The 144,179-nt window shown below is 36.8% G+C and overlaps 5 protein-coding genes across 5 annotated transcripts; 2 read left to right on the top strand and 3 right to left on the bottom strand.

Moving 5' to 3' along the window:
* Window positions 1-13,092: 13,092 nt before the first annotated feature.
* LOC308431690 (olfactory receptor 10J1-like) lies at window positions 13,093-14,034 on the bottom strand (the record flags this gene model as incomplete). The annotated part of the gene is made up of 1 exon (XM_080931236.1): window positions 13,093-14,034. The coding sequence occupies exon 1, from the start codon at window positions 14,023-14,025 to the stop codon at window positions 13,093-13,095; it is 933 nt and encodes a 310-aa protein (XP_080787362.1). The 5' UTR covers window positions 14,026-14,034.
* Window positions 14,035-48,723: 34,689 nt separating this feature from the next.
* Window positions 48,724-49,653, bottom strand: LOC308431700 (olfactory receptor 10J1-like; the record flags this gene model as incomplete). Its single annotated transcript, XM_080931246.1, has 1 exon — window positions 48,724-49,653. Exon 1 carries the CDS (start codon window positions 49,642-49,644, stop codon window positions 48,724-48,726), a length of 921 nt encoding a protein of 306 aa, XP_080787372.1. The 5' UTR covers window positions 49,645-49,653.
* A 20,014-nt stretch (window positions 49,654-69,667) lies between these two features.
* On the top strand, window positions 69,668-70,609 carry LOC308431679 (olfactory receptor 10J3-like; the record flags this gene model as incomplete). The annotated part of the gene is made up of 1 exon (XM_080931227.1): window positions 69,668-70,609. The coding sequence occupies one exon, from the start codon at window positions 69,668-69,670 to the stop codon at window positions 70,607-70,609; it is 942 nt and encodes a 313-aa protein (XP_080787353.1).
* Window positions 70,610-82,712: 12,103 nt separating this feature from the next.
* Window positions 82,713-127,640, top strand: LOC308428719 (olfactory receptor 5V1-like; the record flags this gene model as incomplete). The annotated part of the gene is made up of 2 exons (XM_080927297.1): window positions 82,713-83,643; window positions 126,682-127,640. 2 exons carry the CDS (start codon window positions 82,713-82,715, stop codon window positions 127,638-127,640), a joined length of 1,890 nt encoding a protein of 629 aa, XP_080783423.1.
* Window positions 127,641-131,453: 3,813 nt separating this feature from the next.
* Window positions 131,454-134,568, bottom strand: LOC308428635 (mucosal pentraxin-like; the record flags this gene model as incomplete). The annotated part of the gene is made up of 2 exons (XM_080927183.1): window positions 131,454-132,046; window positions 134,505-134,568. The coding sequence occupies 2 exons, from the start codon at window positions 134,566-134,568 to the stop codon at window positions 131,454-131,456; spliced, it is 657 nt and encodes a 218-aa protein (XP_080783309.1).
* Between the last annotated feature and the right edge of the window lie 9,611 nt (window positions 134,569-144,179).

Below are 144,179 nucleotides of genomic sequence, written 5' to 3'. Positions count from 1 at the left end.
TATTTTCTTAAAGTACTGTGTATGTGATGCATGTGTGTGTTTGTATTTGTGTGTGTGTGTGTGTGTGTGTGTGTGTGTCTCACACACTCACACACACACACACACACACACAGAGAGAGAGAGAGAGAGAGAGAGAGGTGGAGGGAGAGGGTAGGGAATGATGTGTTTGTGCTATGTCATATGTCTGTGCATAATATGTGGTGGGTGATGTGTATATATGTAATGAAAACATGTATGCATGTGCATGTGTGATGTGTGATAGGTGTAATGTGAAGTATGTGTGGTATGTGTGTATGATGTATGATATATGTCTATATGTGGTACGTGATATATAATATGTGAAGTGTATGTGTATTTGTGTGTGTGTGTGTGTGTGTGTGTGTGTGTGTGTGTGTGTGTGAGAGAGAGAGAGAGAGAGAGAGAGAGAGAGAGAGAGAGAGATGTATGAACACAGGACATTGTGCTTTGCCATCCACCTTACTATTTTTTGAGATTTCCCGATGGACTGGTATTCAGAAAACTTCACTGATCCACTTGTCTCTGGTTCTCTGTAGTGGGTTTGCCCTAATGTTGCTTATATTATTAATTTGGATCCCCAAAATTGTTTGTGATAGAGGGACCCTGCCCCCAGTTGGTTCTTATTGGTAAATAAAGTTGCTGGCAGCAGCCAATGGCTGGGTAGGGCAGACAGAGGCTGGACTTTTAGTATTCCCAGGCTAAGAACAGTGAGGAAAGAAAGGAAAAAGGTGATCCACTATGCCAGAAGTGGAGGAGAGGAGACTCCATAACTGAGAAGGTAAAGACAGAGAGCATAGCTGCCATGTAGGAGCTGGTGAAAGAAACCCAAAGAACACTACTTCACTAGGTTCAGGAGAGCAAAGATGGAATATAGATTTTAGTAAGTAATAACTTGGGGATATTGGAGAGAGGTGGATTAGCCATGTGGAGGTTAGGAAAGGTACCAACCACTGAGCTGTTTTAGGAGTATCAAAATTTATAGGCTGTGTGTGTGTCTTCCATTTTGGCAGCCAGAACATTGGGGAGGGTGGTGGAGGATGTGCAATTGCTCCTGGGATCAATTTAAGTAATTAATTGCATACTGTTAGAGTTTTCCCCAACAAACACTATGAGAGCCTGTACCCATACCTGGTATTTTGAATGCTTATCCACATGTTTAATCAGAAGTGCTCATATTCACTGAGCAATCTAGAGCAAACATCTCATTTCTCTACATAAACCCAAACAGCATTAACTTTGTAAAAACATTTTTTCCAAGTAATAAACTTACCTTTATATTATCAAGTTCAGTGGTCAATTCTTGCCATTTGATTCCGTTGATCAAGTTTTCCTTCTCAAAAGACTTGTTCATGCTTGAGCAGATGCCTTCCTTTTTCTCTGCTCCTCCTACTCTGAGTACCTTTCACCTCTGCCTCTGAGAGAGTGCCCGGACTGGTACCACCCCTTCTCCATTTTCATATATCAAGTCTTTGCAGGCTTAGGCACATCCTCTCCCACTGAGGCAAGGCAAGGTAAGGTTAAGGCAGCCCTCTGCTAGATATGTGCCAGGGGCTTCTGACCGGCCCATGTATGCTATGCTCTTTGGTTATTGAATTAGTCTCTGGGAGCTTCCAGGTGTCCAGGTTAGTTGCCACTGTTGGTCCTTCTGTGGAGTTGCCATTTCCTTCAAGAAATTAAATCCTTCCCTTAACTCTTCCATAGGGTTATCTGACCTTTTTTCCAGAGAACATACCATGTATGTCTTTTGGTTCCGAGTTACCTAACTCAGAATGATATTTTTCTACCCCATTCATTTGTCTGCAAAACTCATGATGCCCTTGTTTTTAATAGCTAAATAATATTCCATTATGTAAATGAGCCACATTTTCTATATACATTCTTCAGTTTAGTAACATCTGGTTGCTTCCAGTTACTGGTTATTATGAGTGAAGCTGATAAATGATACAATGGGAAAATGAAAGCATGTTCAACAAATGGCGCTGATCTAACTGGCTGTCTTCATGTAGAAGAATGCAAATAGATCCATATTTATTACACTGCATAAAACTTTGGTCCAAGTGGCTAGAAGACCTTAAAGTAAGGCCTGATACACTGAATCTAATAGAAGAGAAAGTAGGAAATAGCCTTGAATGCATTGGCACAGGAGAAAATTTCCTGAACAGAACACCAGTGACTCAGGCTCCAAGATCAACAACTGATAATTGGAACTTCATGAAACTGAAGAGATTCAAAAATGCAAAAGGTACTGCCAATAGGATAAAATGGCAGCTTACAGATTGGGAAAAGATTTTCACTAACACTACATCTGACAGAGGGCTGATATCCAATATATATAAAACACTCAAGAAGTCAAATTCCAAAACAAAACAAATAACCCAATTAAAAATCTGGTACAGAGGTAAAAAGAGAATATTCAACAGAGGAATCTCAAATAGACAAGAAGCACATCAAAAAAATGTTCAACATCCTTAGGCATCAGAAAAATAGAAATCCTAATCTTATTGTTAATCTTAACTATAACCCTTGATAGCTCCTGGCACCTGTCGATCTCCCTGCCCCATTCCCCTTTCCATCTCCTTTTCCACTTAGTTCCCTTGCTCAATTAACATCTAATTACAATTTTATTTCCCCTTCTGAGTGAGATTCAAGCATTCTTTTTTGAGTCCTCCTTGCTATCTAGCTTTTAGGGTCTGGGGATTGTGACATTGTTATCCTGTACCTTATGGCTAATGTCCACTTATACGTGATTGCATACCATGCAGACATTTTTGGTTCTGCCATGCTTGGTTGATATCCTTGGAATGCCTGTTCTTTTCTGAATGGAAGTAGGTGGGTGTTGATGGTATTGATGGTGGTGGTAGCTGACCTGAGGAAGAAAGGAGGCATGTGAGGTGAAGAGACTTGGAGCAGGGAAGGAAGGGGAATCCACAGACAGGATATATATAGAGAGAATTAAAAATAAGGAAAAATAATAAAAAGATAACAGTTATCAAAATTGTTTATTGAAAAGATGTAAGATTATCAACCAAGCAAATCCCCCAGAACTCCCATGGACAAAAACATTAACCATTGAGCACACATGGAGAGACCCATGGCTCCAGTTGTGTTTGTAGCAGAGGATAGCAGTGTCTGGCATCAATGGGTGAATAGGTCTTTGGTCCAGTGAAGATCCATTTTCCCAGTGTAGGGGGATATCAAGGCACTGAGGTGGAAAGTGTTATTGGGAGAGGGAGCACCTTCATAGAAACAAGTGAAGGTGGAGGAGGGATGGGAGTTGGGGGAGTGTATGGGGATAACATTTGAAATGTAAATACAGAGAATATCCCATAAAATAATTTTTAAAATGGTATAAGATTAACAAGGAGTGTACATCATGAGTTCTAATACCACCAGCAGGGACAAGAAGCAGAACATAAAAAATCAACTAGAACCACCACTCAAAAAAAACAGGACAAGAAAAGCCAGGTGAATATCTGCTACAAAAGCATTTATATAGTAGTCAGTATTTCTAACAGAATAGACAAAATATCCAGGATACAAACTACTGTCAATAACTGAAAGTAGACAGAAAAAAAAAACCTCTTTACCACATGGGAGTCAAGCAACACACTTCATTAACAGGTCTCACGGCAAACAATTAAATGCAAAAAAAGGAAATAAAAAACAATGCTATATGAAGAAATTTATAATACTGAAATAAGAATTATAGCAAGAAACAAATCAATAAAATAGTTGCTACACTAAGAAGGAAGCCAGGTTCAAATAGCAAAAAGAAAAAAAGGTAAAGCATGAACAGAAGATAAAACAAAACAAGAACAAACAAAAAGTAGAAAATGAAAAAACAAAATAATAGTTATGAAAGTAATCAATTAAATTGATTCTGAAAAAAACAGAAAAAGTCCAATGAGAAAAAACAAAAATCAAAAATAGCATAAATAAAAAAAAATTCTCCACAAATTACTCAGCTATGAAAAGACAACACAAAAATTGTTTGAGTAACTATACTCAAAATTGCAGCATCTGGAAAGACACAAACTAATTCATAAAAAATTCTTTCTCATGACTTAAAAAAAAATGACCTCGACAGAATACTAGCAAAATATGGAAAAATTATTACAAACCCAGTAGTGCATAAAAGGAATTATAGATTATCCTGGATTTATTCCAAAAATGCAAAGCTAGATCAATTTTCAAACATCAAGCACTGGTATTCATCACATTAGCATTTTAAATAAGAAACTTTATGATTCCATAAGCATATGTAGAGAAAGCATTTAACAAAACCCACTACTCATTTATAAGAAAAACTATATGCAAGCTAAGAATATATGATAATTACAACACCTTGATAAAAATCATATTGTAAAAAATCTGTAGCTGGCCTCATGCTCATTGGACATCATTGTAGAAATTCTATCCATTGAAATATGTTGATGAAAAGAGACAAAAGCAATATAGGTGAGAAAGTGAGAAAAGCACCATCTCTATTTTCAGAAATGTTTATTTGCATATTAACAATCTCAGCATATTTATATAAATATGATATAATAAATTCTTGGTTTAACTAAATAAAGGAAAATAATAGCATACATTACACAAGCACAAAAATTACTTCAGTTTCTGAAGATGAGTGATAGGTATTGTGAAGCAAAAAAATTTAAATACAGTATCAGTCAAGATGTGAAAGTATAGGCCTGCAATTTCTCCATTTGAAACACAAAGGCAGAAAGATCATGACTACAAGGCTAGCCTGGGAAACACAGTGAATCCAAGGCTACACTACATGCCAGATGGAGATGTTGCTCACAGACAGAATTACCCTCCAGTGAGGGGAATTCAAACTCTTATTATGATGCAGACTTGGCAGTACTGGAAAACTATATTTTTAAAATGGGATTTTCCATTCTGGAGCAGAGAGTTTATGACAAGAGCTTATATCTTGAATGTTTCATAAGACAAATAAATAATAGTTAAATTTCCAAAAAATGTGCTCTGGTTAGAATTCTTGGGGTTAGTAATCTAATGCTTCTCTTTTTTTATCCAAATTGTGTTTGTTATTCCACATTGTTCTAGGGGGCTTATTTGCTCTGCTTAAAGATCAGAAGAATCCAGAGAGGAAGTCAATTGTACTTCAAAGAGACTTTTAAGATCTAATAACTGAAACATTTATAGTAAACAGTGAAAGTTATTTTTTTTAAGTTCAGCAAATTTTATAGACAGGAAAGCTCCTTGTAATTTGGACAGAATGATTTTGGACATTAAAATCCTGAACACTAAAATATTCTATGTGTTAAGCATGTTGTATAAACTAGGAAGCTGAGAAAAACTCTGGATTTTCTGTCTAAATAAATTAAAGACAAGCAGACTATGTAGAAGACTTCACTGAAGTCAGTGGGATATTAGAGAAGGCAGACTTCTGCCCTGGCCAAATCCTGTTGACAACAAGGAGAGAAAGGGCTGTGGAAAACGGGGAGGGTATGAATGTTCCTCACTTTCCAGAGAAGCCTCTCAGAAAGAACTGCTTCCTGGTAGTACAGGAGTAGGAAAGGGAACTTTCAGGTAGATGGTGGGAAAAGCTGATTAGGCTTCATTACATCCCTGGACCACAATACAGCTGGACAGTCTCAGACTAAGGGAGGAATGTTGGACCTAGAATGGAATCTATCTAGCTGGTCACAAACAAGATGGAAGATGTAGTAAACACATGAATAAAAGAACACAGAAACATCACAGTTCTTTCGGGGCATGACACTAGGTTGACTGTGGGTCATGTGTCTTTCTGAAATCTAACAAATGTAGGTAGAAATGAATGTGGTATATATTCCTTTTCCTCCAGATAAGAAACTTTGATGGTAACTGGATTTATTATAGGACATTTCAGCAAAAGGAAGAAGAAAGAGAAGGAATGAAACCTCAAATTTTACTGTTTTTCTCATAACATTGATTATTCAAGATTAATTGACTGGGTTTACATGAAAATAGCTAGGTAGTTTTTTTCTTCTCCAAGAATATAAGGACCTGTGAATGACAACGTAAATTAAATGATGGAAGGAACAACAGAGATCTGGGGACACAGGCCTGGTGAGACTGCGTGCTGAGCACTCGGAAAATGTGCCCCCCAATTGGTTCAGGGGAGCAGAAACCCTGCCATAGGGGTCTCAGTTTCCAACCAGGGAACCCGTTTTTGCAGAACAGGTGCTCAGGCCATCTGCCAACAGGAACAGTGGAAATTCTGGAACACAGGCCTGGTGAGACTGGGCTGCAAGTAGCTGGGACGCAGAGAGGTCTGGGTCCAGTGCCCAGAAAGTGCCCCTGATTGGTTCAAGGGAGCAGGAACTCTGGTCTTAGGGACTAGGTTTCCAACCAGAGGGCCCATGCTTGTAGAACAGGCTCTCAGGCCATCTGCCACCAGGAACAGGGGAGATCCAGGGACACAGACCAGGTATACGGGAGAGATGGGAAACAATCACTGACAACAAGACCACATTTAATCACAGACTACAAGAGTGCAAGAAGAAAGCCAAAAAACTTACCCCAGGGAAATCAAGACAAACTGGCATCACAAGAACCCAACTCTCCCTCCCATCACAGCAAATAGCAGAATGCCAAACACCTCAGAAGAAGATGACTCAGACCAGAAATCATATCTTAAGATGATGATAGAGATCCTTAAAAAAGAACAGGAGGAAAAGCATAAAAAAAAAAAAACCAGAAACTTTTAAAGAGAAAACAAGAAAAACACTCAAAGAAATCAAAGAACTAGAGGAAAAAAGAACCAAAGAGATGAAGGAATTGAAGAAGGAATTTAAAATGGAAATGGAAACAATAAAGAAAACACTAAAAGAGACAACCCTAGAGGTACAAAACCTAAATAAGAAATCAGGAGTCACAGATGCAAGCATTTCCAACAGACTACAGAGATGGAAGAGAGAATCTCGGGGGTAGAAGACAACATTGAAAGCATAGACAAAACAGTCAGAGAAGATGCAAAAGCCAAAAAGCTCCTAACCCAAAATGTCCAGGAGATCCAGGACACAATGAGAAGACCAAACCTAAGGATAATAGGAATAGAAGAAGGCAAATAATATCAACTAAGAGGCACAGTAAATATCTTCAAAAAATCATAAAAGAAAACATCTCTACCCTTAAGAATGAGATGACCGTGAGCATAAAAGAAGCCCCCAGAACTCCAAATATAGTGAACCAAAAAAGAAATTCCTGCCAATACATAGTACTCAAAACGCCAAGTGCCCAAAGCAAAGAAAGAATACTAAAAACAGTAAGGGAAAAAGGTCATGCAACATATAAAGCAGACCAATCAGAATCACATCCAACTACTCAATAGAGACTATGAAAGCAACAAGATCCTGGACAGACATCATGCAGACCCTAAGAGAACACAAGTGTCAGTGTAAGCTGCTATATCCAGCAAAACTCTAAATCACCATAGATGGAAATACCAAGATATTACAAGACAAAACTAAATTTACACAACATATGACCACAAACAAAGCACTTCAATGAATTATAGGTGGAAAATCCAATACAAGGAGGGAAACTGCATCCTAGTAAAAACAAGAAAATACCTAAGCAAGAAAACCAAAAGAAAGATACACAGGCACAATTCTACCTCCAAAAGCAAAAATAGAAGGAAACAGCAACCACTATTCCTTAATATCTGTTAATATAAATGTACTCAATTCCCCAATAAAAAGATATAGGCTATCAGACTGGATACATAAACAGAATTCAGCATTTTGCCGCATATAGGAAACTCATCTAAGAGACAAAGACAGACACTATCTCAGAGTAAAAGGTTGAAAAAAATCTTTCCAAGCAAATGGCCCCAAGAAGCAAGCTGGTGTGGCCATTCTAATACCAAATCAAGTAGATTTTCAACCAAAAGTTATCAAAAAAGATAAGGAAGGACACCTTTTACTCATTATAGGGAAAATTTGAAAGCAGGAACTCTCAATCCTTAACATGTATGCTCCAAATTCAAGAGCACCCATATTCATAAAAGAAACCCTACTAAAGCTCAAAAAAAATGCGTTTCACCACACACAATAATAGTGGGAGACTTCAACACTCCACTTTCATTAATGGACTGATCATGGAAATAAAAACTGAACAAGGACATAGTGAAACTAGATGAGGTTATGAGCCAATTGGAATTAATACATCTGCAGAACATATCATCCTAAAACAAAAGAATACACTTTCTTATAATCACCTCATGGCACCTTCTCCAAAACTGACCATATAATTGGTCACAAAACAAACCTCAATAGATATAAGAAGATTGAAATACTCCCATGCATCCTATCAGATCACCGTGGTCTAATGCTAGTCTTTAATAACAACAAAAACACCAAAAAACCCATATACACACGGAAACTAAACAATGCTCTTTTAAACAATAGCATGGTCAAAAAAGAAATAAAGAAAGAAATTAAGGATTTTCAAGAATTTAATGAAAATGAAAATACAACATACCCAAACCTATGGGGTGCAATGAAAGCAGTACTGAGGGGAAAACTCATAGCGCTGCGTGCTTTCAAGAAGAAACTGGCGAGAGCATACACTAACAACTTGACAGCACAGTTGAAAGCTCTAGAACAAAAGAAAGCAGATGCACCCAAGAGGAGTATATGGTAAGAAATAATCAAACTCAGAGCAAAAATCGTCCAAATAGAAACAAAAAGAACCATTCAAAGAATCAACAAAACCAAGAGCTGGTTCTTTGATAAAATTAACAGTATTGATATACCCTTAACCAGACTAACTAGAGGGCAAAGACAGAGTATCTAAATTAACAAAATCATAAATGAAAGTAAAGACATAAGAACTGAAACTGAGTAAATTCAAGAAATCATCAAATTCTACAACAAAAGCCTATAGTCAACAAAGCTGGAGAATCTGGGTGAAATGGATGAATTCCTAGAAAGATACAAGACACTAAAGTTAAACCAGGACCAGGTAAACCATCTAATGAATCCCACAACACCTAAAAAAATAGAAGCATTCATCAAAAGCCTACCATCACCCCATAAAAAGCCCAGGTCCAGATAGTTGGGGTGCAGTATTCTATCAGAAATTTATTGACGACTTAATATCAATACTCTCCAAACTATTCCACAAAATAGAATCAGATGGAACACTATCTAAATCATCTTTTGATGCCACAATAACCCTTGTTCCTAAATCACATGAAGACCCTACAAGGAAAGAGAACTTCAGACCAATCTCACTTATGAACATTGATGCAAAAATACTTAAAAAATCCTTGCAAAACGAATCCAAGAAAACATCAAAATGATCATTCACCATGATCAAGAAAGGTTCAGCCCTGGGATGCAGGGATGTTTTAATATACAGAAATCCATGAATGTAATTCACCATGTAAACAAACTCAATGAAAAAAAACCACATAGTCAACTCACTAGATGCTGAGAAAGCATTTGAAAAAATTCAACACCCCTTCATGTTAAAAGTCTTGGAAAGAACAGGAATCCAAGGCCCATACCTAAATATAATAAAAGCAATATACAGACAACCAATAGCCAACATCAAACTTAATGATGAGAAACTTGAAGCAATCCCACTAAAATCAGGGACTAGAGAAGGCTGCCCACTCTCCCCCTACCTATTCAACATAATACTGGAAGTTCTGGCCTCAGGAATTACACAGCAAAAGGAAATAAAAGGGATACAAATCGGAAAGGAAGAAGTAAAAATATCACGATTTTTAGATGACATGATAGTTTACGTACGTGACCCCAAATTTCCACCATTGAACTTCTATAGCTGATAAACCAGTTCAGCAAAGTGTCTGGATATAAAATTAACTCAAAGAAATCAGTAGCCTTCCTCTACTCAAAGGACAAACATGTCGAGAAAGAAATTAGGGAAGAGATACCCTTCACAATAGTCACAAACAATATGGAATACCTTGGTGTGACTCTAACTAAACAGGTGAAGGACCTGTATGACAAGAACTTCAAATCTCTAAAGAAGGAAATCGAGGGAGATCTCAGAAAATGGTAAGCTCTCCCGTGCTCATGGATTGGAAGGATAAACATTGTAAAAATGGCCATCATACCAAAAGCAATCTACAGATTCAATGCAATTCCCATCAAAATTCCCACCCAATTCTCCGTTGAGTTGGAAAGAGCAATGTGCAATTTCATCTGGAATAACAAAAGACCTAAATAGCAAAATCCATCCTCAACAACAAGAAAACATCTGCAGGAATCACTGTCGCTGACCTCAAGCTATATTGCAAGGCAATTGTACTCAAAACTGCATGGTACTGGTACACAAATAGGGATGGATGTGGATCAATAGACTAGAATAGAAGATCCAGAAATGAGTTCTCACATATATTGTCACTTGATTTTTGACAAAGGAGCTTTAAACATTCACTGGAAAAAGAACAGCCTCTTCAACAAATTGTCACATGAGAAAATTTCCTGAACAGAATAACAATGGCTTGTACTCTAAGGTCAAATATCGACAAATGGGACTTAATGAGATTGCAAAATTTCTGTAAGGCTAAGGAAACTTCCAAGAAAACAAAATGGCAACCAACAGAGTGGGAAAAGATCTTTACCAACTCCACATCTGCTAGAGGCCCAATATCCAAGGTACACAAAATCTCAGAAGTTAGATACCAGAGAATCAAACAACCCTATTTTAAAAAATGGGGTGTAGATCTAAACAAAAGTTCTCAATTGAGGAATATCGAGTGGCTGAGAAGCATCTAAGAAAGTGCTTGACATCATTAGCCTTCAGTTAAATGCAAATTAAAACAACCCTGAGATTCCACCTTACACCAACCAGAATGGCTAAGATCAAAAACTCAGGTGACAACAAATGCTGGCAAGCACTCGTAGAAAGAGGAACACTTCTTCATTGTTGGTGGGGTTGCGAACTGGTACAACCACTCTGGAAATCAGTCTGGTGGTTCCTCAGAAAATTGGGCATAGTACTACCTGAAGACCCAGTTATTCCCCTTCTGGGCATATACCCCAAGAAGCTCCAACTTACAACAAAGCCACATGCACTACAATGTTCATAGCAGCCCTATTTATAATAGCCAGAAGCTGGAAAGAACCCAGATGCCCTTCAGTAGATGAATGGATACAAAAATTGTGCTATATTTACACAATGTAGTACTACTCAGCTATCAGAAACAATGACTTTATGAAATTCTTAAGAAAATGGATGCATCTAGAGAATAACATTCTGAGTGAGATAACACAGTCACAAAAGAACAGACATAATATGCAGTCACTGATAATTGGATACTAACCCCAGAAATCTCTGAACACTCCAGAAACAACTCACAGACTATATGAAGTTCAAGAAAAAATAAATAAAAAACCATTATGCTTAATCTTTACACACCAAAAAAACTTTAACTATTTCTAGGTTACATCTTGTTTTACAGGTACTTTATGCTCATTGTAACTAGTTACATTTTAATGCATAGAATCAAGCATTTAAAAAAACCAATTACTAACAAAAATGTATTTGCATACTTTTATGCATAAATTCTTAAAATCTGTACATTTATCTTTGTTTTTTAAAATAAAGTTGTAAAAAAATTAAAATACTAAATGATTGAGCTTTCTTAGAATTATATACAAGCATATATAGTATATCAAATGCACAGTTACTTTGCTCACTTTAGTTGATATTTCTATATATTAACATTTCCAAAGAGAAAAGTTTGTACTTATGTATTCTTTGTGGATATTAAAGTAAATTTATACATTAATTTGATTTACTCAATAATTATACCTACTAATTACTAAGTTTTATTCATCAGTTACTTTTTCCTCACACATTGAATCTGAAATTTACTCCCATTTCCCATTTTGTTTTTTCTTTTTTCTTTTTTTGAAGTAAGAAGAGTAAATAATCTGTTATTACTTCATTTCTTACCATGTTTATTAAATTTTGTGAGAGTTTGCTTGTCAACACTCCTTAGTAATTTATTGCTGTTTTTCAGTGGTAATGGAGAAATCTAATTTATTTCAGAAAGATGTTGCATTGACTCATTTTCCTTAAATGTCTTTTCTCTGCCTTGCCAGCTTGGCTTACATGAGGAAGAAGGAGGCTCAGTCAAAATCCATTCTTTCCTTCTCATTCTCACCAAGTCATCTCCCACTTCAGCTTAACTAGCAACAAGTTCCCATGAAGATTTCCTGATCTTTCCTTCTCCTTAGCCAATTTTCCCAAGTCTCTTCAAACCTCTTCATTAGCAACATCCTATTAATTTATTTATACTTTGTATGGAGAATGGTTTCATTTTTATCCATCTGGATTATTAACAGAAGGAAAGAGAATTAGACCAATTATACCAATGGCCATTGCATTCCGTTTATATAGCCAGACTACCCTGGCTATAGTATGTTTATTAGGATGTCTGTCCTTTAAAGTTCATATTCCTGTTCAGTCATTCTTTATATAACTTTAACTTTGAGGGCTACCTGTGGCATGTAATAAATGTGGGGTTCCATTGGAGTTTCATGCATGGCTGCTTAATGATAGTTTGTCTGAAAAGTTTAGCTCATTCCAAATTAATTCCATAAAAGATTTCTGTAGTTTTGGATTGCTTATCTTATTAAAACACAAGGCAGTTAGATTTCTGTACATATTCTTCCCACTAACCACTTATTCAAGTATCTAATTTGTATTAAGGGAATATTCCATTGAGTAATGTTTAATGTATGGTTTATAATTCAGCAAGAAATAGATTGGTCCCTTTAAATTTATGCTTGAAATGAACATAAGATCATTCTTTGACCTTGTAATTATCTTCTGGAGTGGGGCCAATGGCTGTCTATGTACAGGTCTTGAAAGTGACCTGTGTTTTTATTATGTTAATGAAGAGGTTGAGGAAATGAAACTCAATTATTAGAGGCTGGCTCCCAGCTTCACTTTTGCCCTGGCCCTGGCCCTGGCTATGATGTATGAGACTTCTAATCACATGAAACCCTAGCTTTATACCTTAAGCTATCAGGTTCTATATGAAATAGAAGGAATTATTTGGAAAGAAATCAGCAACTATGATAGGTATTTTCTACACAATACTTTTCGCAGAGCATCCTGGACTTCTTTGTTTCTCAGACTATACACAACAGGGTTTAGTAGAGGTGTTATTACAGTGTAAGTCACTGAGATCAGCTGGTCTTGGTCCTTACTGTTCTCTGACTTGGGCTTGAAGTATACAATGGAGGCACAGCCATAGTGGATCACAACCACAGTGAGGTGGGAGCTACAGGTGGCAAATGTTTTTTTCCAGCCATCAGCTGAGGCAATCTTGAGAATGGTGGAAATAATAAGGACATAAGACACAAATAGGAAAGTGGCAGGGGCTGTGATGACCATGAGGCTGAGAACTAATGTCAAGATTTCATTGATGACTGGAACCATACAGGCCAGATCCAAAATAGGTCGGACATCACAGAAGAAATGTTTAATCAGTGAGTTACAAAATGGCAGCCTGAATATGGCCACAGCCTGGACTAGTGAGAGCAAGAACCCTGTGGCACAGACTGAAGATGCCAGAATGGCACACACTCTCCAATTCATGATGATGCTATAACGAAGTGGGTTACAGATGGCCACATAGCGATCATAACCCATGACTGCTAGCAGGAGACAGTTGGTGATTCCAAATCCAAGGAAAAAGAATAGCTGAATTCCACAGCACTCCACTGAGATAGATTGGCTAAGACCCACAAGGCTACCAAGCATTCGTGGGATGATGACCAGAGAATAAAAAGTCTCTGAAGTTGAGAGAACACTTAAAAAGAAATACATGGGGGTGTGAAGGTGGTGGTCAATGCGGATAATGGTCACAATGATGAGATTGCCAGCCAGAGTCAGGATGTATAGGGTGAAGAAGACAACAAAGAGTGTGATCTGGTGCTCTTGGAAATTGGAGAAGCCTTGGAAAACAAACTCTCTTACCTGTGTGCAGTTGGATGTCTTCATTGAGGACCTTAGATCTGAAATCTAAAGAGAAGGTCAATACTGTTCTTAGTACCAGAGATGACCCTTCCCTTAGTACACTGTAGAGAAACTTTGAGTACAGCAGATACTTCTCCATGTTCAAAACTCCATGGATGAATCTGTATAAATTTAAGTCCATAAAGTCCTTATCTCCCAAGCATGGCCCCTTCCTTTAATCACTAGAACTTATATTTTAAAAATATATAAATAAGAGCCTGTCATGGCACACTGTGCTTGTATTCTTAGTACTGGGGAGGTAGAGAAAGGCGTATCTTTGTGCTCACTTGTCAGTCAGTGTAGCCTTAATGTGTTCCAGGGCAATGAACTATTCTGCATTAGAATGTTTAAAAAATAAACAAATTAAAGTGGATGACATCTAAAAGCTGAGTTAGTATTGGACACCACACATGCACTTACATGCACACATGCCTGCACATATGAAAGTACACAAATGAAGGAAAGCATAACAAACACCAAAATAAACAAGCAAGCAACTAACAAAAATTCAAGGCTGGGTAGTAGTAGTGCATGCCTTTAATCCAATCATTTGTGGGACAGAGGCAGGCAGATCTCTGAATTGAAGGTCAGACTTGTCAAACTATGAGTTCCAGGATCACAAGAACTACAGAGAGAGCCTATCTTATAAAGAAATCAGTGCATAGTTTATAAATGATAAACTGAATCACTGGGATATAAAGAAAAGTACAATTTAATTAGCTTTAATTAAGAACTTGATTTAAAGCATTATTTTAGTACATCATAGTACTTCATAGAAATGAATACTTAACAGCCCATGAAGTCAATCTTGAAAATTTCTTAAAATTAGATTATCTTTAAGAAGACAACTACATTGTTATAGTAGGATCTAGCCCAAATAGAAAACATTTTTTAAAGCTTGAAATGAGTCAGTGTTTGCAATTCTAACCCGTGGCTACATGAACTCATGATGGTTACTAGGAAGTGCTTGGAAAAATTCAAGAAGAGGCAGAGGTGGTCAGTGAACACAGAGAAACAGTGATCTGCAGACACAATAGAACAGCTGCACATACATCAGAGTACTTATTACATGTACAAACCCTGTGCAAGCTTGGGTTAAATCTCAACACATGAAGAGGGAGGTAGATATAAAATCCCACATCAAATGTGGAGCTATTAGAAACTGATGATTCTGGGAGACTAAGAGTCAGTTTCTTTAAGACTTAATTTTTTTTCCTAGTTACTTGACCCTGATTCAGTGGAAGGCCACATATGAAAGAATATATGACTAACACAACTTGGACACTATGTGTTACAAATAGATACAAATTTGAGTGTGTAAGGAATTGGTATATCTGAGAGCAGTTTGGGCATGTTATAAATATGAACAAATCATATTATATGAATTTCTTGAAGAAGAAATAACTAAAAAAATAAAAAAAGCTCTGAAAAACCCAGTGTCTTGGTCAGATTTAATTCTTAAACTGGCACAGCCTAGAGTCAAGTAAGTGAAGAGACTTCAGCTGAGGAATGAGCTAGATCATATTGATTTATGGTTATGTCTGTGGGGAAAGTTTTTAATTGTTAATTGGTGTAAGTAGTCCTAGCTCACAGAGGTCAATGCCAATTCTCAAGTAGGAAATCTACAAGCAAACAAAATGGAGTACTGTGGAGTCCAGCCCCAGTGGATAGATCTACAAAAAATCTCTTGCATCTAAGACTCAGGGAACATTGCAGAAGCTGAAGAAGAGAATCATGGTGTTTGTTGGGAGATTTTCTTCCACTTAATAATGTCAGAATTCATACCCATAAGGTCTTACCATGGATGTAGAAACATGGTCTGTATAAGGATGAAACCAACAGACATGCCAAAGTTTATGGCAGTAGGGCACAGACTTGTATCATGTAAAAAGAACCACAAAAAATGGTGGAATGTTGAGAAAAATATGTAATCTTCTCCAGAAAAGAGTACATAAATTTGTGTCATATGAAATAGTGTCAATGAAAACATACATAAAACCTAACATTATATAGGCTGAGCAGATTATATTTGGGAATATATATATATTTGTGTGTGTGTGTGTGTGTGTGTGTGTGTGTGTGTGTGTGTGTGTGAAGTATATGGAAAATCTTGGAATTAAGAAAAAAAGACAAAAATGCAGTAATTATAATCATCTCAAAGTAAAACATTCAATCAGAAGAAAAATATAGTAAACTTAATTCAAAATATAAATATTAATAAAGTTACAATGTTACATTGTCATAGAAAGCACTATTAAGCCAATCTACATCTGAAATATAAATAACAAGTTCTTGCATGAAGTATGAACAAATTAAATCTGTAAATATATAAAGTCAATAAATGATCATGTTTTGTTTTGAATGGAATATTTGTTAAAAATAAGAATTTGGTTATATGTTTCACCAAAAAAAAATGTGTCTAAGAAGGAAAATGTCATTTGATTATTTGAATTGCTATTAACACAGGTTTTTAATTTTTTCAATATTTGTACTTGAGGAGAATCTGTAGAAAGCGAGAATAAAATATTTTCTCTAAGCTGATAAAGACAGGCAGCAGTCCTAAAGCCAACATCGTACTAGGTACTAAGATATTGAAGGGTTTTCTTCACAATTAAGAATAAGATAAGCGTATTGGCTTTCTCTATTTTTATCCAACATGACACTGGATATTCCAGCTATCCTCCAAAGGTAAGAAAAAGAAATTAAAGTTTCCACAATTGAGAAAGAAGTAATAATATGGGCCTTTTAAACTTACACACTGCATTCATAAAAAATTCAAAAGATGATGCTGATAAGTTATCAGAATTATTAGAACAGGTAAGCATACTTTTGGCATAAAACTTACTATTTCTGTATTCAACAAATTGATGCCAATTTTTAAATCTAGAAAATATATCATTTATCATCATTTCAAAAAATATTGAGTATTCATGAATAAGGATTTTTATGGGAAAATTCCAAAATCTTAATGAATCATACTAAAGAAGTTTGAAATAAAGTTATATTTCTTAATACTAAGACAATCTGTCACTGTTTTACCTAGTACCAAATTGACCTATGGAGTCAATCCAACTCACTTAAAAGAAGTTTCTAGTTGGTTATTTTTAAGTATATGTTTGCTGGGTTAACAATACTAATATTTATACACAAGATCAGTCTCAGAAGCAGCCAAAGAAAAGGAGAGAATTTATCTTTCACACATGAGGACTTAGGGTGATATCAGAGTATAATTGAGTTGGTGTGGTGCTAACACAGGGTAATATGGTCATAGAAAGGGAAGCAGTGAGTGCTAAAGAATAGTGTACACATATTACATCATAGGTGGGAACTAGGAAATAATCTCCTTAAGGCTAGTCTCCTACTGTTTTCCATTTATATGTCCTTCTCATTGTTTATCACTTACATTTTATTTATTCTTTGTTCACTCCTGTAATATGTGATTTTTATTTATTGGTGTTCTTTTTAAATTTGAGAATAAATTCTTCTCTCATACAATACATTCTGACTACAGTTTCTCCCAGATTGCCTTTTTCCCATATCCCCTCTTTCCTAGATTCATTCCCCTTCCATTTCCTCTATGGAAAAAAGCAGGCCTGCAAGAGACAGCAACTAAACAGGACAAAACAAGATACAGTCAGTCAAGGCAAAGCCCTCACATCATGACTGGACAAGCCAACACAGTAGGCAGAAAAGAGACCCAATAGAAGGTGAAAGAGTCAGAGATACACCATTCCCACTTTTAAGAATCTGATGTTCAAATGAGATCTTAGAATACAGAGATATTACATCATTAGTTGCAGATATCCATAACCAATCCGATATTTGGCTTCTTTTAAGCTTTTGAGAAGTACTTGTTACATAAACATGTGAACGATGAAATGTTTTTGACTATTTATAGTCTGCAGGAAGAGAGTCATCATTTTTGTTGGATGTTCACAGAAGCTCTGCCTCGAGAACCAGAACACAGTCATTAAGAAAATATCTAGACTTCAGAACTTCAGGTCTGTGAGAATTTGAGCATAGATTTCCTACCTTTAGGGACACTGCAGACATATATAGCTTGTAAAGCTGCAGCGGAATAAGAGCTGACTTAGAGATAGGCAGGAAATAGTAATAAAGAAGCACTCATAAGTGGAGACACTAGAAGGCTGCCTGAGAGAATGCACACAAAGAAGAGAATAGAGAAAGATGTAAGTGTTCACTCACCACTTTTCCTTCAGAAGGCACATGTATATGGATCATGACTCTCTTTTAGATCCTCATCCACATTTAGGACATAATAATTTCAAAAAAGGACAAATGGGTTGTCAGTATCACAACAACTGTGATACTGTAGTTGAAGGGCTACTTCTGAAACTCGTGTATCCTGAACTGCAGCTCCAAAACTTCTGCTGGTACAGAAAAATCTATCATGAAATAAAAATTTTTGTTTCAAGTGTGAGAACGGTGGACAGGATGCTGAGTCCAGAAAGTAATTGCAACAATGTCTAAGGTTATTGATAAAGATAACTAATAAAGATGAATATTAATTTATCTGAATAGAGATACAGAATGTCTTCCTAATGTCTGTCTGATGTGAAAACAAGGACCATACTCTTTCCTGTTAAGGCAATCTGAAACTAGAATCAGAAAATTTATAGTAAAATAAATCAGTTTCTTAATTTCTTCTTCTGTTTTTTACTTACAGTTAAGAAAATTAATTTGTACTAATATAAAGATATAATGAATACCTTCAGAAAGAATCACGGTTATTATCTTTTAAAGAAAATATCATGGAGGAAGTGTAAAGCAATACAAAGTTTTATAAATATAAATATTGTAGAACTTGAAATAAAAAATTAAACTGTTTTGTTAGTGGTTGATTTGGATATTCTATGTGAAGTATCACAGTAAAAGACTTGGTGAGGTTCACACAGCTGCAATACAGCTTTCAATATCTGAAAGAAGCGAGAGGTTCGGGGTTTTATTGACCACTATTTCAAATTTTAAGTGTACAAAGAAACCCTAAAACAGTATATATTCACTTAACACACACACACACACACACACACACACACACACACTTGTGTGTATATATTTGTGTGTGTGTATATATAAACACATTGGACTCATCACACAAACATGTATATGCAGCATATATACAAATGTATATATATTTGAACATTCATATGTATATAGGTTCACAAATACATACTTGCATACTATAATGGTGGCCTTATTTACAGTCTTTGCCTTGACTTTCAGCAGAGTCTCCCATCATTTAAAATAAAACCTACGAGAATAATATAATTCACTTAGGTCTCAAATAGCCACTGAGAAAGTTATTAAGAAAGTCTAAAACTTTAATATCAAGAAAGTCATCACAAGAGATGGTCAAGTAGATGAAAATCAGAAATTTAAAAGTCAATTCTCCTCTGCTTTTTATTTATTTTTTGTTTCAACAAAAACTTACTTGGAAACTGGAAATGGAAATCACAGAGCTTTTCTTAGGAGCTGCTGTGTCTGCAATTTCAAAAGGAAAGACCTGGCATGGGATGCTTTAAGAAGCCAGAGTGGAAGAAGTTAAAACTCCTAAGGCAAGCAGGTAAGCATTTCCAGAGTGTCAGAAGAAGTTTCATAATGTAGTGACAATTTCCAGGCTAAAATGTTGACTCTGCTAGCCTCAGAAATTCTCTCTGCAGAGCAGGAAGCTCTGGAAATGCTAAATCTAAGAATGCTGTCTGGGTTTATCTAGAAAGAGAAACAGGTCTATCAATTCTGGTACTCTGAAGACTTCCCTAGAGAATCGTTCCTGGGTACAGAGGGCACCAGAGACCTAGTGTGAGGCCCCATCTCAGGGGCCTCGTTAGGAATTTGGGCAATTAGTAGAGTGAAACACCTTGTTTTCAGGTACTGCCTCCCAGGAACAGTCTGTATCTTAGAAACTGAAATATGTTTTGTTAACAAAAGAAACTCAGAATAAAAATGCCAAAGACATTATCTGTTATTCTGCATCTGAGGCTGTTTTTCACATTTGTTGAATAAACATTCTACTGAGCATCCACTCAAGTGCCAGGCAACATGCAAGCTAGGAATGCTATCGCCGCAAAACCAGTAACAGTGTTTGCTTTCATAGAGATATCTAGCACTGAATCATAGCAAGCTGTAGTTAAGCCACCACTACACTTGTACAAATTTTAAAACGGAACATTTTCTAGACATCTGCAGCCCTTGTACAAACTGATTTGCACTAGCCACTGCATTTATGCCATTACCAGGGGTGGTTTTCACCTCTTTATCCAGACAGTGATCTCCCTAAGACTTTTGGCTTGTGATGTATACTGTGGGCAGGATTTAGGAGATGGTGTTATTCAGTGTATACACTGACTGCACAAGCAGGCAAATTAAAAATAAATAAATTCACAATTGTATCACTAGAAAGGCAATAAATTTTGAAGGAATTGTAGGGTACAGAATGTGTCTTTCAATGTTTTGCTGAGTTAGAACATTTGAGCTGAAATATTAAAGCCAAATGTCAGCAATTAGATGAAACTTGGGAAGGAAACTAAAGGTAGGGGAAGAGAAGATGAGCAAAAGAATTGAGGAATTAATGGGAACAGGTTCCAAGACATGAAACAGCCCAAAATGTGTGAGAAGATGATGATAAAGAAATTATATTGGAGGTCATGAAATGAGGGTGCACAAGGCTTTGCACAACTTCAGGAATACTTTGAGTTAGAAAAGCTTCTACAAAGTGATGATTCAATCATATGTAAATTTGCACAAGAAATATAATAATGTAAACGAAGACTGTCAGTTTGGGACTTGGAAAGACAATGAGAAGATGATATCTGCTGTGCAGTGAGATTTCTTTGGAGCTAGAGCTCTGGCAGAAGACAAAGTGATAACACTGAATTGTTGAGACCCCAGTAGCTAATCTATCATGGCAATCTTAACACACATGGTCCAGAGACCATGCTTTATCAGGAAGTGACCCAAGAGTCAGTTTGCGGAAAGTGATTATCTATGGAAAGTGTGGTTTTTCATAGAAATTCGAAGGGGTTACAGCGTGAGACACTTGGGGCAGCTTGATAGAATAGTGCCTAACTCGTTATATGGTAAATTATAATTGACTTTTTCAATTCTCAGAGTGGAGCTCTCAAACAAAGAAGCGGCCCTGATTTCTTCAAATATATTCTTGAAACACATGTTAGTATGGAATACAGAGAATTTACTGTCTTAAGACGTTAGTAGTAGGGTTGTTTACATTGGACTAATTCCAGAGGGTTTTCTTATTCTGCATGTCACTCATAACTGATAGTGCCATGACTATCTCAGGAAACAGGTTAAAGTGGTAACTGCAATACATTGCCAAACTCTATCTTGTTTGATACAGTTAGAAATGAGAAAATAAACTAGAATATTATTGTGAATCACTGAATTCATCATAAAGTGATTATTATACAAAACATTAGAGCCAAGACTGCATTTCATAATGTGACATTCAAAAGTCTTCAAGCAGAAATCTGCTTGTTATCTATGGATAAGTGTCATTTCAGAAGCATTGACCAGTAATATTCTGAAAGTAAGTATATTTTTTTAAAACCTGCCACTTTGATGAATATATTTAGTTCTATTTAGGTAAAGCTACAAAAATCACTTATTACATGTGTGCTGCATCAATGTTGTATGAGAAGTATTCAAAATGATGTAGCCATTCAAGGCATTCTGGGAATAAAAACTCACTGTTGGGCATGATTTAGCTGAGAGATTATATTTCTTCATTATCTTAATTCAAGGGAGAATTTACCGATAATAGTGGTTAAAAGTTATTATTATTATCAATGCAAAGATCCATTTTCCCTCATTTTCCATTCACCATATCGTGACCAATTAAATAGTATCAAAAGGCTCTACAAGCAAATAACTCTAATTACCATTGCTATTTTTTCTTAACCATACACTAAACATCTCCTAAGTGCCTGGTGCTACTTGATTCTTGACTCATTGTGATCTTTCTCTTTCTATGGGTTCAGGCAGCTCTTGATGGCTACATCATACATATCCCACAATAGTATTCAGGGAACAGCCATTACTATGATTTCTACAGGCACAACTACATTTCAGTTAACTAGCTCTGTAAGTTGCCAGAGATATTCCAGGCTTCTAGAGATGCTTCATTGAGCTCAGAATTTATATCTAAGTGCATACATAAAGATATGTTGCTTAAGTTAACTTTGGTCTTACAAATTTAGAATCAAATTCTACACAGATTCCCCAGGTTGATGGTACTATGGCTTAGAACCAGTTATGAATTAGGAGACTGTATCTGTAGGTCTTTCAATGTCTACCCTTGCTTAAATAATGACATTGAGACTTATGTTTTATTAATGAGTACCTAGACCTTAAGACAGGCTTATTGCCAACTATCTCATAACCCAGTAATTCCACTTATACTAATGTAAGTTCTGTCACATAGCTGGTTACCTTTCCTCAGTTTCATACTTTCAACTTCCTCTGCATCTAAATGGTGAATCTTCCTGCTCCTGACACTTGCCCAGAGTTCTTCAGACTGTCTGAAACATCCATCTTACTATTCTGCCTTTTGCTACAGGACATAGAATTTTTATTTTCACCAATCAGAAGGTATCTTAGGCAGGAAATGAAAGACAAAGACACATTCTCATACTGCATACAAAAGCGACTCTCCAATATCTTTCACTTTTGTCTAATAATATATTCTTTCTCTGATATAACAAACTATATACAATTATGAAAAGTATCAGGAAAGAATTACATTCATAATGTTCAGCCCATATGTACTGAACAATCTTGGACTAAGTACTTTATTATTCAACCTATCTTGGTGAGTCTAAAATTCTGTATCCACTTCACTTCCTATAATAATTTGCATTTATCAACCTAAAAACATCTTCTTGAACCTTAAATCATTTTCTCAAATCATAAAAAAATTATTCTAAATTATAAGAAGATAACTCTCTAGTCTTCAACTCCACCAGAGACAAGAAAAGAACAACTATTATGTGAGTAAACAAGAAGTACAGAGAAAGCAGCTGCCAAATCGATAGAAATCACAGAGGTTGTCGGATACCTGGACAGTCGTGCAAGGTTCCTCTGTAAGGTTGTAGAGCATCCATTTTTGGCCTTCTGGCCAACTGTATCCAACATATTTTTCTATGAAGCAGGAATATTGAAGGACTTGTATACATTTTCTTGGCAAAGCTTGGCAGTCGATTCCCTTTGTGTTCTTCTTTTCCACAGCATGTTGTCTTGAAGTTGAGGCAACAACAGTTTCTTGCCCAGTGGGTAATATGCCACATTTGAAGCAGACTTTATAAGTAGGTGCTTTGATACCCACCATCTTCTTTGTAGTAAAGTGGGGATGCTTCCTGGATTAGACATGTCTCACTGTTATGAAAAGCCTTACGTTAATAAACATTCTTTACAATACTATATTCTATAGATTTAAGAGATTTTTGAAGAACATCTATCTATTCATAGCATATCTGAATAGGTAAGTATTGCTTGTTTCCAGCTATTTATTATCTGTTTAATGTTGAAATCATTTATAAGAGGCTAAAGAAAGATTATTTCTGCAATTAGCAAAACTAGTACTTGACATGGCTATAAGTACTAAAGTACTGACTAAAACCTTACTTTTCTTAATTATACTTAACTATTTGTAAGAGAAACTAAAAAGGACTAAGTCCTAGCATTGCAGTTTTTTCTTACAAATTTATTGAAAGAAGAGAGATACATGTACAGATTTTTAAAAGCATTTTGGCAATTAATTTAGAGGTTTGATAGCATGCATTGAAATCCCACTAGTTACCATAAGCACAAAGTACATGTAGAAGAGAATGTAACATGAAAACAGTTTTTTTGGTATGTATAAATTAAACATAATGATCTTTGGATACCAAAAATTGCCACAAGGCTATATTCCTAGTTCTTGGATTATTAATGATTAAGGTCTAGGTGTACCACACTCTGAGAGTGTGCTATACACTTATTTTTCTTTTCTAAGAAGGACTGAGGCTTTCACTACTTGGCATTTGTTATTCTTGAGTTTCATATGGGTATTCAGAGATTTCTGGGGCTAGAATTCAATTTTCAGTGACTGAATATTACATCTGCTCTTTTGTGACTGGGTTACTTCACTCAGGATGATATTCTCTAGGTGCATCCATTTTCCTGGTAATTTCAGAAAGTCATTGTTTCTAATAGCTGAATAGTACTCCATTGTGTAAATATACCACAATTTTTGTATCCATTCATCTACTGAAGCACATCTGGGATCTTTCCAACTTCTGGCTATTATAAATAGGATTGCTATGAACATTTTGGTGCATGTATCTTTGTTGTATGTTGGAGCATCTGTGGCGTATATGTCCAGAAGTGGGATAACTGAATCTTCTGGTAGTAATATGTCCGATTTTCTGAGAAAACACCAAGCTGCTTTCCAGAGTGGTTGTACCAGCTTACAACCCTACCAACAGTACAAGAGTGTTCCTCTTTCTCCGCATCCTTAACAGCATGTGCTGCCATCTGAGTTTTTGATCTTAGCCATTCTGACTATTGTGAGGTGGAATTTCAGGGTTGTTTTGATTCACATTTTCCTGATGACTAAGGATGTTGAGCACTTCCTTAGATGCTTTTCAGCCATTCAATATTCCTCAGTTGAGATTTTTTTTGTTTAGCTCTGTACCCCATTTTTAATAGGATTGTCTGATTCTCCGGAGTCTAACTTCTTGAGTTCTTTGTATATATTGGATAATAGACCTCTATAAAATGTGGGCTTGGTAAAGATCTTTTCCCAATCTGTTGGCAGCCATTTTGTTTTCTTGACAGTGTACTTACCCTGACAGAAGCTTTGCAATCTCAATTAGTCTCATTTTTTTGTGGAGATTTTTGATCCACTTACACTTAAGCTTTGTACAAGGAGATCAGAAAAGGTTGATTTCATTCTTCTCCATGCCGAGTGCCAGTTGAGCCAACATGATTTGTTGAAGAGGCTGTCCTTTTTCCATTGAATGTTTTCAGCTCCTTTTTCAAACATCAAGTGACCATATGTGTGAGGGCTCATTTCTGGATTTCTATTCAGGTTCATTGATCAACCTACCTATCTTTGTACCAGTAACATGTGGTTTTAAAAACAATTGCTTTGTAATATAGCTTGAGGTCAGGAATGGTGATTCCCACAGATTTTTTCTTGTTGTTGAGGGTAGATTTAGATATTTTAGGTTTTTTGTTATTTCAGATGAATTAGCAAATTTCTCTTTCAGGCTCTATAAAGAATTGAGATGGAATTTTGATAGGGATTACATTGAATCTGTAGGTTGCTTTTGCTAACATGGCCATTTTTACAATGTTGATCCTTCTAATCCATGTGCATGAGAGATATTTCCATCTTCTGAGATGTTCTTCAATTTTCTTCTTCAGAAATTTGATGTTCTAGTCATACAAGTCCTTCACTTGCTGAGTTGGAGTCACACCAAGGTATTTTATTTTGTTTGTGACTATTGTGAAGGGTATCTTTTCCCTACATTCTTTCTGAGCATATTTGTCCTTTGAGTAGAGAAAGGCTACTGATTTGTTTGAGTTAATTTTATATCCAGCCACTTTGCTGAAGTTGTTTATCAGCTATAAAAGTTCTCTGGTGGAACTTTTGGGGTCACTTTAGTATACTATCATGTCATCTGCAAATAGTGATATTTTTACTTCTTCCTCTCAGATTTGTATCCCTTTCATTTTCTTTTGCTGTCTAATTGCTCCAGCCAGGACTTCCAGTACTATGTTGAATAGGTAGGGGGAGAGTAGCCAGTCTTGTCTAGTCCCTTATTTTAGTGGTATTGCTTCAAGTTTCTTACCATTAAGTTTTATGTTGGCTATTGGTTTAGTGTAGATTGCTTTTATTATGTTTAGTTATGGGCCTTGGAATCCTGTTCTTTCCGAGACTTTTAACATGAAGTGGTGTTGAATTTTGTCAAATGCTTTCTCAGCATCTAGTGAGATGACCATGTAGTTTTTTTTTTTTTTTTTTTTTTGAGTTTGTTTATATGGTGGATTATGATGATGGATTTTTGTATATTAAACTATCCCAGTATCCCAGGGATGAAGCCTACTTAAACATGATGAATGATCATTTGATGTATTTTTGGATTTGGTTTGAAGAATTTTGTTGAGTATTTTTGCATCAATGTTCATAAGGGAGAATGGACTGAAGTCTTTTTCCTTGTAGGGTCTTTGTGTGGTTTAGGAATGAGGATTATTGTGGCTTTGAAAAATGAGTTGGATAGTGTTCTATCTGACTCTATTTTGTGGAATCGTTTGGAGAGTGTTGGTATTAGGTCATCAATAAATGTCCTATAGAATTCTGCACTGAACCCATCTGGACCTCGGCCTTTTTTTTGGTTGGAAGGTTTTTTATGACTGCTTCTATTTCTTTAGATGTAATGGGATTATTGAGATGGTTTACCTGGTCCTGGTTTAACTTTGGTATCTGGTATCTGTCTAGGAATTCATCCATTTCCTCCACATTTTCCAGTTTTGTTGAGTATAGGCTTTTGTAGTAGGATCTGATGATTTCTTGAATTTCCTCAGTTTCAGTTTGTGGTCAGATATTGTGTAATATTGTGTAAATTTAGTGTTTTCCTGAAATATCTTGGCCTCTCCATCTATGGTGATTGAGAGCTTTGTTGGGTATAGTAGTCTGGGTTTACATTTGTGTTCTGTTAGGGTCTGTATGATGTCTGTCCATGATCCTTTAGCTCTCATAGTCTCTGTTGAGAAGTCCAGTGTAATTTTTATATGTTACATGATCTTTTCCCTTACTGCTTTTAGTATTCTTTCATTGTTTAAATACTTGTCGTTTTACCTATTATGTGTCAGGAAGAATTTCTTCTCTGGTCCAATCTATTTGTAGTTCTGTAGGATTCTTTTATGCTTATAATCCTCTAATTCTTAAGGGTAGGGAAGTTTTTTTCTATGATTTTGGTGAGGATATTTACTGTGCCTCTTGGTTGATATTTTTTGCTGTCTTCTATTCCTCTTATCCTTAGGTTTGGTCTTTTCATTGTGTCCTGGATCTCCTGGATGTTTTGGGTTAGGAGCTTTTTGGTTTTTGCTTCTTCTCTGAGTGTTTTGTCTGTTTTCAATGTTGTCTTCGGCCCCTGAGATTCTCTTTTCTATCTCTTGTTGTCTGTTGGAGATGCTTGCACCTGTGACTCCTGATTTCTTTCTTAGGTTTTCCATTTCCAGGGTTGTCTCTTTCTGTGTTTTCTTTATTGTTTCTATTTCCCTTTTCAATTCCTTCATCTCTTTGTTTGTGTTTTCCTGTAGTTCTTTGAGTCCTTTGAGTGAGTTTTGTGTTTTTTCGTTAAAACCTTCTATTTGTTTATGGTTGTCCTCCTGTACTTGTTTAATGGAGTTTTTCACACTCTTCTCAAAGATCTCCATCATCATCTTAAGGTATGATTTTAGTTTTGAGTCTTCTTTTTCTGTAGTGTTTGGCAATCCACTGCTTGCTGTGGTGGGAGAGGTGGGTTCTGATGTTGTCAGGTTATCTTAGTTTCCATTTCTCAAGTTCTTTTGTTTTCCTCTTGCCATCTTGTTGTCTGTGATTATACATGGTTTTACTGTCAGTGATTTGTACCCATCTCTCCCATGAACCTGAGGGTCCATGGGTTCAGAAAGAAACCTGTTTTTGAGTGTTCGACTTTTAGTGGGTAAGCAGTGAGTTCTGGTAGCAGTGTCTCAACCCTGTTTTTGTGGGCTCAGGTATGGGAGCTCTTGTGAAGCTGTTCTGGTAGCTCAGCCCTGTGCCCTCAGGTCCTGAGTACTACTGATAGGGACCTAGCTCTTTCTCTAGGTGAAAACGGACCCTTTTCCATATAGCCCAGTACTTTCTGCTCTCTGAGAACTCCCAGTGTGCTCTCCCTGGGCTGATGTTCCAGGCTCCCTTCTGGTCCAGGTGTAAGAGGGTCTGTAGAGTTGAACTTCAAACACTGCCTTTCCCAGGAATACCCTGACTCCCATTGACAAGGCCCTGTACCTTACTGTGGGCTTGTGTGTCTAGTCTGAGCCTGGGCTTTCTGGGCAGATCCCGAGGTTTTATACCAGAGGTCCGGCCTCACTGTGGGCTGCAGAGGTGCATTTTCCATGTGCTCCACCTAGCCCTTTCCGAGCCTTAGTTACTCACAGTATCACCAGGCCCGTGTCCATGGGCCTCTCCTGTTCCAGGTAGCAAAGCCTAGCATTGCATTTTAAATTAGTAACATGGGTATAATACCTAAAGCACAATTTGAAACATCAATACAGTATGTTGTAGCAAATATAATTTTAATTTTATATCAATATACAGAATACATACCAAATGTAAGATATTTGGCTTCTTAATGCTTTTTAAACTAAAAGTAGATTTAATAACCTACCCTTTAATATTTTTATTCCTATATCCTCTTTTTTCTTTTTTTATTGTATATTTATTTATTTATATGTCAAATATTATCCCCTGTCCCAGTTTCCTTTCTGAAAAAATCCTATTTCATCCTTCCTCCCCCTGCTGCTATGAGGGTGCTCAACCACCCACCCTACCACTCTCACCTTCCTGCCTTAAAATTCCCCTACACTGGGGCATCCAGCCTTTACAGGACCAAAGGCCTCTCTGCCCAATAATATCTGACAAGACCATTCTTTGCTATATATGTGGCTGAAGTCATGGGTCCATCCATGTGTACTCTTTGGTTGGTGATTTAATCCCTGGGACCTCTGGGGGTTCTGGTTGGTTAAAATTGTTGTCCTTCCCATAGGATTTGCAACCCCTTCATCTCCTTCAGTTCTTTCTTTAACTTCTTCATTGGGATCCCCACGTTCAGTCCAGTGGTTGGCTGAGAGCATCCATATCTGTATTTGTCAGGCTCTGAAAAATTCTCTCAGGGGACAGCTATGTCAGGCTCCTGTCAACAAGCACTTCTTGGCATTGGACATAGTGTCTGGGTATGATGTTTGTATACAGGATGGATCCCCAGGTATCTGGGTGACCTTTCCTTCAGTCTATGCTGCACACTTTGTCTTTATATTTCCTCCCTTGCGTATTTTGTTACCCCTTCTAAGAAGGCCTGAAGCATACACACTTTGAATTTTCTTCTTCTTAAGCTTCATGTGATCATCTATGAATTGTATTCTGAGTATTCTTAGCTTTTGGGCTAATTTCTAGTTATCAGTAAGTACATACCATATGTGTCTTTTATGACTGGGTGTCCTCACTCAGGATATTTTCTAACTCTGTCCACTTGACTGTGAATTTTATGAAGTCATTGTTTTTAAAATTGAGTAGGATTCCATTGTGTAAATGTACCACATTTTCTGTATTCATTACTCTGTTGAAGGACATTTGATTACTTTTCAGCTTCTTGCTATTATAAATAAAGCTTCTATGAACATAGTGAAGCATGTGTCCTTGTTAGATGTTGGAGATTTTTTTTTTGGGGGGGGGGGGGTTGGCCAGGAGTGGTATAGCTGGGTCCTCAGGTAGTTCTATGTTCAATTTTCTGAGAAACCACCAGATTGATTTCTAGAGTGGTCGTACCAGCTTGCAATCCCACTAAAATTGGAGGAGTGTTTGTCTTTCTCCACATCCTTTCCAGCATCTGTTTTCACCTGAGTTTTTGATCTTAACCATTCTGACTGATGTGAGGTAGAATTGCAGGGTTGCTTTGTTTTGCATTTATTTCCCCGATCACTAAGGATGTTGAGCATTTCTTTAGGTGCTTCACTGACATTCTATATTCCTCAGTTGAGAATTTTTTGTTTAGTTATGCACTCCATTTTTAAATAGGGTTATTTGATTCTCTGGAGTCTAATTTCTTGAGTTCTTTTTATATACTGGATAAAACTTTCTATCAGATGTAAGATTGATAAAGATATTTTTCCAATTTGTTGGTTGCTGTTTTGTCTTAATGACAATGTCCTTTGCCTCATTGAAGCTTTGCAATATTATGAGATCTCATTTATCCATTCTAGATATTAGAGTATCAGCCATTGGTGTTCTGTTCAGGAAAATTTCCCCTGTGGCTATGGTTGTTAAACATTTCTTGAAGTGTTTTATGGCTATTTGGGAGTTAGCTTTGGAAATTTTCTATTTAGAAATGTGCCTCAGATTTTAATTGAATTGCTTGTTTGTTTATTTACTTTGATGTCGAGTTTCTTGAGTTCTTTATAGATTTTGGACATTAGTTTTCCGTAGTTGATGATTTATTCATTTTTGTTTTTAACTTTTAACAAGGGAGTAAGGGGGGATAGATCGAAAGAAGTTTAGTAGATGCAGAGATTCTTCTTTTGGTTAAGCCTCAACTCTAGAATAAACACAGGTGTTTTAAATGTAAGCAATTTGACCATAACTTATAAGTAATTATTAATAAACAGAAGCTCAAAATGTCACTAAAACTGTGTAGGTTATTCCCAAATATTTTTCCTTTAATATTAAAAGCTGTCTTGGAACCCGACTTTAATTAGAGTTCAATACAACACGTAGCAGTTTTTTTTATCCATCACAAAAGGAGATAATAAATGTCTGATATGAAGAAGAGTTGTCTCTTTCATGTTTGTGCTCTGTACTCATTATCTATACCGTAAAACAAACATACTCCGCGGGTCAGTTTCTGTGACATCCAGAATGCATCTGATTCTGTCCTATGATTCTACAGAGGAATGGATCTCTTGTGAACGTGTCATTATATCTGTGAGATGGTGAAGAGTGAGACAGTTTGTGGAAATGAATAAGTATTTTAATTTAAATAACTTATGTTTCACATACATTCCTCCAAAATAGCACATGGAGTTTGATGAGGAATGAAGATACCTTTACTTTAGGGTCTTTATCTCCAGGATTAATAGTGCGTTTTTGTTAGTGACAGTGATCAAAATATACTTCAAAATGTTTGCTCTGCAGTTCTGGCAATCTTGGTTCAAAGCTGTTAAGCCTAAGTCTAGTGAATGTAATACCACCTGTTTTATGAAGCAATGAAGGTGATGCCCTCAAGACTATGGTCTCAGTCCATTTCCTGGTATCTCTAAACTATTATCTTTTTAGAATTTCATTTCTAGACCAGTGATTTGCTCACAACTTTGCTCAAAATTTTAGCTATTATATATTGTAGATATACTTTAAAGAATGATTCTGTCATGACTACTGAGATACATTCCCTTTGACTCAGTTTAGTTGTCAGTAACACAGTATTATCTCCTTAAAACTTGTTTTTAAAATCGGATATTTTTTATTAGAATTCAGAAATCTTTTTTTCTTCTTCTTAAGACTCTTCATAGAAAGTTTTATTTTCTGTGCAGTTTGATGCCTCTACACTCCCGTAAACTATCTTTAACCATAATGCTCTGTCAAAAATCACTGAAGGTGTGCCTATAACCCTATAACTTTCCAGTGTTTAAGACAGAAAGAACACATATTTTAATATGTGGTGTGTGTGTGTGTGTGTGTGTGTGTGTGTGTGTGTGTGTGTGTAAATCATTAGACCTCAGCTTTAGAGTAGGAATGTTGTGGCAGTTGATGAATCACCAGGTGGGAACATGGGCTAAGAAGACAGCTTGGGTCTCGAGATCATCAGTTGTCCTGTGCTTCTGGCTGCCTTTCCAGTGCCTATCAGGAAGCTTCACCTGTTCGTTCTACAAAGTGTTTCCTTTCTCTTCATTTCCTACTTAGTAAGAGTTACTGGTGATTGCAGAAGCCTTTCTCTAAGGGCACAAGTACAAAAAATACTCACCAGGTAGATGAGATCTTTGCCTCCATTCTGGATGCTGACTATATACTTTTTCTTCCAATGGCCGCAAGCAGAGAGCTGATGACTTGATTTACAGAAAACCTTCAATTAGCTATTGGAAGCTCATGAGAATTTATAGTGATCTATTTTGGGAAGCTAATGTTGCTTTATGGTCTTGGCAAGGAACAATTTGTTATATATGAGAGGTGGCAGAGGAGGCCAATAGATACGTGTATGGGTGTAAATTTTATTCATATGTAGAACATACTCATTCTTTAATATAGGTAGATGAAAGTATTCATGAGGTATCAAATCAAAACAACTCTCTTATAAGTGTTATAATTTAGGGAACATGAAATAATAAAGTCCTATCTCTGCATTTAAATATTTTTTTGGAATAGAAATGAGTGATAATCAAGGAAAATGCAGAAATGAAAAATTGGACAGTGTGAAACACCTGAAATTTAGATACACTGACAAGTGAAATGAAACACCCAAGTTGCCCAGTGATATATCATGAAAAGAAATCCATCAACCCTGGATGAGGAATCCCTTCTGAGACTCTATGCTTAGATAATCATGATATGGTGGCATGGTTGCAAAATAAAGAGTGACACAAATTTAGGGATGAAAGGGACCTTAAATACAACCTGGCTTTAACTTTTGTTATCTAGAGAGAACTATTTCTTAGAGAGCGGTGGATCACATATTCTGACCTCACAGATACAAGCAATTTGGACTTCCATACTTTCATTCTCTACATGTCGTACAGCAATGCAGATGACACAAACATGAATTAAAATCCTCAAAATTCTAAAAATTCTCAGGAGATATGTCTAAAGATGATTAAGGCTTGCATTGACAAGTATCTGGTCTCAGACCCTACTTGTGCTGTAGCCCACTGAGTAATACATGGATACAGTGTAGGGGATACTGTGGAGGAACGTGCCCTTGGTGATTATGGTCTGAAGACAGGGCCCTGAAACAGATCATGTGACAGTTCCAGAAGTGACTTGTGCATTTTTCTTCATTCATATGCCTATTTATGTGAACCCATGAGAAAGGCTATTCTCTAGGGACTTGCGTCTTATGTCTCTGAAATGAAAAAAAAAATGGAAAGAAAGAAAAAGTGAGGGATATTAATAATAGATTTTCTATATAAATTTGAATTTAAATGGGGATACATTTTGGAAGATGGGATAAAAATGAAGGAAGAGGAGGAAGAATAAAAAAGGAAAGAGACAAAAAATATATTGCAGGATGTCCTCTGTATTTGCATCCAGAACATTCCTAGAGGGCGAAATAGTGCTTTAGGTTTTATGCATATTTGTAAGTCTTTTTTCTGGACATTTTTCTCCATGGCATTAGTTAACTTAGAGTATGGGAAATCTAAAGCCATCTCCTCGCTTCCTGCCTCATTGTCACAACTATTTGTGTGTCTTCTATAGCTCTTTCTATCAGACCACCTATCTCTATGGCAGGGACAGGAAAACAGTCATTGTATATCTCCACAGTGTCAGTTCTGAAATGTCAATAAACCTGTATTTCCAAAAGCACTTCTAGATACAGCCTTTGCCTTAATATCAAGAAGAGCCAAGGAAGAGGATGGGATTGTTATTATTATTCCTGTTTTAAAAATAAAATCTTGAAATCCATACAGGTCTAGGAAGAAAAACACAGAATATAGAACTAAAATTGCATCATCCATGTCACTCTTTCTGATGCTGGCTGTTGAAGAGGCAGACACTTAATCCCAATCACTCAGAGATAAAGACTTGCCATGGTTGTGAAATATAGCGAATTTCCAGATAGGAGCATTCTCATTACTGACTTGATCGAAGTTGAATACAGCGACACGACACAAATTTAGTAACTAAACCTTATTTCTTTTTATAGATATTTTACTGAGTTGGAAATAGCAGATAGCAGTTATTTTCTTTTAGCAATTTGAAAGTGTCCTCCCTTTCATTTTTACTTCCCATCAACAGTTTCAAACATTCAGCTATTGCTATATTTTCTCACATCCAATACTGAATTGAGTACTTTTCTATTGCTGCATATCAAGCTCAGTACCTTAAGATAACAGAGTTTTGACTTCAGTTTCCTTAATCAGGTACCTGGGCACCAGGTGGTGAACTCCTCAAAGTTTCAGGAACCTGCAAAATATTTAATAGAATGGAGCTGTTGTGTCAGAGTGGTATGAGTCTTTTGAAAGTTACTTTTGATTAAAAGACTGGAGTTAATTTTTTTTCTCTGGTAGCCAGTTGTGGGTGTTCGATTTCTAGAAATTAGTAGGTGTTTTGCTCATTGTTCTCTTACAGGTGCTGCTAAAACATAACACCTTATTTCTTCAAAGTCACCAAAAAAATTACCTCTTACTCCAACTGATTCTTTAACTATCTAAAAATTACTGTAACTGTTCATGTCACTGTTTGCACATATACAATGTGTAATAATAAGACACATCTTCATGTAATACATTTTAGCATGGGGTGACATCTTATCATTTTGGCTGCATTACATTAGGAAAAGGCAAGTCCAGTTCTGTCCACAGCACAGGGCAATGCTTTATACAGAGGTGATACTCATTGTAGGTCTTCTTTGGGAGGATTTTCAGCAATTAAAGTCATCTTAAAGCTGTATCTTGTTAATCTCGTTGAGTAAATGTTATTGGTCTCTTTCCACTGTTGCTTTGTCCTCTACTTAAACTTTAGCACTTTGTTCTTTTTCTCTGATGTTTGCATTTGGAACAGTCTACCAGTAGTCTATGAGAGCCAAATGGTTTTGTAATTTAAGGTATTGAGCCATAATATCTGTTGCACTAAATTTTGCAAAAGTATTGCAGCAATGAATATATATATATATATATATATATATATATATATATATATATATGTGTGTGTGTGTGTGTGTGTGTGTGTGTGTGTGTGTGTGTGTGTGTGTGTGTGTGTATGTATAATATATATAAATTGAAGCATGTGGTAGTCATCCAAAACTAATAAAATTAAAATATCATACACATTTTGCTTTACAAAATATCTTCTGTTTGTTTATTTTTAATTGATTTCAAATTCTACACTCTTCTACATCTTGCAGTCTGTACAAAAACAGATGGTGGTCACATCAGCTGGCAGATCATAGTTGCTTACTCCTGTGGTATATAAATAAATTCAAAAGACAAATTGAAGCTCTGGATCACATTATCTTCTTGTAGTAGGGATTTTATTGTACTCCCTGGCAGGCAGTAGTAGGGACAATATCCTATTTATAAAGATTAAGTTAATTAGGTTTCAAACATTGTGAGGGTTAAAATATTTTCACCCTTTCTTTCATGTGTAAGTGCATATGTAGCTTGCAGATGCTCTGCTCAGTTTTTAGGTTCTTTTGACCAAAGACTAAAAACAACAAATGACAGTTCCTGAAAGAGCACAGAGAGCTGAATGTCAGACGAACGTATTTATTTATAGCTTTATTTTCTAAATATTTGACTCCTAAAGAATGCCATAGTTCCTGTTACTAAGTCAACATATCCTTGCCTTAGAGATGTTGTAGAATTGTTTACATAAAGGAATGTTGCTCTCTTCTTATTTGTTCCCCCAGATCCAACCCTTCAGCCTCATCTTTAGTTGCGTATGAGAACAACTGTGGTAGCCTTCTCTTCCCCTCTTCACATTGTGTATCCCACAGATCTTCCCTCCTTACCTCTCTCTTTCAATTCTTTGCTTTTTCATAGCCACGAACCAGTAAGGACTCTCTTGCCTCCACAAAGGCCACTCTTGCCAAGGAATCGTCTGGACCCATAGTGGATCCACACTCTCCTTTTGGTTCTCCAGATCCAATACCCCAAGTCTCATACCCAGCTCCGTAGTAGAAAACTTTTTGCAGTCTCCTTTTCCCTCAGATATGACTCCCAGTGGAACATAAAGATCTTGTCCTCCAACCTTTCTTCCTTTAACTCATACTATTTTCAAAGTTTTCTACACCAGCAAGCTGGGAACATACTATCTAAGCAGTCCAGGAAAAGAGATACATGAAAAGATTTCTAACAGGCAGCACAGAGACATAATACTGTCCTGATGTCCAGGGAGGCAGCAGAAACCAAAGAGCAAAATACCTGTCCAATAGCAACAAACCCAAATATCATCACACAGACATATCATCTTATTTCCAAATGCCTAGATGTCTGTTAAATATAATCAATAATAGCCAAGACATGATAAAGACTACCACAGAAAACAAAACTATAGCCAAAACAAACAAACAAACAAAACCAAACAAACTCAAAATGTCTATGAAAATGATAGAGACCCTTAAAGAGGAACTGAATAAATCATTTTTAGAAATACAGGAAAATAAAAACAGTTTGAGGAAATGAATAAAACTGCTCAAGACTTGAAGATGGAAGTACAGTTAGATGATGAAAACCCAAACTTAGGGTTCACTTGTGGCATAGCCAGCAGAGCTGAGCTGCAGACTATCCCTTGAGCTCCATCTCCTGACTCCCCCAGGAGGCCTGCAGAGCCCCAGGAAAGTTCAGGTTAGACTCATCCCCACCAATCCCCTACCTGATGGGTTCATCTGGGACAAAGCCAGCAGAGATGAACTATAGACTATCCCCTGACCTCCACTTCCAGACCTACAGTTCTGCCTGGAGGAATCCTTTCAGCATCAGGTATATCCAGCCAAAATTAGGGGCAACCAGATGGCTAAAGGCCACCATAAAAACACAAATGGCATCACCAGAGTCCAGCTATCTTATTACAACAAGCCCTGGATGCGCTAACACAGCTGAAGCATGAAAAGATAACCTTAAATTCAATCTTATAACTATAATAGAGGCCCTTAAAGAAGAAATGAATACATCTCTTAAAGAAATATAGGAAAATACAATCAAGCAGGTGAATAAAATTAATAATAAAACAGTTCAAGACATGAAAATGGAAATATAAATAATAAAGAAAACACAAACTAAGGGCAGCCTGGAGATGGAAGACATAGAAAGAGAAGAGGAATTAGAGACACAAGTATCACCAACAGAAGACAAGAGATAAAAAGAGAATCTCAGGCATAGGAGACATAATTGAAGAAACTGGTATGTCAGTCAATGAAAATGTTAAATCTAAAAAGTTCCTGACAACAGAATATCCAAGAAATCTGGGGCACTATAAAGACCAAACCTAAGAATACTAAGAATAAAAGACTCCCAGCTCCAAGGCCAGAAGATATTTTCAACAAAATCATAGAAGAAAACTTCCCCAACCTAAAGAAAGAGATGCCTACAAACATTAAAAAGCTTTGAGAACTTTAAATAGATTGGACTAGAAAAGAAAAAAAATTTCAAAATATAATAATTAAAACATGAAATAAACAGAAAATAGAAACAGTATTAAAAGCTGCAAGGAAAAGAGTCCATGTACCATAAAAAAGCAGACCTAGCAGAATTACACCTGATTTTTTCACAAAAGTTTCTAAAAGCCAGAAGAACCTGGGCAGATATCTTGTAGACTCGAAGAGAACACAGATATCAGACAAGACTGCTATACAAGCAAAATGGGAGAAAACAAATATTCCATGATAAAACTAAATTTAAACATTGTTTATTCACAAATCCATTCTCACTGGACATACTTGAAGAAAATTACTTACCCAAGGAGGTTAATTATCCTCGCAAAATCACAAAACAATTAATAATCCCACAGCAGAAATATCAAAAGAAGAGAACTTGAGGTTCCAGTGCTTGGGGAGGTTTGAAGGGATTGGGATGGGGGTGGAAGGAGTGGAAATACCACCTTGGAAACAGGGTGAGGAGGAATGGGATGAGGAACAGTCAGAGGGCAGACAAGGAGGGGTAAAATGACTGGACTATTAAAAAAAGATTAAACAATAATGATGCTGTTAAAAAAACATGAAAAAAGGACTTGCATGATAAAAACTTCAAATCTTGGAAGAAAGAAATTGAAGAAAATATCAGAAGATGGAAAGATCTTCCATGTTCATCCTACCACCAGCAAGCTGCAGATTCAATTTAATCCACATCAGAATTCCAATGCCATTCTTTTGTTTTAATTGATTTACTTTGCATTCTACTTACTGCCCCTTCCAAGTCACTCCCTCTCACAAACCTTCTGCCTTCCTCTTCTTCTCTGAGTGGGTGGAAACCCTCTGTGTGTCCACCCACCCTGGAACATCAAGTATCTGCTAGGCTAGGCACAGACTTTCTCACTGAGGCCAGACAAGGCAGCCCAGCTAAAAGAACATATCCCACACCCAGGCCATAGCTTTTGGGATAGTCCCAGTGCCTCACATGAAGACAAAGTAGGTAACCTAGATTCAGGATGTAAAATATGTGTATTCACATATATGTGGATTTAGCTGTTTAATCAATAACTAAGCTACACTCTGTAGACTCTGAAATGTTTGGTACCAATTTATGAAATCTCAAAATAATGAGAGAGATGGAGTTCCAGTTGGTCATTTCTTTTCACCAAATGAAGCTTCCAGTGTAGGGACTTGTTATTTCCAATAGAGATGCTGGTTAAAGGAATCTTTTGTAAACAACCCAGGCTATTAGTAAGACAGTAGTTGCTTGTCCTTGTTGCATTCTGACAGCAAGGCCCCACTGATGAAGACAACACCCACACAAGTCATTGAATATGTCTTTGGCACAGGAAAGTACTCTGCAGTCTATGAAGAGAACCATATCCACTAACCTAGATAAAACCTATGATCTACAATGTTGTCCTGCCTGAAAAATATTTTAAGGCAATAGTGGCATAAAGTTTGTGGAAACAACTAACCGTTTTTTTTTTTTTTTTTTTTTTTTTTGACTCAAAGGCCTGTTCCATTTTATGGAACTCATATCTGACATTCCTTGTTTGACAACAAACCAGAGATTAAGTATTCAAAAATATAAAGGTAAAATCAAATAATACTGGCCTCAAAACAGTAATGATGAAATCTATGAATTCTGCTACATTCATAGATTAGTGTTTTATTTAGCTATCATCAGAGAAGCTTCCTCCTACAGCAGATGGAAACTGATGTAAATTCCTACAGTCAGACATTTCAGTGAGAGAGCTAAACTTGGAGTATGCAGCCCTACATAGGACATTTTCACCAAATTCCTCCCCTTGGAGCTCAGGGAACCACAAGAAAGCAGGGGCAGTAAAAGTGTGAGAGCTAGAGGAGATGGATGACACAGAAGAAGCCTTCTTAATCAATGAGCAAAGCTCATGTGAATTCACAGAGACTGAAGTTAAAAGCATAGGGTCTGCACTAGGTTTTCTGTGTGTATTATATGTTTTAGTTCAGTATTTTTTTTTTTTTTGCAAGACTGCTGATTATACAAATGAATGGGTCTGATTCTGTGCCTTCTCTTGGGCTCTTTCTGTTGGTTTGACATGTCCAATTTTAGTATGAGGATTTTTGTCTTACCTTATTATATTTTATTGTGTCATGTTTAGCTTTTATCTCTTATAGGTCTGTTCTTTTGTAACAAGAGACAAAGGGGGTGGATCAGGATGAAAGGAACAGGGTGAGGAATTAGAGGAGCACAGGGAAAAAAACTATAATCAGGATATATTTATTGCATGAGACAATCTATTTTCAACAAAAAGGGGAGAAATCCAAAAAAAAGAAGAAGGTTAACAGGTAACTTCCTCTAGTGTATGACTGAAATTTAAAAGGCTATGATAGTTAATTACGTTGACCAATTGAATGAGTACATAAATCTAATAGCATTAAAATTTTATAAAGATATTATGATTCTGAGAATGTAAGTAATTCCTGTTTAAAGTGTTAAAAGGTGTGTTAAATGAAATTGGAAAAATGCTATGCTAAAAAAACAACAATTGGAATGTCAATATTTAAAGGCAAATTGGAATAGGGAAATAAACTTCAATAAAGAGTTAAACAGAGTCATCACACATTCCTCTGTTGCTAGTGGAACTGCAAGCTAGCACAACCAATCTGGAAATCAGTCTAGCGGTTCTCATGTACCCAAGAGGTTCCCAGGATATAACAGGGAGGACATTAGCCAAAATACCCAACAAAGGGGAGAGAGAACCTGTATAGACCATATCCAGAAGATAGGCACAGCTCCCGGTTGAGGGATAAGGCTACCCAACCACGTCAAAAATATTAGTCCAGAATATCTCCTGTCAAAAGAACATGCAGGGACAAAGAGCAGAGCAGAAACTGAAGGAAAGGCCATCCAGAGACTATTGCATATCAGGATCCATCCCATCTGCAGACATCAAATTCTGACACTACTGCTAATGATGAAAAGCACTTATTGACAGGAGCCCAGTATAGCTGTCCCCTGAACGTCTGCCAGAGTAGGACCAATACAGATGCAAATGTACATGGCCAAACATCAGACTGAGCACAGGGATCCCAGTGGAGAAGTTAGGGTAAGGACTATAGGCGCTTAAGAGGTTTGCAACTCCATAAGAAGAATAATACCAACCAACCAGACCACCTCCCATGCTCCCATGCACTAAAGCACCGACCGAAAAGTACACAGAGTGGGGTGACCCTTGTATCCTGCTGAATATATAGCAGAGGATTTCCTTATCTGGAATCACTGAAAGGGCCTCTTTTTCATGTGGAAACTTGATAACCCATGGTAGGGGAATGCTAGGGCACTGAAGCATGAGTGGGTAGGTGGGTAGAGAAGCATTCTTATTGAGGCAGGAAGATGGTAGAGGGCATAGGGGTCTGGACTTGTGGTGGAGGAAAACTGGGAATGGGGATAACATTTGAAATAAATAAAATAACCAATAAAATTAAATATAGATGAGAGACAGAGACAAAGGCAGAGACAGAGACAGGCAGAAACAAAGAAAAACATAGCGAAGCAGAGATAAAGAGTTAGAGACAGAACTTGAAACACCCAGCTCTAAATGATTGTGTTTCTATCAAATTTCTTTTACAGTCAGACATTGCAAAGAGGTACCTAGAAATCAGAATACTGGACTCTAAATAGGATGTTTTTATCAAATCCTTCCCCTAAGAGCTCTAAGAACCCCAGAGAAGTGGAAGCAGAAAAAGAATAAGAGCCAGAGAAAATGGAAGACACCAGGAGAACAAGGCCTACCACAGAAATTGAGCAAAGCTCATGAACTCACAGAGACTGAAATTGCAAGAACAGGGCATACATACATGGGACTATACTAGGTTTATAACAGCATATATGCTTTTAATTTAGTATTTTTACTAAATATTAAATAACTCCTGAATATGTGAGTGAGTTTGTCCCTAATTCTTGTGATTTCTTTATGCGTTCCCTTCCTTCTAGTATTTGCTTTATCAAACTTTGATGTGAGGATTTTTGTCTTATTATATTAATTTTGTAATGTTTGATTATTATATCTCAGAAACCTGTTCTTTTTGTATATATGTGCCTTGTTTTTATTAATAAATTATTTATTTATATTCTAAATGTTACCCCCTTTCGGATCCCCCATTCCAGAGTTCTTCACCCCATTCTCTCTCCCCTTTGCCTATGAGAGGATGCTCACCAACCCACCCTCCCACCTACCTACATACCTCCCCTCATACATACACACACACATACACACACACACACACACACACACACACACACACACACACACACACATCTTCATTATCCCCTTCCCTAGAACATCAAGTGTCTACAGGGTCATTCTTTCCCACTGAGGCCAGACAAGGCAATTTTCTGCTACATAGGTGCTGGGGGCCATGTTGCAGCCCATGTATGATAAAGCTGTTCACTTTCTTTCTATCTATTCAATACAGTAATCAAAGTTCTAGACAATTTAGGGAGAAATTAGACAACAAAGGTGTTCAAGAGGAAAAAGTCAAGGAATTGCTATTTTCAGATGATGTGATGGTGTACATAAGTGAGCTCAAAAATTCTACCAGAGAATTCCTACAGCTGCTAAACAACTTTAACAAAGTGACAAGATAGAAAATTAACTTGAACAAATCAGTAGCCTTCCTTTATACAAAGAATAAATGAGCTAAGAATAAAATTAAATAAACAACAAATAGTCACAATAGTCACAAATAACAAAATATCTTGGTGTGAATTTAGCCAAGCAAGTAAAAGGTTTGTATGACAAGCACTCCAAGTCCCTCAATAAAAAGATAAAAGAAGACCTTAGAAGATATAAAGATCTCTTATGCTCATGGATTGGCAAGAGTAACATTGTAAAAATGGTCATCTTGCCAAAAGCAATCTACAGATTCAATGCACTCCCCATCAAAATTTCAACACAATTCATCACAAACATGCAAAGAGTAATTTTAAACCTTGATGATGATGTCATTATGCAGGACAGCAGGTCCGGAATAAAGAGAAGCTTATCATTGAACAAGAAGAAAGGGTAAATGGGGGAAAGTCTTAGAAGGAGAGAGAAAGAGGAAAGGAGTGAAAGTGAGGCACAATGGAGGACAAAGATGACCTATCCCCATCCATGCAGCTCTGAGTAGTCATAGGTAGTTTATGTATATCCTAAGAGATGGATTTCTATGGGGGAATTTACCTTATCTAGGTGAGCAGTTTATGTTTTCATCAACTGGTTGTGAGTTTATTGTGTGGATGTATTGTGGATTGAGAATTTAACATATAAATATGATTGATAAATTACAAATTTTTGAAGCTTTCATTTTATTAGGTTTCAGGGAAAGCAGAAAATGTTAGCAATGTTTTTAGCTGGCAGAGAGACAGCACAAGCCGCCAGAGTATTTTGGGCAAGCATGGCTTATGGCCACATTGGAGTAGTAAGTGGAACACAATGTTTGTGACAGGCATGGTAAAAATCTGCCTAGGAGACAGTAGTTAAAGTGGTAGAGGAGGAGCTGAGGCGTGGAGTGAGAAGATACACAGAAAACGGTAGTGGCACCTTTTATTATTTAATGCAACAAACCTTCATATGGAAAACTAAAAAACTCAAGTTTAGCAAAAACTATTCTCAATAGTAAAAGAAGATCTGGAGGTGAATCAACATCTTTGACTGTAAGCTGTGGTACAGAGCAATGATATTCTGATGAAACACAATAGTACTGATACAGAGTCAGACAGATCAATCAATGGAATAGAATAGAATATCCATAAATAAATACACACACCTATGGACACTTGTTATTTGAAAGGAAGCCAAAACCATACAGAGGGAAAAAGCATCTTCAATAAATGGTACTGGTCTGTCAATTTGCAAATTCATCTGGAATAACAAAAAACCTAGTAAGCGAAATCCATCCTCAAGAACAAGAAAACATCTTCGGGAATCACTATCCCTGACGTCAAGCTATATTACAAAGCAATTATGTTAAAAACTGTATGGTACTGGTACAGAGAAAAGCAGGTAGATTAATGGAACAGAATAGAAGATCTAGAAATAAATTTACACACATATAGTCACTTGATTTTTGACAAAGGAGCTGTAAACATTCAATGGAAAAAGGACAGCTTCTTCAACAAATCATGTTGGCTCAACCGGCACTCAGCATGCAGAAAAATGAAAATAGATCCTTTCTTATCTCCTTGTACAAAGCTCAAGTGCAAGTAGATCAAAGATCTCCACATTAAACCAGGTACACTGGAACTATTACAAGAGAAAGTGGGGAAACCTTAGAACACATAGGCACAGGAGAAAATTTCCTGAACAGAACACCAATGGATTGTGCTCTAAGATAAAGAATCAATAAATGGGACTTAATGGGATTGCAAAGTTCCTGTAAGGCTAAGGACACTGTAAAGGAAATAAAATGTCAGCCAACAGATTGGGAAAAGATCTTAACCAATCCCACATATGATAAGAGGTCTAATATCCAAAATACACAAAGAACTCAAGAAGCTAGACACCAGAGAATCAAAACACCTTATTAAACTATGGGGTACAGAAAGTTCTCAATTGAGGAATATCGAATGACTGAGAAGCATCTAAGGAAGTGCTCAACATCATTAGCCATCAGGGAAATGCAAATCAAAACAACCCTGAGATTCCACCTCACACCAGTCAAATTGGCTAAGGTCAAAAATTCAGATGACAGCAGATGCTGGCGAGGATCCAAAAAAACAGTAACACTTCTCCACTGTTGGTGGGGTTGTAAACTGGTACAACCACTATGGAAATCAGTCTGGCGATTCCTCAGAAAATTGGACATAGTACTACCTAAAGACCCAGTTATTCCACTTCTGGGCATATACCCCAGAGACGCTCCAACATACAACAAAGACACATGCACCACAATGTTCATAACAGCCCTATTTATAATAGCCAGAAGCTGGAAAGTACCCAGGTGTGCTTCAGTAGATGAATGGATACAAAAATTGTGGTATATTTACACAATGGAGTACTACTCAGCTATCAGAAACAATGACTTTATAAAATTTTTAAGAAAATGGATGCATCTAGAGAATATCATCCTGAGTGAGATAAGCCAGCCAGAAAAGAACAGACATAATATGCAGTCACTGATTATTGGATACTAACCCCAAAAATCTCTGAACACCCCAGAAACAACCCACAGACTATATGAAGTTCAAGCAAAAAAAAGAAAAAAAGAAAATGAAAAACCATTGTGCTTAATCTTTACACCCCAAGTAAACTTTGACTAATTCCAGGTTACAACTTGTTTTACATTTACTTTATACTCATTGTAACTAGTAAGATCTTAATGCACACTATCAAACCTTTAAAAAAACAAGTACTGACAAAAATGTATTCATAAACTTTTTATGAAAAATGCTTACAATCTGTACATTTATCTTTGTTTTTTAGAATAAATTTTTTCAATTAAGAAAACAAATAAAAACTAAACATTTAAAAAAAGAAGTAATTATTTGACTAAACATTCAGCATTTTCATTAGCTCTGCAGGTTATTGGACAGTTAAAGACCATAACTAAGTTATTATTGATGTTTTATATATATAAATCTAATCAATATTTTATTTTCTGTCCTTGCACCTATAGTAAATCCTTAGTTCCATTTCTATGACCTTTGTTTAATTGTTTTACAATCTCCTGCAATGTGCTCTAATTTGTACATGCCTTCTTGCTAGCTCAGAAGCAATTAACTCATAATACTTGAATTTTCAAAGCAGTTTGAATATCAGAAAGGATTTAATAGCAGACCTATTGTAAAAGATCTTAATATTTATTAATATAGTTTTAGTAATTTGTATAGTATCATCATTAAGAATTAAAAGACCATCTATTTGTGTATATAAAATCATTTCAAGACAGTGCGTTTTTATTGTCCTGCAGAGATCTGCTCAAAAATACCTAGTAACTGTTATATATATTTAATAATAACTAGAAAAGCAAAATAGCAGGAGTCTTTTCTAAAAAGAAAATTTTCTTGGCCTTGCCTAGAGAAGAAAATCTATCATTAGCTTTGACAGTCTATGGTGGAACCATTAAAAAAAATCTCCTGCTAGTTTTTAGCTTCTCCTAGATGGCTCCTGGCATACTTGACAATTATCCAAGTTAAGTCAGGACAGTAGGATGCATGGAATAAAACTGTCCACTGTGGGTTTGCCCTGCACCCCAGAGAAAAGCAATGGAGGAAAGGGTAGGTGGGCATTGTATCTATCTAATGTTAGTGATTTCTACACTGAGTCTCTTTTTCAAGAAAATAAATTCTTTCTTAATATGCAGGCCTAAGCAACAATTCTGAAAAGTCAGCCATTCTATCAAATGTCAGAATACTCATCTGGCTCTACAGGTATTTGTGTAATGGTGTGTACCTAGTCTAAAGAATGTTTCTAGAATAAAAGCATGAATGGAGGATGCTTTTTTTTCCCACAGCTCTTATTGAATATGTTATCTGACAGACTCAAATATTTTCAAAGTAAGCTGTCTTCACTCTAATCCCCAACTTCTCCATTTTCCCTACCATGCCCATTACACCCCTGGTCCCTGTAGTTTTCTTCCTCATACTATATTTTTTGCTGTGTTGTTTGGGAGAACCACTGATTAGAGGCCATGTGTTTTAACAGTCTTTTGGTTACTGCTTTAATTTTTATTTTTAGAAAAAATAATGAATTTCTGTCAAACCAGTGGATGGATTGCTCACTGTGAGGAGCTAGGCCTGTGTTAAAAAAACGGGAAAGGCTCTCTCTCCCACCATGAAGAGGGGAAACTTTCTCTTATATGTCAGATGGAGATGCTGCTAACAGACAGGACTAACCTCCAGCAAGAAAAATTCAAGCTCCATTCTAATACAGACTTATGCATGGTTGGATAGCTCTGCTTTTAAAAACAGAACTTTCTATTCTGGTGCTGGGAGCTTATGACAGGATCTCTTTTCTTAAAGGTTCCATAGAACAAGTAAATGATACCTGAATTTCGAGTGAATTGTACTCTGGGTAGAAGATTTGTGGTCAACAATCTAATGCTTCTCCTTGTTTTAAAATTGTTATTGTTATTCTACATTGTTCTAAGGGGCTTTATTTGCCCTGGGGAAAGATTAGAAGACTATAAGGGGGAGAAGTCAAATGCATTTCAAACAGACCTTTAAACACTTATAAATGAAACATATATATTGAAAAATGAGTTTTTAAGTTTAGCAAACATTTCTGGAGAGGAATGCCTCTTATAATTTAGAGAGAAAAAATTTGAATATCAAAAGTCTAAGTGCTAAGATTTTCTATGTGTGAAACATCAAGTGCAAACCATGGAGCTGAGAAGAATTCAGTGTTTTCTGTTTAAATAAAATGAAAGCATGCATCCTATGGAGAAGAAAACATTGCTGTGTGATATTGGGGAAGGCAGACCTTTGCCCCTGTACTCAGCAAAATTTTGGTTCCCTCATCAAGGAAAGGAAGGAATCATTGAAACAAGGAGGGTATTAATGTTCTTCACTTTCTAGAGAAGACTCTCAGAAAGGCTTGAGTCCTGGTAGAGCAGAGGTAGGCAAGTAAGGAGTTAGGTGGATGGTTTGTGGATGCAAAGTTGATTCTGGTTCACTATGTACGAGGACCACAACTCACCTGGACAGTCTAAGATAAGAGGTCCATGGAAGTATGGCCAACCTAGAATTGCTTTTGGCTGGCCACAACCAAAAAATGAAGTTCTGGATTCATACTGATGAAAGAACATTGAAAACAGCAAAGTCTTCTCAATGTGTAACACTAGGTTTCCTATAGGGTCTTGTATATTTGGAATCTAAGAAGTAGAGTAAGAAATGATCATGGACAAGTTTTTTTTCTTGCAAGGTAAGAAACAGACTATAATTGAATTTACTAAAAGGATTTACTGGGGGAAAGTAAAAGTAATTAAAATAAGGGAACCTCAAAATTTTATTGGTTTTACTCCTATCCTGGATTATTCATGATTAATTGACAGGGTTTACATGAAATGTATGTAGGTTATTTTTTCTTTCTTTAAGAGTTTTAGGAGATGCATAACAAAGCAGATTGAAGAATAGAAGTATCTTAGACTTACTTAGCTGGATATTTAGCATTTCAAATACACAATTGCTTTGCATATTTTGATATTTCTGCATTTTGAAAAAGTTTGACAAAAAGGAGAATGTGCACTCATGTATCCTTTGTGGATTTTGAAATTAATTTTCAGTAAAATTCTTTAATTTGATCAATAATTATACCTGTTAAATTATAATTTTTTATTTCTTATTTTTCTCACAAATTGAATCTAAAATTTGTCCCCATTGTTTGTTGGGTTTTTTTTTTTAGGTAAGAAAGAATAAATAGTCTGTTATTACTTCCTTTCTCATGCAGTTAATTGAATGTTATGAAAGTCTGCATGTGAGAATTCCTTACTATTTACATTTCTCAGTTTTTCGGTGATATTGAGAATCATCTAATTTATTTCACAAAGGTATTGTGTTGGCTTACTTTTTCACTAAACTCCCTTTCTCTGCTTGAAGACTTGGCTTACAAGAGGAAGAAAAGGGCTCATTCCAAAAAATAAAAATTTCTGAATTTATTCTTTCCCCTCTTTCCCATCCTCACCATGTCAAATCCCAAATAAACTCAACTATCAGGAAATTCCCATGAAGATTTTTTCCTGACCTTCCCTTCTTATTTACCAATTTTCAGACGTCTCCAGCAATCTCCTCTTCAACAACAGCCTCTTACATTCTGAAACTTTAAAAATATTTTTATTTAAAAATAAAGAATGCTTTTATTATTATCCTGAAAAGCACTTCCCCATCATCTTATCTTCAGGAAGAAGCAAAGAATTAGTCCAATAGCCATTGCATTCAAATGATGTGGCCAGACTCCCTTGGCTTCCCCATGATGATGAGAAAGTGTTTTGATTTAATATCCCCCTTTTCTCATTGCAGTCTTTTCTAGATTCCTTTCATTTGGAATTCTACCTGTTTTAGATAGGAAATGTGAGGTTCTTTTAGAGTTCCATGTGTGTCTGCTTGAAGATAGTTAGACTAGAGAGCTTTAGCTCATTCCAAATTCATTTTTTAAAAAGATCTCTTTGGTTTTGCACTGCTTATTTCTTTAAAACACAAGCATCTGGATTTCATTGCACTAAATAATTGTTCAAGCATCTAATTTATATTAAGAGAATATTCCATTGAGTAATGTTTCATGTGTAGTTTATAGTTCAGCAAGAAATAGATTGTTTCCTAAATTTTAAGTTTGAAATGAACATAAGATCATTCTTTGACCTTGTAATTATCTTCTGGAGTAGGGCCAATGGCTGTCTATGTACAGGTCTTGAAAGTGACTTGACTTGTGTTTTTATTACGTTAACAAAGAAGTTGAGGAAATGAAATTCACTTGATAGAGGCTGGCTACCAGTTTCACTTTTTCCTTGTTCCTTGCTATAATGTATGAGTCTTCTAAACACATGAAACCCTGGATTTATACCTTAACCTAAGAGGTTACATGTGGAAAAAAATTATTTGGAGATAAATTAACAACTATGATAGGGATTATCTACCCAACACTTTTCGCAGAGCATCCTGGACTTCTTTGTTTCTCAGGCTATACACAACAGGGTTTAGTAGAGGTGTTATTATAGTGTAAGTCACTGAAATCAATTGATCCTGGTCCTTACTGTTCTCTGATTTGGGCTTGAAGTAGGCAATAGAGGCACAGCCATAGTGGATGATGACCACAGTGAGGTGGGAGGCACAGGTGGCAAATGTTTTTTTCCTGCCTTCAGCTGAGGCAATCTTGAGAATGGTAGAAATAATAAGGATATAAGACACAAATAGGAAAGTGGCAGGGGCTGTGATGACCATGAGGCTGAGAACTAATGTCAAGATTTCATTGATGACTGGAACCATACAGGCCAGATCCAAAATAGGTCGGACATCACAGAAGAAATGTTCAATCAGTGTGTTACAAAATGGCAGCCTGAATATGGCCACAGCCTGGACTAGCGAGAGCAAGAACCCTGTGGCACAGACCGAAGATGCCAGAATGATGCACACCCTCCAATTCATGATGATGCTATAGCGAAGTGGGTTACAGATGGCCACATAGCGATCATAACCCATGACTGCTAGCAGGAGACAGTTGGTGATTGCAAGTCCAAGGAAGAAAAACAGCTGAATCCCACAGCACTCCACGGAGATAGATTGGCTAAGACCCACAAGGCAACTAAGCATTCGTGGGATGATGACTAGAGAATAGAAAGTTTCTGAAGTTGAGAGAACACTTAAGAAGAAATACATGGGGGTATGAAGGTGGTGGTCAATGTGGATAATGGTCACAATGATGAGATTGCCAGCCAGAGTCAGAATGTATAGGGTGAAGAAGACAACAAAGAGTGTGATCTGGTGCTCTTGGAAATTGGAGAAGCCTTGGAAAACAAACTCTCTTACCTGTGTGCAGTTGGATGTCTTCATTGAGGATCTTAGATCTGAAATCTAAAGAGAAGGTCAATACTAGTCTTAGTAAAGAGATAACCCTAACCCTGAGTACATTTTAGAGAAAAATTAAGTAGAGCAGAGACTCAGTTCAAACTCTCTATGTGGAACTGTGAGAAGTTTTGTCCATGAAGTCTTTGTCTCCCAAGGATTGCCCCCTAAATTCAGTTGCTAAAACTTATATTTTAAAACTATTTATGAGCCAGGTATGTGGTTATGATCCCAGCACTGTGAAGTTGATAACAGTTAGATCCCTGATCCTTAGAGGGTAATCAGCCTAGATTCAATGAGTTCCAAGCCAATGAGAGACTCTTCCTTAGAAAATCAGAAATATACATCAAATTTGGTGGCATTGAAACAACAGCAGCTTGTGTTGACATCTGGCTTCCACACTTGCATACACATGCACACATGAGTGCATAAACAACTTCACTTTTACAAACAGCATCATACACCAAAATGAAATTAGATAGCAGAACAAACAGATGACTCTGATCATAAATGATAGACTGCTTCCTTGGACTAGAAATAAAGATAGAATTTGATTAGCCTTCCTTAAGAAGCTGTTAGAAAGCATTCTTTTCAAGTGCATCTTGACTCTATAATGATTGCCTATAGCACAGGAAATTGGTTTTGAATTTTTCTTAAAATCAGATTAGTGTTTAAAAGTTAAGCACCAAATTAGAAATTTTCAAAAAATAGCTTGAAAAAGTTACTGTTTGATTTACTAATCCATGGTCACAGGAGCACATGATCATAGCTGGGAACTATTTAGAACCAAATAGTAATATAACAATGATATAACAAAATATATGTGATATATGCAGAAAATTATTAAATGCAAATTTATACTTTAAGATGTTTATTTTAAAAAGAGACTTGCAGAGTGTTGACTTTATCAGGTTTAAAAAACAGGGCAAGTGTAAAGTAGGAAGAGAATACAGTGAATTTGATAATAGCATAGAGGAAGTATAAATGATAAGAAATAGAAAAGTAATTTTTTAAAACCCTAAATATTAGATGCTAGTGAAATTGATAAAGAAAAATAACAGAGCATGAATAATTTTCTTATTAACCAAAAAGGAACATAATTAGAGAAGTTTCAGAACAAAAGGGGAAACATAGCTTCACAATTTTATTGATATTTTAGTAAAACAAAATGGCTGCATTGCTAGGAATAAGCAGTTAGGTAATCAAGAAACTCATACCTGACAACATTGGTGAGCCAAAACCTGTGGCTACAAAGTTTATAAGCAGTAATAGAGAACCAAAACAATCATTATTCTAAATATACAGATTAAATTAACTTTTAATAACTCATTTTCATATTTGTAGCTTAATAAGTATCCCAATCCTCATCAGAGAGGTTTCTATTTACAGTAGATGGTGATTCACACTGATATCTACTTCTGACCAGGGTTTAGAACAAGCTCAAAGAATGATTATTTCCATTGCTTTTCCTCCTCCCAAGACCCAGATATCACTGCAGCAAGAGCTGGAATAAACTTATAAGAAGCAGAGGTGGTTAATGAACACAGAGAAACAGTGTCCTCCAGACCCAACAGGACAGTTGCAACAAAGTCATAACAATGGTTAAATGCAGAAACCCTGTACAAGCTTGGACCAACTTTCAACACAGAAAAGGGAGGTAGATATGAAATCCCACCACAAAAATGGAGTAATTGGAAATTAATATCTTTGTGAAAGAAGAATCAGTTTTTAACATTTGTCCCGGTAAGTTGACCATGTTTCAATAGAAGGGCACACATCTAAGAATATATGAGTAACACAAATTAGATTTCATGAATTCAAAAAATAAAAAGCATACAAATTTGCATGGGTAGAAAAGGGTATTCCAGGAGCTGGGGAGAGGTGAAAATGTATATTGCAGATTGAATGAACTTCTCAAAGAACAAATGAAAACTAAATACACACACACACACACACACACACACACACACACACACACACACACACTTAAAGCTCAGTGTCTTAGTTAGACTAAATTGTCAAGTTGACACAGCCTAGAGTCATCTAAGACAACCAATCTCAACTGAGTTATTGCCTAGATAAGGCTAGTCTGTGCTCATGCCCGTGTGGAAATTTCTTAATTATTAATTGATGTAGGATGGCCCATCCCACAGAAGGTAGTACCACTTCTCAGGTTGAAAAATCCCACAAGCAATCAAAATGTAAAATCCAAAGCTGTGGAGTCCAGCCCCAGTGGATACATGTACGAAATACTCTTCTACCCAAGGCTCAATGCAGAAGAGTGGACAGAGATTCAGAAGTTGGCTATAAGATTTTGTTCCTTAGTAATGTCAGAATCGACACACATAAAGGCTTACTGCCCAAACATGATCTGAATAAGGATGGCACCAATGGATATGCTAAAATAGAGGGGAATGAGGTGAGTCACAGGCTCCAACCACACACAAAAGTCACAATCAATGAATCAGTGCTGAGAGAAATCAGTTTCTCCAGAGAAGAGCACATGACATGGTGCCAATAGTCAGCCCTGAAAACATACATAATTAACATTATATAGACAGGGGTGAAGATATGTGTGTGTGTGTGTGTGTGTGTGTGTGTGTGTGTGTGTGTGTGTGTGCTAGCAATTAATGAGAAAAAAAGGCCATGAACTTGAAAAAGAACAAATGCAGGTAAATGGGAAGATTTGGAGGTAGAAAGGAGAAGAACTTATTTAATTATAATTTAAAAAATAAAATAAATAATTTCAATCAGAGTGAAAAACATAAGGAGCTTAATTTAAAACAATAATATTATTAAATTTTCAATGTTATTATCATAGAAAATACCTTCAATCCCAAATCCTGTGGAAATACAGGTGCCAAATCCTTGCATGTGATGTTCACAAATTAAAAACATCAGTATATAAATGGTTAGTTGTCAAAAGTTTGTTTTAGAATAGAAATTTTGCTTAAAATTAGGATTCCAATTATGTGTTTCATCAAAAGAGTCTTTAAAGAGGGGAAAGTCATGTGATTATTTGATTTGCTACTAACACAGGCTTTAACGTTTTTTTTTTTTTTTTTTTAATATTTTCACTTGAGAAGAACCTGTAGAAAGCTGAGAATAAAACATTTTCTCCAAGCTGATAAACACAGGCAGCAATCCCATAGTCAACATCACACTTGGTGCAAGGTATTAAGTGGTCTTCTTCATGATTAATAACAAGATAAACATCATGGTTTTATCTACTTCTTTTCAACATTATATTGAATATTCCAACCAGACCAGTAAGAAAAAAGAAAATGAAGATTGAGAAGGAAGAAATAAATCCAGACATTTTTAAAGATTACATTCATAGAAAACTCAAAAAATGGTACTGACAAATTATGACAATTAAGAGAGCTTAGCATGCTTTTTGGCACAGAAGTTATATGTAAAGCTTTCCCATCTCTTTATTCAACAAACCTATACTGAATTAAATCTAGAAATGTATCATTTATCATCATTTTAAAAATATCATGCTCTCATGAATAAAGACTTCTGTGGAGATATTGTCAAAACCTTAATGAAGCATCCGAAAGAAGTTTAAAATAAGTGGTTATATGCATGAATTTTAAGAGAATACTGTCACATTCACCTAGTCTCAGATAGATCTATGAAGCCAATCCAAGTCACTCAAATCTCAAGCTGATTATTTTGATTATGTGTTTGTTGGATTAAAAACTAATACTAGTATTTAGACAAAAGATCAAGTCCCAGGAGCAGCCACTGGAATTCAGATTTATTTTCCAAATATTAATACTTACCACAACATAAGAATAATTAAGATTGTGTGGTATTAACACATGGCAAAGCAATCTTAGCTGGGGAAAAAATGAGTGCTGAAAGATAACGGCTACATATTTGATCATACATATCTTTTTAATGCTATTTTCCTACTCTTTTCCATTTATATATCTGTCATATTATATTCTTTACATTTTTGTTTATTGTTTGATCACTCTAGTAACACGTAATTATAATTATGTGTATTGAGTTTTAAATGTGCCCTTTCATTATAGGGGTCATGCACATTTAGTTCCAGATCTACAGAACCAATCCCAATTATCTGGGTTCATTTATGTATTTGACAAATACTTGTTAAATGAACCAGTGAATAATGGAATGTTTTGGAGTACTTTCTGTCTACAGGAAGAGACTCACCCTTTTGTTTCATGTCCACAGAAGCTCTGCCTTGGGTATCCAGAACTAGGACACAGTAATTAAGTAAAGACCTGGACTTCAGAACTTCCAGGCTATGAGAGGTAGAGCGTGGGATTCCTACCTTTACGGACATTGCAGGCCTATGGAGCATGAGACCCTGCAAGATATGTAGATAGGTAGAAAACACTAATCTCTACAGGACTAATAAGTAGAGAAGCTGGAAGGCTGCCTGAGAGAATGGACAAAAAGGGACAGAGTAACCAAAGCCAGATGATGTAAATGCTGGCTTACTACTCTTCCTTCAGAAGGCAAACACAAATGGATCATGATTTGGTTTTCACATTCCAGTCCACATTTAGGTAAGAAGCTCCATTTCTAAAAATGATAGGAGAAACATGTCTCTGTTTTGCATACAAGAGTTTTCTTTATACTTTAGAAAAAGTTGCATGGGAGACATGTAAAGAACCATTTTCAAAATGCACAAAATAGTTCTCTGATATCACAGATGTGGCAGAGTTACCTCCAAAGCCTTCATATCAGGACCCTTAGCTCCAAACCCTCTGCTACTGAAAAATCTCAATTCTGAAAGAAAAAAAAATTGTTTCAGGTGAGGGACTGACAGAGGTAAAGCTGATATTAGGAAGGAAATACTCTCTAAGAGAGCACTGTAAGACAGAAGCATCTCCTTATTTTGTTAGGTCTTAGTTTAGATGTTACATTTATGAGTAACATTCATGGACTTGGTAAGGCTCATACACTTGTAAAAGAACTATTAATATCTGAATGAGAAAGGTTTGGGGAAGTATAGTGTTCTTTTTTTGTCTTTTTCTCCAAGTGTATATAAAATCCCTGAGGAAATATATTCTATTTCCCTCCACCCATACACATGTGTGTGCGCGCGCGCGCGCACACACACACACACAGACACACACACACACACACAGAGAGGGGGGGGTGGAGGGAGAGAAGTATTTTTTTTCTGTAAGGGGGAGCTAGATACCCAGATTATGTTTCTGAAAGATACAGAATAATTCCTCTTATCCAGAACTAATCATTAAAAAAAAAAACAAAAAAAAAAAAAAAAACACCAAAATCAAAGTAACAACTTGAAATGGCTGAAATACTTAGAAACAAACTAAAGAAACTAACATTTGTTTAAAGTATGCAATCTTGTATGGACAGGCTATTTGATTTACAACTTCAAAATTGCTCTATAAATACACAAATCAGTCTTATTTTATTGATGAAAAAGTTGAAGCCCAGTAGAATAAACCACTTGCCAGACTCACATATCTAATAATTGGCAGGCCAGCTATGAAGCGCATGCACATCTGAATAGATATCTCAAGTGTGTCCCCTGAATCAAAATGAAGAGGATAAATATGCAGGCAAGGTATTTGGGTTAAAAGAGAATGAGGCATTGGCTGTAAGAGAAATGCCTAACTCCCAGCATCACTGCATCAAGACAGGAGAGCCCTTAGCAGCAGACGAAAGCACTGGCATTATAAAGATGGTCTTATTTACAGTCTTCGCCTTGACTTTCAGGAGGTTCTTCCATTATTTAAAATGAAACCTGCAGGAATACTATAATTCACTTTAGGTGTCAACCAGCCTTTGTGAAACTTACTGAGAAACTCTGAAACTTCAATAGCAAGAAAATCACCAGAAAGAGAGAAGACTAAGTAGATGGAAACAAGAAAGCTTAAAAATCAATCTTCTTCTTTTCATCTTAATTTTTTTTCAAATACACTTACTTCTTGATAACTTGGAAAAGGAAATTATAAAAAATTCCTTAGGAGCCAGTGTACTTGTAATTGGAAAAGGAAAGATGTGGGATTGGATGATCCAGGAAGCAAGAGTGGAAGAAGTTAAAAATCCTAACGCAAGCAGGTAAAAATTTTCAGAGTGTTAGAGAGTTTTAAAATGTAGTGAGAATTTCCAGGCTAAAGCTTGGACTCTGCTAGCCTTAGAAAGTCTTTCTCCAGAGCAGAAAACACTGGAAACCCTAAATCTTAGAATGTTCTCTTAGGTTTACCCAGAAGGAGAAACTGGTCTATCAATTCTGGTACTTTGAAGAATTCCCTTGAGAATCGTTCCTGGGCACAGGGGGCAACCATGGAACTAGTGTGATGCCCTCTCTCAGGGGCCTCATTAGAAATTTGGGCAATTACTAGAGTGAAACACTGTCTTTGGTTAGTGATTCTGTAACATTCCATCTTAGAAAAGGAAACACATTTTGTTAGCAAACCAGAAAACCCAGAATAAACACACCAAGAAAGTAACTATGTTATTTTATTTCTGAGGGTGTTTTCTCTTTTATTGAATAAACAAATAGTATTGAGCATCCACTCATGGGCAAGGCAGTAAGTTGGTTCCTGATCACAGTCAATGAATCAATAAAATCAGTAAGTGTGTTTGTTTCTATGGGATTATTAAGTAGGAAAACTCAACAAGCTGAAGATAAGCCATTAGCATGTTGAGCATTTTCCTGGACAGGTGCAGCCTTTGTACAAACATTTGCTCACCAGACAGTGCATTTGTGCCATTAGTAAAGGTAACTCAAGATTTTAGCCAATGAGCTTTCTTTAAAACACATGGCTTAAGAAGTAGACTGTGGACTGGATCTTCTCTCCTACTGTCTTCTTGACTAGGGGAATGGATTTGTTTAAGGTCTATATTGCCTACCCGTGCAGGCAAATTTCAAACTAGAAATATTACAGTTGTATTACTAGAAGAAAAATAAATACTAGAGTGGAAAATGTAGAGGGGGAAGGTTATGCTAGCTTACTTCACAATGTCTTTCAATGATTTTCTGAGTCACAGAATTTGAGTTGGAATGTTGAAGACATCTGTCAGTCAAGTAGATTAAGCCAATGTAAAGAAAGAGAAGATGAGTAAATTACTTGATGAGTTAATGTTACTCATTTCATGATGTGAAACACATCTCATTGTGAGCGAGATGGTGAGGAAGAGATCATGTTGGAGGTAATGAAACTGAAGGTACATGAAGTTTTGTACAACTTTAGGCATATTATGAGTTAGAAAAGCTTCTATGGAGTGATGACATAATCATATATAAAGTCACAATTAAAATATAAAAAGGTGGCATTAAATATAAAATATAAAAAGACTAGAGGTTCAGGCCTTGGAAAGACAATGGGGGGGATACAAGGTACTGTCCTGTGGAATGCCAGAGCTCTCATGAAAGGCAAAGTGATAACACTGAATTTTTGAGACCCCAAAAACTAATCCTCCATAGGAAACTTAACACACATGGTCAAGTAACCTGTCTTTACCCAGCAGTGACACATGAACCAATTTTCAAAAAGTGATTATTTATAGAAAGTGTGTTTTTTGAAAAATTATATCTGAATGGGTTGCAGTGTGAGCCTCTTGAGTCAGCTTAATAAAATACCATCTAATTCATTATATGGAGAATGATAATAGTCTCTTCAAATTCTCAGAGCAGAGATAAAGAATAAAGGAGTGGTTCTGTCGCCTTGGACTCTTAAAACACTTGTTAGTATGAAATACAGTGCACTTACTATGCCACAGTACATTGGTTGTAGAACTATTTACACTGGACTAAATTCAGAGCCTTCTCTCATTCTGCAGCTTGCTTATAACTGATAGTGTCATGGTTCACTCAGGAAATTGGTTAAAGCAGTAGAGATGAAACATATTGCCACACGCTATCTCATTTAACACATTTAGAAATGAGAAAACAAACCAGAACATGATTAGGGATAGAGGAACTCACTGGAAAGTGTTTATTGTAGAAACATTAAAGCCAAGATTTCATTTCTTAATGTGGCATTTGAGAATCTTCAAACAGAAATCTGCTTGTTATCTATTGAAAAAGTGTCAGTTCAGAAGCATTGACCAGTAATATTCTGAAAGTAAGTATATCTTTTAAAATCTACCCAGTTGATGGTTCTATGGCTTGGAGCCAGTTAAGGATTCAGAGACAGTTACAAATTATATAATTTATAAAACTTCTACAGAGAAGAGGAGAGTAAAAATGTAGAAAACAAAATTATATCATAGAAAAAATGTTTCCAGAAATAGGAATAGAATTTACTAAAGGCAAATGACTACCTGAAATTATCAAAAATTTGAATTTGGAATATCAAGAGTCTGTAAACATTTTATCTATGGGAATTCTTGCCATCCATTATTTAATTTTTTTTTTCAATTTTATTGAATATTCCCTGTATTTACATTTCAAATGTTATACCCCCCACTCCTCTCCCGCCTCACCCTCAACTTGCTTCCATGAATGTGCTTCCTCTACCAATCACCCTCTCCACCTCAGTGCCTTGGCTGGTGGATGATGTTATTCTGCTCATGAAGTTGCAAACCCTTCAGCTCTTTCAATCCTTTCTCTAGCTCTAATTATCTAAGTTTTAACTTTCTTCCATCCAGCCATGCTTGGGTTACTACCATTACACTTTCTGAAATTCATTGTTTTTGTTTTTCTTTATTTTTGTTCACACATACATACATACAAACATATATCATATACAATATATAGATACAATCTGATCTGATTAGTGCCCATAGTAATTACATGTGTATGGTTTCTAAGTATTTATCTACATACTCACAAATAAAGTAGCTTTCATCCTTCAACAAAGAAACTGCTTTTTGCAAAATATGGGGAGCATTAAAGAAAAACACAACAGATCAAATGCGGAGAACAAATATTCCTGTGGTATTCAAGGCAATCTGATTTACCCTATCCAGTCCCCTTGATCCACACAACTAATGCATATAAGGTTCAGGGAATATCATGGAAAAGGGATGGAATGAGTGTAGGAGCCAGAGGAACAAAAAATTTGAAAATGGATTATTTTCATAGAAACTATACCTGCCACAGGGAGATTCTTTGTATTCCAGGCTTATTCAACAACAACAATAGTGATGCTTTTATACAACTAAGAAGACCTAAGTATTATATTATACAGCAACTTTTATTTACCAACCAAAGAGAGTAAATAAGGGTAAAGAATATTAAAAATTTTAAATATAAGACAAAGTCCAGAGTTGCTTCAACATTTTCAGATTTTTAACCAAACATATAATGAAATAAAAAAATACATTTTATAGTTTAATATCAAATATGTGATAATTCTTAGTAATGGTTTTTAAAATAACTAGTTCTAAGGGAAATGGGGTAACAAAATATGAGCAAGTAGAAAAGTAAAAAGTAGTAAAAGTGAACACAATTAAGTCAGAAGTAAAAAGTCTATGTTAAATGAGTAAAGAGGTGAACATATTCAAATTTTGTTTAAAATTTTACTAAAGACCTACTAAATTATATTCTGGCTATGAAAAGTTAAATGTAGCTGTAAGTAGTAGATAGTGAATGACCTGATACCTAAGGCCAATTGAGCTGAAGGCTTTAGAATGATGTAAGATATGAGATAATCAATGCAGAAGTGAAAAATGCCAGTTTAAAAATATATATAAAAAAAATCTCTACCTTGGGCTCCATATTTTGGCCTACAACTCCAGCAGAAGATTTCTGCTTTACTGGAGGTCATTCTGGTATTAAGGGCCACAGATACCTCACACATTCTAATAATCCTTAAACTTATGCAACAGCATCCAATAGAACTCCACTCCAGGGTTCCATATTCTTGTCCACAATTCTGGCATTTTTACCAGAGGACCCACTGGTTCTAGGAATCAATGGTAAAAACACATCACATTGCCTGTAAACACTACATGAAGTGACCCACAAGAGAAATTTCTCCTCAGGACTCCATATTCTGGCCCACAACTTTGGCTGAAAACTTCTGCTTCACTATGGGCCACACCATATTAGAAATTCTAGAGTACACACAAATACCCAGAACCCCAGAGCAGCCAGAAGTACCTGGAAACCCAGAGACAATTTTTGGACCCAAATCCTAAGAGGACACAGTGGCTGTATAAACTTCAGAGGAGTCATCCTACTGGATTTGATGACTTGCTGGTTAATATGAACCCAGGCTATTCAGGTCAGAGGAACACAGAAGGAAAAAGAAACCAAGGGGGAAAACCTCCATCTAAGGATAAATTCAGAAATTTGCCTCTAAACCCATAATAATTCCAAAGCCATATAGCCAGAGGCAAGCCTAAAAACACAATCAACAACACCCTGGGCAATAAGACACCACAGAGCCAAGCTATCCTATTAAATTGAGCCCTGGATATTGCAACATAGCTGAAGCACAGGAAAATGACTACATGTCCAATCTTATGAAGATGATGGAGGAAATGAATAAATCCATTAAAAATACAAGAAAACACAATCAAACTGTTGAAGGAAATGAATAAAGATGCACAAGACTTGAAAATGGAAATAGAAACAATAAAGAAAATCACAAACAGAGGCAACCCTGGAAATAAAAACATAGGAAAGAGAACAGGAATTACAGATACAAGCATTATCAATGGGATATAAAAGATAGAAGAAAGAACCTCAGACTAAGAAGATAGAATAGAAGAAATTGACATATCAGTCAATGAAAATATTCAATCTAAAATTTCTCTAACACAAAAGATACAGGAAGGACAATATGAAAAGGACAAACTTAAGAATAATACGAATAGAAAGAGATTTCTATCTCAAAATCTCAGAAAACATTTTCAACCATATAAGGAAAGAACATTTCCCTAACCTAAAGAAAGAGGTTCTTATAAACATATAATAAGTTTACAAAACGCCAAATAGATCGGATCATAAAAAGTCTCCCTACAACATAATAATAAAAGCACGGGGTTTACAGCAAAATGACAGCATGTTAAATGCTGCAAGGAAATAGGCCAAGTAACATATAGTGTTAGACTTATTAGAATCACATGCAACTTCTCAACAGAGACCCTAAAAGCCATAAGGTCCTAGAAAGATGTCTTGTAGACTCTAAGAAACTCCAGATGTCAGCACAGACTACTGTAGCCAGCAAAACTTTCAATCAACACAGATGAAGAAAAAAAATTATGCAACAAAAACAAATTTAAACAATATCTATCCACAAATACAGTCATATAAAAGACACTAGAAGAAAAATTCGAACTCAGTGAGGGTAACCACACTCAAGAAAACACTAAAGCAAAAAATTTCACACAAGCAAATCCAGAAGGAAGGAAGCACACACACACACACACACACACACACACACACACACACACACACACACACACACATACACACACACACACAATTACTACTACTACTACTACTACTACTACTACTACTACTACTACTACTACTACTACTGGCAACAACACAAAATAGTACTAATTAACAATCTTTAATCATTAATATTTCTTAACATTTGTAGACTCAATTCCCTAAAAAAAGAATAAGACTAGCATAAATAGAAGCTAACAAAAAATTCATCATTTGCTGTATTCAAGGAACATACTTCAAAATCAAAGATAGACATCACCTCAGAAAGAAAAGCCTAGAAAATTGTTGCTGAATCAAATGTACCCAAGAAGTGACAAGGTGTAGCCATTCTTTTTTTTTTTAACGACTTTATTTTACAAAACAAAGATAAATGTACAGATTTTAAACATTTTTTGCTTAAAATTATACATTTTTGTCAGTACTGTTTTTTCAGATATTAAAATAATTTTTACATAAAGCTATGTGAATATATTTTTTAGTCAGTACTTGATTTTTTCAGGGGCTTGACAGTATGCATTGAAAACCTAATAGTTACAATGAGCATAAAGTACATGCAAAACAAAACGCAACATGGAAATTGTCAAAGTCTTCTTGTTTTGTAAATATATTTTTTTGTTTTCTTTATTTCCTGGACTTCATACAGTCTGTGAGTTGTTTCTGGGGGAGTGCAAGCCTCTGGGGTTAGCATCCCAATATCCATGACTGCATATTATGTCTGTTCTTTTGTGACTGGGTTATCTCACTCAGGATGATATTCTCTAGATGCAGCCATTTTCTTATGCACTCTGCAGAGATCCCTCCGCTCCCCAGTAGCCTAGGTCCCCCACTCACAAGTTGTTCAGCCTTTACGAGCTGCCGTTCCGGGTGGCAGATGGGCCAGGCTCCGCTCTGCGTCCTGAAGTCACCACCGGGTGGAAACAAGTTCGAAATTTCTGTTCCTGGTAGCTGGATCGGACAGGGCAGGGCAAGGTAGGGGGTGCACTTTCCGTGTGCACTCCACAGAGATCTCTCTGCTCCCTGGAAGCCCAGGTTTCCCACCCACCTAGGAGGAGTAGATGCCAGGCAATAATCAAACTCATGCCTGAAATCAATAAAATAGTTACAAATAAAACATTACAAAGAATCAATGAAATGAAGAGTTAGTTTTGGAGAAAATTTACAAGATTGACAAATTCAAACTAACTTAAAGGCAGAGTGAGAATATCCAAATTTTAAAATTAGAAATGAAAAAGGGACATATCTTTAAAGAATTGTATTGAAATTTTTATGGGGGTTGCATTGAATCTGTAGATTGCTTTTGGTGGAATGGTCATTTTTACTAGGTTAATACTACCAATCCATGAGAATGGGGATCTCTCCATTTTCTGAGGTTGTCTTCAATTTCTTTTTTGAGAGACTGGAAGTTTTTGCCATACTTATCTTTCACTTATTTAATTAAAGTTACCACAAAATATTTTATATTATTTATGAGTATTGTGAAGGTTATTGTTTCCTTATTTTCTCTCATAGCCATTTACCATTTCATGTAGAAAGGCTACTGGTTTGCTTGGGTTAATTTTATATCCACACACTTTGCTGAATTTGTTTATCAGCTGTAAAAGTTCTCTGGTAGAATTTTTTGGGATTGCTTATATATATACTATTATATCATCTACAAATAGTGATACCTTGATTTCTTCTTTTCCAATTTGTATCTCCTTGATCTCCTTTTGTTGTCTTATTACTCTAGTTAGAATGTTACATACTATAGTGAATAGAGACAGGGAGAGTAGGCAACATTGTCTTGTCCCTGACTTTAGTGGGATTGCTTCAAGTAACTCCCCATTTAATTTGATATCGACTGTTGATGTGCTGTGTATGGCTTTTATTATGCTTACGTATGCACCTTGAACTCATGATCTCTCCAAAAACTTTTAACATGAAAAAGTGTTGTATTTTGTCAAATGCTTTTCAGCATCTAATAAGATGAACATAAGATTTTTTTTTAGTTTGTTTATATAGTGGATTATAGAGTCATCATGGGAATCAAATCAAAGGCCCATAACTAAATTCAAACACATATAGATAGTTGATTTCTTTCTAAAATGCCAAAATTACACAATAGACTTGAAAACACTGTCACAGGAGAAAATTCCTGAACTGAACATGAATTGAACAGGCCCTAAGATTGACTAGTAATAAATGGAAACTCATAAAACTAAAAAGTATTTGTAAGGCAAAGGACACAGTCAAAAGAACAACACAGCAGCCTACAGAATGGGAAAAATATTGTCAATCCCATATCTGACAGAGGGCTAATTTCCAAAATATATAAGGAACTCAAAACAGTAGATATCAACAAACCAAGTAATCCAATTTTAAAAATGAGACACAGATTTGAACAAGAATTCTCAAAAAAGCCATCTGAAATCATTAGGAAGAAGCACTTAAATGTTCAACATCCTAAGCCATCAGGAAAATGCAAATGAAAACAACAGATTCCATCTTAAATCCTTCAGAATGGCTAAGATCAAAGACATACTTGACAGCTTCTACTGGTAAGGATGTGGAGCAAGGGAAACACTCTACATTACTGGTGGGAGTGCAGACTTGTACAGACTCTCTAGAAATCAATTTGGCAGTTCCTCAGAAAATTGGAAATACATCTACCTTAAGACACAGCTTCAATCCTTCGTAGAAATCTATATACCAAATGATGCTCCCTCATACCACAAGGGTACTTGCTCAGCTATAGTTTAGTAGCCTTCTTCATAATAGCCAGAAAGTGGAAACAACATAGACATCCGTCAAAAGAAGAATAGATTTCAAAAGCAAAAATTGTTGGAGTGACCAAACAGTGACTGGTCCATCTTGAGACTTATGCCATGAGAAGGAGCAGCCCCTGACACTGCCTGGAGGAATGGAGGGCCAGTAGCAAGAGGCTGGATAGCCCAGGAATATGGAATGGAACCAAGCATGATTGGCAAACAAACAATCAAATACCCAAGTCAATGAAATGATTCCTATTGATATTGTGTTATACGCATAGATTGTTGTCTAGCCCAATTGTCATCAGAGAGGCTTCATCCAAGCAACTTATAGAAACAGATTCAAAGACCCATTGTCAAACTTTAGGCAGAACTCATGAAGTCCTGATGGGGAGGGAGAGGTAGAAGAAGGAGAGGAAGGATTGTAGAAGTCAGGGAGGTCAAGGACACAAGAAAACCCACATAATCTACTAACTTGTACTCATAGACACTCAGATACTCAACTGACAACCAGGGAAACTTCATGGGACTGACCTAAGCTCTTAGCCTATATGTTACAGTTGTATAGCTTAGTGTTCTTATATGACTCCTAATAGTGGAAAAAGTGGCTGTCTCTGACTCTGTTGTATTTTTTTGTAACCCTTCCCTCCTACTGGGTTTGCCTCATCTATCATTAATATGAGAGGTCTTACTGAAAGTTGATATTTTATGCCTTGTTGATAATCATGGGAGGCCTGCTTTTTTTCTTAAGAGAAACAGAGAAGTAGATGGGGTTTGTTGGGGATGGAGACTGAGGGGAGAGGAGAAAAACTTTAGTTGGGCTGTAAAAAAATAGTTAGATAAAAATAAAAATATATAAAATTCATTCTAAACAGGATTTGTGATTCCACCCAAAAATTTTAAACTTGATTTTAGTGTCTTAGCACTAGGTATCACCCATATGTGTCCCTGGAAATATGCATTCTTGCTCAAGTCCTACTAAATCACGGCATATACTTGCTTCTCAGGATACAGTAAACCTTCTATTGCTATTGGGAAAAAGGACACATGATATATCCCTCAAAAAAACCATGGCTACTCCCCAAAGGAAAATTAGTTATTTCTAGAGATTGCTCCTAATAGATCAGTTATCTCTGCATTCCCATGTGTTCTCCGGATTAGGTAATAAGCAGTCTCAGTAACAAGGTCTCAAGATACTACTCTGTAGTTTGTGTTTTGAATTCTGTCATTGTCCACTGGGGAGAAAATATGCTGTTTTGGAGAGGGATGCCCAGCACTTGGGATAGTAGTTTAATACTTTACTAAGAATTCTATCCATAGTTACTTCTAACTTGTCCAATGTCTATTTACTCTACCGAGTTGGATTGAAAGTCTTGTAGAACTTGTCATCCTTCCCTTTGATCTCAAACACAGGATGGCTGTACCCAGCATTGTCTCCTTTCTTAAATGATTTCCTTTAGGTATGACATTTTGGAAGACGCACAGAGAATTATCAGCAAAGGAGAGGTAGTGATTATGGCATAACTTTGCATCTAAGACATTAGAAACTATATTATAAGAAAACTCACAGACTATTCTGCATCCTCTAGTTAAGAAATGGGTGAATTTAAATGATACTATGAAGGGCATTAACAAAACCCTTTAAAACACTTTACAACTCAGTAAAATTTGCAGTCTATTATTTTAGATGATCACATTTCCAGCATGGTGGATGTGACTCATATGAGTATAGCCCTCTAAATACACAAAGGAAGAGAATACCTGGTGAGTCTGACTTCCTTTTGTATTTAGGGTGGGGAGATTCACTACAGCATGTGTTCCAGACAGCTGAAGTTTGTTGTATAAGGGATGCCCAGTATCTTATAGGAAAAAAAATGTGATTTCTGAGAATTTGGGAATATAGATGAATCACTAACTAAGGCAGAGAAGTGAGCAAACTTCAAGGGGCTTTATTGGGGTAACATTTCAAAGACTATCCAAGAATGCAATCTCCAAGCATGTGAAGACTGCCATGGTCATTTCTGTCTCTCCCTACCACTAACATAGTCTTTTATTTGTGACTATTGAACAAAGTGAATTGCTGTAGAAATTATTTTGAAGGATAAAATAAGGCATGTTTTAGTCTTAGCAACCAAAATGCATAGGAGACATTAAAAATTCAGTAGTTAAAAAAAGAGGCCATAAATTTAGAGAGGATTAAGGAGGGTATGTGAGAGAGTTTGGGGGGAGGAAAGAGAAGCAGAAATGGCATAATTAAATTATAACCTCCAAAACAAACAAAATATTTAAAAATTCATAAGGCAACAGGGTAAGAGTTTTTTCAGAAAAAAATGGAGATATTTTGTTTATCTAATATTGGGCTATGAGTAAGCCTTGTGTTTATACTTTATTGTTTATTTGAAGAAGGGAAGGTAACACAAAATTCAAGATCACAGAAATTTTCTGAGTTTGATGGTTTATTTTAATCTCTACATTATTGCTTTTTCTCTCTCTTTCCTTTTCCTCCTCATCTGACTTTCCAAGACACTAATTACATGCTCTTACTTTTGCCAGAGCTTTTAATGTGCCATCCTATTCTGTGCTCCCTACTGACTATTATGTTTCCTGGTGTCTACCACATATTTTGCTGAGGCTAAGTCTTTAAAGATGTTAATAATTTACAACTTTCAAATGGAATGGTATAAAATGGAAACAGGGATCTGCCAGGTTGTAGGCACAAAAGAGGTTTATTAGTAAATAAAGTGGGATTACTGCTAGGAGTAACATGCATGAATTTTAGTGTGAAAGTTATGTACACATGCTATGACAGGATTATCACTAATGGGCTTGAAACTATTTATCTTAACTTTACAAAGAACCAGAGTGCCAGTGAAGAATGCCCCCACATATTTTAACTAGATAGGTTGTTCTGGCGCAAGGGAGAAGTAAAATGGTTGATACCACCATGAGAGCAAATTAAAACAAATTTAATTTTTTCACATACTCTACACCTTAATGAGGATAGCATGTAAGTATACATCTGATTGTTTAACCTTCAGAGAGGGTTTTATTAGATAAATTTTATTCATTATTGTGTGTTTGTGTGTACATGATGTATGTGAGTATGTGTGTAGGTACAAGTGCCACAGCATATGTGTCCAGGTCATATGATAATTTTGTGGCATTAATTCTCTCTTTTTATCATTGAATGGTGTCAGAGATCTAACTCTGACAGCCAGATTTTCATGGCTAGTTTATTTATCAATGAACTATCTCCTAGGCTGAGATAAGTTTAATTTTTAACTATTAAATAATCCTATGTGCAATAGGAAAGAAATGATAAAAATTTTAAGTCAAATTTACAATAGTCAAGTGATTTTTTACAAATCTCTGAATTTTTAACTGAATTTGTTACCTTCATCCTCTCCATAATGGATTCTGGCTCATGTTTACAATGTAAAAAAGGAGTATCCACTAATAAAATTCCCATTTTTAAGGGCTTCCTGTATATAAAGTACCAGACCAGATTTTTCACCTACATTAACCTGGTTAATGTCCATGGCAGCTCTCTGCTATATTACTATAATTAATTTTCAAGTGAATTTGAATATTATGCTTTAAGGTTTAAAGAACAATCGTGGGATTTATGCAGGAGTATTTAATGGGCAGATCTTTTGGAAAAGCATGATTTCAGCATTTGGAAGGAAGACGTGAGCTTCAATTAATCAAATAAGGAAAATGGGTTTAGAAACAACAGCAATAATACAGAAATTATAATAGACATCAGATGTTGAGTGCTGATGAGAAAAATGTTGAGTGTTGGTGGGAAATAGAAAGAAGAGTGGATGGGGACAGAAAAGAGATCTTTAGGAAGAATTGCCTTGGAATGAATGAAAATGAAACGGAAACAATCCAATGTACCTTTTATATTTTTATGTGCATCAGTGTTTTGCCTTTATATGTGTCTGTATGAAGATATCAGATTGTGGAGTTACAGACAATTGTAAGCTGGCATGTGGCACTGGGAATTGAACCCATGTCCTCTGGAAGAGTATTCAGTGCTCTTAAGAGTAGTCTCTTCAGATCTCTATCTCCCTAGAGTTTGGCTAAGTGCCCAAAATTGGATCTGACCCAGTAGAGTCTTTCAGGATGAGATCACTTACAGGAAGACAAAACTTATAAATGGGCTAGCTCCTTTCTCTCCCAAAAACAGCATGGAATGAAAAAACAAAATGAATATAAAATAGTGGGTATTTCTGGGATTAAATTAATTGTCCCATTCTGATGCTCACTCCCTCTTTCAAATGGTAATGCCAGGCTCATTTATGATTTTTCTTCCTTGAGGTTAAAATTCAAAATTTTCTATACTGTCTTCATGAAAACATGCTTGCTGATGTGAATGGATAGTTGTTGCAGGCCCTCTGGGAAGATAGGGCAGCAGACATGCAGCTTCTTCCACCTTTCAGGAAGACAGTGAGTGGTCAATTCTAGGATCATGGAGTTAATGAACACTAGAGTAGGGTTCTGTAGAGAATTCATCTTAGGGTCTTTGCAGGGAACTTGTTATTGACTACAGTTAATAAGATGGAAAAAATCAATATCTGATGATGTTTATCTTTCAATGGGTAAGTGTTCATTTGGTCCCAGGAGTCCTAGTTCAAGATATATTGTGGATGAAATAAAGAGCTGGTCATATTTAATATTTCAACTGCCCTTTCCATGACCTAGATCCAATTTTCTAATAACTAAGAAGCAAACAAGTTTTGCCAAAACGTGTTTAATTACCTACTAAATTTATCTGCTAAATTGGATGTGTGTTAAATATATACATGTGACAAGTTTGACCATAGATACTTCATTCCTAAAATTATTAATTTTAAGGATTTTCTTGTGCCTCTTGTTGCTTTTTCTACCCTTTGGTAGTAAGGCTCTTAACATGAGTCAAAACCTCTAACAAATTTTAAGTTGGTGATGCAATATCATCAACTATATGCATTAATTTGTAGAGATAATATGAAAGCCCCATTCTTTAGTATAGGTAAAATATTACAATACTTGAATTACCAAGCCATAATTCTCTAGTATTATACTCTGGTAAATACCATTCTTTGCTTTTTCCTTTTGACACTTTTGAGAATTTCATATAAAAGAAATCATTTACTATTTGTTGTCCTGTAAGTCACTTATTCTAACACATTTATCCATTCTATTGCAGATGCTGTGTTCCCTTTTGTTAAGGCTGGACAGTGCTCTGTTCTATATGGATGCCATGTTTTTATTTATAAAGTCTAGGGGTATCTAAAAGGTTTCCATAAGTTGCTGTTCATGCACCGAGACACAGTGAATGCTAATATATATGAAGAGTCCACCATGTAAAAGTTTTCTTTTTAATTCACATGAGCAGAACGTTATTCAGTATCACTAATCATGAGGAGAAGGAAAATCCACAGCACAAGAAGGTAGTTGTTAACAATGAGGTGGTATTACAAACCACTTAAAAAGATATAAGCAAGAGTTGGGAACAGTTTGGATGGACTAAAAATCTTTTATATTGATGGTGGGAATATAAAATAATAAAATCAGTAGGAAAAATGCCTTTAAATTTTAAAGATAGAACTATCAAATGCTTCAGCAACTCAATTTCTGGATATGTGGTTGAAAACTTGAAATAAAGTCACTGTCAATTTACCTTGAATTTACTCTATGTACCATTTCTCTTTTTCTTCTTAATCTAAGACTTTCCCTCCAATAACCCTTCCAAAAAAGAGGGTTGGCACAGAGGAAGATGAAACAAGGCACCAAAGCTGAGTCCTTGTAATGGTAGGTCTAAAGCTCAAAATGTCCTGTCTACTCATTTATATTTGATTCATCATAACTTTCTTCCCTTTACCTAGCTTTTGGAAGCCTATCGCGTGCCTCGATGCCAAAGAAAAACTCCACAGTTGTGGCAGAGTTCCTCTTTGAAGGTTTCTCTAGCTTTGGTTGGCAGTACAGGCTTGGCTTCTTTATTGCTTTCCTAACATTGTACCTTCTGACTCTGTCTGGCAACGTGATCATTGTGACAATCATTCGTCTGGACCGTCATCTCCATACACCCATGTACTTTTTTCTGAGTATGCTCTCCATCTCTGAGACTTTCTATACCATTGCCATTATTCCTCGTATGCTAGCTAATCTTCTTAATCCACACCAGCCTATAGGTATCCAAGGCTGTGCAACTCAGCTCTTCTTTTATCTAACTTTTGGCATCAATAACTGTTTTCTCCTCACAGCAATGGGTTATGACCGCTACGTGGCCATCTGCAATCCTCTAAGGTATTCAGTCATCATGGGTAAGAAGGCTTGCACCCTCTTAGCATCTGGGTCCCTGGGAATTGGCCTCAGTATGGCTATTGTCCAGGTTACATCAGTGTTTGGCCTACCATTCTGTGATGGATTTGTTATTGCCCACTTCTTCTGTGATGTGAGACCTCTGCTGAAGCTGGCCTGCACAGATACCACAATCAATGAGATCATCAACTTTGTTGTCAGTGTCTGTGTCCTTGTCTTACCCATGGGCCTTGTCTTCATCTCTTATGTTGTCATCATCTCTACCATCATTAAGATTTCTTCAGCTGAAGGTCGGAAGAAGGCCTTTGCCACATGTGCCTCACACCTCACTGTGGTTATCATCCACTATGGCTGTGCCTCAATAATCTACCTAAAACCAAAGTCCCAGAGTTCCCTGGGGCAGGACAGGCTCATCTCAGTGACTTATACTGTCATCACCCCTCTACTGAACCCAGTGGTGTACAGTTTGAGAAACAAAGAGGTTAAAGAGGCTCTACGAAAAGCCATAGGTCTTAGGCCTCTTTCCTCTTAATAAACATTCTTTGAAGCCATTTTCTTTGTTGATATAGAAATTGAATTTATTTTCTTCTATTTCAGCTCATATATATGTTAGAGTAAATATTAAATAATAAAAAACAGTTTATCTCTTTACTGGCCCTGAGGTCTTCTCACTCCTCAGACACAAACCTGATACAAAGCCACGCACACCTCTGGCGCCCAGTCTGAGCTGCCCCCATGGCCCAACTTGTTCCTGAAACTTTCTTCCCTTGGAAGTTTACTACCACCTGTTCTCTGCCTATCTCCCAGGGTGTTTCTGTACCCCCAAATCCCACACAAACACAACTCTACAGCCCAATAGCTTTTCATACAGGTTTATATGTTCAACTTCAAATCTACAAAACCTCTACAAAACAAAATTACATCAAATATAGAAAGATACCAACTGTCCTTCATATAAGATGCTAGATCTATAAAATCCTTAATGTTCAAAGCTATGTAACGCCAATTAATATCACCTGGGTCTAGCTGGTACTTGAGAAACCCCATGTTGCCATGATGACCTTCACCCTCCCTCCTCTAATCTCCTCAGAGCTCTCAGCCCTACTTCCCTTCCCTCAAACCAGTCACTGGCTTTCCTTTATTTTACTAATTAAAATGGGAAGGTTCCGTTGGAGTCATGTGACTAGCCAGCCCTTTTTGGGGAAGTGGAACTAACATTAAAATACAAACAGCTTTAGGAATACACACACACACACACACACACACACACACACACACACACACACATTAGCTTGAAGTGATTGGTAAAACAGCAGATTCCTTTTAGGTGGTATAATATTGCACATCTATGCTTCTCATACTTTGGTGCCTTTATATGCATGTGTATGACTATACATAATTTAACAGCGTTTTTGGTTATTTACACAAATGAAGAAAGACTCAGAGAGCCTGGTGGAATCCCGAAAGACATGAATAAATGATTTTGCGAACGACTTGATAAAACTTCTTTGGTGCAATTAAAGGTGTTAGTGTATAGCCTTTAAGATAGCTGAGAAGACACAAAAATAAATGTTGCTACAGAAAACTTTTTTGTATTCTGTTTTAGATAGTTACTAATACAGCATTATAATCAGAGTAACTTCGGAACTCTAGAGACACATCTTCTAAGAAGATGGAACTGCTCTATTGACTTAGGAATAGTGAGCACATACAGGGAAAGAACATGAGTCAGATACAAAATGATGTGGGCTGCTTGAAGTCCCAAAATTCATATCTGAGAACACAAACCAGAAATGGAAGTCATGTCGAAGTTGAATATGTTTTGGTCAATAGTGATGTTCTGTAATAGATTTTGTCTGTTGTAAAGACATATTTCCTTAATGAGAGGTGAAGACTAAACTTATATCTGAAGAATTGGAGCTAGGAACGTCCAATAAGAGAGAACATGCAACCTTTGTCTCTCTTGACCTAAGTTAGTTCACTGGATATCATCTTTTGTGATTTCATCCATTTCCTGCAAAGTTCATGATTTCATTTTTCCCTACAGAAGAATAATATTCTATAATGTATGTACCTCACATTTTCATTGTTCATTTATCATGCATGAAGATCATTCATACTGTTTCCATTCCTACCTAGTATAATTAGAATAGCAATATGGAGCTCAGTCTCAGAAGGTTCATCTACAAGACATCTTCCAGACCCAGGACTCAGGCAATATTGCAGAAGAAAGAAAAGAAAGTATTACGACATGGAATTTCAGGAGTTTGCTATGTCTCACAGTAAAGTCAGAAGCTACACAATTAAGTACTCATCAAAATGAAACTAAACATGAGCTATAAAAGGACAACAAATATAGACATGCCAAAAATGAAAGATGAAGTCCCAGAAGGCCTCCACCCTATGCAAAGAACGACAGACAATTAAGGTATGCTGAGAGCTGAAGAAATAGTCTTACTCAGGCACACCAACTAGGTATCCACTCCCAAATGGTCAGCCCCAGAAATATTATATATATATATATATATATATATATATATATATATATATATATATATATATATATTATACACACTATGCAAGATATATTTAGAAAAAAGAATATATGTAAATATGTGTTGATTATGAATAACAACATACAAGTTAATTGCTTTTACTTGAATATGTATTCATATTACATTTATATGACCATATATATGAAATATAGCACAAAAAATATATGGGAGGGTTTGGAGGTAGAAAGTAGAAAAAATTATCTAATAAAATTACAATCTCAAAAATCACAAAGCAAAAAGTTTTAACATGATTTTTTTTTAATTTTTAAGACAGGAGTAAAAAGATACAGAGGTTGAAAGAAGCCCAGTAAAAGTAGAGATTATTTTTTACAGCGAACTTAAACTCTAGTATATATATATATTTCTAATTTCTTTTGGTTAATTTCGAAAAGTTTTTTTAAACCCTACTTTAAAGTACAGCACAGCATTTAATGTCCATTCTATCTGTCATGGGAGAGAATCGCTATTTTCACATGAAGAAGAAGCTGTGCTCTTACCTTTGCACTCTGCACTGGTCATCTATACTGGGGAACAAACATTCCCTGAATTTCAAGCAGTTTCTATGTTGTTTATGATGCATTGAATCCTGTGGTATGACTCTGTAGAAGCAATGTACCTTTTGTGATGTCCTGAGGATTGAGCAAGTCTGTGAAAACTAACACATTTTTTAATTCAAATAAACATGTCACTTTGGAAAAATATGACCTGTGGAGATTAATCAGGAATAAGATACCTTTTCATTAGTGTCTGGACATCCAGAATTTCTAGTGTGATGATTTCTGTGACATTGGTTAAAATATAATTCAAAATGTTTAACTCATGGTTGTGGTGAAATTAATTCAAAACTTTTAAGTATTAAGTCTGATGCTAAACGTAATATCATCTCTTCTCTGATATCATCTGATGGATATTGATACACATTCTTACCTTGTACCCATCAGGGCTTACATATACATTTCTTCAAGGGAAGCGAGAACATTGGACTGTGTCTCTCAGTGAGACCCCTTCAGAAGTCATTCTCACTAAGGAATCTTAGCCTCAAAATTCCTACTTTGTTTACAAGTATGCTGCCTCCATTGGTTTTCTATTTTGGACTATCCTTTATAATAATTATGAAAGGCTCTCCTGGGTCCAGAGTACTTATCTATGAGGAAGTCTGAGGATTTTGCTGTGACTGCCTGTCATTTTAACTTCTTTCCCTTCTCACCCCCCTTCCTTGTCTTTGATGCATGGTAGAAGGGAACTCCGAAGAATTGATTTGTGGCATTTAAGTCTTTTGCTCATCCCATTACCTGAACCCTATTTTACGATTCTATTTGTAGAACAGTGATTGGCATAAGACAATTGCTTGATATTTTAGCTATGATATTGTAGTGAAATGTTAAAAATGATTCCATCATGTTTATTGAGCTAAATTCACTGTGACTCAATTTAGTTGTCAGCAATACAGTATTACCTTCTTGAAACTGGTTTAAAATAAAAACCTTATTTTTCCTTCAGAATCTAAGAGTCTTTTTATTTTCTAACAGCTCTTTAGGAGCAACTTTTTTTATTTCATTCTTGTGTCTCTACCCTCCAGTAAGAAAGCTTCAACAATAGTAGTGTCTTGAAAAGCAACAATAAGAAGCCATGCTGAATGTATGCTTATGTCTCCCCAGTGTTTGAGAGAGAAAGAGCTTGTAATGCAAGTGATGTGATGGTTTTGTATCAATTTCACCCATGCTAAAATCACCCGAAAGGAGGGAACCTTAATTAAGAAAATGTCTTAATTAACAAAATGTCAGGCCTGTAAGGAATTTTGTAATTAGTGATTAATGGGAAAGAACCAAATCCATAGTGAATGGTGCTATAGCTGGTGCTATAGTCCTGGGTTCTTTAAGAAAGGAGGCTGTGTGCTTGTGATATGCTACACTAGCCAGGCTGCCTCTTCTGGCCTCAGTGGGAGAGGAAGCACCTAGACTCTCTTCGACTTGAAGGGGCAGGGTATGGAAGGTACACAGAGGGGGTCTCCATACGCTCAGAGAAGTAGGTGAAGGGATGTAGGGAACAGATTTGAGGAGGGATGAATGGGAGGGAACAATGATAAAAATGTAAAGTGAATAAGTAAAGAACATTAAATTAAAAAAAAAAAAAACAGGCTGAGGAAGCCATGAGAAGCAAGCCAGTATGCTACATTCCTCCACAGACTCTGCATCAGCTCTTGCTTCTATGTTCCTGTCCTTCTTGAGTTCCTGACTTCCTTTGATGATGAACTCTTGTAGGTTTAAATTTTCAAAACCTACTTTAATAAGGGTTCTTAAATACTTTATTCTCCCTTCTAGCCCACCACCCACTAGAGGTAGTGGAAAGGAAAGGTTAATACAGCAAAGGTTAATGTGGACCTGTTTATAAATAGTTCTTTGGGGCGATTCTAATCTTAGTTGTTGGTGTATCAGCAGTTCAGTTTACATAAATCATCAATGACAATTAGATCCAAAAGAAAGCAGGAGGCTCTGCCAATGGGTCTGCAGGAAGCAGCAAGAAGCTGCTGGAACACCACCTGAAGCTCTCTGGGGGATTTCTTGTTATGACATCATGGCAAGCAATGACCTAGGAAGAAGGCAAGATGAAGACATGCCAGAGTTATCAGTGAAGGCCAGTGTCAGCAAAGCCAAACAAACACTAGCAAAGAGTGGCAAGACGAACCAACGCCAGGGTGATAACCACTGTATATTGGGTTATACTTAAACTCTTTTCAACATGTGTACTCCCAAGCATCTGCTCCAGCAAAAATCACATGCCCTTTTCTGGGGTAGCTCCCAGAAAATCACAAGACTGTTCTCAGCAAAACATCCTCTCATAAGACAGTTTTCAGAAAAACAAATATGGCACAACTGAGTCTCCAAAGAAACCCAAAATTTCCACTTCATGCTATGAGGTGAAAGTGTAAGGTGGATAAACCCATTCATCCCTACCTTGTTTTTGGTCATGGTGTTTTATCACAGGAACGGAAAGCCCAAGGAAGACAGTGAACTACATAGTTCAGTGGACACATCAACAGAGTACAACTTTAGAAAGGGAATGTTGTGGCAAGGTGTTTTGCACATTGTCCTCCTACAAGTGCTGTTAAAACACAACACTTTACTTCTTCAAAGTCACCAAAAAAGTGTCTCTTACTCCCACTATGACATAAATCTTTAATTTTCTAAAAATTATTGTCGCCTTACTGTTAATGTCACTGTATGCACATATACAATGTATAAGACACATCTCCATGTAATGCATTTTAGCATGGGGTGACATCTTATGATTTTGGCTGTATTACATTAGGAAGAGACAAGTCCAGTTCTGTCTACATTAAAAAAACATTGCTTTATAAAGAGGTGATAGCGATTGTAGATGTTGGGGAGAATTTCCAACAATTAAAGTCATCTCAAAGCTGTATCTTATCAAGCCCATTGAGAAAATGTTGTTGGTCTCTTCCTACTGTGTGCTTTGCCTTCTATTTGACTTCTGGTGTATTTGTATAGCTCTATCACATTCTGAACATTCTATTGGGAGTCTAAATTGTTTTTCTGATAAAGGCCAATCATAAATAAAGCAGAGTTATGAATCATGATCTTTGTTGCATTAAATATTACACAGGTAACACAAAATGACTATAGATAATATATAATTTAATGTAATAGTCATTTAGAACCAACTTAAGCATGTGGCTAATAAAATTAAAATATACATACTTTTTGTTTTGAATAACTTTTATTTTATTTATTTTTAATTGATTGAGATTCTAAACTCTGCTACATCTTACAATCTATGCAAAAACAGATGGTGGTCATATCAGCTGGCAGACCATAGTTGCTTAAGCCTGTGATATATGAATAAATTATAAACACAAATTGAAGCTGCAGATTACATTATCTTCATGTAGTAGGGATTTTATTGTACTCCCTGGCAGGTGGTAGTAAGGACAAGATCCTATTTATCTAACTAGGGACTAAGTTAATTTGAATCAGGTTTCAATCTTTGTGAGGGTTAATTTATTTCTACCCACTCTTTCATGTAAAAGCACATATGGAGATTGCAGATGCTCCTCACAGTTTTTAGGTTCTTTTGACCAGAGACTACAAACAATAAATGGCATTTTCTAAAAGACAGCACAGAGAGTTGAATGTCAGACTAACATATTTATTTACACTCTTTCAATCTAAATACTTGACTCTGAGAGAATGTGATAATATCGATGTTACCCATGATAACATTTTTTCAGAGATAAAGTAGAAGAAATAGAAACCAGAAGACTGAAAATAATTCTGGTAAAGGATCAGTGCTTCCAGTTCTCTTACTTGTACATAGTTTCTTACACACACACACACACACACACACACACACACACACACACACACACTTATAGCTTTTGTTTGTTTTAGATGATATAATAGAATGTGAATAAAACATAAATTTACATTCTATGGAAATTGATTCAGAACTCTAACCTTCTGTTCGCTATTATAAAGTTACTTCTTAGGGTGTTCTCATGGGCAATTCCATCATCATCTAAAACAACTTCAAATCAGGTACGCACACACAAACACACATACACACACCTTATAACTTATGAGAGAGATCAGGTGTTCTGCGTTTAATGATGGTGTTTGATGTATTAGATAATGTCCTGGGGAAAATAAGATTATCCCACAGTCTAACAATTTTCTTTTCTGAAAGTCAGGTTCTAATTATATTCTAAGTAGTTTTTGGGAAATATCAAATGAGTGAATATACGTATACTGGTACACTACAAAGCTTTATACGTAACACTTTATAAGAATATATTAAAGGTCTTAGTAATTATTGCTTAAAACACACAATTCTAAGAATACTTAGAAAATAAAGAGGAATGTAGTAGATTCTAAAATTTTCCCAAATGTGACATTTAATGATCTTATGTATTTTAAAAACGTAAATAGATATTAACAATTAATTTGGCTATGGGAAATCAAATGATCAAGGGGTACAGAGAATAGCCAGAAAAGACATAGTTTGGTACCAACTTGAGCTATGACCCAAGAATGACTGTAGGGTATGAGGTGATTGGAGCAGAGTTAAGAAAATCAGTTTAAAGTCTAAAAGTTCAACATATTCTGGAACACAATTGGTGATTCTACCTAGACACTTTAAACTGACTTTAAGTGTCAATACCAGAAACCATCCCTGTGTATGTCTGGAATAGAGATTCTTGCTCTAAATCTGTTTAATACCTGCTTCTATTTTCTTCTTAGAAGGCATCAGACCTTATGCCCCTTTCCATTGGCACTGGGGGAATTGGACAGGAAACATAGCCTAGATCCCAACAGGGCCCTGTCTCACTCCAAGATGGAAAATGAACCTTTTAACCCAGAGAGATAGCTGCAAATAACACAAACAGCTTTCTCCCAAGTGTGAGTGTCAGGATTACATAATAAGCTGCCTCAGTAATGAGCTCTCAAGACACTGAACTATACATATTGTGTTTTCTTCTATTAATCATTAGCGAGTAAAAAAGTGTTATTTGGGAGAAAGATACCCAGGATATCTACAGAAGTTTAGTAGTTTATTACCCTCCTCCCATACACAGTTACTGCTTTGTGACAGACAATCTCACTGTGGGTAGGAGTAGAAAATCTGAGGGAACTTAGACTTCCTTTGACTTTTGTTTTTGTCTAAGGCACAAGATGACTGAGATGGGCATTACTTCTCTCTACCGAAGTAGCCACTTCTAGGTGTAGCTTCTGGAAGGTTGTCGGAAAGTTGCCAACAAATCAGTTTCCTAAGACATCAGTAACCCTGTGATAAAACTGTGTATTTGGTGAGATACAATTCTTTTCTTCTAAATAGTTTAAAGTTAAGAAGCTTGTAGATTTTTTAATAATTTTACAAAGTTCCTGGACAAAAACCCCTGGAAAACATTTTGTATCTATTAGTAAAAACAAATAATATATTACTATAGACAATATTTTCAGAATAACACATGGGACTCAGGCTTGAGCACAACTCTCTGAGAAGATGTAAGAAGCAAGGTACTTGGTGAGTCTCACTTTATTTTCTGTCTATATCAAGAACATTTACAAAAACCCTGAGTTGTTACTTTTATCCATCCCAGTGGCAGTCTATAGAGGCAAAGTAAACATGGTCTCTCATGTGGATATATTTGGAAACAGAGATGGACATATTGTATAATGTGATGAAGAGAGAATGAAGTATTTGCAGGGCTATGCATTAAGTCTGATGTCTGAAGCAGTTCAGGAATGCAAGCTCCATGAGCAACAACCTTAACAATCTTTCTATCCCACTACTACTATGCTTATTTCTCAATCCTTGAATAACTTGTACTATTAAAGGCATGCTTTATCTGGTGAGAACCAGTCACATTTTACTTTCAGCAACCTGGTCATTCTTGATTGAAGCATTCAGGAAATGACACAATAAATACATTCCTGTCTCTAAAATAATATAAATAGTATACTCATTGAGAAGTTGTCCAGAGACAAGACTTCATATCACTTTTTATGTGATCTACTCAATAGAAAAGAAAGGTAATAAGGAAGCTCTAAACTCTAAAGCATTCTCTGAATCGTTCTTTTCATCCAACCATCACTCCCTACTGTATCTCTTGTCTTTCTTCCTTACATTTCCCATGGTTGAGATGAGTAGCCATACTCTCTCTGATGTCTCTAATTTACCCGTTCTTCTCTATTAGAGGGGTTCTTATATAAAGACGCTGAGAAGGAAAATTTTAGAGTGCTAATAACTTTGAATAAATGGTCTTGAAAGGAAGGAAAAATATTCCAGGTCATGAGCATAAAACAATAGGTCTAAATAATGCCTTTGGTTCCCTGAAATGAAATGAAATCCTAAGAATGTACATGAATACATGAATTTCAACATATCCATGTATAATGGAAACCAATTGTGAAGGAGCCACCTCCAAATTATCAGCTTTATAACAGGCAACAATCCTGACGAAATTGCCTGTTGTTCCCAGTTGTACCTGAGATGACCGGCCACTATGGCCTCAGAAAGGAAAACTCTGGGAAACAGAAGCACAGTTAGAAATAAAGCTAAAAACTGTACTCTACCTGGTCCATACCTGTGTTAGAACAGTTCATGCACCAATTTGGGATTCGAATCCACTGGCTGCACCTCCAAAAAGATTTCAAAGGATAATGAAAATGGGAAATTAGGAAATGTATATCATCAAATTTGAAATATTTAAAGAACTGCTTACAAGTACAGCAGGGCGTGATTGAATTTAAACTGGTTAAGTTGTCAAACAGAAAGGAATAGCTGCTAATAAAATGAGTACTTATTTTGGGCTTACTGTTCATCAAGCACCAGATCAAATTCCTTACCTGCATAAACCTGTTTAATGTTCATGGCAGCCTTGTACTTTATTGCAATAATCAGTCCGTAACTGAAAAGTTTGAACATTGGGGCTAAAACTTGGAAGTGATTGAAGGAATTTATGCAAGAGTGTCCGAGCAGTTTCTCATGAAAACACAATGACAGTGTTCAAGTGCAGGTGTGGACAATGGACAATACAACAGAGATGTAGAAATGGTATAGAAACAATTGTGCAGTGATACAGGAAAGGAGGATGGGCATCAGGTGTTGGGAGTGAGTGGGAAAAAGAGGTAAGTTGGGGGATTATAGGAAGCTATGTTTTTAGGGCAGTGTAGAAGAGAGGGGAAGCAATTCAATGAACTCAGCTTTCTGGGTGGAAGTAAAGGATATGCCTAATAAAGATGGGAGAACATTTCTACCCTGTTATAGTTTCTCATACTAGTTTCTCTAGGGAAAAGACACATGGTAGAAGGTCCTGTTTCTTCTGTTTCTTAACATTGTGTGGGTCATGAAAAAATAAAGTAAACCATGAGTTTTCAATTTCTTCTTTGTTTCAATGAATTTTCTCATTGCTTCCACACAGGAACTCCCTTATCTCATGGATAATGATGCTTGTCTCAGATTGTTCCCTTTTCCTTCCTCTAGCTAAAATCCTAGCATGCATTGAAATATTATGAAACTATTTTTGATGTCAGAGAACAGTGGTTGTAGGATCTGCAGGAGGAGCAGGCCTCCTTTTTCCTCTAGTTGGCTACTGTGTATGGTGCTGTAATGAATATGAAAGTAAAGATAACACTTCGATGCGTTGTTTTTAATATATGCATACAAACGTTGCTTAACATTAAAATATACAATTAGATGACACATCTTAATGATCTAAAATAGGCTATAAAGATTATGATATTGTGGATAATAATAAGTGTTACCAATATATACCAGTGTTGGGAAATAGTTGAATGAGTGTAAACCTCGTACACTGTTGAGGGGATAGAAACCAAGCATATGATATGTTGAAAATATGGGAGGACAGTTCATAAATGATAAGCAAATGTTAGAATCTTAGAAGACGACAGGAGTAGATAGGTGCCAGGGTTAGGGAGGCAATGTTAAGAGTAAACCAGAGTTCTTTGATCTAGTCTAAACAAGATTTCCTTGGATCTGGTACCAGTACTGGATGATAACATGCAGAAAGAGTATTAGTCTCATACATCTTTATTTTTGTCATTATCTTGTTTATAAATCACTGTTTATTTTTTCCCACTGGAGCTTATCACATTCAGTATCAGTCCCACTTTGACCTGGATCCAATTGTTTTAGTGTTCAAAGAGTTGTTTGTTTAAAAATAATTTTATTTCATTTTCATCTGTGTGTGTGATGTGGTGTGCAGGTATGGGCGTGTGCACACACAGTGGCACATGTACCTAATGATATGCATGTAGACACCACCAAAGGAACTTTTGGAAGTTGAGTCTCTTCTTCCATCATATGGATACTGGGACCAAGTCTTCGGTCTTGGCATTTTCTCACTGGTTCATCTTGCTGGCACTGATTCTTGATTTCTTAAGATAATCTTCCTGAAACATAGTTGATACGCAATAAACCATGTATATTGAACAAATATACCTGTTAAGTGTGGACACCACCAGGAAAAAAACATATCTATCAGTCTCAAACATTCACTAGAGGCTCTTAATGCTTTATTGTGTGTTCCAACCTCTCAAATGTTTAGCACATAGCACAATGCTATTGACATAGCCAATATGCTATGTAGACAAATCTTAAGAAGTAATTTACATCGCATACTGACATGTTATAGTTGAGAACAATTATCATTTTCTCCACCCTGGCTAATGATAGTTATTGATAATAGTAATTTAATATATATTATTTTGAATATTTTAATTAACACACAAATGTAACCAGGCCATGTGTATCCACTCCTGACTACCTTGTTTCATTTGTATGATGCCCTTTAGATGAAACTTCATTGACCACATTTCAAAATTACATAAACTACATAAATTTTCTTTAGTCATTTTAAAGTCTACCAACAGCTGAGATTATTTTTCCTCTAAATTGGCTGCTGTGTATATATAGTCCTGTAATAAATATAAAAGTAAAAATAACACATTGATGCTTTATTTTTAATTTATGTATACCTAACATATTAAAATACACAATTAGATGTTACATCTTAATTATATAAAATAGATTATAAACATATGATACTGTGAATAATAATAAGTGTTATTACTATATGCAAGTGTTGGGAAATAGTTGAATGAGTACAAACCTTATACGCAGATGATGGAATAGAAACCAAGCATCTGAGCTGTTGAAAGCAGGGGAGGAAAGTTTATAAAGGTTAAAGCAGGACTAACATGTGAGTCAATAAGAACCATATAGTTAAGAAACTGAAGATAGGCTGTTTATACAATTCTCTTTTAATTTTGATATACTTTGTTTCTTGTCATCTCCATCTGTTCTCCCAATCTCTTGGTCCCGGTGTAGAGGATTCTATAGTTTCAAAGGAAAGATAACACAAAGAGGAAGACTGGGCAGCTCACCAATAGTGGAAAACTGAAACTCTGCAGTCTCCGGCCTTGCCCAGGATAGGCATATTCTTCATTGAAAATCTTGGTCCAGCCTACTCTAGTTCATGTTTGACTCATTAAAGCTTTCTTCCCTTTGCCTCATTCCTTAAAGCATATACGAGTCTCGATGCTAAAGTCAAACACAACCTTTGTAACAGAGTTCCTCTTTGAAGGTTTCTCCAGTTTTGGTTGGAAGCATAGGCTTGCCCTTTTTGCTATTTTCTTAACATTGTACCTTCTTACTCTGTCTGGCAACGTGATTATTGTGAGTATTATTCACCTGGATCATCATCTACATACTCCCATGTACTTCTTTCTGGCCACATTGTCCATCTCTGATACCTGCTATACTGTGACCATTATACCACGGATGCTTTCTGACCTCCTCAATCCTTACCAAACCATTGCTTTTCGAGACTGTGTGGTCCAGATCTTTTTTTATCTAACTTTTGGCATCAACAACTGTTTCCTACTCATGGTCATGGGATATGACCGTTATGTGGCTATCTGCAACCCCCTAAGGTATTCTGTCATCATGGGTAAGAAGGCTTGTGCCCACTTAGCATCTGGGTCGCTAGGAATTGGCTTAGGCATGGCTATAGTCCAGGTTACATCAGTATTTAGCCTGCCCTTCTGTGATGGATTTGTTATCCCCCACTTCTTCTGTGATGTGAGACCCCTGCTGAAGCTAGCCTGTGGAGACACCGCTATCAATGAGATCATCAACTTTGTTGTCAGTGTATGTGTTCTTATTCTACCAATGGGTGTGGTCTTCGTCTCCTATGTCGTGATCATCTCCACCATTCTTAAGATTGCTTCAGCTGAAGGTAGGAAGAAGGCCTTTGCCACCTGTGCCTCCCATCTCACAGTGGTCATCATCCACTATGGCTGCACTGCAATCATCTACATGAAACCTAAGTCCCAGAACTTGCTGGGGCAGGAAAGGCTCATCTCTGTGACCTACACTCTTATTACCCCTCTACTGAACCCTTTGGTATACAGTCTGCGGAATAAGGAGGTCAAAGATGCCCTCCGCAGAGCCTTGTGGAAGAAACCACTTTCATCTTAATCCGGTTTATTTGTAAATTTTATTTCTTTCAGTTGGTGAATATGTATGTAATTGATTTAAGTTGTTTCTAATAATGCCTTATCTTATGGTACCAGCAAAACCAGAATATATTGATAGTTGATAACCTAGGGTCTTTCCCACTATGCCATTAGAGTTCTCTGTGCTATGCTCTGGAGAAATGAGATAATGATTTTTACATACTCAAAGTAGAAAGAAAATTTATAAATACAGGTTACTTATGACCAGAGACTTGATAGGGTTTTTTTTTGGTTATTTTATTTATTTACATTTTAAATGTTGTCCTCCTTCCTGGTCCCCCATCTAGAAACCCCACATCCACTTCCTCTTCCCCTCTCCTTTATCTCTTAGCTTTTGTTCGACTATAAAAGTCATAGTCAACTAATACGGTTTTCCCCTTCCTAACTCTTTCAGACTTAGACTTGCTCAATATAAGAGCCAAACTGCTTTGTGTATAGAGCTGTTCACATGTTTATATGTCTGCAGTCTCCATGAGAATTTTATGAGTTGCTGTCATGTGTCACACAGTTGTGTTCAAACCAATGATCGACTTCATATATACTATCAGAAACCATAAAGCTCATTGTGTACTGAGCTGGTGCAATGTGTGATATGTAGCTACACTCTGTGGTATTATACAATGACAAAATTGCTTGCAAATAGATTTTTCATAACAGTTTCTTGTTGATCATCATAAAAGGTTGCATTGAGTTAAATTTATTAACATACTAAATCTATAAAGTTTCTAATTCTGATAAATATCAGTTTTGGAAACAAACCCAGAAAGACCTGTTTGCTGTGGTTAGTTGATACAGAAACACAAATCTTGATGTCATTTTTTTCTTGTAGTCTGTTTTCACAAATATCATGTTAATTTGTCTGATAACTTGAGGACTTTACAAGAAAGGTAAAAGTATTAGAACAAATAGGCACAGGCGAAAATTTCCTGAACAGAACACTAATGGCTTATGCTCTAAGATCAAGAATCGATACATGGGACTTAATGAGATTGCAAAGTTTGTATAAGGCTAAGGACACTGTCAAGAAAACAAAATGGCAGCCACTAGACTGGGAAAGGATCTTTACCAATCCTACATCTTGTAGAGGTCTAATATCTAATATATACAAAGAACTCAAGAAGGTAGACTCCAGAGAATCAAACAATCCTATTAAAAAATGAGGTACAGATCTAAACAAAGAATTCTCAACTGAAGAATATCGAATGGCTAAGAAGCACCTAAGGAAATGCTCAACATCCTTAGTCATCAGGGAAATGCAAACCAAAACAACCCTGAGATTCCACCTCACACCAGTCAGAATATCTAAGATCAAAAACTCAGATGACAGCACATGCTGGTGAGGATGCAGAGAAAGAGGAACACTCCTCCACTGTTGGTGGGGTTGTAAGCTGGTACAACCACTCTGAAATCAGTCTGGCAGTTCCTCAGAAAATTGGACATAGTACTACCTGAAGACCCAGTTATTCCACTTCTGAGTATATACCCCAAAGATACTCCAACATATAATGACACATGCTCAATCATGTTCATAGCAGCCTTATTTGTAAATAGCCAGAAGCTGAAAAGAACCCAGATATCTTTCAGTAGATAAATGGATACAGTACTACTCAACTATTAGAAACAATTACTTTACAAAATACCTAGGCAAATGGATGGATCTAGAAAATACCATCCTGAGTGTGGTAACCCAGTCACAAAAGAATAGACATAATATGCAGTCACTGATAATTGAATACTAGCCCCAGAAAGCTCTGAATACCCAAAAAACAATGTGCAGACCATAGGAAGCTCAAAAAGAAGGAAGGCCAAAAAGCAGAAGACTCAGTCCTTACAAAAAAAAAAATAGTGTATAGCACCCTCTCAGAGTGTGGTACATGTAGGCCGTATATCATTAACAATTCAAGAGCTAAGAATGCAACATTGTGACAATTCTTGGTATTTAAAAATCATTATATTTAATCATTACACACAAAAAAACTGAATATTTCCAGGTTACATTTTGTTTTACATGTACTTTATGCTCATTGTAACTAGTAAGATTTCAATGTATACCAGCAAACCTTTAAAAAAAACAAGTACTGACAAAATATATTCATATAGTTTTATGAAAAATGCTTTTAAAATCTGTACATTTATCTGTTTTTAAAATAAAGTTGTTTAATTAAAAAAATTATGTCCAGTGAGGTCATGTTTTCCTAATATAAGGTAATGCCAAGGCACTGAGCTGAAGAGGGTGATTAGGAGCCAGTGTACCTTCATAGAGACAAGTGGAGGGGAAGGGGGGATGAAAGCGAGAGGTGAGGAAAGGAGATAACATTTCAAATGTAAATACAGAGAGTATCAAATAAAAAAGGGAGAACAGTATGTTTTTAAAGTGGTAAAGGTGTAAGAAACTAATCTTGCATCAGCTAAAGGGAACACAGGTATGGCCTCTGCAGAATGTTTTTCACACACACACACAAGAAGACTCAGACTGAGAAGGAGGACATATGGACAAGGTGAGCTTTATTCATCATTTCAAGGATCCAATAATGTGGGTGAAGCTGGAAGGAACCTGTAGATATCACCATGAAAGGAACATCAGATGTGCTGTTTGAAAGAAGTGGAGCACAGCACTTTGGACAAAAGTACCAGAATGTGACGGCTGCATGGGGGAAGGAGTGTGGAGGGCTATGTATCCAGATTTCCAGAAACAGTAGAGCTAGTTAATTTCTTTGGAGTTGTACTCCCAGAAAAGTGGCAATTCTGGTAACTCTGTTTAAGTACAGGTTTGAAGTAAAGGCACTCAACAACTCCCCGGGTAACTGATAACACTGGCATGAGGCTCTCAGTGAGTCCCCTTCAAGAAGCATCCTTGCTAAGCAACTGTATCTTTGTGCTTTTAACACGTTCTGGGGACATGCTGCCTCCAGTGGTTTGTCTAATCCGTGGTCTCTGCTCTCTATGGTGATTATGAAGAGCTGTCCTAGGTCCAGCGCTCTCATCTGTGACATGGTTTAGGGTTTCTGCCATGACTCTTTCACATGTCATCTTGTTTCTTCTCACCCTGCTTCTTTTACTCCAGCAAAGAAGTGGATGCTGCATCCAAGCCTCTGTCCTGGAGTCTGGTTCCTGGGGTTACCAATGTGCAGCAGCATTTGAGAATTCCACTTCTAGAACAGGTGGCATTTGTGGAAAACACAATTTTTTTTTCACTCTCCAAGCATTTATTCATTACTAGTTTGTCTAGTGAATGGGGAATACACAGATCATTTTTAGCCTGAAATTATTCTATTACAGGTGCATGAGATCTTTTCTTTTCATTTTAAAATATATTTTTGTTACAAGTATTGAGTCCTATTTACCACAACACAACTTACCTGACGATTATCTTGTATGTACTTCTTAAAAAATGGTTAAGAAATAAATATCTTAGTTTTTCTGTCTGAATTTTCTGAAATGTCACATTCTTTGCCCCCTGACCTCACAACAGTACAAAGAGATTCTGCCCACTGCCTGTGCTTTATTGAACATCAACAAAACTGCCAGTACACCTACGCCTTTTCCATTTTGAAAGTGAAATACCATGGGTTTGGCAGGTGGTACTTGCAGGTGGGCTTGACAGTGGTTCTGAGAGCATTAGTAGAATCCAGCTTTCAGTGGAAATGTGGTGCAATTGATGGAGCACAAGATGGGGACATGGACTTGGTGAATAACTGTCTGGATCTTGGCAGGTGATGTAAGGCAGGAAGACAGACTCAGATCATCCATAGACCTGGACTGTCTCTGACACTTCTGCCCTCCACGGGAGGAAAATGCATCTCCAGACTTTGAGAAGTACTCCTGTGTTCAGCATTTCCCACCTGATGAGAAGAGAAGTTCACCTTTTCTCCAAGAACTTAGTTTCCAGACAGTCTTCTGATACATCTTTTGTTGGAATCTTTATATGAAGGCTTCCATGGAATTTATCTTCCATGGGTCAACCTGAGAGATGCTCATCTATTTGTCTATTCCCTAAGTATCAGGAAATCATAAAGATTTGTGGTTATATGTTTTGAGGGAGCACATGTTTTATGCTCTATCTCTGACCAATTTAGTACAGATTATAGGTGACTGAAGAGGTTACAGGTAAATTAAGAAAGGTTTATTATTTACTAAATGGTATAACATATTGACTCTTTGATATAGAGCAAAATACTTCATATACATATATATGAGACACCATTAGAAGGAGGATAATTTATAATTTGGGGGCCAGTAATTATTTGAATATTAACCTCATTTTCAATGTTACTTCTGGAATAGTATGTGAATGACTACAAAACCTAAAGAAATAAAACAGAAATAATAAGCACATTCTGAAATTAATTAGAAAGTTATATACGACAATCAATATACCAAAGTGGTTAGGTGCCTACGGGTAGAACATGAGAAGAAATCCACCCTTGCTCAGGTTGGCAAATGCCTTCTAACAGTCTGCACCTTGATGATTAGTAGATGGAAAACAAGTAGCAAAGAGATTTATGAGACTCTAGAAACCACCTTGTCCAATCCCCTCTTGTACAGGAACAAACAGAATCTCAAAGATGTACAAGTGGCTTAGCCCAATCCAGCATGCTCTGAGAAGCTTGGACTCCCACCCCCCTCCTCTGTTCTATCCATGGTCCTCCCAAGCATGACTGGGGAAGGGGAGATGCAAATGTGAACAGCTATGTTCAGGATTCTGGGTATTCTTTCAGATGTTTCCCAATCTAATCAAACCTGGAATTTCTTCCCACTTCAAGCACCTCTCACTTCCCAGCTCTGAGGAGTTGGCATAAACACCAGGTCTGAGATAAAGGAGGAACTTCCTTTCTAGCTCAGTGCCAGTGACACTGACACCATAGGGGACTCTGGAACAATGTGTCTCAGTTGTGTGTAGAGACAGCATTGTTGTCTGAACACTTTATCTTGCAATCAGTCATGGGCAGGTAGCAAAGAAAGTTTCCCATAAAAGCACCCAAGTGTTTCCTGTGGGGACTTTCCCCTCCCTGTATTTCAATAGGAATTTCCTCTGCATTCATCACACCTATGTACAAAAAAAGAGTAGCAGGAATGCAATCATTTCTTACTCTCTGAAATGACAAAAGTATTAGGGAAAAAGATGCAAAAGAGACTTACATCATACATCAATATGCCTATCTTTAAAAAAAAAGAAAAATTGGAAGTAATTATTACGTATGCCCCACTAACATTCCTTGGAAAATGAAAATTTCAATCTAGTCAGTGTTTGTAAGTTATCCTTATATCTTTTCACGCACTGTCAATAGGTGCAAAGTCTGGGTAAATTTGAGGCCCTCTGATCTTACCTGTTGTCTGTCATAAACCAGTGTTGAGCAATGACAGCATGCCTCAGTCAGAGTTTTCTTTAAACACAACTCATTGTCTACATGGGCAGAAGCTGAGGTAGACCTGATACCTATCCTCATTCCTATGTTAGAAATGAAACACTTGTCTCAAACATATTCAAGCTTATTTTCCCAAATCATAATACCAGAAAATAAAAGAATCAAGACTGGGATCCATGTCTTAACTGTGTGGTTTAGTCCTAATAAGGAATATATTTTCTAGTAAGAAGCTCAATCCCATTCAAATTGTGAAACAGACGATTGGCCTTCAGTGAATACTTTGGTAACAAAATAAAAGACATAAAATACAAACATACAAACCTAATTATTTCTTTTACCCAAAAAACTTATTTGGTCTTAAACTATAAACAGTATTTATTATTTCCAGGATTTCTCAAATGCTGTTTTCTCTGTCTGTCTATGGAATAAGATACAAGTTGCATCTATTAGAATGGTATGGCAGAATTGATCACATATGAATCCTGGTCTTCTGAGTCACCTTACTATTTCTTGAGAATCATAAGCTTCTAGCAATGGAAGGCAGAATACAAATGTGACCAGACTCACCACTATCCTACCTACCACATTTTTGTGCCACCTACTGTTTATAATGACTAAAAAGGAGGGATGATTATACCCTTGTGGTAATTCTTCTCTAAGAAAGAAAGAAACAAATTAATAAGATCATAATATCAAAAAATAACATCCTACATGATTCCACACTTTATTCAATCTTCACTTCTCTTTTACAAATATGGACAAAGTAATCAGCTCATTTTTTAACTTATCAGACCAGTGTTTATTGAGGATTTGATATTTATTTCATGTCACTTAACCAGCTGCAGTTGGTTTCATGAAGCATTTATGCAATTGCTGGGCACAGACTTTTCTATGCATAACATGAGTGTCCTTTGATAGTAGAAAGGCTATTGAAGACACTTGGAAATTACTATTAAGAAGTATCTCTTCAGTGATGAGATTAGTTCCTTTATGTACCTAGGTTAGGAGTTAGGTTTCAACTTTCTTGCCTTTTCCCGTATCCTGAATCTTCAATACTGATTTGAACTGGTTCTGGGTTGAAAACAACAACCCCGTGTCCACAGCAAACAGAATCACCACCAACAATGGGAAAATTAGTTGAAGCCAGCGATACTTGCTTGTATAAGCTAGAATGGAATATAAATACAATAAATATACAATTCACACTTAAAATTAAAATGAGGCTCAGAGAGCCATCTTCTTTAATAGGGTCATGAGCATAGTTGTCCATCATTAGGATAATGGAGTATCCAGGAACAGAGAGAGAATACTCAAGATCCCAAGTTTCAGTCTTTGCCCTCTAGAGGAATGTAGAGAGACACATGTTTCTCAGTAACCTCCATCTACCCATTCTTCTAGACAGTAAAAGTCATAGGAAACAGGATGCTATTATCTGATGACTTGGATATAAAAAGGACACAGCATGGAGCCAGAGATAATTAAACTTTGAAGCATAATTCTGTGTTTTGCCATCTTGCTTTTTTATAGATAATTATGAACATGCGAAAATAAAACAAAATTTTCTCCTTCAAAGGCAAGCAAACATTTCAAAGTCGTCCTCTTACATGCCATTACATAAGACCTGCTTTTCTTATGAGCCATAGAGCCAGCTCATCTGCCTTTCCTTAGCAGGCACACTCTTACCCTTCCAGACCTGCTTTCTGAAGAACTGATTTCCTTTCCTACCATCAATAGTTAATATGGACTCTTCAAACTCTTTGTATCTGCTTCCTTCAGCTTCCTAAACCATTTTCAATTTGATAAATACTTTCGTTAGAAAGCAATAGATAAAAAATTTCAAATGTTAATTATAATGTGTTCTGTCTAGACAAGCTTTTACAGTTGATAAAGCCATTTGACAAAAGTATCTCATTAATCTTTGTAAATTTCCATTTAGTGTATAGGTATTACCATCAACACATAGCATATAAAGACTCTGCTTTGGAGATATTTTCTGGGTCACCTCATTCCAAATTTGTTAGGCTTTCTAGGTGATCACAATGACCTTGTTATACTAAATTCAAACACTGGCTCATAACCCCCTTTCTCTTCCCTTGCTATGGACTATTTTTTTTCCTTCGTCAACTTACCTTTTACTACAGCAATTCTAAATTTCTCTGATTTACATTCCTGCTCCTTAAAATAACCCGTGCAGTGGTAAATACCACTGTCATTAAGTGTGGCCTTTTTAATGGAGATGTTGGTGCTCACATAAGAGTATTTGAAAGCAAGGTCATCCTTGTAGTAGATCACCTTGCGGACTTTCCAGTTCTTCCAGCCATGGCATCTGATGTCAAAGGATCCATTGTCTAAGACCATGTCAGCAGAAGACTGAAGGAGCAGCCACTCTGAAAAGCATTCATTAAATTAGTGTTATTTATTTAATAATGGATAAGAAGTAGAGTAGGGGCAGAGGAGCAGCCAGACCCACAGACATATAAAATGGAATAATCCATGAATGACCATTAGCCCATTTCTTGGTTCATAAGATCAATTAAACATGAAAAGTAATGGAAATCTAAAACTGATGGGGATAAGGAGGTGGGGGCATCTCTAGGACAAGACAGAGACTTAGGATAAGGGAGGCACTTAAGAATCAATAGGGTGACCTTTCCTTTAACTCACTACTTTGGGGATATAGAACCTGAATAGGCCCTTCATATAGCCAAGTAGGAACCCCAGAGGAGCAATAGAAACACCAACCCACCAACAAAACTTTCAGCCCAAATTTTATCCTATCTACAAAAAAATGCATGCTTAGGGAATAGAACAGAAACTAAGGGAATGGTCAATCAATAACCTGCCCAAGTTGAGACCCATAACATGGGCAAGCACCAATCTCTAACACTATTAATAATACTCTGTTATACTTGCACACAGAAGCAAGTCATCTTCTGACAGACTCCACCCAGCATCTCATTCAGACAGATACATATGCCCACAGCAAAAGAATGGATGGAGCTTGGGGACTCTATAGAAGAATAGTAGGATTATGGATCCCAAAGGTGATAGGAGCTCACAGGAAGACCAACAGAGTAAACTATCCTGGACCCTTGAGGATCTCAGGATCTGAACAACCAACCAAAGAAGGTAAATGGGCTGGATGTAAGCCTCCCAGAAGATATGTACCAGATGTGCACCTTGATTTCTATGTGGGTCTCAAACAACTGGAGTGGGGCTATCCCAAAAACTGTTGTATATACACGGGATATGCTCTTCTAGCTAGGCTGCCTTGTCTGGCCTCAGTGGCCCCACAGAGACTTTAAGTGCCCAAGTGGGAGGATGCCCAGGGGGGGCTTCACCCTCTCAGAGGAAAAGGAGAAGAGAGCATGAGGGACAGATTGTAGGAGGGGTTCACCAGGAGAGGGGCAGTGAGCTGGATGTAAAGTGAACGGGTAAAAGTAAATTAAATTAAGTTTTAAAAAGAATAAAGACAAAAATAATATGTCTAACCTGAAACCCACACCAGTGAATCATTTCTTCGTCTTACATTCTGGAGATATAAAGTATCTTGTGCTGCATTACTGAGCCCCCATGTGGAATCCCAGAGACAAGAATTTGCTTCAAATCTGTTCTAGCCAGATATAGCTAAGAGGGAGCTGACTGACATACTCCAAAAAGTTGGTACATAGAATTTTTTTTTGCTCACTCTTTCTTCTGAGAGTTTTCTCAATTATTTTATTAATTATAAGTTGGCCAAAATACTCCATTAAAACATGTACAGCAATTTTAATTATTTGTTTAATTTTTTACCGATTTTTTTCTCTATAAAAATCTATGAAGAAACAGGGCTTTATCTGGTTCTGTTTTGTCAGTAGTACGTAACATAGGGTTTAGAAGTTTATAGGTACTCAATGATTAATTGTCAATAATGATTCTATAAATTATAAGAATCATATTTTATGGCTAATATTCTAAAGAATTGTAAAACTCTTCACAAGGGGAGAGTTTTGAATGAGAACATGTCTAACATGTGAAAACATAGTGCATCTACTATCATGTAATGAAAGACTGTTGTTTAGCTTGTATTTGGGAATTTTATAAGTTTTAAAACATATCAGAAGAAAAGGTTTCAGAAGGAAAATATGATCTGTAACTTTTAATTTCAAAAGATAGTTTGCTCATTTAATATTTACTGATTCTTAGGTATGTTGTAATAAGTTTTGATAAAATGGATAATAAATAAACTATTTCTTGAATTAAAATAAACAATATAATTGTTTGTAGTAACAGTAAAGCACATGAAGAATGAACAGAGGTATGTTTGATGGCACATGGATAGTTCAGAGCAAATATTTACTCAAACATGGTGATCCAAGTATACATACACAGATTTTTGAAGTATCCATATTCCTATAAAGCCATTTTACTATAACATTGATTACAAAATAAACTATTGAAAGATGTAAGGAACATTGTAGAAGAATAAACATAGATGTCTTGAGTTATATGCTCTGAATCTCCTAGAATAACATAGATTAATGCCATCGTCTAGTGGATTAGTTTTCAACCTGTAGGTTACAATCCCTTTGTGGGGTTCAAACAACAATTTCAGATGTGTTGCCTAAGACCATAGGAAAAGACAGATATTCAAGAATAATAACAATAGCAAACTTATAGTTATTAATTGGCAATAAGAAGAGTTTTATGGTTAGCAATCACTATAACAAGAGTAAATACATTAAGGGATTGCAGCATTAGGAAGGTGGGATACTGTTGTTCTACTGGGTCACTCTTCACATGAGAGATATGTATTTCCATATCCCTGTAACGTACCTCTCATCACGTTCAAGTACACAGGTTTACTCTTATAAAATCCTTGGTTCTGACATACATATTTCCCACTGTCTTGAATGGTGGCACTTGCAATGACCCAATGTGAAGATGTCACCTTAGAGATGATACCATTGTGTATCCATTTAGTAGAGTTTGTTTGAAGGGAATTGTTCCCATCGCATGAAAGGGTCACTTTCTCTCCTGTAAATATGCTAATCCATGGTGGGTCCAAGGACAATACAGATTTCTGAGTGGCTTAAAGAAGGTAAAATTGTGAAGATAAGTAAACTTTTAGTCATTAAGAATCATTATAGTTTATCAAAACTATAAACATGTCAATAGTCAATCAATGTTCCATCTTATTAGTAACACTATTCTGCCCTGATATCCATTAAAAACAATAGAGGACAAAATAAACAATGATGTGATATCAGGGAGCAACCAATCTAGGCATTGACATAGCACACAAACACAAGAAGCTTGGAGATAATTTAAGTAATTTATTTATAATGTGAAAACCTACTTTAATTCCCTCAACTTCAGCATCAGTGTCCATAAATGTAAATTGTGATAATCTCTTAGCATAACTGTTGGTATATAACTAGTGTTTATAAATAATTATTAAATGGCTAAATAAATAAATAATGGAGAAATGTTAAAGTCTTGGTTTCATTATTTCATGTCAGGAGCAACTGTCAATCATTTGACATTAAATAGCAAGTATTGAGACACTTTGGTATAGAATGTTTCTAAAGAAATCACTTTAATGATAATAAAAATATACAATAGACTTGATAAACTATGAGCTCTAGATTTTTGTAACTTTTTAATTGTGAATATATACAAAGAAATTTTTGCAATTTTAAAAAGTCATGAAAAGATTCAAGAGCATATCAGCTTTGAATGAATTCTAGGAACAATGAGATGTGAAAAAAACTTTTAATCAGAGGCTAAAGAGCAGCTTGTGGTAATGACAAAGGAGGGATGTGGTCAAGGAATATATTTACACCCAAGAGACTTAGGATAGAGTCTAATATTTGTCAGTTGTAGAACCCCCAATAAGTGATGTAGTCTGTTAGAGGATTCTTAATTATAAAATGAGAATACCTATAATAATATGAAGGTTGGATGAATGCTTGTGAAAGGCCTAGACAGAAGGTATGTTGTGGAATGCCAGTGCAGACATAGATGTTGGCTGGAGTAAAAGAGACATCTTGAGAGGGAAATGGTAATGGTAGACTTTAGGACAGGCAATACAAAAGAAGAGGTAGATTTGGAAAACAGACTTTCTACAAAGTAGACTCAGATCTATAAGAAAATACAATGTGATACAAACAAACCCAACGAGAACAATGTCTAGATACACTGAAGGAAGAAGCAGAGAGGACTCACCTGTCAGCATGACACCAAGAGCTGAAAAATCAATAAAAGGTAAGTTAGCATCTGTCACCAGTATGCCAGGGTGCCAGAGCTCTGGGAGCAGAATGGGAATGAGGCCCACATCCATGAAGTGTTAATGATAAACATGGAGCAAGAACTTTCTTTCCTCTAGGCTCCTCCATTTGTATCTGTCTTATACTGTAGTAGACTCCAGAAAATTGCAAAGATGCCAGCTATTATCCTGGTTTCCCACTGACATGGTGCTCTGCCCACTTTCCTCTGATTCTTTCTACTACAGATTGTCTGAAAAACACCCATGTTTTGCATAGTGCTGGCTGCAGAGTCACCAAGAAAAACCATCAATGTCCCCGCAATGACACTATCTAGGTGCATTTTGGTCCCTAAGATTGAAGAGTAACATAAACTTGTACTTACATATGAGCAGCAGTTCTAGGCACAGCTGGGCAGACCCTCCTGTAGCCATTACTGCTGCACCTTCAGTTGCTAACTGCACCAGAAAGCGATGGCTTCTAAAATAATCTTGAAACAAGAAGGAAAAGGAAATGTCATCTGCATCATATCTGGTTAACTCATCAGCTATGCCTGGGTTTAGTTTTCTCCAGATAGAATAATAGGGTTGTGTCAAATTGGTTGATTTTATAGTCACCCATTTTTCTCCCATTGAACCTTCAGCTGACACCTGGAATCTGGTAGGTAAGGGGCATGGGTCTAAGCAGAGTGGTGTTTATTCCTTAAGGTGACATTCAATGCATAAGAATTTGATGTGAGATTTAAAACCACAGAGTATAGAGGACTCTAGAAGGAATCAAATACTTACTGAATCCCTTGATAAGTGCCAGGCTCTGTGGTAAATATCACTGACACTGTACATACAAGAAAAATCTCATGTATTAGACATTACTGTTTAATTAGATTTTATTTTATTCCATATTTTATTGATGAAAAGATAATATTAGAAAGATTAAATAATCTGGGGTATGATGACAATTATTAAAAGGCTAATTTGGGCTTTAAACCTGGTAAAAATATAACTCCCAAGTCAATCTCTTCATCACTATGATGCTCTTTTAAAGAGCACTCCATATCATGTAGAACAATAAATGAAATGCTCTGAGGTTCCTCTAAGTTACCATGCCCCCCCACACTTGGTCTCCTGCTCATTTGCCTAGTTTTCAAATCTCCATCTGATTCACTGTGATCTACTATCTGATTGGTGTATTGAAGATAGTCTCAGAAGCTCTTGCCCAACTGGGTTCTTATGTGGCTCCTGACAAGGAAGGTAGATGGGAATCCTCACTTATAGGATGACAGCATTTTAGATTTGGCTATATCCCAGCTTTGGTCAACTTTAAATTTCATGATCATTCAGCAAGAACAAAGTTTCTTTTTCAAAATGCACCTGAATCTCATCTTCATTGGACTCCCTCTGACAGATTAGTTGGGTTTTTTTTTCATATAGATTAAGATCTGATGTTGCCAATGGTCAGAAAAAGAATGATAAAATGAATACCCATAGTGTCTTTCCATCTACAAAGGTTTTCTATTTGAGATGTTCTGGAGTAGGTGGGAACTCTTTGCTCACACACCTCTCACAGCTGAAGTGGTTGGGGCACTATTATCATTTGGTATTCTTCATCAGAGACAGTTGACATCTACTGAACTAAACATAAAAAATGTGTCTTTTCAAAATCTCAGCTTTCTGTGGAACTAGGGAAGATGGCCTTATATTGAACATAAGTCCAGAACATATCATTACACAATGTTTTAGGGAAAGAGCTTTTTTTATTAATTGATTATTTTATTTATATTTCAAATGTTGTCCTCCTTCCTGTAAATTCCCCATTCCATTCTCCCTCCTCTTTGCCTTTAAGAGGGTGCTCCCCCACCCATGCTTTAATAGAACTGCTAGTGGTTTTTTTTCCACTTAAAATTTTTTATTTAAAACTTTAAATTTTTTCAAATTATTTCAATTTATAATTATTTAAATGACTTATATTTAAATGTTTATATAACATATACTTTAAATGATTTAAATTATTGTTATCATGCACACACACACACACACACACACACACACACACACACACACACACACTCACCCTGAAACAAATCTCAGAGTTTCTTTTCATATTCCTTTCCAGCTTCCTGTCCTCTTTGACTTCTTAGCTCTGAAAAACCACATGTTGTTGATATTTACAAGGCAGATCAAATACTCCTAATGACTAGGTGGTTGAGTTCTGCTTATAACCTGCAGTGATATCGGCCCTGGCTTCATTATAAGTTCTAATAAAAATCTTATATGTAAAACACATTGCAAAGAATCTATCATATGAAAATATTCATAAAAGTATAAATAGTATTATTTGCTAAATAAATTTAATAGAACCATTTATTTGGGCTGTGTTAAGGCAAGAGGAAACCTATATAAGCTTTTTATTCAATGTCTGATAACTTATGGCAGGGCACTTTGAGTAATCTCAGGCCTCCCTAGAGTCCTGAGGAAAAAGAAGAATCAGGAAGAAAGTTTGGTGCAGAGAGAAAGCAAGGAGGAAAAGAGAAGTGTTCTGGCTTGACGTGCTTGGAGGGCAATGTTTGAATTTCTCGTCAGTGGAACAGACAGAGACAGATTGGGCTTTATAGATTGTTGAAGTTTTATTTAGAGATTTGGGGGCTCTTCTTTCCCAGGAGAGACATCCTCCAGTAAAATTGTCTGAAAGGCTGTCACTTTACTGTGGCTGAAACAGCTTCTACAAGGACTTTCTCTGAAGTCTATCCACTGTCCAAATAGCTTCTCCTTATGTGGGAGCGGGAGTGCACTCCCTGAGAGGTGCTTGCTTAGTCTGAAGAGGATGAGTTTGCTACAGAGATCATTCTTATTTGCTTTAACATCTAAAGCTTATACTTAAGTGCCCAACACGGAGATGAAGGAGTTCTGTTAGAAACAGCAACCACAGAAAGACAGCAGGTTGAACCAAAGAAGTTCCTTAAAGCTTAAAAACAAATTATAGTTCTCCTGTTTGACTCTAAAACAGTAACCAACTAGCACCATGAACATCAGAAAGAATAAACCACACATTCATGCCCAGAGTATATTTCTAAAATGAGAAAAGGAACAAGACAAAAACTCAGAAGATATAAAAAGCACCAAGATTAAGTAAGAATTTCATTTATCTTTCTTAGTGTGATTTGAATCCTGTATCTTTTAACCTTATTTGAAAATTCCCTCCAAATGTATGTGTGTATGTATGTATGCATGTGTATGTGTGTGTATATGCATGTGTGTGTGTGTTTGTGTGTGTGTGTGTGTGTGTGTATTTATTCATTCACTTTAGAAGATGCTCTGAGGCCTCCAAATTTATTTGCTATCCACTGCCTATATGGTATAGCTGCTCATTTCTTGTACTCATTTTATCTTTATTAATATGTGCTTTGCTCTCAAGAAGATTTTAATACATGAAAATTATATTTTAAACTAATGGGTTTCCTGTGCAATTATTATTGAGAGCATATATTTGAAAACATTGCTCCGAAATGGATCAATAAGCTCAGGGTACCAAAGAAGGCTTCTATGCCTTATAGAATTTTATGACAGTTAAAACATTGAATCAAAAAAGAAGGATGAATATGTATTTAACAGTATGGTTACATGGTATAGAGTCTCATTTCCTACCACAGGATTTTGAATCTTAAAACATATGTATATAATAACATCTCATGTTAGATTTAAACCTGTTGCCAGTTCTCAGAAGACTTAATCGGTATTTCATTTTGTGGCACGGAGACATAAAACTCTAATGGCCATGCATAAACGATGGGACTTTTGTTCTATGAGGTGTCCTTGAAGTTGAATTCAGAATGAGGAGCTTTTAACTGAAACTTTATTGTCTTGTAATATGTCTGAAAGAGAAGTGGCAGAGCTTAGCCTGTTTCTTCCAAAATCCGGAACCAGAAAAGCCTACATGCTGGCTTATTCTATGTTTCATAAACCCAACATCCAATAATATTGGATACAACATGCTGAAAAGGCAGTATACCTGTCTCCTAGCAGTATAAGTAATCTCATAAATAGCACACTGTCTCTAATGATCAGAGACAGGGCTAAGTATGCCATACGTCTTATCATTTTTGTCCCTCTTCTATGTGGTTAGTAGAGAGGAAATTACATCACAGAGAGGCTAGGCAGTTTGTTGAAGGACTTAACAGTGGCAAACTAAATACTGAGGGTTTGAACTCGGGCAATTTGGCAGGAGAGCACACATGCGTAACCTGACAAGTGTCTTTTATCAATCAATCAACATATCAAGACTGAGTGCCTGAGGGTTTGTCATACCTTTTTAAAAACCCCTTAAATTGTGGAGAGCTCATCATCCAGACAGGGAATCGTTGATCTAGTTCATGCACTTCCTGTTTTACACATCCCTGTCCTTACTTTAAGGGATGGTTTATGAATGCGATGTAGTTGACGTGATAGTGTATTCTAGTGGGATGAACTAAGTGTGTTTGTTCATCCCACAACTTTTTATTTTACTTAAAGATTTTTATTTTTACTGTGAACTGCATTCCAGTTTTCTGCAACAGTCTTCTGCTCTGTAAGCAGTCTTAACCACAGAGAAAGCTTGTCAACCCCTCATTACCATTAGAAATTTTTAAGGGCAAGGAGGGCATCTGCCTTGTCTTCCTTCTGGCTCCTTAAACAGGAGTCTGCTCAAGAAAGAACATTCAAGTGGGTGCTAGCTAGCTGATGCCTCACTGCACTGAAGTCAGTGGCCTTGATATTTTTCACTTCTTGTCTTGACCTGAATGGTTACCTACTTTTGGTTCAAGAAAATATAAATCTGAAAGAAATAAATGGAAACCCCTGGGACTCACAGTAAATGCCACTCAGAAAGAAAGATTGGAGATTATACAAGCCTTGTCTTGGGCACAGATAGAGATTATTACTTCAGGAAAAGAAAACTGAGACTTTAAGAAATAATGTCATCTATGATCCTTTCCTTCCCTCTTTTGAAGATTAATTTCCCTCTAGAAAGGGAGAATAAAATGAAAATTTTCCCAGAGTAAATACTCCAATGAAGACTAGCTGGAAAACACTTATCTCACACCTAATCTCTTAACAACAAAATAATACCATCATTCAAACTTAAAGGTAACCATAATTGAATAATAAAACTTAATAGACTTGAAGTCATATATTATAGACTGTTTATAAATAAGCTATACCAGATATGCCAATTGATTGACATTAGAGAAAGCCAAGTGATTAAAAAAATGTGGTTCTTTTCTGGATTCAAATGAAAACTCAATAGACTAAAATAACATGACTAACCAGTATTACAATTCTTGTATACTATTTCATAAAATATTTAAAATGACATAGGTTCACTGTATTTTGTCTGAGCTGAACCAAAAATTGGGCATAATATAGTTTATGTCATACTCTGTGTTATAGCATGTAGGGTGGGCATATGTGATATTTAAGCTAACTATATTTAAGACATTTAAACAGCCACTCACTTTAAAATGAGGCATCTTATGCCATCTTATAGCTGAAATGAGTTCTAACATGCACTGACTATAAGCGTTGCCTATGAACTTCATTTCTAGCCATGAGACCCAAAGGAATATGTACCTTTCTGTCTTCTTACAGACACAGGTGTAGGGTGAGTATACACAGAGCACTCGAGGCAGGGAGAACTCTATTCTAAGCCTGCTGAGGAAGATGCAGAAGGGATGCAGTGGTGGAAGGTCATTGGAATATTAAAATATTATATTAGGTTGTTTAAATAAAAAAAGATTATCTGAACATATTTAAAGTAACTATGACCAGAAAGGATGTGAACAGAATCTTAAACTTGATCTCACCTTAGACCCCTTACTTTCTATGTGCCTTTCTCAAGGTACAGAATGGCCTTAGGCTTCTTTTTTCTTTTCTCCAAAATAATATTTTTATTGATTATTCAGTAAGTTCATTGCATACCCACTGATCACACTCATTTTGCAGGCAGTCCATGTCTATACACCCTCACTTACAACATTTACCCTTCCAACAGGATTTTTTAAGACCAATTTGTAGTGTCCATATACTTACTGGAGCATAGTTAAGCTCTCATTGGTCTGCCTACTAAATAAACTGAGTCCTACTCTACCTGGACCCACATCAGAAGCCATCAAGGGCAGAGAGCCACACGTCAGCATCCTCATCACAGCTTTTAAGAGATGTTGCTGAGGCTTCCTCTTCAGTCTGTTACTTTTTGAGGCATATTTTGGAGATAGGTGTTGTTACAGAAGCCTTCCACGTACCTATTTTCTCAACTGTGTGTCAGCAGACATCAATATCATTGCCAAAATAGCTTCCTTGCTGTTAACAGTCAGGGGTTGTACTCAGATCGTGAGTTTCCACATTTGTAGCAGCACAGACTGTGTCCCCCAGCTATAGATGGATCACAGACCCAGACAAGGCCCTCAGAAGATACTTGGATTTCAGACATCAGCATGGCCCTAGGTAGCATCATAGGCTACCCATACCAGTATGGCCCTGGGCAGCAGCATAGCCTACAGATGTCAACATGGCTTCAGACCATGATTTAGACCACAGATGTCCTCATGGCATTAGGTGGTAACCCAGAAGAAGGACATCAACCAGACCCCTGGCTGCATCAGGACTACTGACCCATATGTGGCCCTCAGTGACATCACAGATACGGTGACCCTTCTAGGAGGTGTGATTTAAAAAGTGAACCTTCTCCATCTCAGGTATCTATCGTTTCCCAGAGCCAGGGCGATCCTGGGGCCAGACTGTGTGTTTCAGGGTTGAGTGCATCCTTGTAAGCTCCAGGCAGCTGCACAACATCCTGGTGACCCGACTGGATTATAGACTTGTTCCACTGTCAGTGTCTCTCACACTTGTCACCACTACCATGTCTCCAATCTGTCACAGCACATGCACCACTCTGCTCCTCCATCTCTCCCATCTCTCCATCACACATTCAGACATAGCAGTGGCTCCCACACTCTGGTGGATCTATGCAATGTATGGCAAGTTGGGCTTCACTGCTTTATGCTTCTGAAGCCTCCTTTGTGAAATAGTGATAACACCCGCCTTAAAGGCATTTATTTGTGAGTGTTGAATGAGTTAATACAGTAAAGTGCTTAGCACAAGCGTGGGAGTTACTGCACTTATTGACAGCAGTGTAGATTAATGATTGGACAGTGGAAAGATGGGCATAGAAAAAAATAGGAAAATAAAAGGGGGTGGAGAGAAAGGAGAAAATCAAGATGGAACTGGAGAAAGCAGACCTAGATCCTGGTGGCCATAATTGGCGATAAGTAGATATGGATATTTTTAACGGATTCTATGGGTCTTTTTATCTGTTATACAAGGGTAGTTTATATCTTTGTCCATTGGATTTAATCTTCTTGTGTAGAGGGTTTGTGGATTGAGAATTCAATATATAAGCCTACCATGAAAAGCTACTGAGATTTAGAGTCATGTTCATGACAGGTGGTGGGTAAAGAAGGGTGGGCAGTCCTAACCATCCAGGACTGAAACACAGAGCAGGCAGAGTGAACTGCCTGGGAAAGAAATCCCCAGGAGAGAGTGGCTTGTGAACCAAGTGACAGAGTCTGTGCGCTCAGCTCCGCACTATAGAGGCATCCATGGAGTGAGACCATGGGGGCTGATCAAGGGCTAAGCCATTCACTTCAATAGTTAAAGCAATATGGCAGTCTATTTCTGTTAAATTGAATGTTTTTGATGAAGTTTTTTTGGTTTTGGTTTTTTTGTTTTGTTGTTGTTAAAGAAGAAAGATTTAAGTGAAGGTTTTTCCAGAAACAAAATTTGACTGGAAGATAGTTGCCAAGCGTATTTCTAGCACCTAATACTTTATTGTCAGTACTAGCATTCTGAGCTGATGAGGACTATTATTAGACTTTGGTAATACTTAGCACTGTCCTCACCCTAAAGAAGCAGCTCCAACATCACTCTCCTGCCTGCAGGGATAGAGCAGGAGGCAAAGGTCATTTAAAGATGCTGTTCCAGATAGAAATTCCTATTATGCCCTAAGCCCACTGGCCAAATGTCATATAGGCTGGAGTTGTTTTATGCTTCCTTATAGAACCAAACCCTGAAAACAATCTACTCTTAAAGGAACCCAGTTAGTCTGTCAGCTGATAAGAGAAGAGGGCTTGGCGTTGCCCAGAGCATTTGCATATAAATAAGTGAATTGTGAATCCTAATCTTTCAGAACTGTAATTACACTATACTGTGACCAGTGTGTTTTTAGAAGAGATGATATCTCTGATTTAGAATTGAAAAACCAAAAACAGAAACAAAGAGAGCTCTCAAAGATGGCTCTTGATGTTATCTCTACTCAGGATGCAGGCATAGGAAAATGGCTGCATTCTTGAGGCCAGCCTGGGCTACAAGGTGAGACTGTCTCAAACAGAAACAAAAGAAATGAATAGGGCTAGAAACAGCTCAATTAGTAAAGTCAGAATACAGGCTTGGGTTTGATTTTCAGCATCTATATAAAAGCTGGGCACAATGGCACCCTACTTTAACCCCAGTGATGGCAGATGGGTACAGAAGACCACTGGGGCTTTCTTGCTAAATGGTTAGATAAGTTAGTGAGATTCATGTCTCCAAAAATAAGGAGATTATTTGAAAAAAAAAAAACCTGAATATTGACCTCTGTTCTCTTTGTAGCATGTGTGTGCAATGCACACACATACCTACACCTACACATACACATACCAACAAAACAAGCATATACCACATACATGCACACACATACAAAATAGCAATAATAACAAAACAAAAAAGAAGGAAAGAAGATTCTGTAGAAAGCCTTTGGAAATATGTGTGTGTGTGTGTGTGTGTGTGAGAGAGAGAGAGAGAGAGAGAGAGAGAGAGAGAGAGAGAGAGACTGCTTGTCTAAGTGGAAAGAGTGTGCTGCCAAACACCCAAGGCACCAGGGTAGCCTTCCATGCTAAGAACTGGCCTGCTTATGGACATCATTTTAAACTTTATAATTTTTATCTGGATTTTGGCAAATGAATATAAAAGCCATTTTTGCATATTCTCATATATACCTGACTGTACAGAAAAGAAACTGCCATGAACATTGAAGGAGAAATGCTGTTTCCCTATCTTGGAACTATATCCTCCTACCTTCAGCTTCCAGCGAAAGAGATCAGAAGCACCTATAACGGTCAGTGGACATGTTGCCCTAGGTAGACTGTGGCTTTTACTTACTCATTGTGATCCTACTTCCTTATACATGTTCCTATTTATTAGTTTCTCACTTTAAAATTCTGAGTTGTTCTGATTTAAAAATATATCGCTGTGTAGGTAGTTCACTGAGGTAGATCTAGCTTTAGGACTCTGGAATTTGGGTAATTTGGGAATCTCTTCCTAAAAAATAAATAAGTAGAAAATAATGAATACAACATTAGGTATTTCAATGACAACTTATTTGAAAGAAGTAAACAAACCTCAACACAATCAGAAGAGCAAAACCTGGTAACACAAACATGAAATCTAGAAAAGATTGATTCGTTATACATACACATTCCACTATAGTATTTTTCTTTCTCTAAGAGTTTTTACTTCACAATATTTGATCTTCCATTTATTGGAGAATAATTTTCTAATATCACTTTAGCAGGGAATCTACAAGTATAATTCATTCCTCTAGCATCATTGATCAGTGTTTATTTTCCATTATTGCAGCTGGAGTGCATGGCAGATGCAAATTCAACATGTGATATTATTGTTTGTAGAGCTGCGGGCTTATGCTCACACAGGCAGGCATTCTAATGTTTCTGGGTGCTTGATTCCCATCACAAAAGCTAAAATCATTGCAATGTATTTACAATTTTCTATTCTGTATTATTGCATATGTTTGTGGGAGAAAAACCTTTCATTAGGTATTGAAAGAACTCAAATTTGCTAATGAAACTAGACATATCTGAAGCTTACAATTTTTTAAAAAGGTTACCTTCTCAGGACGAATATTTCACTCTTGTCTTTCCATCTTTGCCCACAGATTTGCAGTGACATACATTGGCAGATGCATTTCTCTGCAGTGTGTTGGTTAGCCTTCTATCTCTGAGCTTTGAAGGCAGGAAAGCCAACTTTGGAGGAAGGGTTTTACACCTACACTAGGATGGACTAGAGTAGATCACTTCATATGAAAGACACTTAAACAGTCTGTTATACAAATGCAGAGCTAAACAGCCCTCAGCTAATGTTTTCCTGTGTCTCCTCTCTCTTTGCTTCCTAGCTACCATGAGGTAGATCTGGCCTGAACACATGCTGTGATGTTCTGCCTTATCACAGAGCCAAGGGCAAACTGACTAAAACCTCACAAAGTATGAACAAAGTAAAAGTCTTACATTTTTCAGTTAAGAGTACCCAGACATTTTCAAAACAGTAACAAAAAGTTTACTATCACAAATATCTTTGATTTTATTTTAATATTCATTTTGTTTATATTTCAAATAATATTGCGTTTCCGGATACCCTTCTACAAACCTTCATTCCATCATTCCTGTCCCCCTCCCCTTTGCATCTATGAGGGTGCTCCTCCACCCACTCACCTACGCCTGCCTCACCCCTCTAGCATCCCCCTACACTGGGACACCAAGCCTCTTTCTCCTCCCATTGATGTCAGACAAGGCTATCCTCTGCTACATATGTATCTGAAGTCCTGGCTCCCTCCATGTTGGTAGTTTAGTCCCTGGAAGCTCTGTGTGGATCAGTTAGTTGATATTGTTCTTCGCATGGGGTTGCGATCTCCTTCAGCTCCTTCAGTCCTTCCTTTAGCTCTTCCATTGGGGTTCCTGGGCTCAGTCTGATGGTTGGCTGTACCACAGATAACTTAATTTTGTAAAATTTGTAAAAACAAAATAAGATTTATTTAGTGCCTTGGATATATTCTGTAAATAGCCCTGACCCTAGTTAACCTTCCCGTAACTACAAGGCAGTTTCTGATCTGTAGATTTCATATCATATCATCACAGGGTGTTATGACATACATGAGAGCAAACAGGGCTTATTGGGATGGAAATCACTGGTCTAGGTTTACAAAAGAAAAATGGGCCCAAAAAGCTAAACAACACCCTAAACACAGTCTGGCCCAGTGGGATTCCTCCCAGCTTTGTGTTTTCCTCATTTCAGACTATTAAGACCCACAGATAACAGAAGTTCAAGGAAAATGTTAAGGATCTGTCCCCAGAAGAAAACTTGGGCTTTGACATATGATTAGACCATTGCAATGCTGAACTATTAATAATGAAGCCATTGTCAAAATATCCAGGCTTCTTCTTTAAGACAATGTTTCTCACAAGTATGATTTGTCATTTTTTGTTTTGTTTTGGATTTTTTTAAATTTATTTTTACATCACAAACCCAGTTTCCTCTCCTCTCCCTCCCTTCTAGTTCCTCTCCTCTCTGTCTCCCTCTTCCTGCCCCATCAACCATTCTCATAGGTATTAAACAGCCATTACTTATCAAGTTGCAGTAAAACTAGGCACCTTCATAATAAGACTGGACCAGACAACCCAACAGGAGTAAATGGTTCCAAACCAGGCAACAGAGTCAGAAACAGACCCTGTTCCCACTGGTAAGAGTTACACAAGAAGATCAAGCTACATTACTTACCATATCTACATCTATGGCATAGGTCAGTGCCATGCTGTGTCCATGGTCGAGTGGTTCAGTCTCTGTGAGTCCCTCTCTGTCCAGGGGTGCAGATTCTGTGGGGTTTTTTGTGGTGTCTTTGACTCTGTAGGCTCATAAGTCTTTCTCCTCCTCTTACACAGAATCACTCAACCCTCATCTAATGTTTGGTTGTGGATCTTTTCCTCTCTTTCCATCATTGCTGGGTAAAGCCACTCTTTGAACAACTGGGCTACACACCAGTCTGTGAGTATAGCAGAATATCATGAGAAAACATTTCATTGACTCTCTACCACCCTCTCTCTCTCCATTACTGTTAGGAGTTATCCCTGGGAAAACTAGAACCCCACTACAATGGAAAGTCTCATGAATCTATGAAGAGTGACCCTAACTAAGACTCCTAGTATAGGAGTTACAAGAGCTTGAACAGGCAATCTCCTGTAACTAGATCAGACCTCCAGTAGAGGGACTGGGACATCAATCCAGCCACAAAACTTTTGACCTATAATTCATTCTGCCTGTAAGATTTGCAGGGGTAAAGATGCTGCGGAAATGATATGATGGACCAACCAATGACTGGTCCATCTTTAGACCCATACCACAAAGACGAAGTCCACCCCCCTGACACAGCCCAGAGAGCTAAGACCTAGAGGCTGGATAGCCCAGGACCTAGGATAGAACCACATTTAAAATGACAGCACATGCATATTTTCACTGACAGCAAAATAAAAGCACAAAGTATAAATATTACAGATTGCTTACATGATTAGTTAAGAAATGATTCTGCATTTCCATTTTTAATTATAATTTCCTCTAATTGCCTTATTGTACCTCTGAAAAAGCATTTAGAATGCTCAAATAACGGGACAAAACCCACCATTAAGAGTCTCCAAACATAAAACAATACTCTTTATCATCACTAATGCAAAGTCATATTATAGAAAAAAACAAATGTAGAAAATCCTATTTCCATATGACCTAAGGGCCAACAACTAATTAGAAGCAATGCATAATATTCAAAATAAAATGCAAAATTGTCTTCTTAATTTTTATATTGGATTCATACTACTGATTTACTAAATATTTCAGTGATGTCATGGTACTGATATCTAAAGTAAAAAGAATACATATAATTATAAAGGTCTGTCTCATTAAGGTTAGGAGCTGAACATAACGTTTTCATAAATAATGTGGTTTAATCTAATAAAAAGCAGAAGTTGAACTGTGAAGTTCAGTAACACCTTGTTGAACACCACATTTGTCCATCGGAAATTCTTGAGCTTCAACTATCATAATTAAAGAAAGAAAAGAATGAAATAATGGCTCAGATTTGACCCTGATCCTTCTGCCATTTAACCCAGCACAGCATTTAGTTTCAACAGAAGAGTGAAGTTAACCATGCACATACATTTTTACACAGTGTACATATTTATGTGTCAAACACGTCATTATTGGCTGCTGATACAAAAAGTAAAAGGACAAGGCCGTTTCTGTCTGTGATGAGTCTTCTGTTAGCTGACAGCAAAAGCCACTAATGTGGAACTGCATTGTCTCATTGAAGTTTTCCTAAAGTAAATGATGTCCCTGTGTGGAAGTACAGGGCAATCTATTTTAAAGGGGGACACTTTTGATGGGAACAGCATTAAAGGATGAGATGAGATGCACATTTCAAACAGTGGGGAATTCAATGTTCCCATAACAAGAAAGACCATTGTGATCCCGGAATTAAGAAAACAGTAAGATGTAAGCTCGATGAACAGAGGCGAAGGCATAAAATGAGATGCAACTGAGAATGGGGACAGATTGTAAGTGTCTGAAAAACATGGCAAAGTCTCAGAATTTCGTTGAATGGTCATGAGAAGCTGCCTGTTCAATATCAGAGATATTGAAATAGACATGCACACAAACAGATCTGCAGTCTGATGTATTATAGATTTCCAGTGTCTTAGGAGATTGTTAAAATATGGTTTAATTGACAATAAAATATGATAATAAGTTGTCCTAGAGAGATGGTAGTAAAGGGTTCATGGGTCCAAGGTGAGCATTAAGAGGATTTACTGGCAGATTGGAAGATAAAGAAAGCATAAAAGATAGTTCCTAATTTTCTACCTTTAATGACTCTGAAAATGGTGACATCATATATTCATAAAGGCTAGGGAAGGACTACAGTTTAGAAAAGTATCAGTTTTGGGAAGGAAAATTAAGTGTTTCGATTTAAAGAATGTTATGCTTCTTTTATATAATGCCAATAATAAATAGTTTAGACAGTTTTGAAAGAATAAATGTTTTCACTAAAAATGTAAATTTAAATCGCTGGCCTGTATCTGAAGAGGCTGAATAAAAAGAGGTTGGCTTAATATAAAGTAAGAGAAAGAGTAAAGACAAAGCATATCCCAGGATGGAACACTAAGGACGGCTGACATCTCAATGATAGAGGAGGGGATAGGTCCAGAACAGACACTAGAAGAAACAGCTCACAAAATAAGAGGGCTGGGAAGAGAGCACACTTCAAGAGAAATTGTTCCTTTCTGAATATTATTGACAGACGAATTAAGTTGAGAAGATAAATGACATTGTTCCAGGCACTGTGAACATCTCTGGGAATGGGTGATGGTGATCTCTGTGGAGGTATGTATGTGAAAGCCAAGTTGAAGTGGGCTACAGAGAACAGGAAGGGTGAGAGAAAGGACTCTTGATAATGTCAGAGAAGCTTTCGAGTGGTCTGGAGGGGTTGGAGGATGCAGGGACAAGGAGAGTTCTCATTTGACAAAGATTTAGATGGCATCTCTCAGCTTTATGAGATAAGTCTAGTAAGCTGAAGATGTGGGTAGACACTTGAGGAGTTAAGTCCTTCTGCAAGTAAAAAGGAAAATAGTTTTCTCCATTTGATTAATATATAGTTGTTTCTGACATAGTACTCTGCATAAGATTATTTTAAATATTTTTGCATATTGCAAAAACACACTAAAAAGAATACCCCCTTAAGAAAAAAAAAAGCCTCAAGTTGTGCAAAGCCCATTATTAGACCATTCACACTTGAATTTCAACCAAATAATTGAACATCTAAGTTAACTGTTAAATAAAACCAATAACATATAGAGATTTATCATTCCCAGTTGTTGATGTGTGTGTGTGTGTGTGTGTGTGTGTGTGTGTGTGTGTGACAGAGAGAGAGAGAGAGAGAGAGAGAGAGAGAGAGAGAGAGAAAGAGAGAGAGAAACAGATACAGAGACAGAGAGACAGAGAAATAGAGACAGAGAGAGACAGAGACAGAGAGAGAGAGAGAGAGAGAGAGAGAGAGAGAGAGAGAGAGAGAGAGAGAGAGAGAGAGAGAGAATAAAATACATAAAATCTGGAGTGAAGTATGTGATTTATTCTCACATCAGATTATTGGCAAACTTGACCAAGAAGTAAACCTTGGAGTAAATACCCATCATTCAGGGACTCTGTACTTAGTGTATTCTGCTGTATAAGGTAGGTTGGTACTCAGCAGCTCTTCCTTCATAGTATAATGTGTTATTGTTCTATGAACAACTGTTTGTGAGCTTTCCACTTTGTATTATTAGTCTTTGTCTTGCTAACAAAATAAGAACTCACCTGAATTTCATAAACATGCATTGGGTCACAGTCATACTGCAGCTCTTTGAAAACACTCAATAAGCAGTTGCTATGTGCATAGCAATGCACTGAGTACTGTGGAGGGACAAAGATTTGCAAATGGGTTTGCTTTTCTTCTTTCTAAATGCAGTGCTTTTAAAAATATTAATCTCTGTAGGCAGAAATAATAATGAAAACATTGAAACATATTTTAGTAAAAATAATAATTATGGAACAGCCATAATTAATTCATAGCACTTATTGGATATTTACTGTGTGTCAGATGCTGTTCTTTCCCTACTTGAGATTCAAAGGAATCCTATGAGTTCTGCTAGTTCCCATGGCTTTCCTAAGACATAGAAGTCTAGATCACATGACTTACAGAGTCAATATTTGAAGTTTAAAGATCTGGACGGCCAGGATCTTATATATGAGAAAGAAAGGCATTCAGCATATTGAATTGTTTTAACATAATTGCTACAAAACTGGGCTTATTGAACCATTCTCTCCATCTTCTGTAAGTTGGAATCTTATGTCTAAATTTTTCTGTAATTACTAAGCATTATATCACCAGAGCATTCAATACTGCTAGAATTTATAGGAGGGTGTCAAGAGTGATAGACTCCCTGAAAAGGGCACACAGAGTTGGCATATACAGTCACATTTTCTTGTGGTATTTACTTAGTTTTCCCATAGACACATTCTCTCTCCTTCTCTCTCTCCCTCTCCCTCTCTCTCTCCATCTCCCTCTCCCTCTCCCTCTGTGTGTGTGTGCATGTGTGTGCTTGTGTGTGTACAAGAGAGAGATGAAATCCTAAGCCTTGAAGTTATTTAGCCTAGGAGGAACAATGTGTGACTGACAATGATTATAACAGAGGCTGTGGGGTAGGCTTCCTGCAGCAAGAGGTGAGTGAAATAGTGGAGTCTCAGATGTGTAGATCATTCTGAGACGTGAAGATGGACAAAACAAATATGCAAATGAAGAACCTAAAAAGGAACAACTACAAAACAACATGTGAACAATGAGCAAGTAAGGAAATGCGATCGGTGTTAGACTAACTGTGACAACCAACACAAGGGAAACTCCACTACTCCTTCATCTTAACTTACAAAGGGCGATTAATGTGCAGAAAGAGGACTTACAACAAATAAGACACTGATGGTTTTATTTTGTCTTGTTCACTATTCTCTCTTTTCCCAAACCCTTTATCTGTAATGATGTACAAGATATGCTAGAGAAATGACAGCACAAGGCTTGTGGGAGTAACCAACCAACTGATATGACTAAAGGCCCATTTGATGAGAAGAGACCCATATCTAATATGGCTTGGCTGACCAACAGAGATTAGGTAGCCCAGGAACTTGAAGTAAAACAAAATACCAGTGGCCTAAAATGAATGAATGAATGGTGATAGAATGACATCTAATGAAATTCTTCTATACTCATATATCAGTGTCTTATTCAATCATCATTAGAGCTTTCTCCTGCAGCAGATGGGAAGAGATACAGAGACTCACAGCCAGACATTACACAGAGAGTGAGAGATCTTGAAACACTCAGCTCCAAGTGATGTCTCTATCAAATCTCTCTCCACAGAAATTAGAGAACTCCATGGAAATGGAGATAGAAAGAGTGTAAGAGCCAGAGAAGATGGAAGACAGCAAGAAAACAAGGTCTTCTAAATAAACATGAGCAAAACTCATATGCATTCACAGAGACTGTCACAGCATGCACAGGACCTGAACAGGTCTGCACCAGATTCTCTAGGATTCTATTATGCCTTCCAGTGTAGTATTTTTATGGGATTACTGACTATGTAAATTAGTGGAGCTCTGATTCTTGTGGGTTCTCTTGGGATCTTTTCGTACTGTTGGTTCATCTTGTCCAACTTTGTGATTGTTCTTGTTTTATTTTAATTTATGTTATTTTCTTATACTTAAAAATGAATAAATAATGAAAGAAAGAGAGAAAGAGAAAGAAAGAGAGAGAGAGAGAGAGAGAGAGAGAGAGAGAGAGAGAGAGAGAGAGAGAGAGAGAAGCTCTAGTCACTAGAGTAAAGGTTCTGTCAACTGAATTATCATTTTTCCTGCTAGAGTAAAATTCTGTTTTCTTAGCTAGTAGAGTAAAACTGGGCATATTAACCATTACAGAACAGACCTCATGCTCAGAAATAGTTGACCAATATATTATGGACTCCACAAAAGTTTTTGTGTATGGTTTTATTTGGTTAGTTTGGTGTGTGTGTGTGTGTGTGTGTGTGTGTGTGTGTTGTTTCTATCTGAGTGTTGTTTTATTTTATATTTTTTGTTTAGGAGAATCTTGTTGTTACACTGGGGTTTTATATGTTTAAGGAAGAATTTAAAGTTTAGTGGATAGAAAAGGGCAAATCTGAAAAGAATTGGGGGAGAGAAATATAATCACAATATATTTAAATTTAAATTGGTTTTAAATAATAAAGTTATAATAAAAAAACACCCAAGCATAAGTTACTATTTTTCAGTACACTACAAGACATTGGAACTATAGGTTTATGCCATGCAGGAGGCAAGTAGAGGAGTATAGGATACTTGAGTATGCAAACAATTAAGGGTAAAATTTAAAATTCAGTATTTGTGGCATTTGTTTTTATTGACCCAAATGGGCTATTTAATTAACGGGGGTGATTAAATGACTGAGGAATAGTTCTAAAAGCTGCCTTATAAGAAAAGCACCATAATACTAGTATTTTAAGTAAATGATTTCATGTGTCTGTTTCCAAAACAGTGCTTCTGTGAAATGGAATTGTTGGACTCCATGTGCTTAGAGGTTCTATATGGGTCTAACATCCAAGTGTGCCCTGGCAATGAAGAGTACAGGACTTCAAGAGGACACTATGTCACTGTGGCAGTGCCCAAAAACAGTGAACTCTGACCTCCTGATGGATGAGTCCCTCATTCTTATCTCTGAATTTCCAGGGTGACAGTTCAGCACACAGAGAAACCATGTCTTCTGTGTTTCTGTCTCAAAGCTGGTACAGGTGAAATGAAATGGCAGTGGTAGGTAGGGACAGATCTGAAAGCAGAAGCTGAAGAAAAAAGGAGTTAAAAGCAAAAGAATGAAAGTGTGTAGGCTTGATATGAGCATGAAAGATTTGTACAGAAGAGGATTTAGTTCCAGTTTCCTACTGAGGTTTTCTCAAAAGTCCTAAAGTAACAACAGAAGCAACAAAACAGAGACATTAAAATTGAAAAATAATTCATATACAACTAATTCAGTTGTCTTCATTTGAGACAAGAGTAATACCACAGAATGGTTTGTGTGAACTCTATAACTAACCAGTTAGTTAATCGGTAGCAGATAAAGAGCAACAACAATGACAAGGACTAAGAAAAGACAAGGCAGGGGGTGTTTATATGTACTATGGAGCCTGATGTGGAAAGACATTGAAGGACTGAGACAAACATAATGAATAAAACATGACTGATAGGAACCAGAAACTAAGTTAGAGTGACAAGATGAAACACAAGTAGATTATTTGTTTAAGTATTTAGACCAATAAGTTCCCTTGACTATCAAATTTGTAGCCACCATAGTCTCTGAAGAATAGATAGGCCAATGAGCCCATGCATGTGCTCCTTAATAACACCTGATAAAGTTCTTTTTAATATCACCCGGACTTGGCAATGTCATACAACTCAGACTGAAGAGAGGATCAGGATGGAAAGGGATCAAACATATGGAATACATCTTTTCAGGTGGGAAAACAACAAATGATAGTCTAATAGATGGAAATTGAAAAGTGTATCTTTGTGCAACATATAAAAGTTAATGATAGCCATAACTGATTATAGTTCTAATAACAATTATTCAGGCATATATGTGGCACCTATATAATTTTCCTTCCCTGGAAGTCTTGGAGAACATGTTGAAAGTAGGAGCAGAAAGATGGATATGGGCAAAGGGAGTGCAGGGTGAAGGAGAGGGAGAAGAATAAGGAACCTAAGGGGAAAAAAGATTTCAAGAGCTAATTGTCAGAAAGGACTCAGATGAAGCTATCTCCTGGACATGGCAGGAATGTTGCCCTCACAAACTCACATTAACTGTGATTATTTGTGGAATATCTGCATGACATCAATTAAATCAATAAGCCAACAAATCTGAGGAAGAGTCACATGAGATCCCACCACAGTTAAGATGTTAATGATGAATCTAGAAGGACAGTTGGCTCCCTTTAGGGATATGGTGCTGATAATTTGCTTCTGTTATTGTAGATGACCTCACACCCATGTGTATATATGATCAACACTTGGTGTATCATTAAAAATTTTTAAAAAATGGTGGCATAAAGTTTGGAAAAGGACTTAGAGAGAAATATCCAAGAGGACCTAAAGGATGAAGTGGGAAATAAATATGATAGAAATATGTTATATTCATCTATGGAATTCTCAAAGAATGTGTAAAGTTTGTTATATATTTAAAACTATTACTATAATCTCCATGGTCAATGGTCTCTGTCACTATCACATATGCCCCAATTTATAATGATGAGCTAACTAGATTTGGCTATGGCCCATGCCTAAGACTAACAAAGCTTAAAGTAACTCAGAATAGTAACATGTTCATTTAAATTTATATTTATTATCTGTTGACTGTTGACATTTCTTTATTGAAGGGGTGTAATGGCTATTTCTGATTGTCAACTTGACTGCATTTGGAATGAACCACAATCCAGAATTGGAGGGCTCACCTGTGATTGAGACCTTGATGCTAGAAAACATAAGTTTCTGACCTGGATCTTGGCATAAAGATCTTGAGGAATCGTGTCCATAAAAAGCTTAGGCCCAGGTAAGGTATTACACCCCTTTAATCCCAGGAGACTGAAGCAAAGACATCTCTGAGTTCAGTGTCAGCCTGGAACAAAACAAGTCTCAGATCCAGGTATGGTGGTACAGACCTTTAATCTGGGCCACACTTTCTGCTGAAGACGTACATAAGGAAATTGGAAGAAGGAAGATTCACTCTTCTTCACCTTCTTGCACTTACTTGCCAGCACATCTGTGGAAACCTACTTCTACAGAAGACCAGCTGCAACAACTAGCTTCATGGGACTAAACAACTACTAGATTCTTGGACTTCCCATTCACAGCTCATCATCCTTGGGTTAGTTGAACTACAGACTGTAAGTCATTAAAATATATTTTCTTAATATAGAATGAAATTCCATAAATTTTGTGACTCTGACTAATACAAGAATGTACAGAGAGTCATTGTATCCTAACCCAATATCTCAACCACTTCCTCCTGTACCTCCCAACCAATTTTGTAGAATTATACCCCTAACTGAGCATTGCCTTGTGGTTTTATGAGCTCTATACAAGGTAAACTGAGGATTCCATCTGTGGAGCTATGAGAATCTAGCATCCATGTTTGTTGTGGTAAATATTAAAAAAGAATCTGTTGCTACTGGTTTCTGCACAGAGCTGCGGGCCACTGCGCTGGATCAGAGAAACATGGCTGCTACCCTGCCACTTGGTCCTCTCCCAGCTGTCTCTCGTTTAGCAGCCCTCTCCACTCGGTGCCCTAGGTGGTTAGTTACTATGCCTGGTGGGCATACACACGTGTGCAGCCACACACACACCTCTTGTTCCTCGGGCCCCGCACATTCTCACTTCCCAAAGGCAACAGATCTGGATCCCCATGCTCCAGCTGCCTCTCAGCCATTGCTTTCACACACTGTCCTCCACAGTGTGGTAAAATCAAAACTCAATAATTTATCAATCAGATTTCTATGTTAAATTTTCAATCCACAATAGATCCAAACAATAAGTTCACTGCCAATTTATGAGGATATAAACCGCCTACCTAGATAAGATAAAATTGATCTCGTTCACCTTGATCTGAATCATCCTCCATCTTGAATCATCTTCTCCTTCTCTCCTGCCTTACCAAAACTTTGTCCCTAACCCACTCTCTACCGTCTAATCATATATCACTTTGACCTAACTAGTCCCAGCCCTCACCTGCATATAAACATCAACCTACACGTGCTGAGGTGATGCTTTCAATGGTATAGCTACTTTGGGCTACTCATGATCCTGTAAGTATCATCTAACATGGGCTTTCTAAGTATGCAAAAACCCCATAAGTTACCAAAACTGGATTTTGGTGGGATCATACTTTCATGAATGGGATCCTGTAAGGATACTGTAGACACTTGTCTTGCCAGGGAAAGCCCTCCTGTAAAGATATACAAAATAGTCATCCCCATTCCTGGTGGATATGTAAATCTATGCCAACAATTATTGTTCTCATGGTGCTTCAGTCTTAACTAATCATAGCATGCATCATAATATAAGAAAATATGATATTTTCTTATCTGCCTTCTCATCATATACTCAACTGAATTAAATGTCTACAAATATTTGATCAACTTCTCTTTACCTGGAGCTTATGACAGTGCTGAGAATGTTTTAATTTCCAGTAAATACTTATTAGAAAGATAAGTGAGCAATTAACACCTTGAGCACTCCATCAAGATACTTCCACCTCATATATCATCTTCTCTTCTGACAGGTGAATGAATATGTCTAAACTATGTATACACATTAAAGAGCACTAGAGAGCACTGGACCACTCTTGAAAGCCAGTTCTTCATCCTTTTTGGAGCTACCAGTCTTGCCTGTGCATTGGTGCTTAGGAAAACCAGCCTCTAGGACATATTCTATAGTTAATTTCCATGGTAATTAGCATCATAGACTGTTTTCCTTTATGACTGATAGCCTGTCAGTCTTTTTCAGAATATATAAAATGGCTTTATAATCCTCTTTCCACTGTTCTAACCATGGGGTATGTGACTATAAATTTAATTAACTGGAAATACAGCACAATAAACTGAATAAATGAAAGGGAAGATAGAGTTCCCTGTTCTGCCAAGTCCCAATCTGTAGTCATTTGCTATTTCAGCAGATGTCTAAAGAAGTCTCTTTAGTTGAGCCTTTCATCATTTATTTATGAACAAAATCCTTATTGTTTAACATGTCACAAGCAGTTTGGTTCTACATAGATCATCCACGGTGGTTTACTTGGATGCAAATATTATGTTGAAACAACGTTTAAAATTTGTGGCCCAGATGAGAGGACAAAACATTTTCTTTAATTCTGCATCATTTCCTTTTCTTGTCTGAGTGTAATCTTTACTCAAGTTTCTCTCTCTCTCTCTCCCTCTCTCTCTCTCTCTCTCTCTCTCTCTCTCTCTCACTGCCATGCTTAGGAAATCACATACATCTGCTTGAGTATGAAGATACAGTCCTGTCCCATGGTGTAATTTTGTTATTTCATATCCATGATAATAATATTGCATAAACTGGTCAGGTCATGATTACTTGTAGGCATGTGTCATTAAAAAATCAATGGTCAATGTCTTTACTTCCTTCACTGGATATAAGGGTATAGCAGTTGCACAATTGTACATAAGGATTTGGGTGTCTATTGAATTTGTAGCTTACACGGCACCTAACTGATGCAAAAAATTTCTATGCAAAATATAAATTTCATAGAATAAAGATAAATTCATAAAATTATTTAAGAAGTAGCATCTTATGCTTTATCATAAAATTGTTTAAAGTTAGTTGTCAAATGATTAAATTATTAGGTTGATTGTAGGCACAAATTTTTTTCAACCTCCTTGGTTTTTTTTTTTTATAAGATACTCTCTGTATTTACATTTTACATGTTATCCCCTTCCCCTAATCTGCTCCCATCCCCCCTCTCCCTCCACTTGTCTTTATGAAGGTGCACTTGCTCCTAATCCCCCTCTTCACCTCAGCAACCTACTTTTAATAAGGGGTCAACCTCTCTCCGAGCCCACCACCCAGCAGTGGTAGTGGAAAAGAAAACTCATTAGGATATAGGGGAAGTGGACCCTTTAGCAATAGTTCTTTAGGGGTGAACATGATCTTTTTTGGCAACAGCTCAGTCCCTTAGCACCCACAAAATACAATGCAGCAGCTGTAGACAAGTCCTCTAGGCAGGCAGACATCAAGCACAAACCATCAGCTGCAGTCCAGTCCTTTCAGCAAGCAGACACCAGGCAGCTGTAGTTTAATCCTGAAGACACCTTCAGGGCCATCAACCAGCCTGAGGTGAGGCCACAGAAGCAGCAAGATGCTGCAGGACTCACTTGAGCAGTTCCTGCGTGAGTTTCTCTCAATGTCAAAGTTATCACAAGTCGAGCCCAACAACACTATGTAAGGCAAACCCATATATTCGAGTCTTTAGTGAAGAATAGCGAGGAAGAGCAAACCAAGGCGCATGCCTGTCTCCCACTGTCTGTGGGGTCATATTTATACTCCTTCATCAAGCATCCCTTCAGGTGTCTGCTATAAACAAACGTCCTTGCACCTGTGCTTCAGGAAAGCAGCCTTTCGTTTGTTTGCATCCTTTTACCTGTGAGCCCCAGCACATCGTCACTTGACAGATCTACCATTCCAAAGAGGAGAAGTCTCCACTTCAGCTGATGAGAGCAGTTTAAATGGAAGATCAGGCTGTTACCTCCAAAACACTGATCATTTGACCTTCGGAAGCAATTTAAATACAACTTTTCAAAATTGACACAACTATGATTTATATTTGTGGTTTGTAAAGTGACCTCAATATCTGAAGTTTTTAGGTATTTATTTATTTGTTTGTTTGTTTGTTTATTTATTTATTTATTTATTTATTTTAAGAGAAAAAACATGAAGTTGGGTGGGTGGAAGTAAGGGATGATTTGGGAGAAGTTGGGGCAGCGGAAAGGCTGTTATTAAAATATATTGTATGGAATCACAATAAAATAAAATAAAATAAAATCATAAAATTTTTAAAACTAGCTTTGCTTAGTGTTGAATAAACAAGCACTATGTGCCTGGCTTGTTCTGTAATTAATATATAGTAATGTCAGATTTTCCTTTCTTTTCTGGCCTTTAGTATCTTTCATATGCTCTTAACCCCTTCTTGATTCCATGACTTTTTATTTTTTAATTATTGTGGGTACATGCTGGATATGCTCTTTCATTAAGTCCCCTAGACAAAATACAGGCTGACTAGTTAAAGTTGGGCATCTGGTAAACAATAAAGACATTTCTACTGTAAGCATATCTAGCACTGTGGCGTCTGCAGGCATATGTGTACACATAATTTGCTAATAAAACAAAAATTTAAAAGGAGCCCTTATGCTGATAAAATCTGGACAGTAGAGACTATACCCACAAATATTCTGTGGAAATGAATGTTTTGTAGAGACCTGTATCAGAGCCCACTCATGCTATATTCTGTAAACTATTTCTCTATAGTTTGTCTATGCCCTGACACTTTCAATAAAACTGAACTTAAAAGTGGTGAATTAATTTGATAGTTAAATCTGAGGACAGTGTGGTTTTCAGACTGTGACATCCATGTTGCTGGCTGCTTTTGTTCAGATTTATAGTGAAAATCAGTAACAAAAGTTAAATAGAGCAAAACAAACAAAAGCCTTGGAAATCTGAAGATTTGGCCAGAATAGAAGCACACAGATAGTTGGAAGCAAGAAATGGGTGGCTGCTGAAAAAAAAAAACCATATTTTTTAATGAGAAAGTATTTTGTGTCAGTCTAACAGGAAAATGGACATGAACATAGCTTAGGTATTGGCCTCACCCAGTTACAAAAGAAAACTCATGGTATGTACTCACTTATAAGCGGATACTAACCCAACCAGCTTGGAATACCTAAGAAACCATCCACATAACCTATGGGCTCAAAAAGAAGGAAGATTAGAATGTGGATGCCTCAGTCCTTCTCAGAAGGGAGAACAAAACAGGGGAGGTAATACAAGGTAAAATAGAGGAACAGGGATTGAAGAAAAGATTTACAGAGACTGCCTCACCTGGAGAACTACTCCATATGCAGCCGCAAAACCCAAACACTATTGCTGATGCCAAGAAGTGTTTACTGGCAGGAACCAAATATGAATGTCTCCTTAGAGGTTCTTCCAGAGTCATATAGATACAGATGAGGATGCTTTCAGCTAACCATCAGGATGAACATGGGGACCCCAATGAAAGAGCTAGAGAAAGGACTGAAGGAGCTGAAAGGTTTGCACCCTCATTCGAAGAACAACATCATTAACCAGCCAAGGCACTGAGTTGTAGGGAGTGATTGGGAGAGGAAGCACCTTCATGGAAGCATGTTGAGGGGGAGGAGGGAGGAGAGTGGGGGGAGATAAAAAAAAAGAGTACAAAAGTTTTAGTTCATTTGAAGGTTTTTGATGGTTTGCTTTGAGAAGACAGTTCAAATGCACCCACAAAGAAGGTCTTGAGATGAACTACCCAGGCACTCAGAGATTCCTGCAGCCAAAGTGGAAAAGAGTGCATAGCTACAGTATAACCTTGGCACCATGCATTTGATTCTGGTTTTCTATTCATGCAGAAAACAAGAGCTCCAGCTTCCATCCATATTTTAAAGGAATGCTGAAAAATCAGATGGTCAGTCTGTGGCAGCTTCTGGATTGCTGCAACACATCCCACACAAAAGTTATGTAGGGCTAGAGAGATGGCTCCATGTTTAAAAGCACTGGTTGTTCTTGCGGAGGAACTGGGTCCCCATTCTCAGCACACAGGTGTCAGCTCACAACTGTTTCCCCAGTTTCCAGAGATGCAATGCCTTCTTCTGCATTCTTCAGGCACTGCGTGAACACGAAGCACAAACACAGGCAAAATACTTAAATACATAAAAGTAAATAACTATATACATATAAAATAATGTAGTCCTGTCATCATAACGTAGTCCAATACAGTTGCTTCACAAAGCTCTCACCTCTAAATACCACTAATATATGAATGTGGGGATTAAAATGTTAATCTTTGAACTCTGAAGGACATTTCCATTCAAATAGCAGTGAAACATAAATGGTCATCATCCTACCTTGCTGTATAAAAGAATAAGTGCTTTTACTAGATAAAGTCATGTGAATACATGGGAAATGTTTATAAACTGCAAATGATGTGCTCTTTCTGTCTCTCTCCCTGTCTATCCACCTCTCTCTTACTCTCTCAGTAAATATATAGAGTCATGTAGCCAGGCTGGCCTTGAACTTCCTAAGTAGAAAAGAATGCCCTTGAACTCTTTATTGCTCTGCTTCATCATGTGAGTGTGTCACCTTGACTGCCTCCGTAATGTTGATTGCTAAGTGAGGGATCGCCAGCGGCTCATGTCATCTTTTTGTCTTTTATGCATCTCTGTGATGAATGTAAATGAGCGCTGTGTTGATCACTAAAGCAGAAATTTTGTGATGTTTGACTTGTCCTTAATCTGTGTTCGAGATTGCTATGGAAATTTCCTGCATTAGGTTAGGTTGGAAGTGCTTCCTCACAGACTCCCCACGGGACCAAAGATCATCTTTGTGGGGACAACCACCAACCCACTTTTTGTTTTATTTATAGGAAATACCAGGAATAGGCCACAGGAAACACAGGAAGAGGTCTGAGATTGACTGCTGCCTTTTCCTAGTGTGAGTGACATTTTTCTATAAGTTGCTGTAAACATGAGGCACTCATCAGTGAGACTTAAGGAAATCAACTGTAGGCTGAAGCTGAACCAGACAAGCCTTGGCCTCCAGGAATTTGATGCAGCAATTTATCTATTTGAATAAGTTCTAAGAAATAAGTGGCTTTCCAGTACAAAGGAATGAACCTTTAGGGTCTTCCCTCAAGTTAATCAGTCTTAATAGGTGTATTTCTTTCAAACTCAATGCCGAGTCAGTTTCTGAAACCTGGACAATTCTCAAATCAGTAAACAAATGAAAGCATCTCCTCCATCAACCACAGAACTTCTTAATGAAGCTCAGGAGACTGGCAGTTCCATTCTTTGGTCTCTTAGGACCCCTGAGGAATTCTCCAAAGGAAAGATCCTCAGGAGATTAGTGAAGAGAGTCACCAGTTAACAGAGAAAATAAACTATCAAAGCTCCTGAAATAGGGTCTTTTTTCCTTCTCCTTTAAGACCAAAGGAGTGAAGTCCCCACATCAGTGGGGACAACAGTAATTTACTTTTTACTTTTAATACCAGAACGCTGAATGTTCTTCATTTTATTAGTCTTAGCTTCCATTGTAAATACCTCCTGGATGTGTGTTTTGTCAACTTGTGTCTGTCTTCAGACTCAGCAGGTTCCAGAACATTGTTAAGATTTCTTCCAGAACCCACCTACTTCTGGTTCTCATTGCCAAGGTCAGACACAGTGACAAATGAGAATAAAATACCAGGTGTGTTTTTCACGTTTGCTCTTTCCCCTCTACCATTGTCAATATGTGATTTCTTCTAGAGACTCTCCTGTCCATTGGTCTTTTATCTTACCATGCCTCTTTGCTGTGGTAATGGGCTGAGGAACATGAAATCTAGCAGTGGCATAAAAATAGTCGTCACTATGTGAAACACTCTCATGTTAAAAGACATAGGAAGTGGAATGACGTGGAAGGTGGCAATTAGCAAGGAAATAGATATTGAGACAGTAGCAAGTAATGTTTTCCAACTAATACAGACCAAAAAAATAGGATTGGTGCTAATAATAAATATATACTTCTCTGGAAATAAAAGACATGAGCAGGGCTGTATTGACACCAGAAGCATTTAAGACATGCACTTCATAGAAGAAGGTAGACAGCAAATGTTATGCAAAGTCTAATTCTGTTGTGCAAAATTGACATGGCATGGAACCATGTAAGGTTATACAAAAATAAAATCCCAGAGAGAACTAAACAAGAAGAAAGAAAGAAACCATGGGAAGGAGGGAAGGAGGGAGGGAGGAAGAAAGGAATAATCTTGATTACCTACAGGCCAGCGTATATGGAGAATAAAACTAACTTTTCTGTTTTCACATCCCTACTGCTTGGGAACATTTGTAATTTAAAAGTGTAGTTGTATTTTTCCAACACACATTTTTTAAACACATGCTTAAGGCCATCTTTAAAACCTAGAATAAAATAAAATAAAATACAATAATATTGAACTAAATATATCTGTTGCTCTTACTACAGTTGATGCAAGGAACTGAGTGAAGGAAAGTTTGGGATTTTCTAACTGAAGATTTTGAAAAACAGTGCAAAGTCCTTTTCTTTCTAGAGTGGGCTACCAACTTATAAGATAATGCTTTTCTAATCATTGGAAGCACCAAAGCAGACTTTAGGGGACTATATATAAAGAATTCTGTGTTTTGAAAATGACATTCTAACTCTCGGGTTCAATGACTCAGTCGTACTTGGTAGACTCAAAACCTCCAACTACATTGTTTTCTTTTTAAAATTCTGGCTTCCAATAGGGAAGTCTTGGTGGCTGAAATGAGTGGGATTAGCCGCTTGCTCAGAATTGGATTTTTCAGTCTAGGAAGAAAGTTATTTCTGTAGAAGAATTTCTTTAAAACATCTTAGAAGTTGGGAGTGAGATTTTCCTCCCCCCCAAAAAAAAATTGGTACAGAAATGTACATAAAATGTTGCTTCATTGATGGTTAGCACACCACAGAAGGAAGCTGGGAAGCTGCACTGGCTGTTGTGATCCAGCTGCCCCTGTGTGCCCTCATCTGTTCCTTCCATTGTGAGGAGCTATCGTTTTCCTGGTTAGAAAGAATTAAGGAAAGGCTAAAATTTATATGCTCCACCTGGTCTTTCTAGAAGTTAGCTTATTTTAGCTTCCCAGTTACAAAAATAAAAAATCTTTTACCTCATCTAAAAAAAAAAAAAAAAATGTATGATGAGTCCTGGTTACACAGGGACAGTTAAAAGCTAGTCCATTAGACTCTTTCATCTCCAAATAAAACAAATATATATTTGGGAAGATAATATATGTATTATTAAACTGCTTTGCACTGTTTTTAAAAACCTTCAGTGAGGAAATTCCAAAATCTTCTTTATTCAGCTCCTTGGATCACATTGTATTAAGAGTAACAGAGATATTTAGTTCAATATAATTTTTTAAATTTTATTCTAGTTTTTAAAGATGTCCTTAGGCATCGTTCTCATTTTTTTGTGGTTCTTTAACACCTGTGATGAGTATCTCGCTGCTTTAGTCTCCCCCATCACTGCTCAGAAAGTTATCATTTTACTAATTACAGACTTAAGTGACTGATGATAATTCTGTCTGGCTTGCTGCTCATAGACCCTAACCCACCCACACATTGTGCCTTCAACTGTTTCTTCTCTGAGATAAGTTCCCTCACCTGTTCTCATCTTTTTTTATTGGGCCCCTCTGCCATCAAATGATATATTTTGACTGAGAAGAAATATTCAGCAATTTTAGTTTTAGATTTCTATAGAGATAATTAAGTATAAGAGTCTGGATTATATAGATGTCATTTAAAATGTAATGTGGGAGATTCTGAGTGAATTTTCTTCATTTAACTTTTATTTATATTGTTGAATGTTTACTTTCTTTTGGTAAAAGAATATTTTATATTAATTTTTAAATCAATGTATAATTACATCATTTCCTCTTTTTCCCTTTCCTCTTCCAAACCTCTCCACGTCTCCCTAGTTATAACTTACAAATGCATAACCTCTTCCCCCTCCACCATCGGTTAACATTGTTAAACATACATGCAAAAATGCTGTTGAGCCTGTTTATTGAATCATGTATGTATACACTCACATTTTCATTATTTTTTGTTTTGTAAATTGTAGTCTGCGATCTTCCTATGTATCAAATTTTCCATATTTGCTCTCTTTAGCTATGAACTGACCACATGGCTCCCATCAGATACATATGTCATAATTATTTTAATTATCAATTAATTACTAATTCACACTGTTTCTGGCCTTGGTTATCATAATTAAAAGAATTACTAGTTCTTTGTACATGCATCCTGACACATATATATGACACATTTATAAGTTCCTAAAACTACATCATTGGAGGCGGAAATATTAATTTAAGGAATGTTTGCATAGGTTATCACTAACCTGATTTTCTCAGCTCTTTATGTTGTAGAATTTTTCTGGTTTTCCAGATTATTTCTTGTTTTTCATTTCTTCACAATGTAATTTCATTAGTAGAGAAAGAGGGAAATACATATATTTTTCCAGTGAAAATGATGCCATCTTATTTATCATTTATGTTATGATCATTGATATTTCTTGGATAGTTGTGATATAAAAGAAATCACCCTAGTTTTAGAATGAAATGGTTGCATTAATTTGAGCAAATCACAAAGACTTTGGTGTCATAGTTTTCTTACTGAAATATAGGAATTACAAATAAACCAATACATAGGGTGTTTTAATGTTGAAAACATGTGAAAAAACTTAAATTGCTACAAGGGACTGCTTATCCTTACTCAATTATTTTTTAACATAAGCAACTTTTGATTCTAAATTACCCCTCAGTGAGCAAATAGAAGTTAAAATATTGGTTTCCCCATAGCTGTGTACTGTATAATCATGAAGAAATTAGAAAAGATAGCTTACTGTAGTGAGACCAGCTACCTGTGAAATTTATATGTAAAACCACAAGCTGGAAAAGGGATGGAGATGCACACAATCCAGCAAAATAAGTTGCTGGGCAACAGGAGCTTGATTGGCAGGTCATATCTAGCACTGAGAAGAGGCTCTGAGGTAAAGGAGGCATCTGTCAATATTGAAGAAAGAGGGCAATAGTCTTTGTTTTAAAAATGTAATAGGGAAGAGTCAGGCTTGCAAATGCTGAATGGTCTGTGGCAATGTGTTCATGAAGCAGGCAAGTGCATGAGAGAGTACAAACATTTGTAAGGTGCTGGGGCAGCCGGCATTCCTTTTTTACACCAGCACAGAAATGCAATCCTTATGAAGACAATAAAAATAATCTATTTTAAACATATTCTAGGTAACAAGTTTTGCGATTATTCTCTAAGCAAAAATGCCTTTCGAATTTATGTCTTGTCTGCTTCTCTTGACTACTGCCCTCTTCTACTTAATGTCCATCTTACCAGGAAATCTGTTCCGCATTTTACACATAAACTTTTATGCATTAAATCATTTTCTCATTATGTCTATCTTTGACTATTAGATGGACAGCTGCCCTTGCTAACTCTATATCTACCTAGAGACAGAACCATTACCAATTCTTCTTAAGCATCCCCTGCTTAAAGTGAGCACCAATATATCCTAAGTGATTGAGTCAAACCTGTCATTTCTGTCTGGACGATGATGAGAAGAAACCACACGGTGGTAATTGAGTTTGTTTTCCAAGGTTTCTCCAGCTTTCAGGAATACAAGTTTACTCTCTTTATGGTATTTGTGACCTTGTACCTGCTAACCCTGACTGGCAATGCCATTATCATGATAATTATCGGTATTGATCGTCACCTTCATACTCCCATGTACTTCTTTCTTAGTATGCTTTCCACTTCAGAGACAGTGTACACATTGGTCATCGTGCCAAGGATGCTTGCCAGTCTTGTGGGTTCAAGCCAATCCATTTCTTTGGCTGGCTGTGCTACCCAGATGTTCTTTTTTATCACTTTGGCCATCAACAACTGCTTTCTGCTTACAGCTATGGGATATGACCGTTACGTAGCTATCTGTAACCCACTGCGGTACATGGTTATCATGAACAAGAGGGTGTGTGCCCAGCTAGTATGGGGGTCCTGCAGCATCGGGCTGCTTGTGGCCATAATTCAAATTGCATCCATTTTCAGGGCACCTTTCTGTGACAGAGAAGTAGCCCACTATTTCTGTGACATCCGCCCAGTTATGAAACTGTCCTGTGCCGATACCACTCTACATGACATAGTTAACTTTATCATCAGCTCACTAGTTATTGTGTTACCCATGGGCCTGGTTTTCATCTCTTACATACTCATCATCTCCGCCATCCTCAAGATTGCTTCTGCTGAAGGTCGGAAGAAGGCCTTTGCCACCTGTGCCTCCCACCTCACTGTGGTCATCATCCACTATGGCTGTGCCTCCATTGCCTACCTCAAGCCTAAATCAGAGAACACCAGGGATCAGGACCAGCTGATCTCAGTAACTTACACTGTGCTTACTCCTCTCCTTAACCCTGTGGTATATACCTTGAGAAACAAAGAAGTCAAGGATGCCATTTACCGTGCTATTGGGAAAAAACCTCTTGCCTAGGATATGTGGCTATTTGGAATACAATGGATTCACTTTATTTATCTGCAGTTTTAATTAATCATGCTCAAATTTGGTCTGAGAATATAAATAGAATATTTTTAGGAACATTTATTTATTTAATGTATATGAGTGCTCTATCTGCATGTACACCTGTGTGGCAGAAGAGGGCATCAGATCCCATTATAGATGGTTTGAGCCACCATGTGGTTGCTGGGGATTGAACTCAGTACCTCTCAAAGAGTCAGTGCTATTAACCACAGAGCCATTTCTCTAGCCCTAGAATAGTTTTAAGACAAACATTTCTTTAGTTTAAAATTATTTACCTTTATAAGTAACAGGATGAAATCTAGTATGACCCCAATCCATCTTACCAGGAACGTGAATCATCCCTTCCTCTGCTGTATTCATATTGTACATGCTACCCCACTGATACTGTATTGTATCAGTATTGTGAGAAAAAATGCAGACAACACTCACATAACTTTTTATTACAATATATTATTATAACTGTCCTATTGTTTCATTACAGTTTATTGTCTTTTCATATGTGTAGGTATGTACTATTCATGTGTGTGAATGCAAGTTTAAATGTATGTTGATATATGTGAGCATAATCATACATGTGTGTATGTGCATGTTAATTTGTAAGGTTGATATTAGGAATCTTTCTTGGTCACTTTTCTACCTTATTTTAAGGTGGAGTCTCTCCACCAAGCTCAGAGTTTATAAGTACAGCAAATCTCTTAAACCAGATTTGCTCTGGGGATTGATTCCCTGTATCTACCACTTGAAGATGAAATTAGAGGTGAGTGCCCTATTCTCCTGACTTTCATAGGTGTCTTGGGGATTGAACTGTAGTCCTCACAATTGTATAAAAAGTGCTTTATCCACTGAGGATTTTCATATTATTAGCTCTTGTGCTAATCTCTATGTATGCCTAATTTATAAGTCAAATTGTATCATAAACATGTACAATTTGGAGAAACAGTATATATAAGGTTTAGAGCCTATATGCTTCCATTTTAGTCACTGATGGAAGGTCATGAAACATATCTCCCATGGATAAGGAAAAAATACTATGTAGTCAGTCACAGCCTGGATGTGCTTTTCCTTTTCTATTGAAAAAATATTTTTTATAATATATAACCTGATCACTCTTGCCCCCTATCACAACTCCTCCCAGATAATTCTCCCTTCCGCACCAACAACTCCACCCTCTCTATCTCTTTAAACAAGCACACAAAAATAAAATAGGCAAATGGGAAAACAAGAAGCATGTGTACACACACACACACACACACACACACACATACACACACACACCTCTTGCAAAAGGACAAGAACAGAAACCAAGAAACCAAAATATAAAAGCAAAAGGTTTGGATATTTTTTTGAAAGCTCAAAACGATTTTTTCCCCTATCATTCCTCTCATCCTCAGAGGAAATTACAAGGTATGATGGTGAGGTTACATTAAAGAGTGACTCGAATATACTAGAGGTTGGTTCATATTTTTATTTTGAACTTATTTTCTTTTAACTGAAACTTAAAAATGTTCTGTGGTGTGAGAGACTGAGCCCTGTGTTGTGCACATGCTAGGCAAATGCCCTCGCATCAGCTCCACTCCCTTCTCACTTTTATCATTCTTCTGCTGTATCTCTCACTGGTCTCCCAGGTCACTATCACATGCAGCTCACAAATGGGGAAATGGGTTCGAATCATCAGCAAGGATTGAATTCATTATTACCAGTTCATTGATGGCAGAAAAGTGGGTTGCATGGTGCCTATCTGAATGCTGGGTTGAAAGATCACCATAAATGTCAGACAGATATCGAGTACTATAATCTGTATGAGGACACGGCTGATGTCCAGTCCTGCTAGAAACAATTGAAGCTCCCTCTCCTTTCTTTTTTTGGGAAGTGATGGGAGTGGCAGACACAGATTGACCTACAGAAATATTATCACATATAAACGAGATCTGTAAATATTTTCTTCAATTTTTCTAGTCTCAATAGAGCCAGTCAACTAGGGAGTCCGAATCACCAGCATGCTCAGTGTTATTAAGCAACATATCCGCATTCAGTTCAGAACTTCACCACGTTCTGAGGAGTAACACAGGGATGTCTGAAGAAAGGTGGTTCTGTAGTTAAATATGTCAATGCTATACATTAACTCACTCCTGATGCTGCTGAAATGGAAATTAGCCCTTAATTTTTATTCTCCTCTTTGTAGAACATAATCCAATACTCATATTTTGTCTTTATGAGGATACACTTTATGATACACTTATGAGGATATTCTTTGCTACACTGACATTATTTTGCATGAATTTTTAAATGTTTGCTTTAAACCAATGATTCTTAACTTTGGGTCATGATCTCTTTGGGGTCAAATGACAGAAGGTGCATATCAGATATCCTGCATGTAAGATACTTACATTATGATTCATAACAGGAGCAAAATTACAGTTATAAAAGTAGCAAGGAAAATATTTTATGGTTGTGGGTCACTGCAACTAGAGGAACTGTAGTATTAAAGTCACAACATCATGAAGCTTGAGGATTTTAACTTCAAACATTTTTCTACACAAAAATCTGAGAGTTCCCTAACCTCTCGGCTAGTGCTTTACACATGGGAAGGTTAATTTCATATGTGAGAAAGACTTAAAGGAACTGTTTAGCCTGGTCAAGAGACTGAATGGGTGAGATGTTTTGTGATCCATTCAGAGTTGAAGGGGAAATCTGTGTCTCTTTTTCAAGAATCCCACTGAAGATGCAAAGGAAGCATTCTTCATCTTAAGCCTGGGGCCTCTGTGTCTCTAGTGATCCTGTGAGAGACAGTTATGTTTTACGATTTCATTACTGTGCCTAAGAGATCCACAAAGCAAAAATGCCTCAAACCTGTAAGGCCCTTGCCAGAGGACATGTACTTCCTGAACTGGTTAGAAGCCACACGGTTTGCTCTCCTAAACAGTTTTGTTTTGTTTTGTTTTGACTCAATTACACAGGATATATTTGGACATAGATAGGGAGGGGGATGGGTGGGAAAAACATCAAGATATATGCTTGCCCATGATTGGACCTGATGGGAAATACCTTGGCCTTATGGGTTTGCCTTTATAATTAACCTCTGCAAAATGTGATTCATTGCCATTTGCTAGAAACCCTGGAATGGTCCTGGCCAGACTCCATGATCCCGACCAGTATTTAATTAAAGCTTGTTTCAAGTGTGGCTCAAAAATTGTGGAGCTGGTCTCTTATGGTTCTCAGGTTTAACAGTAGGAAGGGCTAGAAGGGACAAATATGATTTTCCTAGAACAGCTACTTCCCAGGAAAGCTGAAAGTGAGTGTGCAGAGGGACTTCCAGCACAGCTGGTCTTTGTCTATTTGGAGGTTTCCCTAAGCATACCTTTGCAATCATCTTTGATTCTTTTCTGGGTAGGTAATGGGCATTTTCTCAGCCTAGCTCCTGAGAAATCCTCTTTTGAAACGCTTTTTTGGAGACAGTCTGTTCCTGAAAACCTCTCCCAGCAGCCACATTGTGCTCACAGGTTTCTGAATTTGAGCACATAGAACCATCAGAGGATCTCTTCCAGTCACACAGAATCATACAAGACGGGCGCTCAGTTGTGAGAGGAGTGCATTCCCCTAGTTCCTCTGGTTTGATGCTGTAGACAATTATGGTACGATTCACCCCAGTTATTGCAACCATAAATAACATATAATAACAATTCTCATTTCTTTGCTTTTTAATGCAATGCACATTATCATTGTAACAGAACCAAAAGCAGACTTAAATTTCAGAGAGCAATTAGCTTAAATCCATATTAATGGCTTAGTCACCACATAGCCACTGTCTTCATGAATAAGAGTTTGCCAGTTTATAAGGTTGCTGTTACAGCTGTCATGCGCCTCTTCTAGGGGGACTATATGGTCCCACAAGGAAACATCCCATATCTCCCCAACAAAGGATTGTTTTATATCAAAATTTCCCCCATAAGAATCCTGCTCTTGTCCTAGAATAATCTTTGGCTCACTCCCCACAGTGTACCCCTTCTTCAAGCCTTTTCTTCCCAGTGACTTTCCATTCAGCCTGAATTCTACAATCCCAGAGGCAGATTCCCAGCTCACACAGATATGGACTGGATCATAAGGACTTGTTTGTGCTTTGAAAATGACTCCTGAATCCCCAATATAGAACATGTATTCTCCTATCTTTTCCACAAAGAGAAGAATCTCATTGGCTGTGGTTCTTGTGCTGTAGGAGAAGATGCTGTAAGGGCGGGTCAGGTCTGTGAAGGCCTTCAGACACAGGGTGAAGTTTTGCAGTGACTTCTTCACCTGTGGTATTAGGGACACATAGGCAGTGGAGGATTCCTGAGGGAAAATAAATGCCTTTCCCTTCATATCTGTGGAGAAAACAGAAACAGCAAGACAAACATCCTATCAACTCTGATGTTTGATTGGTTCTTTTTGTGACCCTAGAGCTGCTAGACCCTGGCAGAACATGTACAACACATTGGACCACACAGAGGTTCCATGATGGTTTGAGTTCAGCAATAGTAAATAGCTATACACTGTTAAAGGCAGACCTGAAAGAAGTGGTCCATGACTGTGGTCTCAGCAAAGGAGAGGTGGGGGCCCCCTGCACTATGTAGTGAGTTCAAGGACAACCTGAACTACGAGGACCTGTCTACAACAAATAAACAAAAGCAAAACTAATAACAAGCAGATGGATTTGAGTTCAGCTCATCTACTACAAAATTAAAGATTCCCTTTATCGACTCTACATCGATCTTCTTTGACATAGTACCTAGAGCAACGACGTTCCCATGACAGAAAATTAAATGTGACTGAAACATTGCAAGGTATAAACCCTGAGATAATTCATATTCTCTCAGCAATGACCCAATCGTGTTATTTCGTCCAGAGCCCTGTAGCTAGGGTTAATAATCCTGGACCTTGTTATGATAGACCATAAGAATCATGTAAATTACTTTGGTCCAGACCATGATACTGCTGGACCTCACCTTCACTCTCTCCTGCAGTTCCTATGTTCAATAAAGACCTGTTTTCCAGGGAAGCAACAAGATCAAGGGATTATTCACTGTGGATTTATCTTGTCTTAAGATACATGCAAAAAGATGAAGCTAAAAATCATTATAGAATGATTCTTTCCTGTTTCAGAAAAGTAAATTTAACAAATGCTGCAGTTTTTGAAAATAAACTGAATCAGAGGATACATGGCCTAGAAACATTATAAAGTCTTGAATTGAGTTAGTTTTGCTTCATAGTAGGAAATGGGAAAACAGCATGAATTCTATTTCCTAACATGCAAGGACTTCTTAAGTAATGCTTACACTCTGGACCCCTGGAGAATTGAAATGGAACAGTTCCTAAACAGAGGGCTAGCTCAAAGGTATGAGAGAGGGGTGTACGTGGTAGGTGGGGGGCAAGCTAAATTCCTGTCAACACAACAGAGCCCAGAAGATTGGAGTGTAAACCATGTATTTATGCCCTGTGATCAATTATCTCCCTGTTTGTAACCTTGTCAGTATCCAAACGTAAAGCAAAATATCATAGTTAGGCTGAAATAACTCATAACCCCCTCTGACAGCAATGCTGCCATGTAGAGAAATGAGTGTCAAGTTTTCTTACTGGCAGCAGCAAGAGAAAAAAAAATAAAGCTGTCAAAACAGGAAAGTGGCTTCTTTGGTAATAAAAAGCTAGTTTTGTAACATGCATCACAAAGTTCATTCTTCCCTTAATTGGCCTCAGCACCATTTATTAGGTGGGTATTACTTGTATCCCCATTGTATTGGTGAAGAGAGGAAACTCCAAGTTCTACCACTTCACCACAGTCGTTCAATTATTCAATTATTTGGGGAAGATGAGTTTCTGGTTTAAAGTCCAAATCCCTTCCAAGAGTTTTTCTTTCCTTTTATACTACCTCAATTAAGTGTTTAAAAAGAATGGGAGAGTAAACATCTCCTTTACGTGTGTGTGTGTGTGTGTGTGTGTGTGTGTGTGTGTGTGTGTGTGTGTGTGTGAAGAATCATTCACTGCTTGTGTGTTCCTGATTTTGTAGATGAGAAAGTTACTGCAGAACTTCACCCTGTATCTAAAGGCCTTCTTAGACTCACTTGCCCTTACAGCATCTTTTCTTATCTTCTTGTTCTCTGTAATGGGAGGTCAAGGTGCTCTCATGAGGGAAGCTAATCCCATTCTTCTTTCTTGAACTCAGAGACATCTTTACACTCTAGTATAGTAAGGTATACCCTTAATCGTCAACAATGTGGCTTTTAAAATGTTTTTTAATTCTCTTCTCTTTGGATAAAAGCTGAATCACTGGCAAGGAATGGGGACACGGTGGGAAGATTTCTAAAATCTGATTATGAAAAGGTTAAGGCTTCTGAACTAGACATTCCTCCCATCTACATGTGGCAGGCTGTTTTGTAGAAAGGGCCTCAATGACAGGAAGTTGAGAGTGGTCTACAGTCAACAGAAATGAAGAACTCGGATTCCCTGACAAGCCTCCTGAAATGAGCCATTAACCATACAAGTAAGCTTGAGAGCAGACCACCTCCTGTAAAACCTCCAGACAACACTACAACTTTGGTTAAAAGACTACAATCCCAAAGACCTGTGCTTAGAATCGGGAGCTAGGACATTGTCTGTTTTCTGTTGTAAAAGAGTCATGAGACCATAAACGATCACTCTTTCAAGCTGCTAATTTCAGGTCATATATAGAGTAAGTAACTTTAACACCCCATTCTCTCACAGTTTCCTGAGAACGGCAGCAGCAAAAGGTGTTGGAACCCCTATGTTCAGGATGTGAAAAATGTTCCACCAGGGCTCAGGACCTACCTGATTGTGATACACTTCCTGAAAGAATAGAGAGAAGCAGGGTGCCCACAAGAAGCCTCTCCATTGTGCTCTTCTTGGACAACTCCAGTACTGGCAGATCAGCAACGCTTGTCTCCGTGGTGAAACTTCTGCTTTTTAGCTCTTATATTGGACTCATAGGGACAGCACCCTTGTTTTCACAAAAGAAAGCAAAGCTATAAAAGGTTAATATTAACTGAGACAAAGCTATAAAAGGTTAATATTAACTGAACAATACATTGTTTTAAAACCAATGTGTTAATCACCTCATAGAGTGAAAAAATCTTATAAACATTAACCATACAAATGGAAGACTTATGATAAAGACTTTAAGTCACTAAAAAGGAAAAGAAAAAAATCAGAAGATGGAAAGATCTTCCATGCTCATGGACTGGTAGGATTAATACAGTAAAAATGTTCATTCTCTCAAAACCAATCTATAGGCTCAATGCAGTCCGCATCAAAATTCCAACACAATTCTTCACATAACTTGAAAGAATGATTTTTAGGTTCATATGAAAACACAAATTACCCAAGATAGCTAAAACACTTTCTGTGTAATAAAATAACCACTGGAGGTGTCACCATTCCCAATCTCAAATTATAGAGAACTATAGTGTAAAAACAGCATGGCGTTGGGACAAAGGCCACGTGTGGATCAATAGATTAGAATTGAGGACTCAGATATAAGTAAATGTACCAATATACACCTGATATTTTTACCTTGGAGGCCAGTAATACATATTGGAAAATGGCAGCATCTTTAACAAATGTGACTGTAATCTGGCTGGGTCTATGTAAAACAATCTAAATAGATACATTCTTATCACTCTACACAAAACACAACTCTAAATGGATCAAAGACCTCAACATTAAACCAGATACCCTGAGCCTGATGGAAGTGAAGATGGAGAATAGCCTTGAACTTATTGGCGCAGGAGAAGACTTCCTGAACTGAATGCAGCAACAGCACAAGCACTAAGATCAACAATTAGTAAATGGGACCTAATGCAACTGAAAAGCTTCTCCAAAGCAAAGAACATCAAACAAATCCACAAGTTACAGAATGGAAAAAGATTTTCGAGAACTCCACACCCAATAAAGGACTAATATCCAAAATGTTTAAAGAACTCAAGAAACTAGATACCAAAAAAATTGAATAATCCAATTTAAAATTGGGGTACAGATCTAAACAAAGGATTCTCAAGAGAGGAATTGCAAATGACCGAGAAACCAAGAAATGTGCAAGTCTTTTAGCCACTTGAGAAATGCAAATCAAAACTACTTTGAGATTCAGTCTTACACCTGTCAGAATGACTAAGACCAATCACACGTGACAACACCTGTTGGTGAAGATGTGGAGCAAGGGAAACACTCCTGCATTAGAGTTAGGAGTAAAAATTTGTGAAACCACTCTGGAAATCAATATGGCAGTTTCATAAAACATTGGGAATCAATCTGTGTCAAGACCCAGCTATAACATGCTTGCCCATATACCCAAGGGATGCTTCATCCTACCACAGAGATATTTGCTTCACCCAGTTCACAGCTCCTCTGTTCATAAGAGTGACAAAATTGGAAACAACCTACATGTCCCTCAACAAAAGAATGGATAAAGAAAATGTGTGTAAAAGGAATTAATCATTCTTACTAGCCCGTATGAAAGGCATACAATCTGTGTGTTTAATTTATAAACCATAAGCCTATATTCGGCAAGTTTTGAGCTCTTCTAACGTATTTTCCAGCCATATGTTTCCTGTTGATGTTTTTCCTGGCTATGTGCTCATGGTCCCTTTTATTTCATGGCAGCCTTCTCCCTGTTATATGTCTTTTTTTCTTCTTCTTGATTGTCTTGTAACAATTTTCTCCTTTAACTGACCAATCACAGGCTCTAGCCTCTTACTGACCAGTTAAATTGAGGAGCAAAGTATATATACATAGCATCACTTGGTGTGTGTGAGGATCTGCTAATCAAGCTGATCTTTCAGCAGGTATTAGGAGCCAGGATTTAGCATTTAAATACAAGTAACACCAGACCAACCCCCTACAAATGTGGTACACTTATACAATGAGGTATTATTCAAGTAGTAAAAAATAAAATCGTGAAACCTACAAGTAAATTAAAAATAATCATCCTGAGTAAGGCAAACTAGACCCATAAATACTAGCTTATATGTAGATATTGGCTGTTAAGTCAATAATTACCAAGATACAATCCAGAGAACCACAAGGGTTAGGCATAGAGTAAGGGACTGGGGAGCACACATAGATCTCATTGAGAAAGGAAAATAGAACAGTTATGGATGCTGGGAGTGGGGGGCAAGGAGCTAAAACAGGAAGATAAAGTCAGAAGTAAGGAAGTGGGGGTGAAGGAGGAAATAGAAGAGAAACGATTAAAATTAAGGACTATTTGAGGAGTGCTGTAGAAACTCATATGGTAACAGCTTCTTAAAGTATATCCTTATACGAAGGTGATCTTAATGAAACAGCCAAATAATGGAGGGTACAAAGCCGCAAGTGATCATATCTTGTCAGCAAATGAAATTTGTTTCTGGTACCAGGATTGGATTATATCAAATAAGTTTTTTTGCCAAATGGATTCCATAGTCATCCTCAAGCACTATAGCCCAATGTCTATATTAGAGTTTTCTAGCCACAAACTGAGAGTAAGGCATACTGATCATAGACTGAAACCTCTAAGCCCACGAGACACAATAGAGCTTCCCTGTTTTTAAGTTGATCAAATAAGGTATTTTGTTATACTAAAGGAAAGTCAGACTAATCATAGTCCTGTTGCTTGGACTATAAGATAAATAAACTTGTAGAACATCTATAAAACCCTTCTCCAGTCTTTCTTTATGGTGTGGGGTGTAACTCCTCAAGGGCCTTAACTCATTCAGATGATGGTGGTATTACACAGATATGCAGCAAGAGTCGCCACATTCTCTGTAAAAGACCTCCTTGAGTTTGAGAGATAAGATTGTGGCTTGTATATGTCTAGAATCAAGCCACCACCAATAACATATGGGTTCAAGTACGATATCTCCGAAGTTGAATATTTTGAGCCTTCCTCAAGACAGGAAAACAATTTCTGAGAATAAAACTATACTTAAATTCAATGCCTACTCCAGCTATGCCATGACCTCAATATATGATTTATAAACCTGACTATTTATATTTCATTGAAATATGTGTTTACTTGTTTACAACAAAACCATTGAAAATTTCATTATTTGGTAGTTTCTTTGTCACTTTTCACATAGTTTAAGACTTTGAAGCCCGGAACACATAGGCCAGGTACATTTTTTTTTCTCCAGTTCAATCTCTTGATTCCATCACTGGGATTGAACATATAATAAGAACTCTAAAAGTATTTGTGGAATGAATGTCTGTTGCATTTCTCAGTGAATGAAAAGAGCTAAAGAAAATTGTATGTGTTTTAGGTTGTGCTAACAAAAGCCCTGAGAGTCTGGTGATCAGTTTTCACTTCATTATGAGTGTCGTGAACCACATTGAAAGTCAGTTTTAAAAAAACAATACTATTTATTTATTCACAAATCTGCTGTTGGTGATTTGAACTTTACCTCTTTTGTGTTCACTGAGGTGGGTGATTAGTGTGTGTGCTGGTTGGTACAAAGCAATAGCAAACGAGTGAGAAGTAGAGTGGTTGAGCTGCAACACATATGATTCCTGTTTTGTGTTATTTCAGATTAACCTAAAATCAATCTGGCTCTCTCTGTCTCTTTTAATCCAAAACTATATTCATACCAGCAAATTAAAAGAAAAACCAATTTTAGAAATAATTTTACAGCATGTTTTTGTATAGTACAGAATAAATAAGCTATCATGTTATTCTATCCCAATATGTTATAATTAAAGGTTAGGTTACAAGCTAGTTTTATTGTTCTTTAATAATGATCCATAAAACATATTTTAAAAGATAAATCTGAGTTATTTCCATTAAATAAATGTTTCATAGTATTGAATGAACTTTAAATTAGTTATAAAAGAAAGGACATAATTTATAGATTCACTTAATGTTTTGCAGATCACATTTAACTTGGCGTTGGCATTGTGTGTATTAAATAAGTGAAGATAAAAGATATTTTGCTATATCATAGAGGCACAAAACAAGCTTCAATTATTTTGATTTCTTTGTTGATATTAGAGCTTTAAAATGCAACTTACAAAAACTCTTATGATTAGTTTCTAAATCTTTGTTATAGCTAAGATCTAGAGACCTTCCCAGAAGCTACATAGTACTTATAAGATATAGATATTTCTGACAGTAAGTATGAATAGTCTTAAAATAAGATATTTGCATATATTTAAAATAATGGCATATATCTATGTAGGAATATGTACAAAGCTGTGCACAGGCAAAGGAATAATCCATCTATATTCATTTTAGTGGTTTACCTGAGGAAGGCAAAAATTTTAACAGTTTTTTAAGTCATAAGTAAATGTTCCCACTCATAAAAAAACAAGCAGAGGTGTGAGTATGGTAGGTGTGGAATTAGATACAAGGCAGCCAAGAAATGTGGTGGTTGCATCTTGGTGGCTGTGTTTCTTGGCTAAGTAGAAGGAACAGAAAAGACCACAGCTGTACTAGGGTAGCCAACTCTTAATTACCAAGAACCCTCTCCAGCCCACACAGCTTTGGAGCTGTGTTTAGGCTTTTCCTGCTATATCAGAAGCTAAAGCGTCAGGAATCTTTCTTTCCTAGATGCCATACTTACATACCTGTGAAAGAGCTGCATCCATAAAAGACCCTATCTTCTCTACACTATAATTCGCATTGTGGTTTCCAAACTGTTTTTTCTCACCTTCCACACTCACTTCTACCACCTGTGGATGCTTTTTAAGATCTTGGAAATAAGTACTTTAAAAGAAGATCAGATTTGTCATAAATTTCAGAGAGAAGAAAAGATCCCCTTTGCCATGGAATCCAAAGAGTTGTTCTTCTCCTTTGGACCAGTTCACCCCAGTAACTCTCTAGAGGATACTATTTTTGGGTTGTTAATAAGTCTTTGCTTAAACCTTTTATGTTAACAGGCTGAATTTTTTCCATCAAAAACTTGAAGTCAAGGAGGAACCTTCATTTGATACAAAATCAATTAAGACAAATGTATCATAGCAAATACTTGTTATCTAATATATAATTTGGTAGCTTTATCTTTTGCACATTTAAACTTTTGGTAATTGTTATGTTTACTTTTAAAGATAATTTTTGTGTCAGTTTTCTAAGGTTTCATTCTTATTTCCTCATTAACTTATCCAAGTTCAATATGAGTGTTCCTTTGATCCATAACTTAATCAATGATTTATTTCATGTGTATATAATGGGAAAACTATATGTGACTAAGAACAAAAAGAATACAATTGTCTATATCGCCACCCATTTAGCAATACCCACAAGTGCCTTGAGCCATGGGGCAGATATTTCAGATTTCTACTGACTTACAGCCCTGCTCAGATAATGTGCAATTGAAGAGCTTTTGTAGGTTCAATTCTTAACAAGGTCAAGTGAGTATTGCCATTGCTTCCATTTCAAGCAGACAGGTAAACCATGGACAATGTCAATCTTCTCTTAAGCTGTCAGTCTTCCATGTTCCCACATCGTCCCAAGATCTGGAAAGTCAGATCCTAAATATTAGAGATACCAAGGAAAGTATGTACTGTCTACTCTCTGGTCTGACATGCTATTCTGTCTTCATATACAGAGATGTAAAAAGACACGGCATAATTTTATTTTTTTTAAACTTGGTTTCTGTGCACTGCTTAGTGATGATGGGTGGCAAATGAACCTCTGCCTGGGATCTCTCATCCTTTGTTCATAGGGAGAAGTAATATTCAAAGTTGTCGAGAGAATTCAAGAGAAAGAGGAGAGATAAACTACATTGATGCTTATGAAGGAAGAATTAGAGTCTGGATGGGAAGGGGAAGTGGAAAAATGAAGGAAATGCCTTTGAACATCAGAGATTGTTAAGACCAGAGGAAAGAAACTGTTTTAGGTGTTGGGTAGGAATATCATTGCTTCTTATTAAGAGATTGAAGTGGTGTGAGACTTGTGTGCTGGAGGGAAAGACTCTTCAAAGCAAACAGCCTTCACTGATCTCTTTCTAACTGTGTGATCTTCAGGGTCTTACACACTCCTGTGAGCCCATGCTTCCTTTTTTTGTAAAATAGAAATGAAATAACCAATTAAAAACCTGTTATAAATATTGAATGTTATTTACTACAAAGTTGCATCATTTAAATGCTATAAAAATATTAGGAGTTAAAATAAAAATGTTCTTTTTTAAAATTAAAAAAAATTCTACCACCTGCTCAGAAATGATTGGTGTATCTTTCCTCAGGGTAGATTTCTCAAATCAACAGCATTTTCTTCAAGTGTGATTTCAAACTAAATCACAAACCTGAACAGAAACAATTAGCAGCATAGGAAAATACTTGGAATGTTCTAAAAATCATATTCATGATAGGAAAAGGCCATGGAGCATCTTTAATGTTGAGGATAACCTTACAAATCTTATCATGACTAATATTGGTAATTGGGTATAAATATGTGAAAGAATGAAATTGGAAATAATCATTTATCATACACAAAAATCAACTCAATACTGATTAAAGATTTCAATGTAAGGACCAATAATATTAGACACCAAGAACTAAAAATTTCTTTTTCCCCAAATTGGTGCAGGCAACTGAACTCAGACTGTCAGATTTTGAAGCATGTGACTATTTTTGCTGAGCCATCTCACCATCCTGTAGTACTTTTGCTAAATAAAATATTTACATATAAAAATGCAACATGATCTCACATATAAAATCATTTTAAAAAATAAAATATAGAAACAGAGAGTAGTTGTCAAGGAGAGACAGGAAATGAAAAAGTTTTGAACAAGGTGTACAAAATCGAACCACATAAGCTACTAAGACTGCAGGCTGATATATAAAAGGGCAGTATTTTTAATGTAATGACTACAAGGAGTAAAAGTAGCCTATTATAGATTCTATATTGTTTATTTAAAGTTTACTAGAGAACAGGTTGATTTCTGGTTTCTACATGTACTCATATAGACCTGTATGCTCACAGGAGCACACACATATTGCATTTAACACACCCACCCACCCAACCAACCACCCACCCACTCCCGCACACACACACATAGGAAAAGGAGAAAAACTTATCTCAAAAAATATTTCTATGTTTATCTCAGCTTAGGGAAACCAAGCTTCATTCAACAAACCTGCAATCCTAGCACTTTGGAGGCTGAATTGGGAAGATCAAGAATGTAGCTGCCTTTGGGTGACACAGAAACATTTATTTCAAAAACAAAATCTGAATATCCTTCATTTAGAAGATAACATTTTGGTTTAGTAAATTACAGGTAAATGTATATTGTGATCATATTTGACCCAAAAAAGGTTTTATTTATTCCTTAAATCAAAATGAAGACAGATGAATGTGCATTGACTATCGCCTGCCTTTGCTTAAAGAATGGGTTTATTAGAGTTGAGCCTCACCATTAGGTTAAACTATTGATGTTATCTTCTTTTCTTGCTAGAAGATGACCAAGAATTGACATCATGATGACACATTAAAGTATGACATCCATCAACTGATGTTTTACTTCCTATTTCCTCTCTTTAAAAAAGGTGATGAAGTCTGAAAAAAATCCACTCATAGTTTGACATAAATAATCAGCTCCAAATTTATTTGTAATTAGTCGCATTCCATCACCCAGGTAGTATTTTATAACTAGAAGATAAATGGCACAGACACCAGGTGTGGGAGAAAGAAAGAACAGATGGAATTCTTCACACTTTGTTTATTAAACTCAATAAACCAACCAGTTTTAGTGTTCCAGGAATTGAGCTGATACACTCAAACAAGTAAGACAAGATGTTACCTCAGGATATCCTTACTTCCTTATCATATGTAAAGAGGAGAACACACAACTGTAAATCCTATGTAAACTTCACTATATAACATAATAAATAAGACATTAACATATGCTCAATATCTTAAGTTTACAGTATAATTTCTTTATCTTATCTCTCCTCTATGGGTATTATTTATGTGTTCTGGTTCTAGAGAAATCTTAAACAGCAGCCTCACTCATGGGTCAAGCCTCTTGTACCGCACTGGAGCAGAGCAATAGATTCCTTTTATGTCCACATAACACTAAAGAACTCAGTCTACATGCTTGGCACAGCTATTGCAAGTCTATCTAACATATTCTTGCTTCAGTCCCTGAGCACCAGCAGGAGACAAAACTTAGTCCCCCAGAACTAGTTGTCAAGAGACCCGGATCAAAAAGAGAACTTCAGTTGAGAAGATCTGGGTCACCCTGGGATAGGAGCAAGGTCTTCTATGGCAATGTGCCAGAGACAAGCTTTTGCTGGGGCAATTTGGTATTAGTTTTGGAGAGTTATCATTTCCCCCTTAAAGGAGACATTTTCACCTACACTGGAAGTTTCCTCAGATTATAGTGAATTTTCTTGCAACATTTTTTTAATGGTGTTATTTTAAATTTGTAAGAAAGTTATGGGAATCGTAGCAAAATGTCTTCCCAGATGCTGTAATTTTTGCTGTGGTAAATATATCTAATATGAAGTTTAGTTTTAGGTGAAGTTTACATCAGTGGTAGGAAAGCTATTCACAATGTTGTGTAAGCATCTTGTCCACTGCCATGACAATTCCATCCTCAAACAGAAACAGTGTACCTCCTGAATGCTAGGCTAGCTCTCTCACATTTGCCCAAGTCACTGACAGCCATTTTCCTAATTTTTCTCTTTCCTGTCTCTACTTTTCTATTCTCAGATTTCATATAAATGTTCCCTAAATTATGTTCTTTTGATGTGTGACTGGTTTCACTTAGCATATGATTTTAAGTGGCTTTGGTTTTAGATATACATTTTAATATATATCATATTTCTTTTCTTTTTAAGAATAGCCTCTATTCCATGAAGTCTGTATACCACATTTCTGGTATTTTTTTTTCTTTTCTTTAAACCATATTTATGTATGTATATAAAATATATTTATATATTACATCCCAAATGCTGCCCCTCCTGGTGTGCCCTCTGAGGGTTCCTTTCTGCATAACCCCTTCCCTTCACCTCTGAGAGGGTGCCTCCTCTAGATATCTTCCTATATATACCACATTTCGATCCATTATTTCACCTGCTAATGGACATTTGGGCTGGTTTTTAATTTTCTTATTTATTTTTGTGTATGTGTCTGTATGAGAGAGAGACAGAGAGACAGAGAAACAGAGTTAAAGTTTCAGAAGGCTTTTGTGAATTGTGGGTGTTCAAGTCAATGTCAAATGTTAATGTTTATGGACACACACACACACACACACACATAGATGTCCCAATGCCATAGGGTGTTTTGCCACTCCTTAAATGCCCTCCTATAATACATGAGAGTTTTTAATCTTGGTAAAGCCCAATGTTTCTATTTTCTCTTTTATTGCATGCACATTTGGTGTATATCCTAAAAATCCCTGCCAAATATAGAGTGCTGAAATTTCTTCCAGTGTCCAATTTTAAGAGTCGTGCAGTTTTAGCTCTTATATTTGGGCCTTTGATGCATTTGGGGTTCATTTTAATATGACTATCTATATCTTCTTTCCATTGATATAA

This window comes from Micromys minutus (genome assembly GCF_963924665.1).
Source record: "Micromys minutus genome assembly, chromosome: 1".
Lineage (NCBI taxonomy): Eukaryota > Metazoa > Chordata > Mammalia > Rodentia > Muridae > Micromys > Micromys minutus.
The sequence above is the reverse complement of the archived record's forward strand: the minus strand, read 5'-3'. Positions and strand labels throughout refer to the sequence as shown.